At 39.5% G+C, this 144,179-nt stretch overlaps 2 long non-coding RNA genes, 1 other non-coding gene and 1 pseudogene across 3 annotated transcripts in view; all 4 read left to right on the top strand.

The window, feature by feature from the left end:
- The first annotated feature begins 12,470 nt into the window (after positions 1 to 12,470).
- Positions 12,471 to 12,577, top strand: LOC136155436 (U6 spliceosomal RNA). The gene has a single exon (XR_010660821.1). It is a non-coding gene; the product is annotated as a U6 spliceosomal RNA (small nuclear RNA).
- Positions 12,578 to 41,203: 28,626 nt separating this feature from the next.
- Positions 41,204 to 56,354, top strand: LOC136155433 (uncharacterized). Its single transcript, XR_010660819.1, has 3 exons — positions 41,204 to 41,514; positions 43,018 to 43,157; positions 55,985 to 56,354. It is a non-coding gene; the product is annotated as an uncharacterized lncRNA (long non-coding RNA).
- A 7,467-nt stretch (positions 56,355 to 63,821) lies between these two features.
- Positions 63,822 to 109,302, top strand: LOC136155435 (adenomatous polyposis coli protein-like; annotated as a pseudogene).
- Positions 109,303 to 129,582: 20,280 nt separating this feature from the next.
- LOC136155432 (uncharacterized) overlaps positions 129,583 to 144,179 on the top strand; it is an 18,362-nt gene continuing 3,765 nt past the window's right edge. Inside the window, exon 1 of the long non-coding RNA XR_010660818.1 lies at positions 129,583 to 129,893. This is a non-coding gene — a long non-coding RNA (uncharacterized lncRNA). The remainder of the gene's footprint in view (positions 129,894 to 144,179) is intronic.

Genomic DNA, 144,179 nt, shown 5'->3' with positions numbered 1-144,179 from the left:
TGTGCTGTCGGGTCCGGAGCTCCGGCGGCGGCAGGGGCTGTGTCCGGCAGGAGAGGAAGCGCCCGGGCTGCGTCCGTGCTTCTGTCCGCGGGGCGAGCGTCTGGCAGGTGGGTGAAGCTGCAAGCTTCGGTGTCTCCTCTTGGGGCAAAGCTTTCTCGGCTTTGCCCCGCCGTGGCTCAGACCCTGGTGGTGTTCAGCCGGAGTCCACCGCTGCTTTGTCTCCACGTCCCGCCCCCTCTCCGCGCCCCGCTCCAGGCCTCCGGCTGGCCCCTGACTTTGCGTGCCCTCCATTCCCACGCAGGGGCCGGGGGTCGCAGCGCCGGCCGCCCTCCGCAACCTTTCCTGCCTCCTGCTGAAGCGTCAGCCCTTGCAAGCGGTCCCTCCTTTGCGTTAGGTGGGTGGGTCGTCTGCCTGTTTTAGTCACCTCCCCATCTTCCTGGTCTCGACCTTTTGCTTCCTTGAGAAGTCTTTTTAACTGTCTGGAAAGCTTTCCCAGGCTTATAGACTTACAGAGAAAAGCTTGCTATCCAGACGCCAGTGGATTTTGTTCATCTTGTCGGGGGGATCCAGCCCCCAGGAGACTTTGATGGTTTTGAGGAATGGTGCCAGTGACGGCAAGTGATTCTTCATCTAAATTAATCCTTTTCTGACTACAGCGAGTCTTTGGTCTCTAAACTTTTTTTTGGGGGGGGGGCGGGGCGGACGGAGGGACATATGTATACTAGATCCAGGGAAAGAATTGAGAAGTGGTCCTGGTTTTAAAAGAAGGCTTTGTGAGGGTAAGAAATGTAATAGCCCAAGAAAGGATAAGCGATTTTAGTGATTCTTTTATTCACTGTTAGGCTAAATCGTCCGTTGAAGCTTCACAATCTTGTGTTGTCCAAGCCCTTTGTTTTATTTGGAAAGGACTGAAATGGAGAAAACGCTTTTTAAACTTGAAACTTCTCAAATTTCTTGGGTTCTCAATTGTTATTAGTACTACTTGGCAATCTTTCTTGTACTTGATATTTTCTGCAAAATTTAGGTTGTGCCAGTGTCATTTCTTCTTCATTTATTACTAGGGCAAGAGTAGTCAGAATTAATGGTGTAAAAAGTGCAAACTGAAGGAGGGATGTGGTAGTGGAGGTTGCCATGTCTGATTTTTCCCAATTTTTTCCTGTAATTGGATAATGTGTCAAGAGCAGCAGAATGGTGAAAAATGAAGCTATGAGTATAAATGGTAGTGTATCCACTGAGATTGCAATGGGTGGAGCTTTTAAAATTAAATTGAGTGATATCCTTTTTTTGAAGCCATGCTAGGTGCTCTCCAGAGTTTCTAAAGCACAGACTGTTGTTGCCTTATTGGAAATTTATGCTAAAAGTCTTTTAACAGGTGGGTTACAATTGGCCTGACAGATTTAACTTTTTGTTCTACCTCCTGACACACATCTGCCTTAACCTTTATTGTAGACTTTTAGCCTCTTGATGAATTTCTTAAATTTGGAGATAGAATTGTTCATTTTAAAAGGAGAGGAGATATTTTAAGTGTTTGATTCCTGTACGGGCAGATTCATTCACTTGTTTGTTGCTGTGCTATGCTAAGTCGCTTCAGTCACGTCCATCTCCTTGCAGTCTCCACAGGACAGCCAGACTCCTCTGTCCATGGGACTTCTCCAGGCACGAATATTGGAGCAGGTTGCCATTTCCTCCTCCACAGGACCTTCCCGACCTAGGGATCAGAGCCACATCTCTTCTGTCTCCTGCGTTGGCAGGTGGGTTCTTTACCACTAGCGCCACCAGGTAAGCCTGTTTGTTTCCTGCACCCGAGGACTGCGTGTTTTTACAGACACTTGTCTCTCAATTCTGTGCTTTTAGCTGACGGGGTAGTGCTCAGCCCTAGGCAGTAGCTCATTGCCTGAGGCATTGTGTCAAGACCTGTCTGACCACAAACAAGCACTCTTCCACACTTATGGAACCCGTTTTCTCTCTCTCTTTCTTCCCCTCTTCCTGTCTTTAGGAACCCTCCCGTCTTTGTGTCTATTCATTCAATTCTTTAGCCTACTGCTCTTTTCATTTGCCTCCCCTAGTCACCAGGATCCCATGGTCATCAGTTTTTACCAGCCCATCATTGATACCTTAGAATACTTAACTTTATGTCAATTTATCTTTCTAGTGCCCAGTTCTGAACAGGCCTAATCACTATCTTGATCCCTGAAGGATACAAGAGACAGTTGTGTGAGGATTTTGGATTGTTTTCATACCAGTTAGTGTTCTGTTATCCTCCAGATCTATAATGTCGATTGTGAGGGTTTTTTTTGTCTTACTTCATGAAAGTGTTTATAGCAAATAACTTGATCTTTTCCTTTCCTGAGAAAAATCTCAAGCATCTGAGGTATAATCTTTTCTATCCTGATATCATTTCTTTATTTACTCTTCTCTGAAAAGAAGGAATTGTCCTTCCTTTTCTTCAAGAGCAACCTTCTCCAGATGTGTCCATGATCATCCCTCTTTATCTTTCTTTCTCAGTAATTATCCATGATCACTCCTTTTTAAGTTTTGCCCTCTCTAGCCTCCATGCATGCTTAAATATACCTTTGCCAGGGCTGCCAAACACCGTGCTGTGTGCCGTGCAGCTCACAGAAGCCAGTCTGAATTTTGAGCCTGCTGTGCCACTGTATTTTTATTCTTTAATCCTAGGAGCCTGGTGTAGTTGTTGTTCAGTCGCTCAGTTGTGTCCAACTCTTTGCAACACCAAGAACTGCAGCATGGCAGGCTCCTCTGTCCTCCATTACCTCCTGGGGTTTGCTCAAATTTATGTTCATTGAGTCGGTGACACTACCTAGCCATCTCATCCTCTACCACCTCCTTCTCCTTTTGGCTTCAGTCTTTCCTAGCATCAGGGTCTTTTCCAGTGAGTTGGCTTTTCGCATCAGGTGGCCAAAGTATTGGCGCTTCAGCTTCAGCATCAGTGCTTCCAGTGAATATTCAGGGTTGATTTCCTTTAGGATTGGTTGATCTTCTTGCAGTCCCAGGACGCTTAAGAGCCTTCCCCAGCACCACAATTCTCAATTCTTTGACACTCAGTCTTTATGGTCCAACTCTCACATCCATACATGACCACTGGAAAAACCATAGCCTCGACTCGACGGACCTTTGTCGGCAAAGTGATGTCTCTGCTTTTTAGTATGTTGTTGAGGTTTGTCATAGCATTTCTTCCAAGGAGCAAGCATCTTTTAATTCCATGGCTGCAGTCACCATCCACAGTGATTTTGGAGCCCCAAAAAATAAAGGTCTGACACTGTTTCCACTGTTTCCCCATCTATTTCCCATGAAGTGATGGGACCAGATGCCATGATCTTAGTTTTCTGAATGCTGAGTTTCAAGCCAACTTTGTCATGCTCTTCTTTAACCCTTATCAAAAGGCTCGTTAGTTTCTCTTCACTTTCTGCCCTTAGAGTGATATCATCTTCATATCTGAGGTTATTGATATTTCTCCCAGCAGTCTTGATTCCAGCTTGTGCTTCATCCAACCCAGTGTTTCTCATGATGTACTCTGCATAGAAGTTAAATAAGCAGGGTGACAAGATACAGCTTTATTATAACTCTTTCCCAGTCAGTTGTTCAATGTCCGATTCTAACTTGCTTCTTGACCTGCATACAGGTTTCTCAGGAGGCAGGTAAGGTGGTCTGGTACTGGTGTTTCTTTAAGAATTTTCCACAGTTTGTTACGATCCACACATTCAAAGGCTTTAGCGCAGTCAATGAAGCAGAAGCAGACGTTTTTCTGGAATTCTGTTGCTTTCTCTATAATCGAACAAATGTTGGCAGTTTGCTCCTTGGTTCCTCTGCATTTTCAAAACCTAGCTTGTACATCTGAAAGTTCTAGGTTCACATTCTTTTGAAGCCTAGCTTGAAGGATTTTGAGCGTAACCTTGTTAGCATGTGAAATGAGTGCCATTGTATGGTAGTTTGAACATTCTTTGACATTACCTTTCTTTGGGATTGAAATGAAAACTGTGACCTTTTTCAGTCTTGTAGCCACTACTGAGTTTTCCAAATTTGTTGACATATTGAGTGCAACACTTTAACAGCATCATCCTTTAGAATTTCAAATAGCTCAACTGGGATTCCGTCACCTCCACTAGCTTTGTTGGTAGTAATGTTCCCTAAGGCCCCCTTGACTTCACGCTCCAGGATGTCTGGCTCTGGGTGAGTGACCACAGTGACTGGTGTACTGTTCTCTGTGTATTCGTGCCACCTCTTCTTGATATCTTCTCCTTCTATTAGGTGTGTACCATTTCTGTCCTTTATGGTGTCCATCCTTGCGTGAAATGTTCCCTTGATGCCTCCAGTTTTCTTGAAGAGATCTCTAGTCTTTCCCATTGTGTTGTTTTCTTTGCATTGTTCACTTAAGAAGGGTTTCTTATCTCTTCTTGGTATTCTCTGGATCTCTGCACTCAGTTGAGTATATCTTTCCCTTTCTCCCTTGCCTTTCACTTCTCTCCTTTCCTCAGCTCTTTCTAATGTCTCCTCAGACAATCACTTAAGCTTCTTGCATTTCTTTTTCTTGGACTAGTTTGGTCACTGCCTCCTATACAATGTTACGAACCTCTTTCCAGTGATGAACCTCGTATATAAACTCATATAAAACATATGAATCTCTTTCAATAAACTCATATATGAACCTCTTTCAGTTTTACGAATCTGGTAGACACTTTCTCTACCAGATCTCATCTCGAATCCATTTGTCACCTCCACTGTATAATCATACGGGATTTAATTTAGGTCGTATCTAAATGACCTAGTCGTTTTCCCTACGTTCTTCACTTTAAACCTGAATTTTGCTATTAGGAGCTCACGACCTGAGCCACAGACAGCTCCAGGTCTTCTTTTTGCTGTCTGTGTAGAGCTTTTCCATCTTCAGCTGCAAAGAACATAATCTGATTTTGGTATTGACCATCTGGTGATGTCCGTGTGTATAGCTGTCTCTTGGTTGTTGGAAAAGGGTGTTTGCTATGACCAGCGTGTTCTTTTGACAAAACTCTGTTAGCCTTTGCCCTGCTTTTGCCCTCCAAGGCAAAACTTGCCTATTATTCTGGGTGTCTCTTGGCTTCCTATTTTGTATTCCAATCCCCTGTGATGAAAAGGACATCCTTTTTTTTTTTTTTTTGGTGTTTGTTCTAGAAGGTGTAGTTCGAGAACTACAGCAGTTCTACTTCATAGAACTGTTCAGCTTCAGCTTCTTTGGCATTAGTGGTTGGGGCAGAGACTTAAGATAACACTGATATTGAACAGTTTGCCTTGGAAATGAACTTAGATTATTTTTTTTTTTCCTGAGATTGCACCCAAGTACTGCATTTAGAACTCTTGTTGACTTTTAAGGGCTACTTCCTTTCTCCTAAGGGATTCTAGGCCACAGTAGTAGACATAACAGTCATCTGAATTAAATTCGCCCATTCTCATCCATATTAGTTCAGTGATTCCTAAGATGTTCATTCTTGCCATCTGCTTCACCACATCCGATTTGCCTTGATTCACGGACCTGCCGTTCCAGGTTCCCATGCAAAAAAAGAGCAATAGCTCTTTACAGCGTCGGACTTGACTTTAACCATCAGACACATCCACATAACTGAGCGTCATATCCGCTTTGGTCCAGCCACTTCATTCTTTCTGGAACTAACGACTGCCCTCCACTCTTCCCCAGGAGCATATTGGACACCTTTTGATTGTGGTGCTCATCTTCGGTGTCTTATTTTTCTGCCTCATGCTGTTCGTGGGGTTCTCGCAGCAGGACTGCTGGAGTGGTTTGCCGTTCCCTCCTCCAGTGGGCCACGTTTTGTCGGAACTCTTCACCAGGACCCGTCTGTCTTGGCTGGCCCTGCACGGCATGGCCCATGGCTTCACTGAGTTACACAAGCCCCTTCACCACGACGAGTCTGTGATCCATGAAGGGGTATAGTAGGAAGGACATTTACTTTTAAGCTTCAAAGATCTGATTTTGAAGTCTACTGAAACCAGTTACTGTCTGTGTGGCTGTGGGCAACTTACTACTCAGGCTGTGTTCTTTGTCTGTAAAGTAGAATGTTATACGAGGAAGACATGGCAACCCAATGCAGTATTCTTGTTGGAGAGTCAGCATGGACAGAGAAGCTTGGTGGGCTGTAGTCCATGGGGTCACAAAGAGTCGGACAAGACTGAGCGACTAAGGACACCACAGAATGTTATACTTACCTCACAGAGTTGTAATCGACGGAGTTTAACACACGTTGCATGTCTTTCCAAGGGTTTGGTGCATTATGGAGTTCTTAAAAGTGTAAATTATTCTTTCCTTTGCACTCTGACTTCCCTTACCATCGCAGCACCGAAATTGGTTTTTAAAAAGTCATCTTGATGATCTAATTACCAAAGCTAACGGCCTTATCTCAATCATCCATGGTTTTCTTAGACCACTTCTGAAATATACTCCATAGGAATGAAATGATCTGATTTCTTGTTTCTTGGCTTTATAGTTCCTGATTCTCTTACGTCTGAAAGTTTCTTTACATTCCCTGCAGTGTCTCGATTTTGCTCTTTCCCCTAAACATAGCTGTTTCCTGTATCAGTTAGGATGCAAATAGGATTTAAAAACAGAAGAAGTGTATTAGCTCAGGTAATTGGCAAAGGCATAGGTAGGATTAGTTTAAAGGGCAGTTTGTGCATAAGCTTGGCTTTGCTCAGTCCTCAGTCCTCAGTCAGCACAGAGGTTCTGTGTTTCCGTTTCCTCTAAACTGCCCTCCCATTTGGGTTCCTGCTCAGACTGGCTTCCCCTCTAGATTGAATCCAAGTGCTTTCCATCTTTATCTGTAGTGTGGCGACCTTTGTGCTCAGGTTTATCCTTTCATAGTTGCATGTTTCTCTTTCTGCTCCAGGCATCACATTCTGACACAACCACCAAAGACGGGAGGAAGTTTGCCCTCTCATCTCTTGATGAAGCAAGTAAACCTTTTACAGAAAGCCTGTATCAGATTTCATTTTGGCCTTATTACTTATGCCCTAGTTGCAAGGGGACTAGAAAAACCAATATCTAGCATTTCAGTCTAGGAAGAAATTAAATGAATGGCTACAGGGAAGATAACCAACATTGTCAGTGACATATATTGATAATATTGTATGGAGAAGTAAGCTTAAATGAATGAGAATTTTCAGATAGTAGTGGCATTCTTAAAGCACTGCTTATCTCAAGAGCAGGTATAAGCTGTGCTTAGGACTGAATCAGTCATTTAGATAGTCATGAATGACTAATTAAAATGGATTACTATATAAAATTAGTATATTTGAGTGGTATATCCCAGTTCTTTTAAGGTTGTTGTTAAGAACATTTACGCGTGCACTGTGAGGAATGGATACAGGTAGCAACTAACAGGGAATAGACCTGTGGTTCTTCTTGAAGATGAGTGGTGTTTGGAAATCTGTGGGTCTGGTAGAGACGAGATATACCAAGTGTCCTGTGATGTTTGCCCGCAAAACAAGAATTGTCCCTTCCAGAATACCAATAGTGCCCCTGTACACTGAAAAAACAAATGCTTTGGTTTTTTCCAAAGAATTCGCTGAGATTCCTCTGTATACTTATATTGCAAGTGACAGAAAACCAAATTCAGACTGGCTACACAGTAAAGGGCATGATTAGGTCTTGTCCTTGAACTTCATCTGGGGCTTCATCCAGTCTGAAATCATCAAGGACTTGGCTTAGTTTCTCTGGTCCTGCTCTGGCATTCCTCTTGTTTTGGTTTCGCTCTCAAGCGAGCTTATCTCATGGTAGCAAATTACTGTAGCACTTTCAGACTTAATACTCTCATTTCATATGTAAAGTAAAATGAAGCATATCTTTTGTTATTTGGTTTTGCAAGTGTTTGTTGAATGTCATCACTGTTGAAACTTCCCTGAACACCTGCCCCTAAAAGTGGATTACTTCCTCTGTTATGTTACAACTTCACAGAACTCTGTTGCATGCCATGTTCTATGGTTATTATGCTCATATGTCTCATGCATTAACTTGCCTTAATTGTCTGTGTGTTCTTAATGTGTAGAATACTCTCTGACTTAGTGGTACACAGTAACCATTTATGGATGAATGAGAGGAAGGAAGGATATGGAAAGGGGCAGAGAAACATAAGAAGTCCCCATTCCTTCCTGTTACTGAACCCTGAATTGTGAACGTTGTACTCCTACCACCAAAGTATGTGTGTAATGCTCTTGTGATTGAGAATGAATTCATTTGAAAGCTTTACTGAATTCTAGTAGTGTTCCATCATTATTTTCTCAGCAAAACTAAAACCAGTTACCATCTTTTGTTCTTTCAACAAGTATTTTTGAAAGCCTGCTATTGGCAGTCATGTGACACAATGGTAAACAAAGTAGAGCTGTGCTTCCTGAGCTTAAATATCAGCGAGGGGCATAGACATTATTCATGTGTGCACACTCAGTCGCACACACACGTCAGGGAGCTCACAGGTTTTGAAGCAGAATAAGATAGATTCAGGGGATTAAAAAGTAACAGGATACTGTAATACTTCAGGTAGTTTGGTGAGAAAAGGCTTTTTGAGAAGCCCTTTTCTGAGTGAAGTGGATTAAGCCATGGAACTATCTGGAAGGAAATGTTCGGGTAGAGCAAGCAGCAGCTTCTAACGTGGAAATGTCCTTGGCATGTTGGAAGAGCAGCATGTGGGAGGCCGTGGCTGAAGCGGGGGTGGGGGGTGTGTGGCAGGGCAGGTCAGAGGGTAGGTGTGGGCAGGGTAGACCAAGGGGAGTTCTGAAGGTCATTTAAGGACTTGATTTTATTAGCTAGAAAGTCTGGAGAAGGCAATGGCACCCCACTCCATTACTCTTGCCTGGAAGATCCCATGGATGGAGGAGCCTGGTGGGCTGCAGTCCCTGGGGTCGTGAAGAGTCAGACACGACTGAGCGACTGCTCTTTCACTTTTCACTTTTGTGCTTTGGAGAAGGAAATGGTAACCCACTCCAGTGTTCTTGCCTGGAGAATCCCAGGGATGGGGGAGCCTGGTGGGCTGCCGTCTATGGGGTTGCACAGAGTTGGACACGACTGAAGCGACTTAGCAGCAGCAGCAGCTAGCTAGAAAGTCACTCAGTCGTGTCTGACCTTTGTGACCCCATGGACTGTACCAGGTCTCCCACATTGCAGGCGGATTCTTTATCAGCTGAGCCACAGGGAAGCCTCAAGGGAACTTCCCTGGTGGCTCAGATGGTAAAAGCATCTTCTTGCAATGCAGGAGACCCGGCTTTGATCCCTGGGTGGGGAAGATCCTCTGGAGAAAGAAACAGCAACTCTCTCCAGTACTCGTGCCTGGAAAATTCCGTGGATGGAGGAGCCTCGTAGGCTACAGTCCATGGGGTCGCAAAGAGCTGGACACAGCTGAGTGGCTTCACTTTCACTTTTCACTTTCTAGCCAGAAAATTGGAGATGATATATCTTTGGAAATCTAATTATTATTTTTAAGTTATATTATTTTAAGTACTAATTATGATTAAAGTTCTCTCTGTGCTAAGTAACTAGCATATGATAGACTTAACACAATTTAAATGTTAAATAATTTATCTGAATAAAATGGTACTGAGATAAAAGTTGAAATTTTAAAGTTACCCTTTGAAGGAACTTCTTAAAATATTTAGGATACTTTACTTAGGTTTGTGATTATTTTCTTCAGCTCTTATGTACCCCATTACTAAAGTTTTCTGTAGTCATTAAAGAAAATTCAGGAAATGCAGAAGTACAGATGACATTCATAAGCTCAACATATGAAGAAAACCAGTTGAGTTTTCGTCTCTCCCAACCCTTCCCTCCCGCTTTCAGTACCCTCTGTCCCTCTCTTCTTCCCTCTGTCTTTCACTTTCTTCTTTGTGCCTATGACGTTTTCCCCCTGTTACAGTGTAAACATGTGTATATGTCTAATTTTTTAAAAATTAGGTTATATTCATTTCTTGGAATATTTGATAAATCTTATTTTTATTGACTGTATAATCCCATTGTAAAAATTATTTTTCTTAATTGTTTCCTGGAGTTGGTTATTTAGTTTAGGTTTTCTATTTTATCATCATGTGGGCAGTGAATGTCTTAACACATGGATTTTTTTCTCTTTGTCTTTTTCCTTAGAATGGAATGATTGGCACTGGAGTAATGTAATGGAATAAGGTTTCATCTTAGACATTGTTAAGGTTCATGATACATGTTGCCACATTGTACCATGTCTTGTAAGCCCAATAAATGTTAACTGGTTTGAAAGTAACGGTAGCTGGGTGGTGGTGGGGAGGTGAGGACCTACGGAGTTGCCAAGCTTGAGTGATAGGCTAGGTTAGCCTTTTATTTCCAAATATTTCTTTCTTTTTTATCTTTAATATATATTTCAAGGTGTATATAAAAGCACCATGGAGAACTTTACATGTTACTGCAAACACACAAACACACATGAACTTATTGCTCAGGTCAAGACGCACAGCGCTGCCGCCACCCCAGAGCTCCTGCCCTTCTGGTTCCCGGTCTCCAAGAGGAAGCTTTCAGCATTTCCCTCCAGGCCTGTTTGCTCAAGTTCGTTTTGTTTTGTTTCTGTGAAACCCTTCATCATGTTTAAAGAAGTTCCCTTCTGTACCGGTTTACTAAGAATTTTGTGTTTTGTTCTGTTTGTTTGAATTTAATGCTTTTTTTGTTGTTGTTGCAGCTTTTCATTACTGTATGACTTTTCTCCTTCACTATGTTAATATATTGAATTACATATTATTTAAAATCTTAAACCTAACCTGATTTCTGAGGTAAACCTAATTTGGTTTTACAGTATTACTCTTTTTATGTATTTCTGGATTCAGTTTGATATTCTGTTAATAGTTTTGTATCAGTGAGGTGGCCTATATTGTCCTTGTCAGGATTTGAAATCAGCGGTTATCTCATACTAGCCTTATAAAATGAGCTGACCCTCATTTTCTATTCTGAAAAAGTTTAAGTAGGACTGAATTGTTCCATTAAATTTCTGTGAGAATCTGGCCGAGAAGCCATCTGGGCTGGTAATTTTCTTTGTGGAAAGATTTTTAATTACTCCTTTGATTTTTAATTTTTAACCTTCTCAGATTTTCTGTTGATTATTTTGGTAGTTTTCCCCCTAAGAAGTTGTCCTTTTCATCTAAACTTTTTAAATTTACTAGCATAAAATTATTTATAATAAATATTAGTATCCGTTTAATGGTTGCAGTAAAGAATTATCTTACTGTATCTGTTATAGGCTAAAACTACCTTCTGTTTTTCCTCATTCAGTCTCCCTGGGAATTTAGTAGTCATTCAAAGGAACCAAATTTTGAATCTTGCTGATTCCTTTTCTTTTTATTATATATTTGTTCTCTATTGCATTGATTTCCACTCTTTATTTCCTTCCTTCTACTTTTTGGGATTTACTTTTTTGTTCTTTTGCTAACTTCTTGTAGATCACTACTTTTCAGCATTTCTCCCTTTTAAATATATGCATTTAAGGCTGAGCATTTCCCTCTAAGTACTGTTTCAGCTAGCAACATTACTCAAATTTTAATATATAGTACTTTTATAATTCACTTTAAAATGGTTTCTAATTTTCACTGGTATCTACTTTAACACTTGGATAATTTGAATGTATTATATTTCTCGATTTCTGAACACATGGAGATTTTCTAGTTGTTTTCAAATGTCTTTTATTTCTAACAACATAAGGTATGTCATCAGAGAACGCTTAACAACATAGCAATGTCATCAGAGAACAATCTCAGTGTTTCAAAGGTCTGTGATTTCAGACCTTTAACATTTGAGATCTGCACTGTGGCCCCAGTATATTATTTTTTCCCTATAGCTATTGAATGTGGTGTTCTAATATATTTACATTGGATCTTGCTGGTTAATCCCGTATTTCAAATCTTCAGGGTCATAAGTGACCTTTTGTTTGCTTGTATCAATTACACAGACAAGAGTGTATTAAAATATCCCGTTTACCACTGTAGATATTTCCCCTTGTATTCTCTCAGCTTTTGCTTTATTTATTTGAGACATTGCTAGTAGATGAACATATATATATACACTGTGCTTGGTTGCTCAGTCATGTCTGACGCTTTGCAACCCTTTAGACTGTAGCCCTCCGAACTCCCCTGTCCTTGTGATTTTTTAGGCAAGAATACTGGAGTGGGTTGCCATTTCCTTCTCCAGGGGATCTTCTCGACCCAGGGATTGAACCCACATCTCCTGTGTCTCATGCGTTGCCAGCAGATTCTTCCCCTGCTGAGCCATCAGGGAAGCCTAGTATTTGGATAGAAATGTGTAATAGTTATATCTGCTTAGTGACTTACTGTTACGAAGTATTCCACTTTTATTCTGAAAGTGCTTTTTGCATGAAGGTCTAGTTTGTCTGGGATGGATATAACAACACCAGTTTTCTTTTTATTGTTTTCTAAGGCTGATCTACATACGTGGTTTTAAAAAATCATATTCTGTGCTCGCTTCGGCAGCACATATACTAAAATTGGAACGATACAGAGAAGATTAGCATGGCCCCTGCGCAAGGATGACACGCAAATTCGTGAAGCGTTCCATATTTTTAACGGACCACCAGCCCAGGTGGGATGCATGAATCAGGTGCTCTTGCCTGGTGCACTGGGAGGACCCTGAGGAGTCGGGTGGGGAGGGAGGTGGGAGGGGGAATCGGGATGGGGAATACGTGTAACTATATGGCTGATTCATGTCAATGTATGACAAAACCCACTGAAATGTTGTAAAGTGATTGGCCTCCAACTAATAAAATAATATTTAAAAAAAAAATAAAAAAAAAATAAAAAATCATATTCTGCTTTTATGTTATCAAAGCCTGATTGTTTCTTGTCGTATCATCTTGGGTGTTTCTAGCATTGTAACATGTAACTTGCTTCAAATGTAGGCACTAATAAGATACTGAGATAATGTCTTACTTGGTTGAATTTAAAAAGTAATGAGCATGATTTTGAATAAGTACTGAAGTTGTTTTAGGTTTCTCTTATTTTAAACGTTAAAAAATGTAGTTTTGTCAGGAAGAGACTTAAAGATTTATATTCTTGAGCAGATATTACCGGCGTGCAGTATACATATCAAAACCTGCAAGAGAAAACGAAATGAAAATAAATATGCTGTCCCTGTCTCTTCCCTGGTGGCTTAGACGGAAAAGAACCTGCCTGCAATGCAGGAGACCCTGCTTCAGTTCCTGGGTTGGGAAGACACCCTGGAAAAGGAATGGCAACCCACTCCAGTATTCTTGTCTGGAGAATTTCCTGCACAGAGGAGTCTGGTGGGCTATAGTCCATGGGGGTCACAGAATCAGACACAACTGAACGACTCACACTTTGACTTTTCATCCCTGTCTCTTAGTTACACATGTCCCCTCCACAGAAGCAATCACTGTGTGATTAACACAGGTAACAGTGTAATCACTGTGACCAGTTTCTTGATTAGCTTTTCACACTGTAGTCCACAGAAACCCAAATTTTGCAAATTCAGCTTGTTAGGTGGGCAAATATATACACTACTGTGGTAAACTCTAATTTGTGTCTTCATCACAAGGTAGCATTCTAGAACATGCATTTTAAATCATAATGATAACTCTCATTCAAGCTCCAGAACAGTTTTTTTTTTACTTCAAAAGTTACAAAGCAGATACTGGAAGAGGATAAACAGCTTTCTGCTTCAGTCTGATTAGCCAGTCCTTCAGTTTCGAAATCCTACTGGTTTGGGCTTTAACAGAAGTGGTCCCGTGGTTAAGATAATTGGGGAAATTCTGACAAGGATGGCTCATTTGCTAGTTATTCAAGGGGGTGGTTAGGAGGAATTTCTGTTATGGATTACAGTAAGGTGAAAGAATCTGTGTATTTTGCTTATTCTCTGTCTACATGAGCAACAAGTGCTGAGTAGGGCTAGAGGATCGGCTTCCGGGGTCATTCACTCACTCATCTGGCTGGCAAGTTGGTAGTCATTGTAAGGACACTCAGGTAACCTTATGGAAAGGCCATCCTGGGACCCAAATGTTGACCTTTCCATAAGGTTACCTGAGTGGCCTGAGTGTCCTGATAACCCAGAGGCTGGCTCCACAGTAAGCAATCCAAGGGACCAGGGTAGAAGCCACAGTGTCTTACAGTGATGTAGCCTCAGAAGTCACACGCTTCTGCAATGTTTTATTGGTCACTCATGTGTGCTTAGTCATGTTCAATTCTTTGTGACCCTGTGAACAGTAGCCCAGCAGGCTCCTTTGCTCTTGGGATTCTCCAGGCAAGAATACTGGAGTGGGTTGCCATGTCCTCTTCCAGGGGATCTTCTGACCCAGGGACCGAATTCGAGTCTCCTGCGTCTCCTGCATTGGCAGGTGGATTCTTCACCGCTGAGCCACTGGGAAGCCACTGGTCACTCAGGTCAGCTCTGTTCAGCATAGGTGAACACTGTGCTAAAGCTTGCATATCAGAATTTAAAGATTTTTAAGGATAGTCTTTGAAAGTGGCTCTGGTGCCACTCCCCATTTAAATAAGCATTGGATCAGCGATCTTACAACTGCTGTTTTTGGTAATCTCAAGGTGAATTTATTCAAAAAAGTAATGCTTTTAGGGTGCTGCATACTTTTCTATTATGCATTGCTCAGGAAAATGCCTGTTTGATTGCCAACGTTTTCACAGTGATTTATTTTTTGTTGTATTTGATGCCTGATAAGAACAACATTCACGTAATCTGGGAATATCTAAAGAATTAGTATTCTGGCTTCCTCTTAGAAATTGTAGAATACATCCTCGAGCTTTAATGTGGTGCTGAGATCTTGCCTGCCTTATCTATTGATGTTACTGCTTTAATCTAGCCATTGGATCCAGGTGTCATTCAGAACCCTCACTGTATATAGGGCGTTTTTATTCAGAAAATAATGAATTCTGACTATACTCTTCACAAAATAAGGTGGTGTGAGTGGTAAAGAACCCACCTGCCAGGGCAGGATATGTAAGATACGTAGGTTCAATCCCTGGGTTGGGAAGATCCCCTGGAGGAGGACATGGCAACCCACTCCAGCATTCTTGCCTGGAGAATCCAATGGGCAGAGGAGCCTGGTGGGTTACTGTCCATAGGGTCGAAAGAGTCAGACGCGACTGAAGTGACTTAGCACATACATACTCAGGCTGCTGTAATAGTGTGGAAGAGCAAGGCTGCCCCTGTAAGGGAAGAAAAAAAAAATTGTCCCTGTATTCTTTGTGACAGAAATCTTCAGAGGAGTAGGTATTTGAAGATTTAAGTCTCATAGGGAGAGGGCCAGGAAATTTGTGAATCAGGTATCTGTTTATTTTAAATGTATCCAAGTGAAATATCAGATAGATAGTTGGATATTCACAGAAGAGGGTTAGGATTTAAATTTGAGATTTAACATCATTCAGTTCAGTTCAGTCACTCAGTCGTGTCCGACTCTTTGCGACCCCATGAACTGCAGCACGCCAGGCCTCCCTGTCCATCGCCAACTCCTGGAGTCCACCCAAACCCATGTCCATCGAGTCAGTGATGCCATCCAACCATCCCATCCTCTGTCTTCCCCTTCTCCCCCTGCCCCCAATCCCTCCCAGCATCAGGGTCTTTTCCAATGAGTCAACTCTTTGCATGAGGTGGCCAAAGTACTGGAGTTTCAGCTTCAGCATCAGTCCTGCCAATGAACAGCCAGGGCTGATCTCCTTTAGGATGACCTGGTTGGATCTCCTTGCAGTCCAAGGGGCTCTTCAGGAGTCTTCTCCAACACCACAGTTCAAAAGCATCAATTTTTCGGCGCTCAGCTTGCTTTATAGTCCGACTCTCACATCCATACATGACCACTGGAAAAACCATAGCCTTGACTACGCGGACCTTTGTTGGCAAAATAATGTCTTCTTTTTAATAGGCTGTCTAGGTTGGCCATAACTTTCCTTCCAAGGCGCAAGCGTCTTTTAATTTCATGGCTGCAATCACCATCTGCAGTGATTTTGGAGCCCCCCAAAATAAAGTCAGCCACTGTTTCCACTGCTCCCCCATCTATTTGCCATGAAGTGATGGGACCAGATGCCATGATCTTAGTTTTCTGAATGTTGAGCTTTAAGCCAACTTTTTCACTTTCATCAAGAGGCTCTTTAGTTCTTCCTCACTTTCTGCCATAAGGGTGGTGTCATCTGCATGTCTGAGGTTATTGACGTTAAAGCCTTGGGAGTAGGTGAGAAAACAGGAGAGAAAGCAGTCCTGGTACAAGTCCTCAGGCACTCATGTTTTAGAAGACGCCTGAAGAGACAAAACAAACCAATAGAGGAAATCAGAGGGAGGAGGAAAGCCAGAAGAACAAGTAGAGGACAAGAGAAGACATCTACTTCAAGTAGAAGAGAGTGGTCTGCTTGGTCTAATGTTCCTGAAGAGGTTACTGTACTAAGATGAGGCAATGGAATTAGGCCACTGGGTAGTCATCACTGACCTTGACAATTGAGTTTCAGGAGATTGTTTAGGATTAGGGTGGGTTAAAGAGTAAATTAAAGGTGAGAAAATAGAGATAGGAAATGAAGGCCACTAGATGAAGAAGTTTTGCTGTGAGTAGAACAAAGAAATGGTCATATCTAATTGGTGGGGCGGGGGAGGTGAAGGGGAGCTGAGGTCAGGAGAGGAATTTCCTGGCCCAGAGATCGAAACCAGGTCTCCTGCATTGCAGTCAGATTCTTTACCATCTGAGCTATCGGGAAGTCCTGAGGAATTTCTTAAGATGTGTAATAATAGAGCACATTTGTTCATGATAGTGGTTCAGTAGAAGAGGAGAAACTGACTATACGGGAGAGAGAGAGGTTAGTCAGTGGTTTTCTTGCAAAGACAGGAGTAGTTGGACTCCATGCCCACGTTAGGGTATTGATCTTTGATAGAAGCAGTGCTGCTTTTTCTATTTTAATAGAAGAGAAGCAGTGTAGAAGCACTACAATTCTACCGATCTTACGGGACTTGGCAAAGAAAGTTTTTTTAAAGATTTATGAAGTAAATATAAGTTTCAGTTTTAAAAATATTTGTTAATGTGGTGTATTACGTTGATCGATTTGCGGATATTAAAGAATCCTTGCATTCCTGGGATAAAGCCCACTTGGTCATGGTGTATGATTTTTTTAATATGTTGTTGGATTCTGTTTGCTAGAATTTTGTTAAGGATTTTTGCATCTATGTTCATCAGTGATATTGGCCTGTAGTTTTCTTTTTTTGTGGCATCTTTGTCTGGTTTTGGAATTAGGGTGATGGTGGCCTCATAGAATGAGTTTGGAAGTTTACCTTCTTCTGCAATTTTCTGGAAGAGTTTGAGTAAGATAGGTGTTAGCTCTTCTCTAAATTTTTGGTAGAATTCAGCTGTGAAGCCATCTGGTCCTGGGCTTTTGTTTGCTGGAAGATTTCTGATTACAGTTTCGATTTCCTTGCTTGTGATGGCTCTGTTAAGATCTTCTATTTCTTCCTGGTTCAGTTTTGGAAATTTATACTTTTCTAAGAATTTGTCCATTTCATCCAAGTTGTCCATTTTATTGGCATAGAGCTGCTGGTAGTAGTCTCTTATGATCCTTTGTATTTCAGTGTTGTCTGTTGTGATCTCACCCTTTTCATTTCTTATTTTGTTAATTTGGTTCTTCTCTCTTTGTTTCTTAATGAGTCTTGCTAATGGTTTGTCAATTTTGTTTATTTTTTCAAAAAACCAGCTTTTAGCTTTGTTGATTTTTGCTATGGTCTCTTTAGTTTCTTTTGCATTTATTTCTGCCCTAATTTTTAAGATTTCTTTCCTTCTGCTAACCCTGGGGTTCTTCATTTCTTCCTTCTCTAATTGTTTTAGGTGTAGAGTTAGGTTATTTATTTGGCTTTTTTCTTGTTTCTTGATGTGTGCCTGTAATGCTATGAACCTTCCCCTTAGCACTGCTTTTACAGTGTCCCATAGGTTTTGGGTTGTTGTGTTTTCATTTTCATTTATTTCTATACATACTTTGATTTCTTTTTTGATTTCTTCTATGATTTGCTGGTTATTCAGAAGCGTGCTATTTAGCCTCCATATGTTGGAATTTTTAACAATTTTTTTCCTGTAATTGAGATCTAATCTTACTGCACTGTGGTCAGAAAAGATGACTGGAATGATTTCAATTTTTTTGAATTTTCCAAGACCAGATTTATGGCCCAGGATGTGATCTATTCTGGAGAAGGTTCCGTGTGCACTTGAGAAAAAGGAGAAGTTGATTGTTTTGGGGTGAAATGTCCTATAGATATCAATTAGGTCTAGCTGGTCCATTGTATCATTTAAGGTTTGTGTTTCCTTGTTGATTTTCTGTTTAGTTGATCTATCCATGGTTGTGAGTGGGGTATTAAAGTCTCCCACTATTATTGTGTTATTATTAATTTCCTCTTTCATACTCGTTAGTGTTTGCCGTACATATTGCGGTGCTCCTATGTTGGGTGCATATATATTTATAATTGTTATATCTTCTTCTTGGATTGATCCTTTGATCATTATGTAGTGACCTTCTTTGTATCTATATTGAAAGAAGGAATTAAATTTGTTAGTTTGCCTTGATTTTCCTTTCTCTCTTTCACTTTTATAGTGTTAAGTGTTCATGTTGAACTCTTACTGTGATTCATTCTCTCAATCCCTAAAATGAATCTGTGTATTAGATCTACTCTGAGTAGTGCAAGTGACCCAGAGGTTTCTGATTTGATTGACACAATCCAGTAATGCCAGGTAGATTTGGTTTTGTCATTTTACTTAAGAATAAATTTGGATTGTTTACCCTGTAATAGAAAACATTTATCTTCAGATACTCAGAAATGAAATAATTTCATAGGCTATACATTGCCTTACATGCTAAAATTCAGCATAAAGCAGGAGGGAGGGACGACATTAAAAAAAGCAGGAAAGGTTGTATTAGGCAATGCTATCTTCAGTATATCGGGTATTGAAAAGGTCATTGTTTTCTCATCCAAGGTAAGAACTTGAGGATACCGTGTAAGAATAAAAGTCTTGACCCAAGTATTTGGTTTGAGGTTCTAATAAATAAACATCATTGTTACGCCATAAATTTATTCTTGCATATACAGTAGATTTTGTCTTTAATGTCAATTTAAAAATTGGACTTTTTCTTATCAAATCAAATGTATTTCCAGGGCTCTTTTGTGTGCTATAAACTGATAAAATGATTGGCCAAGTGATCTAAGTATTTTAAATGTTAAGGTGATGGTAGTTTTAATTGTGTTTTGGAAAAAAGGCTATTTTTTAAAAACTCATTCTGTGTGCTCCTTTTTCTTGAATTCACAGTGATACCATAAACATTTGGTGCTGTTTTGGTAATTTAAGTCCCTGAACTCTTTAGTGTTGACATCTCATCTTTATGGAGGAGGGTTTCTAAGTTTGTATTGTAAATTGTACCTTTGGGAGCAGTGTTATAGCTGTTTTAGGTTTTTAGTAAAGATCAAAGCTGAAAGCATTAAACAAGACAACAAGACATGATTTTAAAAAGACACATGGGGAGACATAAAATTCTGCTTTAAACATTTATTAAAAAAAAATTAATCAGAATTTGATTTTTTTTTTCCCCAGACGAAAGATTGCTTAAAACATTGGATGACCAGAAAGTGGAATTTTATCAGATTAGAGCACATTAAGAATTTAGAAAAAACGTTTCCTTTACTAACGAGGAGATGTTTGAATATTTTTTAATTTGGTAAAATGATTGTCAGAGGTGATTTTTTAGTTCTTTGTCTTATTAAAAACATAAATTAGTAAGTATGCTGTCAAAATTGTCAAAATAAGACTAATTAAAACAATTAAGTTTATTATAGAGTGTAAAATTTTGTGTTTTTTTTTCCTGTTGTTATGTTTTTCAATTGAAAAAGTCTTTGGTCATTAGTTTTAACTATAAATTAGTAGTATATGCATATAATGCTTGGTTATTTCTTCTCTAAAGTAAGAAATATCAACTGGTTCTATTAACTTTTGTAAATCTTGCCATAATCATGTATCCTTCCTTATTTGAAATGTCTGTATTTTTCATTGCCTATAAGAAGATGTCTAAAGTTTTTAGCCTACCAGACAAAATGTAAAACTGCCCTAAAATTCCTAAATATCTTTAAAGGCTACTTCTCTTGCTACTTTCTCTCTGAACTCATTCTTGATTGCCTAGCCAGAAATTATCAAATCTCTCATCCTTTGGTACAGATGTTACCTCGTATTAAAACTTTTCTTGTGCACATTTGTAAGTTGATATCTTACTCCTCTTTGTATCATCTACATTCATACATTCAGCAGTGTTATTGGATGTCTGCTGTGCCCCAAACACTGTTGTAGGTGTGAAGGCAACAGCAGTGCATGAGAATCCAGGTCCCTATCCTCATGAAATTTATGTTCTAGTTTGGGAATGATAATGAGGGAGACAAAATTAAATAAACAGATAGATGCCTAGAGCCTTTTAGATGTTAAATGTTTTGAGGAGAAAACAGTGTATATGATAGAAGGTTTAAGGACAGTACCAGTGTTGATTTGATGGCGATGGAAGATCTCTTTGAAGATGTGACATTTATGCCAAAGCTGAACGATAACAGTGGAGCAGTCATTTGAAGATTTGGGAGCAGAGTTCTCGAACTGAAAGACACACAGTGCAAAGGCATTAGAGAGAGGAAAGAACGGGGGAGGTGGGGGAAGAGGGTGGGAATGGAAGCAGGAGGTAGGTTATACAGTCTTGTAAGCAGAGGTAAGGGATTTGAAATTTATTCTAATTTAATTTCGAAGCCTGAGAATTGTTGTTTAGTCGATAAGTTGTGTTTGACTTTGCAACCCCATAGACTGTAGCCCATCAGGCTCCTCTGTCTGTGGGATTTCCCAGGCAAGGCTACTGAAGTGGCTTGCCATTTCCTTCTCCAGGGCATCTTCCCCACACAGGGATCAAACCTGCATCTCCTACATTGGCAGGCGAGTTCTTTACTACTGAGCCACCAGGGAAGCCCCGCATTTACGGGTTCATGTGATTACATTGGGCCCACTCAGGGCCACCCTCCCCCTCCTTTATTGAGAGTGTACTATACAACCAGCACAGTACTAGGCACTGATGTGTATTGCTGAGCAAGCAAAGATTTTAATCCAAAAGCCACATAAAAACAAGACGGAAGTGACCTCCATTCTCAAGGAAAGTCCATGTCAAAATGTCCAGGACCATAGTGCTCTGGAATTGGCCTACTTGAATCATAGGAGTTTGACTGTGGTTGTAAGAGTTATTCCTTACAAGTTACAAGGTAACTTTCTCATGTCTCTCAGTTCAGCTCAGTTCAGTCACTCGGTCGTGTCTGACTCTGTGCGACCCCATGAACTGCAGCACACCAGGCCTTCCTGTCCATCCCCAAATCCCAGAGTCCATCCAAACCCATGTCCATCGAGTTGGTGATGCCATCCAACCATCTCATCCTCCATCGTCCCCTTCTCCTCCTGCCCTCAGTCTTTCCCAACATCAGGGTCTTTTCAAATGAGTCAGCTCTTCACATCAGGTGGCCAAAGTATTGGAGTTTCAGCTTCAGCATCAGTCCTTCCAATGAACACCCAGGACTGATCTCCTTTAGGATGGACTGGTTGGATCTCCTTGCAGTCCAAGGGACTCTCGAGTCTCCTCCAGTACCACAGTTCAAAAGCATCAATTCTTCGGTGCCCAGCTTGCTTTATAGTCCAACTCTCACATCCGTACATGACCACTGGAAAAACCATAGCCTTGACTAGACGGACCTTTGTTGACAAAGTAATGTCTCTGCTTTTTAATATGCTGTATAGGTTGGTCATAACTTTCCTCCCAAGGAGTGAGCGTCTTTCAATTTCATGGCTGCCATCACCATCTGCAGTGACTTTGGAGCCCAGAAAAATAAAGTCAGCCACTGTTTCCTCATCTGTTTGTCATGATGTGATGGGACCGGATGCCATGATCTTCGTTTTCTGAATGTTGAGCTTTAAGCCAGCTTTCTCACTCTCCTCTATTTCACTTTCATCAAGAGACTCTTTAGTTCTTCTTCACTTTCTGTCATAAGGGTGGTATCATCTGCATATCTGAGGTTATTGATATTTCTCCCGGCAGTCTTGATTCCAGCTTGTGCTTCCTCCAGCCCAGCATTTCTCATGATGTACTCTGCACATAAGTTAAATAAGCAGGGTGACAATGTACAGCTTTGACATACTCCTTTTCCTATTTGGAACCAGTCTGTTGTTCCATGTCCAGTTCATTTTTTGTTTGTTTGTTGTTTTTTGGTTTTTTCCATGTCCAGTTCTAACTGTTGCTTCCTGACCTGCATACAGGTTTCTCAACAGGAAGGTCAGGTGGTCTGGTATTCCCGTCTCTTTCAGAATTTTCCTGTTTGTTGTGATCCACACAGTCAAAGGCTTTGGCAAGTCAACAAAGCAGAAATAGATGTTTTTCTGGGACTCTCTTGCTTTTTCGGTGATCCAGCAGATGTTGGCAATTTGATCTCTGGTTCCTCTGCCTTTTCTAAAACCAGCTTGAACATCTGGAAGTTCACGGTTCACGTATTGCTGAAGCCTGGCTTGGAGAATTTTGAGCATTACTTTACTAGCGTGTGAGATGAGTGCAATTGTGTGGTCGTTTGAGCATTCTTTGGCATTGCCTTTCTTTGGGGTTGGAATGAAAACTGACCCTTTCCAGTCCTGTGGCCACTGCTGAGTTTTCCAAATTTGCTGGCATACTGAGTGCTGCACTTTGACAGCAAGCATCATCTCTTAGGATTTGGAACAGCTCAACTGGAATTCCATCACCTCCACTAGCTTTGTTCATAGTGAGACTTCCTCAGGCCCATTTGACTTCGGACTCCAGGATGTCTGGCTCTAGGTGAGTGATCACACCATCGTGATTATGTGGGTTATGAAGATCTTTTTTCTCATGTCACTACATGGTTCTTTATTGCATCCATACTGGTCTTAACTAAAGCAGATATTTTCAATGCCAGCATTGGATAAATGTCAGCCAAACAGAGCCAAAACAAACTTTGCCATTGTTCTGAGCTTTAGGGCAAGGGTCACAGTGCTCTGGGGCTCATCTTCCCCATGTAAGCTCATTCTTTAGAGTGTGTTCCTTCTTTAGGGTTGCAGGCTACCATATGGCATGCAGAGAAAGTGCCAAACGAGTGACAGTGAATCTTGTCTCCTTTTTTTTAAAGTCTGCTAATTAATAACTTTAGTTACATCTGCCAAGTCCTTCTTACCATGTAATATAGCGTATTCACTACCGTAACACCAGGGCATACATGTTTGACGTCTTTAATATCATATAAGAGCAGTGAAGCAGAATTAACTCTGACAGAGTTAATTTTTGAGTCATTCCAGTTTTTAAATTTCTTTTACCTTTACTTGTATGCCTACCTTCAAGGATTACCTTGATAGTGACGCCTGATAGATTAGCCATACTCCATAAGACAACCCGAAACTGTTTATCTTTAGTTTTAGTTATTTAACTAACTGAACATAAAAATGTGGAAATGCCTCTTGCATTTAAAGAGATTTTGTTCTAGATATCTTCCAGAGAAAGCTGTGGTTACTCATTGATAAAAAGTTGTGGGTCAAGAGAATTTATTGATACTGTCTAAGCTGTTTGAGATTTTTTGTTTTCACTTATTCTGATTATTTAAGAAATGTATTCACTCAATAAATGCTTATTGAGCAGCGCTAGGTGCTAGGATGATAATAACTGAACACGTAACTTCTTTTGGTAATTAATTAATTTATTTCAATTGGAAGCTAATTACTTTACAGTGTTGTAGTGTGTTTTGCAGCACATTGACATGAATCAGTCATGGGTGTACATGTGTCCCCCATCCTGAACCCCCCTCCCACCTCCCTCCCCATCCCATCCCTCTGGGTCATCCCAGTGCACCAGCCCTGAGCACCGTGCCTCATGCATCAAGCCTGTCCGGGTGATCTGTTTCACATATGATAATATACATGTTTCAATGCTATTCTCTCAAATCATCCCACCCTTGCCTTCTCCCCCAGAGTCCAAAAGTCTGTTCTTCACGCATGTGTCTCTTTGGCTGTCTCGCATATAGATAGGGTCATCGTTACCGTCTTTCTAAATTCCATGTATATGCGTTAGTACACTGTATTGGTGTTTTTCTATCTTCACTCTGTATAAATAGGCTCCAGTTTCATCCACCTCATTAGAACTGATTCAAATGCATTCTTTTTAATGGCTGAGTAACATTCCACTGTATATATGTACCACAGCTTTCTTATCCGTTCGTCTGCCGATGGACATCTAGGTTGCTTCCATGTCCTGGCTATTGTAAACAGTGCTGCGATGAACATTGGAGTACATATGTCTCCTTCAATTCTGGTTTCCTTGGTGTGTATGCCTAGCAGTGGGATTGCTCGGTCGTATGGCAGTTCTATTTCCAGTTTTTTAAGGAATCTCCACACTGTTCTCCACGGTGGCTGTACTAGTTTGCATTCCCACCAACAGTGAAAAGACAGCCTTCAGAATGAGAGAAAATAATAGCAAACAAAGCAACTCGCAAAGAATTAATCTCAAAAACATACAAGCAACTCCTGCAGCTCAGTTCCAGAACAATAAAAGACCCAATCAATAAATGGGCCAAAGAACTAAACAGACATTTCTCCAAAGAAGACATACAGATGGCTAACAGACACATGAAAAGATGCTCAACATCACTCATTATCAGAGAAATGCAAATCAAAACCACAATGAGGTACCATGTCACGCTAGTCAGAATGGGTGCTATCCAAGAGTCTGCAGGCAATAAGTGCTGGAGAGAGTGTGGAGGAAAGGGAACCCTCTTACACTGTTGGTGGGAATGCAAACTGATCACGTAACTTTTTAGGAATCATGAGACTCTGAAGGAGAAACAAGCTGCTCTGGGAGATAACACAGTCATCGTTTAGTAACTGTGAGTGGTTGGTTCTGAGACCTTGGAGGATATCAAAACCCAGAGATGCTCAAGTCCCTTTTATTAATATAAAACAGTATAGTATTTACATATAGTCTACATATATCCCTCCCATTATACTTTAAGTCGTCTCTAGGTTTGTTATAATAACCTTGTAAGTGCTATGTAAGTAGTTGCCAGGCTGCTTGGCAAATGCAAGTTTTGTCTTTTGGAACTTTCCCCAGATCTTTTCTGTATAGTTTTGACCCGTGGCTGGTTGAATCCACAGTGGTTGAATGGAGAACCCAAGGATACAGAGCACCTACTGTACGTATATCTAGGTAGGTGGTCTAGCATGATCTGCTCATGAGGATTTGACCAACACTGGCTTGCTACTTCACTGTGGGTGGACCTGAATTAACCTTGAAATTTCTTTGAGCGTCAGTTTTCTATGTATGTGAATAGTAATCTTTAATTGGAGTTCCTGTGCCCTTTTGCAGTAGCACTAGCAATTTTGAATTAATTTGTATTAAGAAAGGCTCCCCCACAATTTATATATGTACCTGAATCTGCCTTTGGCTCCCTTACTTTTCTTCTCCTTCAAATGTGATGATTTCAAATTGTGTCCAAACTAGAGGTACTTAACTTTTGGAGGAAAAAATACAGAAATAATGTGTGTTAGTTGGTAGAAGTGTTATAAAATTTAGAAAAATCACGATTTTTATCATTTCTACACCCAGGGAAGACCCTTGACATTTTAGTGATCTTTCAGTCTTCTCTGTGCACATACATAGTTCATTTAAAAAAAGACAAGGCTAGTTGGCTAGATAGTATCATATTACAAATACAGTATGTATTTAACTTTAATTCATAATTATTATGATCACTGTAATTTAATAAATTTATATAATTATTAGATTATATAAATTATACAACTATCATAATTTATATAATTTAACAAAATATTTATAATATATGTTATCTAGTTATAAATATTTGTGTATTAATAATTTGATAATTCTGCATTTTCACTTAATGCCACATGAATTACATAATACAATTGTATCTAATTATCTTCTATGACATAATTTAATTTTGTTAAGGTTGGAATGATGCATTTCTCAAATGTTTGGTAGAAGGTGTTTATAAAGCCATTTGAATCTGGTATTTTTGTGTGTGTTGGACAGAGGAAAGGGGAAACATTTAAACTCCTCTAGCTTTCAGTAGTTGTAGAACTATTAAGATTATCTATTTCTTTCTTGAGTCAATTCCCCCCACCTTTAAACTGTGTTCACTTTATATATTTGGGATCTTGTCTGTCTCTAATATTCAATCTTTTAAAGAAACTAACCTTTTGCTCTGATCTTCAAACTTTACAAAAACGTATACAATGAAAAGGAAGGCATCTTCTCAGCAGAGCTGAGACCTTTCCAGAGGCAGTCAGTGTACTTTTTCTCAATGACATTTTTATCTTTTTACAACCCTTTTATTTTTTACTAAAACAGGATGAACAGTATGAGACGTAGTGATCAGTACTCTCTTGTTTTCTCTCTTCTTTTTGTTTGTTTGTACATCAACCTCATTTTTAATGCCAGTGTAATATTCCACTTCATGGATGTATCCTGTTTAATTAAAAGTAGTTATGCTTTTTTCCCAGTAAAAACCTGTCCCATTTGTTTGATATAACCTAAGAACTTGATTTATTAACCCTATTGTAGTAACAGACATAATCATTTCAGAGGTCCAACAAGCCTTCCATGTGCCTTACCCTTTCACAAATAAGTTGAAATTAAAATGTTCGTTGCTCTATAATAGCCTCCTTGGAAGAGGGTATGTTCCATTTAAGTATTTTTAATTACAAACACAACTCTCTTCTGTAATTTAAATGCCATGTGATGTTGTTAGCACTTGAACCCCTGTTTCTTCTATAACTTACCCTAATGTGCAGTTTTAGAGATAGGTGCCGTCTTATGCTTCCTCATGGCTGCCCTTGCCACTTATTTATTTATTTATTTTTCATTTATTTTTATTAGTTGGAGGCTAATTACTTTACAGTATTGTAGTGGGTTTTGTCATACATTGACATGAATCAGCCATGGATACACATGTGTTCCCCATCTCGATCCCCCCTCCCACCTCCCTCTCCACCCGATCCCTCTGGGTCTTCCCAGTGCACCAGCCCCGAGCACTTGTCTCATGCATGCAACCTGGGCTGGTGATCTCTTTCACCATAGATAATATACATGTGTCGATGCTGTTCTCTCGAAACATCCCACCCTCGCCTTCTCCCACAGAGTCCAAAAGTCTGTTCTGTACATCTGTGTCTCTTTTTCTGTTTTGCGTATAGGGTTATCATTACCATCTTTCTAAATTCCATATATATGTGTTAGTATGCTGTAATGTTCTTTATCTCTCTGTCTTACTTCATTCTGTATAATGGGCTCCAATTTCATCCATCTCATTAGAACTGATTGAAATGAATTCTTTTTAATGGCTGAGTAATATTCCATGGTGTATATGGACCACAGCTTCCTTATCCGTTCGTCTGCTGATGGGCATCTAGGTTGCTTCCATGTCCTGGCTATTATAAACAGTGCTGCGATGAACATTGGGGTGCACGTGTCTCTTTCAGATCTGGTTTCCTCGGTGTGTATGCCCAGAAGTGGGATTGCTGGGTCATATGCTTGCCGCTTATTTCAAGTTCATCTTCTTACATGTCTTTGAGATGCTACCTTTACTATGACTAACTTTTCATATACTTCTGGAATTTAAAAAAATGTGTTCCCTTGGTTGATCTGCCAGTATCATAGCTTTTTAAAGTCTTTTTATTTTTAAATGACTTTGTACTTATAAAAGAGAAAAATAAGAGAGTTCCTATGTACCCTTCAGTTAGTTTCTCCTAATGTTAACATCTTATATATCCATAGTATAATGATAAGAGCTAAGAAATTAGCTTACTGATACAGTACATTTGACTTCGTACTCTTTTACTTATAATGGCTTTGCAGCAATTATTTAATATGTCATAGGAATACTCTTGCTCTTCCCTTCATATTTTCCCTTTTTTTTGCTTGTTTTTTCTTTCCAGTTGTCTAGCTGTAGCAAACAAAATAAAAAAAAAATTTATATAGTATTTATTTGGGGACCATGTAAAATTAACTCAGGGAGAAAGAACATCATTATGCTACTGAATCTTTAGTACAGAAGCAAGATATGTCTTTCCATTTGTTGAAATCTACCTTTGTGTCTCTCAGAAGTGTTCCATAGTTTTTCTCCTACATGTTTTGAACTCTTTATTCAGTTTATACCTGTTTTTTTAAAAATTATAGATAAGATCTTTTCTTTCATTTTATCGTTTATCTGGTTTCTCTTTGTACATATAAAGGAAAGATTTCTTTATGATTTGTACTTGACTAAACTACTAGATTATCTTGTTGTAGTAATATTTAGTTTGTTCTTTTGGATATTCTAGTTATTTAATTGTACCCCTACCAGTAGTATTCCTTTCTAATTTCATTCTCTGTGTTGACTGATAAAAATGAGTAACAGTGGTAAAAATGGGGCTTTCCCTGACTCTAGTAATATAGTATATCTAGTATTTCCTCATCGGGTGGTGTTGGCTTATTGTGGGTCTGAAATATATTGTGTTTAAAAAGTGTGCTTTTATATCCAGTATTTTCAGTAAGAATGGGCATTGAGTTTTTAAGGCGTCTTTTCATCACCTTCGGCATGATAATATTTTTCTTCTATGTAGCTCTATTAATGTGTTGGGTGATATCAGTTTTACAACAGTGACTTTTGTTGTAAATTTTTGTTGATCTAAGTCAAATCCCTTGTGACTATACAGTGGAAGTGAGAAATAGATTTAAGGAACTAGATCTGACAGACAGAGTGCCTCATGAACTATGGACGGAGGTTCATGACATTGTACAGAAGACAGGGATCAAGACCATCCCCAAGAAAAAGAAATGCAAAAAGGCAAAATAGCTCTCTGAGGAGGCTTTACAAATAGCTGAGAAAAGAAGAGAAGCCACAAGCAAACAAGAAAAGGAAAGCTACACCAATTTGAATGCAGAGTTCCAAAGAATAGCAAAGAGAGATAAGGCAGTCTTCCTCAATGATCAGTGCACAGAAACAGAGGGAAACAATAGAATGGGAAAGACTAGAGATGACTTCAAGAAAATCAGAGATACCAAGGGAATATTTCTTGCAAAGATGGGCTCAATAAAGGACAGAAATGGTATTTACCTAACAGAAGCAGAAGTTGTTAAGAAGAGGTGGCGAGAATACACAGAAGAATTGTACAAAAAAAGATCTTCACAACACAGATAACCACCTTGGTGTGCTCACTCACCTAGAGCCAGACATCCTGGAATGTGAAGTCAAGTGGGCCTTAGGAAGCATCACTATGAACAGAGCTAGTGGAGGTGATGGAATTCCAGCTGAGCTACTTCAAATCCTAAAAGATGATGCTGTCAAGGTGTTGCACTCAGTAGGCCAGCAAATTGAGTGGCCACAGGACTGAAGAAGGTCAGTTTTCATTCCAATCCTTAAGAAAGGCAATGCCAAAGAATGCTCAAAGTACTGCACAATTGCACTCATCTCACACACTAGTAAAGTAATGCTCAAAATTCTCCAAGCCAGGCTTCAACAATATGTGAACCATGAACTTCCAGATGTTCAAGCTGGTTTTAGAAACGGCAGAGGAACCAGAGATCAAATTGCCAACATCTGCTGGATCGTCACAAAAGCAAGAGGGTTCCAGAAAAACATCTATTTCTGCTCTACTGACTATGCCAAAGCCTCTGACAGTGTGGACCACAACAAACTGGAAAATTCTGAAAGAGACGGGAATGCCAGACCACTTGACTTGCCTGTTGAGAAACCTGTATGCAGGTCAGGAAGCAACAGTTAGAACTGGACATGGAACAACAGACTGGTTCCAAATAGGAATAGGAGTACGTCAAGGCTGTATCTTGTCACCCTCCTTATTTAACTTATATGCAGAGTACATCATGAGAAACCCTGGGCTGGATGAAGCATAAGCTGGAATCCAGATTCCTGGGAGAAATATCAATAACATCAGATATGCAGATGACACCCTCCTTGTGGCAGAAAGTGAAGAAGAACTAAAGAGCCTCTTGATGAAAGTGAAAGAGGAGAGTGAAAAAGGTGGCTTAATGCTCAACACTCAGAAAACAAAGTTCATGGCATCCGGTCCCATGATTTCATGTCAAATAGATGGGGAAACAGTGGAATCAGTGGTAGACTTTATCTTTCTGGGCTCCAAAATCACTGCAGATGGTGACTACAGCCAAGAAATTAAAAGATGCTTACTCCTTGGATGAAAATTATGACCAAGCTAGACAGCATATTAAAAAACAGAGACATTACTTTGCCAGCAAAGGTCTGTCTAGTCAAGGCTATGGTTTTCCCAGTAGTCATGTATGGATGTGAGAGTTGGACTATAAAGAAAGTTTAGCACCAAAGAATTGATGCTTTGGAACTGTGATGTTGGAGAAGACTCTTGAGAGTCACTTGGACTGCAAGGAGATCCAACCAGTCCATCCTAAAGGAAATCAGTCCTGAATATTCATTGGAAGAGCTGATTTTGAAGCTCAAACTCCAATACTTTGGCCACCTGATCTGAAGAGCTGACTAATATGAAAAGACCCTGGTGCTGGCAAAGGTTGAAGGCAGGAAGAGGAGGGGATAACAGAGGATGAGATGGTTGGATGACATCACCGACTCAGTGGTCATGAGTTTGAGAAAACTCCACCACTTGTTGATGGACAAGCATGCTGCAGTCCATGGGGTAGCAAAGATTCGGACATGATGAGCAACTGAATTGAACTGAACTGAGTGCTTCCTTGGTGGCTCAAATGGTAAAGAATCCACCTGTAATGCAAGAGACCTGGGTTTGATCCCTGGGTTGGAAGATCCCTTGGAGGAGGGCATGGCAACCCACTCCAGTAATGCATCACTAGCTGTATTTCAGCGCCACAGGCTTAAATGATAATTTGGATGCATGTGTGCCTGCTAAGTCATCACTTAGCAGACATCTCAGACTCTTTGGTACCCCATGGGCTATTGCCCATCACGCTCCTTTGCCCATGGGGTTTTGCCAGAAAGAATACTGGAGTGGGCAGTCCATCCCCATCTCTTTCCTATGCTTCAAGCCCTGACAGTCACTTTCCTTTACTTCACGTACACACACACACACACACACACACACACACACACACAGACACACACACACACACACACGAAGAGAGAGTGGGGTGTTTTAGACTTTAAGGCCGCTATAACAAATTGCCATGAACTGGGTAGCTTAAAAGAATGGATATTTATTTTCTCACAGTTTTGGAGCCTCTAAATCTGATATCAAGTTTTTGACACGACTGTGTTTCCCTGAAATCTGTAGAGAAATCCTCACTTGCCTCTTCCTCAGTTTTGGTGGCTGGCCAGCAGTCTTTGGTATTCCTTGGCTTGCAGTTGCATGACACCAATCTTTGCCTTTGCCATCAAACAGCCTTCTCCTCGTGTGTCTCTTCCTCCATTTGGCTGACTTCTTAGAAGGACACTAGTTATTGGATTAGGGGTCCACCTACTCCAGTATGGCCTCATTTGAACTTAATTACATCGGCAGTGATCCTATTCCCAAATAAGGTCATATTGTTGAGTACTTGAGGTGAGGAATTCAACATATGTTTTGAGGAGTGGGAAAATATTCAACCAACAACAGATGGTAACCATGAGGAGAGCATCCCACAGAAACCAAAGACATTGCCTTGATTCCAGAATTTATTCCAAGAAGGAGTCCTACTACAGTGGGGATAGAAGATCGAAGAATCTTTTGAAGTATGTATTCCCACCTACTATTTGGTTTGCTTATGGACTAACTGGGTTTGATTGACAGGTGTATGCTATCATGATTTAATGATATTAAAAACACTGAATGCCTTCATATAAAGCCTGAATGGCCCTGGATACAGGATAGCGGCCCTATCCTGTCTCATAGTTTCCCCCAGCTATATTGTTTGGAGGGAAATGATGGTGTATAATTTTGATGAGCAAATGCGATAAGTGATTGTTGTGATGAGGGTGTCACTCTTTGCCAGAGAACTGTCTTTGATGTCTAAAGTATTACTTGGGACCTAGATGAAAGAGTCATAAAATAACAAGCCTAACCAAGGGGATGCAGCTAGCATTTAGGAAATGCACCCATTTTTCTGTATCTCCTCTTTTCCTTTGATCAAATGTGTACACATTATTAATAAAAAGAAATACAAATTTTAAAAAGACATGAAGAGGGAATGGTCAAATGAACCCTGCCAGAGTCCAAAAGAAAAAAAAAAAATGACAGCAATTTCACATCAGGCCGTTTGCTGAGATCCTATACAAGAACAGCAGTATGATTGGGATTCTTAAATGGCAGTGGCTGAAATGGCTAATAAAAGCCTGCTAATGACACAGAATCAAATCACCAAACAAACCCATCTCAAAATCCAGTTTCTCTCGAAGGGAAGGGCATCAACTTTATGGTTGGCACTGTCTCTTAATGTAGGACCTTAGGCAAGTTACTTAATCTCTCTCAAGTTTGCTATGTATAAAACTAAGGATAACTACCTAGCAAGGCTGTAGTGACAATTAAGCCAAACGCAGGACACATGTAACAGGTGCTTCACTAAATCGAAGCCTTCCACCTCCCAGCCCTTCAAATATATGCAAAATACAATCTTTGCCCACTACCCCTCACCTACTCTTCATCTCATTCTCTTCCTCTCTCTCTCTCTCTGCCAAAGTTCTTATTTATAATCTAGCAGAGGGTATATAAACAGGAGATGACTTGCATTTATTTTTAAAAACCAGTGTAAAACAATGTAGTATACCCCTGGCTACTTAAGTGCTGACAAACTCGACATTCCTAAAAACAGCAAACACATATTGAGTGATCATTCATGCCAGGCATGGTGCTAGGCATGGAGTATTCACTAGTAAGTGAAACATCTTCCCTCCCTGGTGGAGTTCAGTTTAGTGAACTGAATGGTGAAGAAGCAATGAATATATAATTGAAAAATATGTTCAGTGCCCATAAAGAAATGATCAGGTGCAATGATGGAGACTAATGAAAGGGCAGGTGGGATACTTAGTTTAGGAAGGATGGCCTTTCTGAGGTGACATTTAAACTGAAACCTGAAAGATGAGAAGCTAGATGTGTAAAGAACAAGAGCAAGTGTCTTCAAGACAGTGGAATCAGCATGTCCAGCGAGGCAGTCAGGAGCTAGAAGTGTTTGAGGAGGAGTTCTGGCAGTGTCAGCAAGATGGAGGGGCTGCCATGAGGTAAAAATCCAGTTTCTTACCATGGCCTCAATGTCCCACCTAAACTGCCCCTGTCCCCCCCCGCACTCCCCCACATATCCTCCCCAGGTGTCCACATCACCTAGTCTTTCTGTCCTTTATGTGCTGGTCTCACTCCCACCTCAAGAATGAGAGGTTTGCTGCATTTGCTGTTCTTCTGTCTAGAACGCTCTGCCTGGATGATTCTCATAGCTTCTGGCCCCCATGGTCAGTCAGGCCTCAGATCAAGTGTCATCTCTGGAGAGAGATCGCTAATTACCACCCCTCACCCAGCATAAACTTTCGGTGATTTTTTCCTCTTCCCATCCCTCACCACTATCAAACGTTATTTCGATCATTTTTTGAAGTTTGTTTTTTTGTTTGTTTGTATTATACTTTCCCCTAAAATAGAAGTCCCATGAGTTTATATTTCTTATTGCTATAACCTAGAACCATATCTAGACTATAAATGAAACTCAAATAGTACTTGTTGAATTTACAATGAATGAAATAAAGCTTAAAGAGGAAAGGCGAGGTATTAGAAAAGAACTAACCAAATTGTGTGAGAGTAAGGACTTCCTGGAAGAGCTATGTTTTCAGTTATTAAAATCAAAGGGGCAAGAGAGCAAAGGTGGCGTGCAGGTAACAAACAAGAATTGTGGAAATCACTCGTTCATCCCCGTCCTTTTTCACTAGATTAGGAACACCTTTAGCACTGGACGGAGAAGGCGATGGCACCGCACTTCAATACTCTCATTTGGAAAATCCCATGGACGGAGGAACCTGGTGGGCTGCAGTCCGTGGTGTAGCAAAGATTCGGACATGACTGAGCAACTGAATTGAACTGAACTGAGTGCTTTCTTGGTGGTTCAGATGGTAAAGAATCCGCCTGTAATGCAAGAGACCTGGGTTTGATTTCTGGGTTGGAAGATCCCTTGGAGGAGGGCATGGCAACAAACTCCAGTAATGCATCACTAGCTGCATTTCAGCGCCACAGGCTTAAATGATATTTTGCATGCATGTGTGCCTGCTAAATCATCACTTAGCAGACATCTGAGACTCTTTGGTACCCCATGGGCTATTGCCCATCACGCTCCCTTGCCCATAGGGTTTTGCCAGAAAGAATACAGGAGTGGGAAGCCCATCCCCATCTCTTTCCTCTGCTTCAAGCCCTGACAGTCTCTTTCCTTTACTTCACGTACACACACACACACACACACACACACACACACACACACACACACACACAAAGAGAAAGTGCGGTGTATTAGATTTTAAGGCCCCTATAACATATTGCCATGAACTGGGTAGCTTAAAACAATGGATATTTACTGTCTCACAGTTTTGGAGCCTCTACATTTGATATCAAGTTGTTGACACGAGTGTGTTTCCCTGAAATCTGTAGAAAATCCTCACTTGCCTCTTCCTCAGTATTGGTGGCTGGCCAGCAGTCTTTGGTGTTCCTCGGCTTGCAGGTGCACGACACCAATCTTTTCCTTTGCCATCAATCAGCCTTCTCCCCGTGTGTCTCTTCCTCCATTTGGCTGACTTCTTAGAAGGACACTAGTTATTGGATTAGGGGTCCACCTACTCCAGTATGGCCTCATTTGAACTTAATTATATCGGCAATGATCCTATTTCCAAATAAGTTCATATTGTTGAGTACTTGAGGTGAGGAATTCAACATATCTTTTGAGGAGTGGGAGAATATTCAACCAACAACAGATGGTAACCATGAGGAGAGCATCCCACAGAAACCAAAGACATTGCCTTGATTCCAGAATTTATTCCAAGATGGAGTCCTACTACAGTGGGGGTAGAAGAACAAAGAAAATTTTAAGTGTGTTTATCCAACTACTATTTGGTTTGCTTATGGACTAACTGGCTTTGATTGACCGGTGTATGCTATCATGAGTTAATGATATTAAAGAAACTGAATGCCTTCATATAAAGGCTGAATGGCCCTGGATACAGGATAGCAGCCCTATTCTTTCTCATAGTTTCCCCCAGCTATCCTGTTTGGAGGGAAATGATGGTGTATAATTTTGATGAGCAAATGGGAGAAGTGATTGTTGTGATGAGGCTGTCACTCTTTGCCAGAGAACTGTCTTTGATGTCTAAAGTATTACTTGGGACCTAGATGAAAGAGTCATAAAATAACAAGCCTAACCAAGGGGATGCAGCTAGCATTTAGGAAATGCACCCATTTTTCTATATCTCCTCTTTTCCTTTGATCAAACGTGTACATATTATTAATAAAAAGAAATACAAATTTTAAAAAGGCATGAAGAGGGAATGGTAAAATGAACACTGCCAGAGTCAAAAAGAAAAAAAATCACAGCAATTTCACATCAGGCCCTTTGTTGAGATCCTATACAAGAACAGCAGTATGATTGGGATTCTTAAATGGCAGTGGCTGAAATGGCTAATAAAAGCCTGCTAATGACACAGAATCAAATCACCAAACAAACCCATCTCGAAATCCAGGTTCTCTCGAAGGGAAGGGCATCAACTTTATGGTTGGCACTGTCTCTCAATGTAGGACCTTAGGCAAGTTACTTAATCTCTCTCAAGTTTGTTATGTATGAAACTAAGGAAAAGTACCTCGCAAGGCTGTAGTGACAATTCAGCCAAACGCAGGACACATGTAACAGGTGCTTCACTAAATCGAAGCCTTCCACCTCCCAGCCCTGCAAATATATGCAAAATACAATCTTTGCCCACTACCCCTCACCTACTCTTCATCTCATTCTCTTCCTCTCTCTCTCTTTCTCTCTGCCAAAGTTCTTATTTATAATCTAGCAGAGGGTATATAAACAGGAAATGATTTGCATTATTTTTTAAAAACCAGTGTAAAACAATGGAGTATACCCCTGGCTACTTAAGTGCTGACAAACTCGACATTCCTAAAAACAGCAAACACATATTGAGTGATCATTCATGCCAGGCATGGTGCTAGGCATGGAGTATTCACTAGTAAGTGAAACATCTTCTCTCCCTGGTGGAGTCAGTTTAGTGAACTGAATGGTGAAGAAGCAATGAATATATAATTGAAAAATATGTTCAGTGCCCATAAAGAAATGATCAGGTGCAATGATGGAGACTAATGAAAGGGCAGGTGGGATACTTAGTTTAGGAAGGATGGCCTTTCTGAGGTGATATTTAAACTGAAACCTGAAAGATGAGAAGCTAGATGTGTAAAGAAGAAGAGCAAGTGTCTTCAAGACAGTGGAATCAGCATGTCCAGCGAGGCAGTCAGGAGCTAGAAGTGTTTGAGGAGGAGTTCTGGCAGTGTCAGCAAGATGGAAGGGCTGCCATGAGGTAAAAATCCAGTTTCTTACCATGGCCTCAATGTCCCACCTAAACTGCCCCTGTCGCCCCCCCCCGCCCCCCCACATATCCTGCCCAGGTGTCCACATCACCTAGTCTTTCTGTCCTTTATGTGCTGGTCTCACTCCCACCTCAAGAATGAGAGGTTTGCTGCATTTGCTGTTCTTCTGTCTAGAACGCTCTGCCTGGATGATTTTCATAGCTTCTGGCCCCAGTGGTCAGTAAGGCCTCAGATCAAGTGTCATCTCTGGAGAGAGATCGCTAATTACCACCCCTCACCCAACATTAACTTTTGGTGGTTTTTTCCTCTTCCCATCCCTCACCACTATGAAACGTTATTTCGTTGATTGTTTGAAGTTTGTTTTTTTTGTTTGTTTGTGTTATACTCTCCCCTAAAATAGAAGTCCCATGAGTTTATATTTCTTATTGCTATAACCTAGACACATACCTAGAATATAAATGAAACTCAAATAGTACTTGTTGAATTTACAATGAATGAAATAAAGCTTAAAGAGGTAAGGCGAGGTATTAGAAAAGAACTAACCAAATTGTGTGAGAGTAAGGACTTCCTGGAAGAGGTATGTTTTCAGTTATAAAAATCAAAGGGGCAAGAGAGCGAAGGTGGCGTGCAGGTAACAAACAAGAATTGTGGAAATCACTCGTTCATCCCCGTCCTTTTTCACTAGATTAGGAACACCTTTAGCACTGGACAGAGAAGGTGATGGCACCCCACTCCAATACTCTCATCTGGAAAATCCCATGGACGGAGGAACCTGGTGGGCTGCAGTCCATGGGGTAGCAAAGATTCGGACAAGACTGAGCAACTGAATTGAACTGAACTGAGTGCTTCCTGGGTGGCTCAGATGGTAAAGAATCCGCCTGTAATGCAAGAGACCTGGGTTTGATCCCTGGGTTGAAAGATCCCTTGGAGGAGGTCATGGCAACCCACTCCAGTAATGCATCACTAGCTGCATATCAGCGCCACAGGCTTAAATGATATTTTGCATGCATGTGTGCCTGCTAAATCATCATTTAGCAGACATCTCAGACTCTTTGGTACCCCCATGGGCTATTGCCCATCACGTTCCCTTGCCCATGGGGTTTTGCCAGAAAGAATACAGGAGTGGGCAGCCCATCCCCATCTCTTTCCTCTTCTTCAAGCCCTGACAGTCTCTTTTCTTTACTTCACGTCCTCACACACACACACACACACACACACACACAAACACACACACACACACACACGGAGAGAGTGGGGTGTATTAGATTTTAAGGCCGCTGTAACAAATTGCCATGAACTGGGTAGCTTAAAACAATGGGTATTTATTGTCTCACAGTTTTGGAGCCTCTACATCTGATATCAAGTTTTTGACACGACTGTGTTTCCCCTGAAATCTGTAGAGCAATCCTCACTTGCCTCTTCCTCAATTTTGGTGGCTGGCCAGCAGTCTTTGGTGTTCCTTGGCTGCAGGTGAACGACACCAATCTTTGCCTTTGCCATCAAACAGCCTTCTCCCCGTGTGTCTCTTCCTCCATTTGGCTGACTTCTTAGAAGGACACTAGTTATTTGATTAGGGGTCCACCTACTCCAGTATGGCCTCATTTGAACTTAATTACATCGGCAATGATCCTATTGGGAAAAAGTTCATATTGTTGAGTACTTTTTGTTAGGAATTCAACATATCTTTTGAGGAGTGGGAGAATATTCAACCAACAACAGATGGTAACCATGAGGAGAGCATCCCACAGAAACCAAAGACATTGCCTTGATTCCAGAATTTATTTCAAGAAGGAGTCCTACTACAGTGGGGGTAGAAGATCGAAGAATCTTGTTAAGTATGTATTCCCACCTACTATTTGGTTTCCTTATGGACTAACTGGGTTTGATTGACAGGTGTATGCTATCATGAGTTAATGATATTAAAAAAACTGAATGCCTTCATATAAAGGCTGAATGGCCCTGGATACAGGATAGCGGCCCTATCCTTTCTCGTAGTTTCCCCCTGCTATCCCGTTTGGAGAGAAATGTTGGTGTATAATTTTGATGAGCAAATGGGATAAGTGATTGTTGTGATGAGGCTGTCACTCTTTGCCAGAGAACTGTCTTTGATGTCTAAAGGATTACTTGGGACCTAGATGAAAGAGTCATAAAATAACAAGCCTAACCAAGGGGATGCAGCTAGCATTTAGGAAATGCACACATTTTTCTATATCTCCTCTTTTCCTTTGATCAAATGTGTACACATTATTAATAAAAAGAAATACAAATTTTAAAAAGACATGAAGAGGGAATGGTCAAATGAACCCTGCCATAGTGCATAAGAGAAAAAAAAATCTCAGCAATTTCACATCAGGCCCTTTGTTGAGATCCTATACAAGAACAGCAGGATGATTGGGATTCTTAAATGACAGTGGCTGAAATGGCTAATAAAAGCCTGCTAATGACACAGAATCAAATCACCAAACAAACCCATCTCAAAATCCAATTTCTCTCGAAGGGAAGGGCATGAACTTTATGGTTGGCACTGTCTCTTAATGTAGGACCTTAGGCAAGTTACTTAATCTCTCTCAAGTTTGCTATGTATAAAACTAAGGATAACTACCTAGCAAGGCTGTAGTGACCATTAAGCCAAACGCAGGACACATGTAACAGGTGCTTCACTAAATCGAAGCCTTCCACCTCCCAGCCCTGCAAATATATGCAAAACACAATCTTTGCACACTACCCCTCACCTACTCTTCATCTCATTCTCTTCCTCTCTCTCTCTGCCAAAGTTCTTATTTATAGTCTAGCAGAGGGTATATAAACAGGAAATGACTTGCATTTATTTTTAAAAACCAGTGTAAAACAATGGAGTATACCACTGACTACTTAAGTGCTGACAAACTCGACATTCCTAAAAACAGCAAACACATATTGAGTGATCATTCATGCCAGGCATGGTGCTAGGCATGGAGTATTCACTAGTAAGTGAAACATCTTCCCTCCCTGATGGAGTTCAGTTTAGTGAACTGAATGGTGAAGAAGCAATGAATATATAATTGAAAAATATGTTCAGTGCCCATAAAGAAATGATCAGGTGCAATGATGGAGACTAATGAAAGGGCAGGTGGGATACTTAGTTTAGGAAGGATGGCCTTTCTGAGGTGACATTTAAACTGAAACCTGAAAGATGAGAAGCTAGATGTGTAAAGAACAAGAGCAAGTGTCTTCAAGACAGTGGAATCAGCATGTCCAGCGAGGCAGTCAGGAGCTAGAAGTGTTTGAGGAGGAGTTCTGGCAGTGTCAGCAAGATGGAGGGGCTGCCATCGGGTAAAAATCCAGTTTCTTACCATGGCCTCAATGTCCCACCTAAACTGCCCCTGTCCCCCGCCCCGCCCCCCCACATATCCTCCCCAGGTGTCCACATCACCTAGTCTTTCTGTCCTTTATGTGCTGGTCTCACTCCCACCTCAAGAATGAGAGGTGTGCTGCATTTGCTGTTCTTCTGTCTAGAACGCTCTGCCTGGATGATTCTCATAGCTTCTGGCCCCCGTGGTCAGTCAGGCCTCAGATCAAGTGTCATCTCTGGAGAGAGATTGCTAATTACCACCCCTCACCCAACATAAACTTTGGTGGTATTTTCCTCTTCCCATCCCTCACCACTATCAAATGTTATTTCGCTGATTTTTTGAAGTTTGTTTTTTTTGTTTGTTTGTTTTATACTCTCCCCTAAAATAGAAGTCCCATGAGTTTATATTTCTTAGTGCTATAACCTAGAACCATATCTAGACTATAAATGAAACTCAAATAGTACTTGTTGAATTTACAATGAATGAAATAAAGCTTAAAGAGGCAAGGCGAGGTATTAGAAAAGAACTAACCAAATTGTGTGAGAGTAAGGACTTCCTGGAAGAGCTATGTTTTCAGTTATTAAAATCAAAGGGGCAAGAGAGCGAAGGTGGCGTGCAGGTAACAAACAAGAATTGTGGAAATCACTCGTTCATCCCCGTCCTTTTTCACTAGATTAGGAACACCTTTAGCACTGGACGGAGAAGGTGATGGCACCCCACTCCAATACTCTCATCTGGAAAATCCCATGGATGGAGGAACCTGGTTGGCTGCATTGCATGGGGTTGCTAAGAGTCGGACAGGGCTGAGCGAGTTCACTTTCAGTTTCATGCATTGGAGAAGGAAATGGCAACCCACTCCAGTGTTCTTGCCTGGAGAATCCCAGGGACCGGGGAGCCTGGTGACCTGCCATCTATGGGGTGGCACGGAGTCGGACAAAACTGAAGCGATTTAGCAGCAGTGGCAGTTAGCACTGAAGCCGCGTTTTACTAATCTTTCACCAGCGCCTGTCCCGGGACCTGGCACACAGATAGGGTTTTACACAATGACTGACTGTGAGGTGCGCAGAAGGGTCTATTAACTCGGCTGCGGTGCAGTTTGTGGCTGGCCACTAAGCTTGGCAGCACCCGTGCGAGGGAGCAGACGGCTTTGCGGAAGACGGCCTCGGCGGGTGGGGGTGGGGGGTGGGGTGGGAAGCGCCCCCCGCGCCTGCGCGTTATGGCGGGGAGCCGGCAGCGTCGGCGCGCGCCTGCGCAGTGCGGTCTTTCCCGCCTCCGACAAGATGGCGGCGGCCGAGTAGCGCGGGGGCGGGTTGTGGCCGCAGGAAGCCCGGCCGCTGCAGCGGGCCGACGCGGGATGCTGTTCCCAGGGAGCGCCGTTGGCCACCGGTGAGGAAGGTCAAGCACAGAGCTGCCTTCCCGAGCCCCCCGGCGCCCCCTACGTACACCCCCGTCTGCTCGAGTGTGGTCGCCGCTTTGCCTACTTCGCTACCGCCCTGTGCTGTCGGGTCCGGAGCTCCGGCGGCGGCAGGGGCTGTGTCCGGCAGGAGAGGAAGCGCCCGGGCTGCGTCCGTGCTTCTGTCCGCGGGGCGAGCGTCTGGCAGGTGGGTGAAGCTGCAAGCTTCGGTGTCTCCTCTTGGGGCAAAGCTTTCTCGGCTTTGCCCCGCCGTGGCTCAGACCCTGGTGGTGTTCAGCCGGAGTCCACCGCTGCTTTGTCTCCACGTCCCGCCCCCTCTCCGCGCCCCGCTCCAGGCCTCCGGCTGGCCCCTGACTTTGCGTGCCCTCCATTCCCACGCAGGGGCCGGGGGTCGCAGCGCCGGCCGCCCTCCGCAACCTTTCCTGCCTCCTGCTGAAGCGTCAGCCCTTGCAAGCGGTCCCTCCTTTGCGTTAGGTGGGTGGGTCGTCTGCCTGTTTTAGTCACCTCCCCATCTTCCTGGTCTCGACCTTTTGCTTCCTTGAGAAGTCTTTTTAACTGTCTGGAAAGCTTTCCCAGGCTTATAGACTTACAGAGAAAAGCTTGCTATCCAGACGCCAGTGGATTTTGTTCATCTTGTCGGGGGGATCCAGCCCCCAGGAGACTTTGATGGTTTTGAGGAATGGTGCCAGTGACGGCAAGTGATTCTTCATCTAAATTAATCCTTTTCTGATTACAGCGAGTCTTTGGTCTCTAACCTTTTTTTGGAGGGGGGGGGGGGCGGACGGAGGGACATATGTATACTAGATCCAGGGAAAGAATTGAGAAGTGGTCCTGGTTTTAAAAGAAGGCTTTGTGAGGGTAAGAAATGTAATAGCCCAAGAAAGGATAAGCGATTTTAGTGATTCTTTTATTCACTGTTAGGCTAAATCGTCCGTTGAAGCTTCACAATCTTGTGTTGTCCAAGCCCTTTGTTTTATTTGGAAAGGACTGAAATGGAGAAAACGCTTTTTAAACTTGAAACTTCTCAAATTTCTTGGGTTCTCAATTGTTACTAGTACTACTTGGCAATCTTTCTTGTACTTGATATTTTCTGCAAAATTTAGATTGTGCCAGTGTCATTTCTTCTTCATTTATTACTAGGGCAAGAGTAGTCAGAATTAATGGTGTAAAAAGTGCAAACTGAAGGAGGGATGTGGTAGTGGAGGTTGCCATGTCTGATTTTTCCCAATTTTTTCCTGTAATTGGATAATGTGTCAAGAGCAGCAGAATGGTGAAAAATGAAGCTATGAGTATAAATGGTAGTGTATCCACTGAGATTGCAATGGGTGGAGCTTTTAAAATTAAATTGAGTGATATCCTTTTTTTGAAGCCATGCTAGGTGCTCTCCAGAGTTTCTAAAGCACAGACTGTTGTTGCCTTATTGGAAATTTATGCTAAAAGTCTTTTAACAGGTGGGTTACAATTGGCCTGACAGATTTAACTTTTTGTTCTACCTCCTGACACACATCTCCCTTAACCTTTATTGTAGACTTTTAGCCTCTTGATGAATTTCTTAAATTTGGAGATAGAATTGTTCATTTTAAAAGGAGAGGAGATATTTTAAGTGTTTGATTCCTGTACGGGCAGATTCATTCACTTGTTTGTTGCTGTGCTATGCTAAGTCGCTTCAGTCACGTCCATCTCCTTGCAGTCTCCACAGGACAGCCAGACTCCTCTGTCCATGGGACTTCTCCAGGCACGAATATTGGAGCAGGTTGCCATTTCCTCCTCCACAGGACCTTCCCGACCTAGGGATCAGAGCCACATCTCTTCTGTCTCCTGCGTTGGCAGGTGGGTTCTTTACCACTAGCGCCACCAGGTAAGCCTGTTTGTTTCCTGCACCCGAGGACTGCGTGTTTTTACAGGCACTTGTCTCTCAATTCTGTGCTTTTAGCTGACGGGGTAGTGCTCAGCCCTAGGCAGTAGCTCATTGCCTGAGGCATTGTGTCAAGACCTGTCTGACCACAAACAAGCACTCTTCCACACTTATGGAACCCGTTTTCTCTCTCTCTTTCTTCCCCTCTTCCTGTCTTTAGGAACCCTCCCGTCTTTGTGTCTATTCATTCAATTCTTTAGCCTACTGCTCTTTTCATTTGCCTCCCCTAGTCACCAGGATCCCATGGTCATCAGTTTTTACCAGCCCATCATTGATACCTTAGAATACTTAACTTTATGTCAATTTATCTTTCTAGTGCCCAGTTCTGAACAGGCCTAATCACTATCTTGATCCCTGAAGGATACAAGAGACAGTTGTGTGAGGATTTTGGATTGTTTTCATACCAGTTAGTGTTCTGTTATCCTCCAGATCTATAATGTCGATTGTGAGGGGTTTTTTTTGGTCTTACTTCATGAAAGTGTTTATAGCAAATAACTTGATCTTTTCCTTTCCTGAGAAAAATCTCAAGCATCTGAGGTATAATCTTTTCTATCCTGATATCATTTCTTTATTTACTCTTCTCTGAAAAGAAGGAATTGTCCTTCCTTTTCTTCAAGAGCAACCTTCTCCAGATGTGTCCATGATCATCCCTCTTTATCTTTCTTTCTCAGTAATTATCCATGATCACTCCTTTTTAAGTTTTGCCCTCTCTAGCCTCCATGCATGCTTAAATATACCTTTGCCAGGGCTGCCAAACACCGTGCTGTGTGCCGTGCAGCTCACAGAAGCCAGTCTGAATTTTGAGCCTGCTGTGCCACTGTATTTTTATTCTTTAATCCTAGGAGCCTGGTGTAGTTGTTGTTCAGTCGCTCAGTTGTGTCCAACTCTTTGCAACACCAAGAACTGCAGCATGGCAGGCTCCTCTGTCCTCCATTACCTCCTGGGGTTTGCTCAAATTTATGTTCATTGAGTCGGTGACACTACCTAGCCATCTCATCCTCTACCACCTCCTTCTCCTTTTGGCTTCAGTCTTTCCTAGCATCAGGGTCTTTTCCAGTGAGTTGGCTTTTCGCATCAGGTGGCCAAAGTATTGGCGCTTCAGCTTCAGCATCAGTGCTTCCAGTGAATATTCAGGGTTGATTTCCTTTAGGATTGGTTGATCTTCTTGCAGTCCCAGGACGCTTAAGAGCCTTCCCCAGCACCACAATTCTCAATTCTTTGACACTCAGTCTTTATGGTCCAACTCTCACATCCATACATGACCACTGGAAAAACCATAGCCTCGACTCGACGGACCTTTGTCGGCAAAGTGATGTCTCTGCTTTTTAGTATGTTGTTGAGGTTTGTCATAGCATTTCTTCCAAGGAGCAAGCATCTTTTAATTCCATGGCTGCAGTCACCATCCACAGTGATTTTGGAGCCCCCAAAAATAAAGGTCTGACACTGTTTCCACTGTTTCCCCATCTATTTCCCATGAAGTGATGGGACCAGATGCCATGATCTTAGTTTTCTGAATGCTGAGTTTCAAGCCAACTTTGTCATGCTCTTCTTTAACCCTTATCAAAAGGCTCGTTAGTTTCTCTTCACTTTCTGCCCTTAGAGTGATATCATCTTCATATCTGAGGTTATTGATATTTCTCCCAGCAGTCTTGATTCCAGCTTGTGCTTCATCCAACCCAGTGTTTCTCATGATGTACTCTGCGTAGAAGTTAAATAAGCAGGGTGACAAGATACAGCTTTATTATAACTCTTTCCCAGTCAGTTGTTCAATGTCCGATTCTAACTTGCTTCTTGACCTGCATACAGGTTTCTCAGGAGGCAGGTAAGGTGGTCTGGTACTGGTGTTTCTTTAAGAATTTTCCACAGTTTGTTACGATCCACACATTCAAAGGCTTTAGCGCAGTCAATGAAGCAGAAGCAGACGTTTTTCTGGAATTCTGTTGCTTTCTCTATAATCGAACAAATGTTGGCAGTTTGCTCCCTGGTTCCTCTGCATTTTCAAAACCTAGCTTGTACATCTGAAAGTTCTAGGTTCACATTCTTTTGAAGCCTAGCTTGAAGGATTTTGAGCGTAACCTTGTTAGCATGTGAAATGAGTGCCATTGTATGGTAGTTTGAACATTCTTTGACATTACCTTTCTTTGGGATTGAAATGAAAACTGTGACCTTTTTCAGTCTTGTAGCCACTACTGAGTTTTCCAAATTTGTTGACATATTGAGTGCAACACTTTAGCAGCATCAACCTTTAGAATTTCAAATAGCTCAACTGGGATTCCGTCACCTCCACTAGCTTTGTTGGTAGTAATGTTCCCTAAGGCCCCCTTGACTTCACGCTCCAGGATGTCTGGCTCTGGGTGAGTGACCACAGTGACTGGTGTACTGTTCTCTGTGTATTCGTGCCACCTCTTCTTGATATCTTCTCCTTCTATTAGGTGTGTACCATTTCTGTCCTTTATGGTGTCCATCCTTGCATGAAATGTTCCCTTGATGCCTCCAGTTTTCTTGAAGAGATCTCTAGTCTTTCCCATTGTGTTGTTTTCTTTGCATTGTTCACTTAAGAAGGGTTTCTTATCTCTTCTTGGTATTCTCTGGATCTCTGCACTCAGTTGAGTATATCTTTCCCTTTCTCCCTTGCCTTTCACTTCTCTCCTTTCCTCAGCTCTTTCTAATGTCTCCTCAGACAATCACTTAAGCTTCTTGCATTTCTTTTTCTTGGACTAGTTTGGTCACTGCCTCCTATACAATGTTACGAACCTCTTTCCAGTGATGAACCTCGTATATAAACTCATATAAAACATATGAATCTCTTTCAATAAACTCATATATGAACCTCTTTCAGTTTTACGAATCTGGTAGACACTTTCTCTACCAGATCTCATCTCGAATCCATTTGTCACCTCCACTGTATAATCATACGGGATTTAATTTAGGTCGTATCTAAATGACCTAGTCGTTTTCCCTACGTTCTTCACTTTAAACCTGAATTTTGCTATTAGGAGCTCACGACCTGAGCCACAGACTGCTCCAGGTCTTCTTTTGTTTGTTGTTTTTTGGTTTTTTCCATGTCCAGTTCTAACTGTTGCTTCCTGACCTGCATACAGGTTTCTCAACAGGCAGGTCAGGTGGTCTGGTATTCCCGTCTCTTTCAGAATTTTCCTGTTTGTTGTGATCCACACAGTCAAAGGCTTTGGCAAGTCAACAAAGCAGAAATAGATGTTTTTCTGGGACTCTCTTGCTTTTTCGGTGATCCAGCAGATGTTGGCAATTTGATCTCTGGTTCCTCTGCCTTTTCTAAAACCAGCTTGAACATCTGGAAGTTCACGGTTCACGTATTGCTGAAGCCTGGCTTGGAGAATTTTGAGCATTACTTTACTAGCGTGTGAGATGAGTGCAATTGTGTGGTCGTTTGAGCATTCTTTGGCATTGCCTTTCTTTGGGGTTGGAATGAAAACTGACCCTTTCCAGTCCTGTGGCCACTGCTGAGTTTTCCAAATTTGCTGGCATACTGAGTGCTGCACTTTGACAGCAAGCATCATCTCTTAGGATTTGGAACAGCTCAACTGGAATTCCATCACCTCCACTAGCTTTGTTCATAGTGAGACTTCCTCAGGCCCATTTGACTTCGGACTCCAGGATGTCTGGCTCTAGGTGAGTGATCACACCATCGTGATTATGTGGGTTATGAAGATCTTTTTTCTCATGTCACTACATGGTTCTTTATTGCATCCATACTGGTCTTAACTAAAGCAGATATTTTCAATGCCAGCATTGGATAAATGTCAGCCAAACAGAGCCAAAACAAACTTTGCCATTGTTCTGAGCTTTAGGGCAAGGGTCACAGTGCTCTGGGGCTCATCTTCCCCATGTAAGCTCATTCTTTAGAGTGTGTTCCTTCTTTAGGGTTGCAGGCTACCATATGGCATGCAGAGAAAGTGCCAAACGAGTGACAGTGAATCTTGTCTCCTTTTTTTTAAAGTCTGCCGATTAATAACTTTAGTTAACATCTGCCAAGTCCTTCTTACCATGTAATATAGCGTATTCACTACCGTAACACCAGGGCATACATGTTTGACGTCTTTAATATCATATAAGAGCAGTGAAGCAGAATTAACTCTGACAGAGTTAATTTTTGAGTCATTCCAGTTTTTAAATTTCTTTTACCTTTACTTATATGCCTACCTTCAAGGATTACCTTGATAGTGACGCCTGATAGATTAGCCATATTCCATAAGACAACCCGAAACTGTTTATCTTTAGTTTTAGTTATTTAACTAACTGAACATAAAAATGTGGAAATGCCTCTTGCATTTAAAGAGATTTTGTTCTAGATATCTTCCAGAGAAAGCTGTGGTTACTCATTGATAAAAAGTTGTGGGTCAAGAGAATTTATTGATACTGCCTAAGCTGTTTGAGATTTTTTGTTTTCACTTATTCTGATTATTTAAGAAATGTATTCACTCAATAAATGCTTATTGAGCAGCGCTAGGTGCTAGGATGATAATAACTGAACACGTAACTTCTTTTGGTAATTAATTAATTTATTTCAATTGGAAGCTAATTACTTTACAGTGTTGTAGTGTGTTTTGCAGCACATTGACATGAATCAGTCATGGGTGTACATGTGTCCCCCATCCTGAACCCCCTCCCACCTCCCTCCCCATCCCATCCCTCTGGGTCATCCCAGTGCACCAGCCCTGAGCACCGAGCCTCATGCATCAAGCCTGTCCGGGTGATCTGTTTCACATATGATAATATACATGTTTCAATGCTATTCTCTCAAATCATCCCACCCTCGCCTTCTCCCCCAGAGTCCAAAAGTCTGTTCTTCACACATGTGTCTCTTTGGCTGTCTCGCATATAGATAGGGTCATCGTTACCGTCTTTCTAAATTCCATGTATATGCGTTAGTACACTGTATTGGTGTTTTTCTATCTTCACTCTGTATAAATAGGCTCCAGTTTCATCCACCTCATTAGAACTGATTCAAATGCATTCTTTTTAATGGCTGAGTAACATTCCACTGTATATATGTACCACAGCTTTCTTATCCGTTCGTCTGCCGATGGACAGCTAGGTTGCTTCCATGTCCTGGCTATTGTAAACAGTGCTGCGATGAACATTGGAGTACATATGTCTCCTTCAATTCTGGTTTCCTTGGTGTGTATGCCTAGCAGTGGGATTGCTCGGTCGTATGGCAGTTCTATTTCCAGTTTTTTAAGGAATCTCCACACTGTTCTCCACGGTGGCTGTACTAGTTTGCATTCCCACCAACAGTGAAAAGACAGCCTTCAGAATGAGAGAAAATAATAGCAAACAAAGCAACTCGCAAAGAATTAATCTCAAAAACATACAAGCAACTCCTGCAGCTCAGTTCCAGAACAATAAAAGACCCAATCAATAAATGGGCCAAAGAACTAAACAGACATTTCTCCAAAGAAGACATACAGATGGCTAACAGACACATGAAAAGATGCTCAACATCACTCATTATCAGAGAAATGCAAATCAAAACCACAATGAGGTACCATGTCACGCTAGTCAGAATGGGTGCTATCCAAGAGTCTGCAGGCAATAAGTGCTGGAGAGAGTGTGGAGGAAAGGGAACCCTCTTACACTGTTGGTGGGAATGCAAACTGAACACGTAACTTTTTAGGAATCATGAGACTCTGAAGGAGAAACAAGCTGCTCTGGGAGATAACACAGTCATCGTTTAGTAACTGTGAGTGGTTGGTTCTGAGACCTTGGAGGATATCAAAACCCAGAGATGCTCAAGTCCCTTTTATTAATATAAAACAGTATAGTATTTACATATAGTCTACATATATCCCTCCCATTATACTTTAAGTCGTCTCTAGGTTTGTTATAATAACCTTGTAAGTGCTATGTAAGTAGTTGCCAGGCTGCTTGGCAAATGCAAGTTTTGTCTTTTGGAACTTTCCCCAGATCTTTTCTGTATAGTTTTGACCCGTGGCTGGTTGAATCCACAGTGGTTGAATGGAGAACCCAAGGATACAGAGCACCTACTGTACATATATCTAGGTAGGTGGTCTAGCATGATCTGCTCATGAGGATTTGACCAACACTGGCTTGCCACTTCACTGTGGGTGGACCTGAATTAACCTTGAAATTTCTTTGAGCGTCAGTTTTCTATGTATGTGAATAGTAATCTTTAATTGGAGTTCCTGTGCCCTTTTGCAGTAGCACTAGCAATTTTGAATTAATTTGTATTAAGAAAGGCTCCCCCACAATTTATATATGTACCTGAATCTGCCTTTGGCTCCCTTACTTTTCTTCTCCTTCAAATGTGATGATTTCAAATTGTGTCCAAACTAGAGGTACTTAACTTTTGGAGGAAAAAATACAGAAATAATGTGTGTTAGTTGGTAGAAGTGTTATAAAATTTAGAAAAATCACGATTTTTATCATTTCTACACCCAGGGAAGACCCTTGACATTTTAGTGATCTTTCAGTCTTCTCTGTGCACATACATAGTTCATTTAAAAAAAGACAAGGCTAGTTGGCTAGATAGTATCATATTACAAATACAGTATGTATTTAACTTTAATTCATAATTATTATGATCACTGTAATTTAATAAATTTATATAATTATTAGATTATATAAATTATACAACTATCATAATTTATATAATTTAACAAAATATTTATAATATATGTTATCTAGTTATAAATATTTGTGTATTAATAATTTGATAATTCTGCATTTTCACTTAATGCCACATGAATTACATAATACAATTGTATCTAATTATCTTCTATGACATAATTTAATTTTGTTAAGGTTGGAATGATGCATTTCTCAAATGTTTGGTAGAAGGTGTTTATAAAGCCATTTGAATCTGGTATTTTTGTGTGTGTTGGACAGAGGAAAGGGGAAACATTTAAACTCCTCTAGCTTTCAGTAGTTGTAGAACTATTAAGATTATCTATTTCTTTCTTGAGTCAATTCCCCCCACCTTTAAACTGTGTTCACTTTATATATTTGGGATCTTGTCTGTCTCTAATATTCAATCTTTTAAAGAAACTAACCTTTTGCTCTGATCTTCAAACTTTACAAAAACGTATACAATGAAAAGGAAGGCATCTTCTCAGCAGAGCTGAGACCTTTCCAGAGGCAGTCAGTGTACTTTTTCTCAATGACATTTTTATCTTTTTACAACCCTTTTATTTTTTACTAAAACAGGATGAACAGTATGAGACGTAGTGATCTGTACTCTCTTGTTTTCTCTCTTCTTTTTGTTTGTTTGTACATCAACCTCATTTTTAATGCCAGTGTAATATTCCACTTCATGGATGTATCCTGTTTAATTAAAAGTAGTTATGCTTTTTTCCCAGTAAAAACCTGTCCCATTTGTTTGATATAACCTAAGAACTTGATTTATTAACCCTATTGTAGTAATAGACATAATCATTTCAGAGGTCCAACAAGCCTTCCATGTGCCTTACCCTTTCACAAATAAGTTGAAATTAAAATGTTCGTTGCTCTATAATAGCCTCCTTGGAAGAGGGTATGTTCCATTTAAGTATTTTTAATTACAAACACAACTCTCTTCTGTAATTTAAATGCCATGTGATGTTGTTAGCACTTGAACCCCTGTTTCTTCTATAACTTACCCTAATGTGCAGTTTTAGAGATAGGTGCCGTCTTATGCTTCCTCATGGCTGCCCTTGCCACTTATTTATTTATTTATTTTTCATTTATTTTTATTAGTTGGAGGCTAATTACTTTACAGTATTGTAGTGGGTTTTGTCATACATTGACATGAATCAGCCATGGATACACATGTGTTCCCCATCTCGATCCCCCCTCCCACCTCCCTCTCCACCCGATCCCTCTGGGTCTTCCCAGTGCACCAGCCCCGAGCACTTGTCTCATGCATGCAACCTGGGCTGGTGATCTCTTTCACCATAGATAATATACATGTGTCGATGCTGTTCTCTCGAAACATCCCACCCTCGCCTTCTCCCACAGAGTCCAAAAGTCTGTTCTGTACATCTGTGTCTCTTTTTCTGTTTTGCGTATAGGGTTATCATTACCATCTTTCTAAATTCCATATATATGTGTTAGTATGCTGTAATGTTCTTTATCTCTCTGTCTTACTTCATTCTGTATAATGGGCTCCAATTTCATCCATCTCATTAGAACTGATTGAAATGAATTCTTTTTAATGGCTGAGTAATATTCCATGGTGTATATGGACCACAGCTTCCTTATCCGTTCGTCTGCTGATGGGCATCTAGGTTGCTTCCATGTCCTGGCTATTATAAACAGTGCTGCGATGAACATTGGGGTGCACGTGTCTCTTTCAGATCTGGTTTCCTCGGTGTGTATGCCCAGAAGTGGGATTGCTGGGTCATATGCTTGCCGCTTATTTCAAGTTCATCTTCTTACATGTCTTTGAGATGCTACCTTTACTATGACTAACTTTTCATATACTTCTGGAATTTAAAAAAATGTGTTCCCTGGTTGATCTGCCAGTATCATAGCTTTTTAAAGTCTTTTTATTTTTAAATGACTTTGTACTTATAAAAGAGAAAAATAAGAGAGTTCCTATGTACCCTTCAGTTAGTTTCTCCTAATGTTAACATCTTATATATCCATAGTATAATGATAAGAGCTAAGAAATTAGCTTACTGATACAGTACATTTGACTTCGTACTCTTTTACTTATAATGGCTTTGCAGCAATTATTTAATATGTCATAGGAATACTCTTGCTCTTCCCTTCATATTTTCCCTTTTTTTTGCTTGTTTTTTCTTTCCAGTTGTCTAGCTGTAGCAAACAAAATAAAAAAAAATTTATATAGTATTTATTTGGGGACCATGTAAAATTAACTCAGGGAGAAAGAACATCATTATGCTACTGAATCTTTAGTACAGAAGCAAGATATGTCTTTCCATTTGTTGAAATCTACCTTTGTGTCTCTCAGAAGTGTTCTATAGTTTTTCTCATACATGTTTTGAACTCTTTATTCAGTTTATGCCTGTTTTTTTAAAATTATAGATAAGATCTTTTCTTTCATTTTATCGTTTATCTGGTTTCTCTTTGTACATACAAAGGAAAGATTTCTTTATGTTTTGTACTTGACTAAACTACTAGATTATCTTGTTGTAGTAATATTTAGTTTGTTCTTTTGGATATTCTAGTTATTTAATTGTACCCCTACCAGTAGTATTCCTTTCTAATTTCATTCTCTGTGTTGACTGATAAAAATGAGTAACAGTGGTAAAAATGGGGCTTTCCCTGACTATAGTAATATAGTATATCTAGTATTTCCTCATCGGGTGGTGCTGGCTTATTGTGGGTCTGAAATATATTGTGTTTAAAAAGTGTGCTTTTATATCCAGTATTTTCAATAAGAATGGGCATTGAGTTTTTAAGGCGTCTTTTCATCACCTTCGGCATGATAATATTTTTCTTCTATGTAGCTCTATCAGTTTTACAACAGTGACTTTTGTTGTAAATTTTAGATTTTCCATCTCTTGCGGTTAGTTTTTATCAAAGTAGTTTGTATCAAAAGTACACTTTCTAGTAAATTATCTATTTCATTTGGTTTTCAAGTTTGCTTACATAGACTTGAGCAAAGTAGTCTTCTATGATTCTTTTGGTTTCTTTTTGTATTGATATTTTCTTTTTTTTTTTTTCATTACCATCTGATAGTACTGACAAATACATCTTTTTTAAAATTCATTAAACCAAAAGAATAAAAGCAGTTTAACTAATTTTTTTAAAATCCCAAACTTCTTAATTTCTAATAAAGAATCTTTCAGATTTAATTCTAATTGTGTATCCCTTACCTACCTAAACTTTTCTGCCTCCTTGCGTTAATATCTTAGGGTCCTTGTAGATTTGTTTCTAGTGACCATTTGGATAAAAGTCTAGATAACAGTCCTTTTATAAAACTCTCTTCTCCCCTACCCTGCTCTTAAGGGGTGAGAATCCTTTTAGTGCACACCCTGTCTCCCTGGTGACTCAGAAAGAATCCAATGCTGGAGACCTGAGTTCTGTCCCTGGATCAGGAACATCCATTGAAAAAGAGATTGACTCCCTTCTCCAGTATGCTTGCCTAGAGAATTCCGTCGACAGAGGAGCCTGGCGTGCTCCAATCCATGGCGCTCAAAGAGTTGGACAGGACTGAGCAGCTAACCCTTTCGCTTACTGAGAAGCATGTTTTAAAGATTCAGAGATTTTTCCCATTTCATCAGATAAATTTTGAGTTTGTTTTTTTTTTTTAAATGATGCTGGGTGAGTTGCATTTACGATATATTTGGTATGAAATTCTTGTGATTGTTTAAAAGGCTTTCTAAAACAAATTTATGATTTTTTAAATTTTGCATTAAGCAATTTTGACTTAGGTATGGCGGCAACATATTAAAAGGACATAAGGCAAAGTATTACCTCGAAACATCTTATTTTTCTCATAAAATTATATGAGAACATCCTGTTTTCTAAAGCAGAAATGACTTAAATGTTTTGATTCTGGAGGGAGAGAGAAAAAAAATAATGGTATGTTTTAATTGTCCACCTAAAGGGTTGAATTCTTTTTTGTTCCAGTAAAAAGCACTTTTAGTAGTCTCTTGCTCATTTTGTCCATCTGGCTCTTTTTGTGATTGTATGTGGTTATAGCCTCTGTGTCTAAACATAATTCCAGTAATTTTCTCTTTCCCTGTATTATTACTTTTTCTCTTATTTATACTATTTTAGTGGAAAATTGCCTGTTAGGATTTTATTTGGAGTGAGGAATTTTAGGTCTTACGTTACTAAATGCTGTCAGATTCCCACCTTTGTCACATGATTTTTAATGTACTGCCTCTTTGTAGGTAGAGCTGCTTCTTAGTGGTATGGTATAAAATAGATAGGGCTTCCCAGGTGGCTCAGTAGTAGAGAAACCGCTTGCCAGCACAGGAGACTGGGGTTCAATCCCTGGGTCAGGAAGATGCCCTGGAGGAGGAAATGACAACCCACACCAGTATTTTTGCCTGGATCATCCCATGGACAGAGGAGCCTGATCGGCTGCAGTCCATGGAGTTGCAAAGAGTCAAACCCAACTGAGCATGCATGCACACAAAACAGATAAGTGATCCCACCTATGAATTTCTCCTTTGTTTCTCATGTACCTTCTCAGTCCTTTTTCAAAAGAGTGAATTACTTCTTCACCTCTTGTCGATTGGTCAGAGGACTAAGGCTTTTAACAGTAGATTAACTTTAGGTCTTACTAAGGAAGTTACATAGTAAGTGTATTTTCATGATATAACTTACACAGGACTTTTATTTTTAGACCATCCTTTTGTTTCTCAATTCTAACAATATCCCTGTAAATTATATTAGAAAAGGTAGTAAATGTCCATTTTACGAATGGTGAAATGAGTTAAAATTCAGGGGCAAAGGTGAAGGCACGACCAAGACTGAAACTGAGACCCGGATCCCCAAATACTAGTCTAGCGCTCACTCTTTTCAGTCATGAAGGTTTTTGAGGGTGATCCCCACCACCCAGGACTCTTGTTTCCTTCCAGATTTATTGTCCCTAGCTGTTGGAGAACAGACGGAGACCTGTGTCACTTGATTTCCCTTGTTAGGGTATCCCTTCCAGTTGCTGAACTACAATATTGTCATGACTAGCCAGTGTTGTAATTTGTCTGCCTTATTTCGTATAGTGGATTTTTACTGCAGAAACATTTTTTTTATGTCCAGATCTATTAAGTATTGCTTGAGTACAGACTCTGTTATACTTTTTAACTCTTAAGAGATAGGTAGAATTTTATTCCATAGAAATTAAACTACAAAGAGGATCTGGGTCTTTGGAACTTCGGTAATCTGAACATAATTTCTAACATTCTCTAATTCTTCAGGCCAAGGACCTCTTATTACCTGACTATCATCTGTATCTTTCTTTTCTCCCCTTTTCTTTCATGGTAATGTAATTAATAGCAAGGCTGTGCTTCGTTTCTCTTTGACAGTCTCTACTCCTAAAATCATCTGTTTTCTTCAAGTGTCTTTCAGCCTCAATGTGAGCACAGTGGGTCCTGTGATACGTATGCCATAACATGGCCTATTGTATTCATCCTTTTGGATAAATGTAATATAATTTATATTAGCAGTTTTTATCATCTTTCTTTCCAAAAGAGTTGAAGTCTCAATCCAATCCTCTCCCTTGTGTCTGTTTTGTTTAATGACCGCCTTTTTAATGAGGCCTTTTTGGAACTTCATATTTCCCCATGGATAATGTTTAAGACTAGCCTTTTATCAAATGAAAAGTGGTAGACTGCAATACCTAATCTCATTAATCCATTTGGGCTATAAAATTATGTGACTGTTGGGCAAAATCCAGAAATAAATTAATATGACCAATATAAATATATTTCTTATCAATAACTGCATTTCCCAAATCTTGTCTGTAAGACCATTTAAAATATCTCTGAAACCTCAAAAAAATTCTAACCTGATAGAAATCTTACCCACCTGTGAAAAGGCAGGTGTTTTTCAAACACTACTGACGTTCTCTTCTATGTTAACTCTTATTTGTCTTTCATTAAACCCCGGTATTTCGGCTTCTCAGAAAGGCCCTGCCACTCACACAGTGTTGTTTTGGTACTGAAACTGCTACATTAACACAGTTCTTGTTAAATGTCTCTGAGGTTTTATTTCTTTATCCCTTTCTTTGTAACAAGCAGCCACTCTATTTTTTCAGTAGTGAATTTCAAAATCCTTTTTAACCTTATAGGTCCAGGGGTAGCCAAGGATGGCTGCAGCTTCCTATGATCAGTTGTTAAAGCAAGTTGAGGCCCTGAAGATGGAGAACTCAAATCTTTGACAAGAGCTAGAAGATAATTTCAATCATCTTACAAAACTGGAAACTGAGGCATCTAATATGAAGGTATCAAGACTGTGACTTTAAATTGTAGTTTATCCATTTTTATTCCATGTTTCTTCCTGTAAACTTTGGGTTAGACACTTCACTTACTTAGAAGTGTATTTTTTAAGTTAAGCAGTAATCTGTAAACTCTTTCTTGCAAAAGTTAACATTGATATTTTCAGTCCAGATGTTTTTAATTCATCCAGCAAATCATATAAAGAAAATGATTATAAAACCACAGTTGACTAAGTAGTTAGTCCTTAGTTATTTTTAAGCTTAAAAATGAGAGACCAACTTTACCATCACTATAGTGAGGCTGAGCATTCTATGTAATTCACAGAAACTAGCCTCACAGCTGCCAAATTTATCTTAAGGATTAAAACAAAGCATAGTCATCATCCCCAACCCCCTCAGATCTTGTCATCACTTAAGTGCTGCAGTGATAGATCGTCAAGAAATTTGGGGTGACCTAATGAGAAGAGTCCCGAAGTGAAGATTAGTACCTGATTCTATTTCTGGTTTTGCCATAAGCTGAGCTACAGACTGTCGGGTGCCCTTCTGGAATTAAATTGCTTTATTTGAAAAAGTAGTCATTGCACTAACAGAAGATGTCCACGACACTCAAGCCCTGAAATTGGTTTGCTGTATAGCATTGCAAAGCTGTGATAACCTCCATGAAAAGTTATAAAATATTCAGTGTTCACTGGGAAAATATGTTCTTAAATCAAAATAATTGCAGTCAAAACTTTAACTGTTTTAATTTCCAGTTAGGCAGATTTTCCTCTCACTGAATTTAATAGAACTGGAGGTCATCAACAAAACTGTTACCTCCTTCTCTTTTAAAAAAATCCTTCTTGCTACGTGTTTTTTCTGCGCCTTGGCCATTTTACCATCTGGGTTTCTGACCCTCTTCTTCCTGTCTGCTTACTACTCTTATTCCTTATTCATTTATTATTCTCTTCTATTTCTTTTTCCATGCATTTTGAGGTCTCTCTTATTCTTCAAGCTTCTGTGTATTACTGAACTATTGAGCTGCTCCTCTTTTGCCTTTTTATTCACTATCAAAGCAGTTTAGCCTTTTACTCATTTGAACCTTTCTTTCTTTTTCTCTCTCTCTTTCTCTTCTATGCATAAATCTTTTCTACTGTGTTGCCTATTTCTGTGGCAGTAGCAATGACAGATCTCCAAGATACCGATCTCAGATCCTTCATAAAGAAATATTTTTTTCTATAGACTATAAAGAAGCATTTTTTTTTCTCACTGCAAACCATGAAAACAGCTGTGAATCAATTACCTACTAGGTTAAAAAAGCGTAGCTTGATATTTTAACACTGATCAGCATAATGTATCTAAAATTATTGTTCATGACACGTGGTTTTAAAAGTTTAAAGATACAAAATTTAAATTCCCCAGCAAGACTAATGGTTTATCTGCTTCAGAAGTATATTTTGTAGAGAATTCTTCCTAGCACACCTATCTGAATGTCTCTTGTGCAGAATTCTGAGTCCCTTTTTCAAGTTTTTTATTTTTATAAACTACTTGAGCAAATTGAAACTTCATTTTGGTGAAACATTTTAACATACCTTTAGATCTATCTCCATGGATGGAAATGCTGAAATGTGGAATGTCTCTCAGAGTAACACTATAAGGCAGATCCTTAAGTTTCTGCAATGGAATACCAGGTTGGCCTCTTAGGAATGAGGTCATGAATATACATCATGAATATTAGTATTTAAGATATGTCTGAATTCAACCATGAATTGATTACTGCTCAGTGAGTGTTTTTACAGACATCCTTGCAAAGCCATCCACATATTTCTTCAGGATTTAGTGTATGGTATCATAGCAGTTATGCCCTTATACTGAAGTTATTTATGTATCTCCTTTCAAGAAACTTTTTGAAAAAAAAGAAGCAGCAGCAGCTTTATAGTACTAACAGAAAACCATGCTCTGTTTATTTTGTCTTAAAATACTGATGTGTGAATGAAGACACTTGGAAACATTGGAACTTACTACATTGGATTAAAGTTAATCCGAAACAATGGTTATTTTTCAAAAAAATAACTTTTTAGACTTTGTAATACATCATATGATCTTGTATTATGTTTGCTGATCGTTCCTGTGTAATGTGTCCACCCTGTGGATGGCAAGGTGTGTCTCTTTCAACTACATTATTTCAGGATTTCTGAAATTTATACAGTAGTGCCATCTAGTGGCAAAAGAGAATACTGCTTTGTTATTGATTACATGTCATTGATAGTATAAAAATATTCTGTGTGTGTGTGACAGTCAGGGAAATATGTGTACAGCAGTTAAGGAAATGTGAGCATTGACTGTATTTGAGAATATTAAGAAAATGTTTATTTTGTAGTTCTAATGATGGCATTGTGGTTGTGTTTAGGAAGAATCCGTTTTTAAATATACATGTAGAATTTTTTTAGAGAAGAAACAGTATGATGACTGAGATTTGTTTTTCAAATAAATTTGGGTTGAGGGGGAATGGACGAAGTGGTTATAAGCATAGATGAAAGAAGCCCATGAGTTGATAATGTTTGAACTAACATGAGGATACATAGGAGTTCATTACATTATTCTCTACATTTATGGATATACTTGATGCTTCTGTGATTAAAATAAACTGCAGATTTTGTGGGATTTAGAATAAGAATGCAGCAATTATAGCTAAACTTAAGGGAAATTATATAGTATACTTCTTACTCCAGGGCAGGAAGTCAATGTGATTTACTTTAAAATGCTGAGCATCGCAGCATGATAAATATGGTGAAAAATTAAGTTAGTTGCACGGTCGTATCCGACTCTCTGTGACTCCATGGACTGCACCTGTCCCGCTCCTCTGTCCATGGAATTCTTCAGGCAGGAGGACTGGATTGGTTGCCATTTTCTTCTCCAAAATATGGTGAAGTATGAAGCATTTAAATTGAAAGATGGCATGGTGTAGAAAAATATATCTAGGTAAAATATTAACCAACCATTTATATCTCTTGTATTTTAGCAAAATGAAGTATTTATAAATTGTTTTAACTATAAAACCATGTATATGGAGAGTATCTTGTATTTTCAGAGTGTAAGAAAAAAATGAGAAGTAAAAATTCAAATTGGCACAGTTCATAATTTATTTTGAAGATTTAATTACCAAGTATACTTTTATCTAGTAATAAAAAATATCAGTAACTGTGACATAGTGAGGAAAACAGAAGTGGATCAAGTTGAAAACTCCCTTGAAATGACACAGTTACTCATTCATATTTTCTATTCACTTATATGACCACAGTATATTTGTCTGTAATAATTAATTCTCTCATGTTTCTAAAATCTTAACTTTTTAAAAATAATGTTTGATTATATGATTAATTTTTTAAAACCAAACTTCCAGAATTTATAAATACAAATGAATATTCTCTCCTTTAAAATTACATATTTATTTTAAAAACTGTCATTTCTCAAAACATTTTTTGAAATATTTTGTTTGGAATTGCTTTGTAGTTGTGCTGCATCTTTTAAAACCTCTTTGAAATTAAGGACTTCTTTTTAGGCTGTATTCAGTATGCAACCCCAAGCAATTGATCAGCCCTACCGCAGCAATTAGAAAACACTGGATAAAAACAAAAACCATTCTTTTAAAGACATTGGAGAACTGTGAAATCATCAAGAACTATACTAACTAAAATTCCTAAGAGGAAAGAGTCCTTTCTAGATGAGCTGGGATCACCAGTAATTTTCTTCCCCAGGGGTATTTACTGATTCTGTAACACACCGATAATTAATCATTGGCACAGGCATTGAGACTCCACTGGAGGAAGGAAACCGTTGGGCAAAGACGTGGACATGTGCAAAGCATTGACATTTAGCAGGGCTCCAAGTGTATGACTAGTGTCTCACATTCTCTCCAAATGCATGGGGTGTTAGCTGAGTCTTGTTGGGGGGAAGATGCCCGGGAGGACTAGGAAGCAGATCATTAAGAGGCAGTGTCCTGCTAAAGCAGGTCTCAGCCTCAGTGTAAGAGAAGAGATACATTCAGAGAACTCAGCAAACCAAATCAGATGTGAAAGCGAAAGTCGTTCAGTCATGTCCAACCCTTTGCAACCCCATGGACTATCCAGTCCATGGAATTCTCCAGGCCAGAATACTGGAGTGGGTAACCTTTCCCTTCTCCAGGGGATCTTCCCAACCCAGGGATCGAACCCAGGTCTCCCACATTGCAGGCAGATTCTTCACCAACTGAGCTATTAGGGAATCTCATATGAATTTCACTTAAACTGCATCTGCAACCCATTTTCAGTTATTGGTTGAAGGAAATCAGACCCCAGTGGTGGAAAGGGCAAACTCTGTAAGGGAAACTCTAATCTCAAGTCTTTCCTGCTCTTGTATGTATAATGACTGGCATACGGTTAAAAGTTACAAGAAATACAAAGAAATAGGAAAATGACTGATAACCAACAGAACAAATAGTTAATAGAAGCAAATCCCAAGATGATCCACATGTTGTAAGCAAGTAACAGTCAAGGATTTTAACATAATTATTTTAAATGTTTTGATAAAAATGATGGATTAAGTGGATAAAGAGTCAGAAAATCTCAACAGAGAATTGGAACCTATAATTAAGAAGACTCAAACTTAAACCTTGCTGGTAGGAGTATAAAATGGCACAAACACTTTGAAAAACCACTCAGCAGTTTCTTTTAATCACTGTGACTCAGGGTTTAAACCTCCAGATATATATTCAAGAGAAGTGAGTACGTGTGTCCACCTGGAGATAAGTGCAAGAACGTACATAGTAGCATTCTTCACAATAGCCTCCAAACTGGCAACAACCCAAATGCCCATCAAAAGGATAAGGGATGTATCAGTGGAGATCTATTCATACAGTGGACAACTACACAGTATTAAATAACTGATACATACAACAGCATGGATGAGTGTCATAGAGATTTTGATGAGCAAAAACCACGAGACACAAAAGGCTGTATACTGTATAATTTCATTTATATGCAATTCACAAGGAGGCCAACTAACTGATAACAAAAATCAGAGTACTGATTACTTCTGGAGAATGAATACTGATTGATAAGGGGCAAAAGGGAACCTTCTGTGATACTGGAAATGTTTTGTGTCTTCCCTGGGTGGCAATTACATGGATACTTGGATTATATAAGAAATTTAAGATTGGCGTGCTTTTCACATGTATGTTCTGTCTCAGTAAAACAGAAAAGAAATGATCTTAATTTTTATTATGGAATAGACACAAACTGTTCACAAGAAAATAGTAATGTAGTCATGCTGGGTGGTGTCATCTTGAGACAAAGTAACTGGATCTATAAATTAACTGCGTATTTTTGAGATTCATAACTCAGAATTTACAAGAATAATTTAAGAGAACACATTGGAATAAGTAGCTTTTCCAAGATAGATGCTTTGAAATTTTAATTTTCTAAACTTTATAAATTTCCATAATTTTATTTACTTTATGGTTATTGCTTTTATCAATAGACTTCTAGCCATATGCACAGAAACTTAAAACTTACAAGTTATGTATATTCACTATCTTTAAAATTTAGGAAATACAGACAGAAAGAGATCAAGCTCACCCATTTAAAAACATTTTTTTAATGTTGGTAACCTTTGATAATGTGTATATTTTTCTCTCTGCATTTTATGCAAGCATGCATTCAATGGGATCATATTTTGCAGCATGCTTTTTAATTTAATATAGCTATCATTTCATGTCATTAAGTATTTTATAGTATTTTCACAGATGTATAATATGCCGTTGTTCGGCTAATGCCATAAATTTATTTAATCCTTTATTGTTGTACATCGCCTTTTCATTTCTGTTGTTGGTGTTATTTTAATTTTTCCTTCTTTTTAATATGTTTTTTAAAAACCAATAATGTGCCATTAATTTTCAAAAATTAAGTATATGTCCTATGACATATATACTATGACATATAATTTTCAAAAATTAAGTATATGTCCTATGACATATACAGGGATTTCTTTTAATTGTTGCTTTTGAATTCTTAAATGCTTGTACTTTTTCTGAAAACAGTATTTGTTTTGATAATATCTGTTGTTTTAAAATGAGGAAACCAAAAACAAAAATTGCTTGTAATCCCAACTTCTATAGAATACTCACTGTTAACACCTTGATGATAGGCTGTAGAGAAGGATCATCTATAAAGAAAGACCTGATCAGAGCTGTGCTTTAAAAGTCTTATTAATCTGTTAGTTCTATGCAAGGTAGGACCATTTAGGAGATTATTTTAGTAGTTTTGGTGGGGTCAATAGTCAGGATAATGACATAAAAATAGAGAAGAGATGGCTAATAAGAGATATTAAGCCTAGAATGCATACCACTGATAGTTCCTTGAGAAAGGTAGCTGTTGAATTGTGAGCCTGCGAATTGTAAGAAATAGGATAAGATTAAAAGATCTTTGAATTACAAGCTGCAGTGGATGGAAGGAGACCCAGGATCCTGAAAACTGCAGGTAGTTTTCAGTGGTAATTCTCAAACTTTGTGGAAGAGAATTGTGTCCTGATGTTTATAGTAATCTACATTCATTCAAGAAAGACATCCCTGTGCAAATTTATTTCCTATCCCACAGTTGTGATACACTGACACAATTTCTGACTATAAATAACAGTCACCTCCACGTTCCCACATCTACTTGTCTAAGCCTTTTAACTTCCAACATGGTCTTTATTTGAAGGTCAGATCATTAAGGTCACAGGCTATTTCTTATTGTTAACATAGGAATTCTTTTCTTAATGCTTCTAATGTCACTATCAAGGTAAACCACTGACATAGTCTTTACTATATTTACTCTTTTTGACAGATTTTCTTTTCAATCTATTTATGGATCCTTTTTCACATAGAGGAACACTGCCCATAGCTATAGGATTGTAACTGTTCAAATACATTGTTTTGCATTTGGAATCCTACTTGGCCAGCAAAGATTTTGCTGTGAACTAGAGTGGGATGCCTCAGAATATGTAAAATGTAAAAATATGTATAAATTATTGTTAAGGAATATACAGAAAAACTAGTAGAAAGTGAAAGTTTTTGACCTCCTCTGACAAAAATTTGTTGAGAGAAGGCTTTAGATGGGAAAGGAAGCAATGGACCAAAAGTCAGGAGACAGCATACAGTCACTTAACTGCTGAGTATAAATCAATGTAGTAGAATGTATATAAATTTAGTATATAACTGCTTGGTATTTATTGGGGTGTTAAATGTGTTAATTTGCTGTCTTTCATGGCCATGTTGGTACAAGCTTAGTTTTTCTGTCTTCAGCAAATCTTTTGAGTCTCAGTTGGTCTGTCTGAAAAATGAGAGTAATCCACCTTGTTATGTTATTTCAGAAGTTACAAATATCTTAACTATTCCGTGTATACTGTATGGAGACTATTTGTAATCACCATCACCACAAAGTATCACTGTTGTTGTTGGGCTGTAATTTATTATTTATAATTAGTAATAGGTAATATATGTAAAGTACTTTGCATTTTATATGTTTTCAGATAGATCTGAAATAACTTTTTTCCCCCAGCAGACCTAAATGCCAAGAAAGTTAAAATCATATCTTCAAAAAGTCATTTAGAATTTCGTCATATTGAGATACTGTGTTCTTTTTTACAGGAAGTACTTAAACAACTACAAGGAAGTATTGAAGATGAAGCAATGGCTTCTTCTGGACAGATTGATTTATTAGAGCGTCTTAAAGGTAAATTTTTAAAAAGTGTTTTAAAGTAATTTTTTTAAGCTCCAGTTGTCAGCTTTAGGTGTGTGTGTCCAAATACAGCTTCTCTTGATTAGAATGTTGGTGTTGGATTTTCTTAGCCTCATGCATTAGGATGTAATTTTTAAAGTACAAATACGTAAAAAGTCTATTTGCTTGTCATTTTTTCAGTTATAACATTTAACTGCCTTTAAATAAACTATTTTAGATACCTTTCTTGACAATTTTCAGCTCTTTCTAAAACGCATTGCTCTTTTGCCAGTCATTAAGTAGGCCTTTATTAAGCTTTATGCTATAGACTGGACCCATTGCTTCATTTGAAGGAGTCAGTGCCCTTCTTTGTTCCATTCAGAATAGAAGTGCTTTATCTTTGCACTTATATACACACAACACTGATTTTAAGCCATTTTAAATAGAATTTTAAAAGAATGTCTTTCTTGTTTTATCACTTAAAAATTCAAATGTCAAATCAGTAAGTTTTAATTGTAATTGAAGATGGGCAGAGAAATTACTTTTGGATCCCCAAATATATTATTACTTAGTAGGAATCTAAGAAAGCACATTCTGTCTAATTTTTCTTTAACATACTTTTTCCCCACCAGACTGACTCAAGCTATCTTGGAGGGAAAGTTTAGCTATTCTGTTCATAAATAATTGTTCATTCACTCATATACATTTGTGGCTTTCTCTGATAGAAATCTATAGTTGCAGGCCTCTAAACCAAAAGGTGAACACTTTTTATTTTTTAATGACCCAATATTTGTGTATATTGCAAGATGGTCACCACCACAAATGTACCCTTTCATAAGTGCTTTGACCTGGTGTTTTTTTTTTTTTTTTTTTTTTTTTTTCAGGACGTTTCTGTTTTAGAACCAGTAGTCAGTGAATTTTTCTGGTCATCAGCATTTGAGATAAGGATTTCTTCTGTCCCTGTATAGATCTGCTGCTCAATAACTGCAATAATTTAGTACTCCTGCATACTTTATGTGATATATATATAATGTATTTCAATTATAAAATGGTTTAAAATTTGAGGGCTAAATGTGAACCTAAGGTTTCATTATTAAAAGATAATATAATACATTAGCAATATTTTAGATCACTTAAAGCAGTTGTTTTATTAAAAACTTGTCTGTATTTTATTTAGAACTTAACTTAGATAGCAGTAATTTCCCTGGAGTGAAACTACGGTCCAAAAATGTCCCTCCATTCTTACGGAAGCCGAGAAGGATCTGTATCTAGTCGCTCAGGAGAGTGCAGTCCCGTTCCTATGGGTTCATTTCCATGAAGAGGGTTTGTAAATGGAAGCAGAGAAAATACCGGTTATTTAGAAGAACTTGAAAAAGAGAGGTAACATTTCTTCATTAAGTAGTAAACTTTTATGCTCCAATTTTTGCTAGATTTTGTCGTTTTGTGGCAATACAGAATAGGAGTTATGAAGCGTGTGTTGGAGGATCACAAGCAGCACTTAGAGAGCATTTTCCATTCATTGTCTCAGAGTGATGAATTACTGGGCGTCCTTACCTTACACCTGAAAACGTGAAGGAGGCAGCTTCTTGGGACTCCAGTGCTCAGATGCTCTGTACAGTGAATAATGTACGAATAGTATGCATAATCACAGTGGCTAAAATATGTAATGCGTTTTGATTGACTTTTTGGTTATCTTTTCAAATGAATTAAATGACTACCAGATTTAGTATAAGGTGACTGGTTTCCATTATTAAAGACCTATTTCAAGGAGTCACAAATGAAGCAATTTATCAGTTTTGGTTTCTTAAAAAAATGTTGCCTGATAGAGAATCAGTTCTCCTTTCTAAGAGCTAGTGTGTTAATTCTTTTCTTCTTGAAGTTAAAATCATCACACTACAAGTATCAGAATATATAGTTACCAAGCACTTGGTCAAGTATTTTTGTACGTCCTATGAGATTATAAATTCCTTTTGCATGATTAATACCATATTATATTGATATTCCTAAAAGTTCTATTAGACTTTCAAGAAATACTCAAATGTATAAATGTTAATTTGCATAAATGTCCAAATGTATAAATTCTCTGGGATCTTGGTCAAGTCTTTAAATTTTTGTGTCATTTCCTTCTGTAAAATAGGAATATGGTTCTACCTTGTGGAGTTATGAACAATGGATATTAACATATGGAAAATACCCAGCATATCTCATTGAGAGGCAAAAGACCTTTTACTACTTTCTCTCTGGTTTTAGATGTGTACATCTCTAAAAATAACAATAATCATGGGCCAGAAATAGTGTTAAGCTTTCTTTAATCTCTTGAGTTTCAGTGAATCTCTGTTTCATATCTTGAACCAGGACTCTTTCTGAGAGTCTAGGAAACAGTGTCCTGAAAAACCAGAAGCTAATTGGAGTGTACATTCTTCCATCGCTTTGTCCCCTTTGAACTCTGTCAAGAGGCATGTGAGCATGCCAGTTTTCCTAAGAACTTACTTTGCTTTATGTGATAAAGGCCTAATTTTATTCACAAAGAGTGTGTGTGTATGTAGTTGTCAATACCCTGTGTCCTCCTGGCTCCCACCGTTGTTTGAAGGTAGATTTAGCCCTTGTTTATGGGACAAAATCTGTGTTTTGCTCTTGTACTTGAATGATAGTTTGGCTAGGTCTAGGCTCAAACTCATTTTCCTTCTTTATAATCAGTGTCACTGATGAGAAATTGCATATCAGTCTTAATTCACGTTCCTTTGCAGGAAGTCATTTTTCTGAAGTTTTTAGAGTACCTTGATATGTGTTTTCTTGATTCATCATACTGGATACTACTCACTGTGCCCTTTTGATCTGGAAATTTATTTTCTTCAACTTTTGAAAATTCTGTTATTTCTTTGATGATTTTACCCCCTCTGTTTTTCTGTTCTTTCTTTCTAGACATCCCTTAAGTCAGAGAACTATCTCTGTATCTTTTTTTCCTTGTTCTCTGTATTACCTATAGATACAGTAAGTTTAAGTGACGTAAGTGTTAGAAAACACTCAAGCCAGAACTCAAGCCCAGATGCATACCCTTTTTTTTTTCTTAATTTATTTTTGTTTTTGACTGTGTTGGGTATTCCTTGCTGCACAGGTGCTTTCTCTAGTTGCAGAGAATGGGGTCTTGTTCTGCCACATGGGCTCTAGGGAGCACAGGCTTCAGTGGTTGTGACGCGTGGGCTTAGTTACCCTCTGGGCATGTGGGATCTTCCAGGACCAGGGGTCAGACCTGAGTCCCTGCGCTGGCAGGAGGATTCTTAACCGCTCTGCAGCCAGGGAAGCTCCATGACCTTTTTGAACCTCAGTTTTCCAGTTAAAAGATGTTGTGAGGATGAAATTAGATATTTTTTAAAAACTCCTTAGTACTTTTGTCTGATACACCCAAATAGTTATTGTCACATTAGCCAGTAATACTTTTTAACAAATATTTAAATGCCTGATACATGTGCCATGTTCTTCTAGATGATCCTGAGTTAGCTAGAGGACTAAGAAGACATGAAATTTATGTCAGATCAGTGTATTTATCTTCCTTGGTTCTTGTCTCATTGCAGCAAAAATTTGGAGCAATGGACCAAAAGGTATAGAACATCAGGCAAGTTACAGCTCAGTTCAGCTCAAGCGGACAGACCTTTTATTAGTAAGATACTCCCAAAGGAGCCCTCCTCATCTTCCCTGTGGATCCCTCTTGGTCCTCTTTTATGTGTCCAGTCTCCTCCTTTTGGACATGCCTGGTGCAGAGTAGGGCTTGTACCCGCCACCAATCAATGAGAGGAATGCAAATGGTCAAACATTCAAGGCCGATTGACAGTTTCAAGTTATATAACAGCAGGCTGTGTTGTTTATGCCTTCCCATGTGTCTTCGCCTAATGCCATCTTATAATTAGATGTAGAATATTCATGAGCCCTTAATGGTCCCCTAACTGCCTAAAGTTACTTGGAGAAGTCCCTATGGTGGTTTTCTGTCCACTGTGTGCCCAGGGCCCATGTGTTGAAAAGTCTCTGTGGTTATTTTGTAGCATCTGTGAGCTCTCATGGGTGTGTCTGGGATGGAGGTCAGAGATCAGTTTGCATCCCTTTCAGCCAGGCCTCCCCTTGTTTATGTCTAACTTCCTAGCTAACATTTACATTTTAAAGAAGACTGTTGACAGTCACTAAATACGCCTTCAATATGCTAAACAACAAAGACCCACCAGCTTCTGAGTCTGTGCCTTGTTTCAGTTTTGAGCCTTAAATACAGTGATTTGAGTTATAAGATCAGTTCCTATCAGTTAGCCACTTGTTACCATGTTGGCTCTTGACTTTGGCTTCCCAAGAGTATTTTGCCAGAGTTCAGTCTTAAAACTTGATAGCAACAACTTGGCCCTATTCTCCTTAACGTTTTTCTCACTCCAGTACCATCACTAAAATTAGCTTATTCATTTGAGCACTTTTAGCACCAGATCTTGATTAATTGATTAAATAGGCCAATTTATTGAAGATTAATCAGAAGAAATAGCATCTCCCTCTGTCCCTTGTTCCCTTGCCTTGGTCCTGGTGGGTCCTGCAGGTGCTCACCAGGGATCATTAAAAAAATAGGATCAGATCTCATGTTTTTGCTAGTGGTAATACCCAGCCTGTGGAAGGGGTTCAGGATTTCTGCACTGCTTTCTCCTGCTCCTGTTGTCAAAAATGGAAGGGAGAGGGCAGCTTCTCATTGGTCAGCACCTCTGCCCCAGGTTGGCACATCGTAACCAGGAGCTGGCTTCTTCCCATGAATTCCCCCACTACTGAGGTTGCCGCAGCAAAAAGTGAAGGCTTATTCTTATTTTTTAAGTTGCTTCTCAGTAAAGAATGGAAAGTTTAGCAAGAGTAGAACCTTCCACATACATGCATACTTATTCATCAAGAAAATACAATCAAATAGAATTTTAAAGTATTAATAACAGAGTCAGAGTGGGGAATGACTCGGTAAGAGTGAAGCCCAGAAGCTGTAATAAAAAATATCCTCATATTCAAGTGATTCACTGAGAAAATATATTTATAACTGACAGAGTACTATCATTCTTAATACAGAAGAGGTCCTATAAATAAGAAAAAGTCACAGAAAAGGAAATAAAAATGGGTTTTAAACTTGGAAAAATGCTTACACTTACCTATACTAAAAGAAATCAAATTAAAACCATAGTGAAAAAAAAAAAAACAACAACAAACAAACCCATAGTGATAGGGAATTCCCTTTTGGTCCAGTGGTTAGGACTCCGCACTTCTAATGCCATGAGCTGGGGTTCCATCCATGGTCTGGAAACTAAGATCCCACAAGCTGTGCAGTGTGGCTGAAAACAAGGAAGTCCATAATGATATACCATTTTTTAAACCCTAGAAATGTAAAAGAATCTAAAAGGTTTGATGAAGCATTTATATTGTCAAAGGTGGCAGAAGCATAAATTGGTACAATATCTAGTAAGGACAGTAAGTTAAAAGTTTACATATCCTAGGAATTTGTCATCTACACATGCTTGCATATTTGTACAATGAAGTTATATATAAGTATATTCAATGAAGCACTGTTTATAATAGCAAAAGATTAGAAAGACCCTAAATGCCCTCTAACATAGAACCAGTTATTATTTATTCTTTTATGGATTCATAAATATCTTTGCAGCTAGCAAAAAACCACATAGGACCTTTTTATATTCTGGTACAAGAATGATCTCCAAGATAGACTTTTAAGTGGTAAAAAGTTATAAGACAGCACAGATAATAATATGCTATTATTTATGTTTTAAAATGTACATGTACATATGTACACATATATTCTTTCATTTTTATAGAATGTCTCTGGAAATAAATATAAGAGAATAATAGTGGTCGCTTAGGGAAGGAGTCACAAAAAAGGACATAGATCATATATACTTCTTGTACCTACTGATTTTTTCCTCTTAACCCTTTATTTTGCATTTATGTTTATATTGATCAGATACGGAGTATTGATATAGAATATTGATATAGGTTGTTATTGAGGACATCATCGATTGGGTTGTCAGAAATTATGTAACAAGTTCATCTTCAGATTTCAAGCCTAAGAAAATGTCTCTCTCCCTCAGAACAACCTCCTGTTACCACACAGTGATAATATATTTCTTATTTTGACTAATAAGAAGCTGAAAGCTACGTGCAATAGTTCCCTATACTCTAAATTTATTTTTTGCATAATTACTGCTTTTCTTTGCTCCTTTATTATACTTTTTATTCTTATATTTGAGTTTTATTAAATCTATACTTTTAACTGTATACCAACATCAAATTCGCAGACTCTAAATGTGAAGAAAGCATTTGGTTGAAATGTAAATATTCTAGTAAGAATGGTTGCCATCTTATTTAGCTGAAAAAGTTTAAAACTTTTAATATTCAAATTTTAATGACTGTAATCTAAGTCCCACCTTCAGAAATCTAAAATTAGTAAAATTCTCACTTATTTATTATATTACTTTAAATAGAAAACATTACAGTTATAGCTTATGAGAGTTGCTGTTATGTGCTCCATATTAGCATTGTGTAAACTTAACTTTTTTTTGAAAAACAGATCATTGCTTCTTGCTGACCTTGACAAAGAAGAAAAGGAAAAAGACTGGTATTATGCTCAACTTCAGAATCTCACTAAAAGAACAGATAGCCTTCCTTTAACTGAAAATGTAAGTAACTTGACAAAATAACTTATTTTTATATCTGAAAGTGTATATAAGTTTATAACTATATAGTTATTTGTAAACTGTAATATGTTTTATCCAACTTCAACATAAATATATAGTCAATGAATTTTGTATGTAGAGATGATAAAACTAAAAGATTCAGGATTCAACTAGGTGTTTTATTATTTGACGTGTTGAATTACCAAAGATACTCTGTAGAAATGTTTATTACCGTCTGTCTGTTTTTTGAACTATATTACAGGACTTGTGCCAGATGGTTTTTGCAGTGAAGGTATCTTTGAGATAACCTGAGTCCTATTCTAGTTATTGTAAATGACAGTAGCTGTTGGCACAGATGTTAGAGCTTTTTGCAAGCACTAAAAGTTGTTTGTTTTGCTAATATAACTATGTAAAAAATAACTTAATTCCGTCAGCCTCTCCCTCCCCACCCAAGCTCTCCAAGTCAACTGTTCTATTCATGGGGTGACACGTATAAGAACATTTCTGAAATACATTAATAATTTTAAATAAGACTTTATTTTAACTGTTACCCATAAATTTTAAAACAATTTTTTAGAAATAGGCCAGTTAAAATTAATCTTCCACTCTTAGCTTAGATTTTTCATTTTCTAATAGTTTTGAGAGGACATTATAAAAGAAAAAGTAACAATGAAGGAAAAACCTTTTCCAGAACACGCAGTTAATCACATTCCTGCGTGGGTGGGCATTGTCTGGCGGGAGCTAGAACTAGAAACTTCAGTGGTCAGCCTCCTGAGCACAAACTTATCCAGGTTGTGAGAGGGAAAGAATCTCCCTTCCTGACAATGTCGTTAACATCATTTTGGGAGCTAAGGAGACACCACAAGTGAAAGAACAGTTCATAGAGAGTGTGGACGTATGAGGATTAGGAACTCAGTAGGGTTTGGAGGGATCGTTGCTCTTAATATTAAAGCACTGTTTTGCTTAACATTCACTTTGGTAATTAAAATGTACAGTATTTAGAGTCTAGCTGTCTGCATGCAGTTGTGTATGAAACAGTTCAAGAGCAATTGGTTAATACCTGAAACAAAGATCAGTTGTCAGCTCATTCCCATATTAATTTACCATATAGTCAGTCACATTTATTTAAGAGGATATGTAAGACATTATAGACCATTAGGCAACATTAGCAAATGTAAATTGCTTATATTTCATAAATATTTTTAAATTCACAAAATTTTTATTTTATATTGGGAAGGCAGGTTAAGAATGCTTTCATATAGAAATACTTATCAGGTTACCAGGCATTGCTTAAAACATCAAATATAAACCACGTTATTGTAATATAATGTGTCATCTTCAACCTTTTGCGCAAGGGATTTTTGGAAGTGGAGGACAAATAAGTGTAGTTATAACATGACTCACAGCATGGAGACTATTTCAACTGTGTTGCAACACATAATGTGGATATGCCTATAGGAACGCATCCTGCATATGTCGTCTGTATATTGCAAGGGGAAAGGGTGAAAGCTTCTCTAACTTAACCTGACAACACATTTTGGGATTCTTAGGCCTACAGAATGCTATTCTGAGTCAGACATTTCTGATCAGGGATCAGACCTTCACCCTTGACAGTGAGTGTGTGGAGTCCTAACCCCTGGACCTCCAGGGAATTGCCCACATGCAGCTTTTTATTGGACTTACAGAGCATGAAGAATCTACAGCACTTCCTTATTCCCTTCGTGGTCTGTTATAACTGTCACTCATTATTTTGTCCAGCTGTTCTTTTAGCCTTGGAGCATGTCTTTGTAAGTTTCTTTGCCTTCTCCTTTTTTCATTTTTTATACCTAGCAGTTACCACAACATCTGGAATTGTAGTTAAGAGGGCTAATAAAGTTTTGAATGCACTAACACCCACTCCATGAAGAAGTACTTTTTTTGGTTTGTTTCAACTTTGGTTCATATTTATATTTTTACCAAAAAGTTTGTGTTATCTTGCAACTTATTTTTATATAAAAGCTTTTCTTTATTCTGTCTTCTTTATTTTACATGTGGGAAAGTTCTCTCTATTTAGTCTCCATGTACATAAGAATCCTGAAGTGAGGTATAAACTTAAGGATGATGGACCTGATCCTTGATTTTTCTATTTTGTCCACATTAATATTCTAATTTTTAACAGTTCAAAGTAGTGCTTCTTCAGGGCAGAAGAATTGTAAGGTAACTGAAAATAGGCTTACCTTAACTAGATAAATATATATATTTTAAAGAGCTAGTACAATTTAATTAAAACTATTTGTGACTGTGGGGCAGTAAAAGTGTTTCAACTCTTCACTTCACATCAGAAAGCCAGGCTGAGCCTAGCAGTGATCATCAAGTTTTAGGACTTCTTAGAGTAAAAAATAACTTTCTTATGATAACTTATGTATTTGTTTATTCATTTTCTTTATGGATACTTATATGCTTTTTTATTTTTACTGATAAACACAAGATATTAACATTTCCATTTTACTTGTGGTTTTAGTTTTCCTTACAAACAGATATGACCAGAAGGCAGTTGGAATACGAGGCAAGGCAAATCAGAGTTGCAATGGAAGAACAACTAGGTAGTTGCCAGGATATGGAAAAACGAGCACAGGTAACATATTTATTATTAAACTCTGAAACAGTAGTAGCTAGATTTCTATGAAGAATCTAATGAATTACAGCTCTGTTAACTTTGGTCAAGTTTTATTCTTAAAGATTTTTTAAAGTCTATCTTTACTTTGGCACTAGTTCAAAATAAGAATAGTTTACTATGGCTGCTGGGAAGCATAACCAGTATTCACATAATTCTGCCTTCATATTTCAATTCTCGGATACTGTTCTGCTATGCCTTGGAATTATAAGAGGGAAGAAGAATTCAATTCTGGTCATCTTATTAGTTGCTAGCTAACTTCAGTTATCCTTTGAGATTTTTACTTCTGTGTTTGTGTAATGAAAAAAGGAAAGTCTCATTCGAGGAGAGAAACATATAAAAAGAACCTTGGGAAGAGAAACAAATTGAATGGAGAACATTCTCATGTTTCTACCCTCAACTATGTAAAGAAAGAATATTGGCATAAGAAAGGATTTCTTAAGACATTAGACTAATTATAAAGACTGGTAAAATTCTACTATTTTAAAATTAAGAATTTATCTTATATTAGGTACCTTAAAGAAAATGAAAAGGGGAAAAAGCATGTTTGGGAATTCCCTGTCTGTCCATTTGTTTGGACTCAGTGCTGTTACTGCCAGGCCCTGAGTTCAGTCTGTGGTCAGAGAACTAAGATCCCGCAAGCCAAAATGGCACGGCCAAAAGAAGAAAATAAAAAGGTGAAAAGATAAGTTACATATTGGGAGAAGGTATTTATCACCATATAAGTGGTATGGAATCAAGAATATATAATGAATTTCCAAAGATACTTTAAATTATATGATACAATTAATACAGATTTAGTATTTGTAACAGTTGGTGTTTTCATGAAATTATTTTAAAATACCAGGCAGATTTTGTTTGTTGATAGAAAAACTATGAGAAATTTTACTCTGGTTTATATGAATTTACGTTTTTAGAATGTGAATTTATGGAATACTGTATACATGTTTTTCTATATCTGTTAATGTGTTTGCTTTTAGAGGTTCTTAAGAAATGAGATGTTGATATGAAAATGTCTGTATTAATGTATAAATATAAATAAGTATATTCCAGACAGCTTACTCTAGAACAGGTTAACTTGAGTTCTTTCTTGGCCATTTTGTCCAGATATGTGCAGATGTATTCATTTTAATTTTGTTCTGGAATATAGTGTTCTTTTGCTAGTTAATATTCTAAGGAATTTTTAGTCCATATTTTACAAATACAGCAAACATTCATTTATTCTGGAAATATATTAAGCTTAGGGCTAAAGAGATATTGTACACAAAGCAAAAATGGAAGTATTTGCAGTACATATGAGGAGTTACTATCCCTAATATACAGGGAGCACCTACAAATCAATTGAAAACAAGACAACCAAAGAGGAAAATAATCAGAAGGTATGAGTAGTCCCATCACAAAAGTACAAGTGGTTAATAAATCATTGTTAAAATATACTTAAACGTCACTAGTTATCAGGGAAAAGTAACATACAATAATGTTGTTTTTTGTTTGTGGTGGTGGTTTCTTGTTTGGTTGGTTAATTTTCTGCCTATCAGGCTGGCAAAAGCTTTAAAGTTTAGTGTCATGTAATACTGGTGAGATTTTGAGAGATTGTAATATGAAGCATCGTTGTCTGCCTGTTGTAAGAATAAACTGGTACAGTCCTGAAGGACTCTGTAGCACTACCTGTCAAAGTTAAAATGTTTGTACCCTCTGACATAGTAATTCTGTAAGACTCTCAGAATATGTCCTCCAGGAATGTCGAGTTAAAGCAGCAAGAATATAAGTATGGATTTTATGCTATTCATCACAACACTGTAAGACAGAGAGAGAGAGACGATTGCAGTGTCCACCATTTGGGTAGTTATTAAATTATTACATTAGTAGTATGCAACTCTTACAAACACTAATAATTAGGTAATGGGAATAATGAAAATAATTGTCCATAGTAATTCTCTCCCTCATAACTCTGCTTGAGTGACTCAGCACGTAAGACTAGAATGGTCAGCTAACGAACATGAAAGTGAATTCCAAGAAGGCCTGAGGCCATGAGAAAAAAATGTGTTACCTCCTTTGCAAGGAAAAGATGGATAAAAATTCCAAGTAAAATAAAAATAGAGTGAAAGTTTTTTTTAAAAACAATCATGTACCAGAAACAGAAGCCAACATTATATTAGATTGAGAAAATAGAGAAATAATTAGATTATTACCTTTGCAGTCATTAACATGGTTTGCCGCTTGCTCTCATCACTATTACTTAACTTTGTTTGGAGGTTCCACTAATTCAGGTAGAAAGAAAACAAATTGTTTAACTACTGCACTATTTTCCAACTAGAAGGGAAGAGAGCAAATAATTGTCATTTGTAAACTACATTGTTGTCTACCTAGAAAAACCATGGTGAAGAGCCAAAAAGTTTTTCAGCTAATGAGAGAACTCAGTAGGGTGGCTGGAGTTAAGATACATTAGGGTTTCTCTATTAGCAATGACTACCATTTGGAAATGGAAATTGGGTAGAATGATCTCTTCATAATGACAGGAAATTTTAAAATACCAAACACAGACCACATGAAGAAAAATATAAAATTGCTAAAGGACACACTATGGGGCCCTAGAAGTAGAAAAGCCTGTGTGGCTCTCTGCATTGTATTTGTGTTATCTGGTTGCAGCGATGCCAGGGATATCACAGAAGAGGGGCCAACTAAGATTGTAAGGTCCTGCAGGGTATGGAGGAGTGAAGTGAGTAGTCAGACCACTCTTGCTGTCTGTACATCCTGTGAATGCCTGCTTCCCCTGCACCCTGCATACAAGCCTGACCTTCCCACACACTTGCCCCTGGCCCCAGCTATTGTCTGTGCTGATCACTGGGGCAGTGAAGGGCATTCCCCCTCTGTGGCTTTCCCTGGTAACTGATGAGCCAGCCTGACATCACTGTGTAACTGGCACTCTCCCCTTCCACCCAAGAGGGAAGCCTGCTGCGTGTCCTGCCTGCCATCCGTCACACATGGTAGGGTATCACTCCAGGACTTTGTTTCAGGTGTGTAAGATCCCCCTTCCATTAAACCACTGATGTCTCTGTTGCTAAAAATAAATAAGATCCCTGGGTGAGAAGATTTTAATATCCTAATAATGTCTTTCTTTAAAAAGTTGATATAGAAATATAATATGATTCTAGTCATAATCTTAATTTTTTTAGAGCCCGGAAAAATGATTTTTAAGTTTGTAAAGTAAGAATTTCCAAAAGTATTTAAGAAAATTATAGTGAGTGAGGATTTACCTTACCATTTGGTAAAATTTGCTGTAAAGGTGTTGCAGTAATCACAGTATGATATTAATAGCACAGGAATAGACGTAGGCAAATAGAACAGAATAGAGACTAGAAAAAGATGTAAGAAAATCTGGAATCTTTTAATGATAGAAGTTGCAAGTTTGGGGGGGGGGGGGAATGGTAAATAACTCAGTGAGAACATAGATGATAACTGGGAACCTTTCTGGTGGTGGTTGTTTTTTAGTCACTAAGTCGTGTCCGATTCTTTCGTGACCCTGTGAACTGTAGGCCGTCAGCCTTCTCTGTCCATGGGATTTCTCAGGCAAGAATACTGGAATGGGTCGCCATTTCCTTCTCCAGGGGATCTTCCTGACCCAGGGATTGAACCCACATCTCCTTCATTGGCAGGCAGATTCTTTACCACTGAGCCACCAAGGAAGCCCTATCTAGTAGTAGAGAAATTAAATTAGATCCCTACCTCACATCTTGTACATGAAGAGTTACAGGTGAGTTAAATATCTAAATGTAAAAAATAAAATTAATAGAAGAAAATATAGGACAAGAGAGATCTTAATTAAGAATGGAAACTCAAAAGCAATAGGAGGGGACAGGATTTATTTTGTAAAATTTTAAAGCATTCATCCTGCAGGAAAAAAAAATACGGGAAACTATTTGTGACACATCAAGGGGGAAAGGTTTAATATCCTGTACTGTAAGAATTCTACAAACTAAGAAGAAAAAGACAACTTTTTATATGGGCAGAGGATGTAATCATTCAGTTTATTGAAAAGAAAATGCAGATGACCAATAAAACACATACAAATGACTGTGGAACAGTTTTGGGGAAATTGAAACAAAATCCACTCTTGCCCATGCCTATTTGAATTAGTCTCTGCCTGTCTCCATTAACAGTTTGGTTATTTATTTATTTGTTTCTTTATTTGTTCAACACAAATTTGGGCTCATAGTATGGTGCTCCCTACTCTCCTCTATGCGTGTAAGAAAAGGTTGGATAAATGTACATCAGCTTATTCATAAGAGCTTTTTCTGGGAGTTGGGGATTGGTAGAACGAAAGTTACTTATCCTTCTGTGCTGCTGTAATGTTTTATAAATACATGGATGACATAGTTCTGTGTAGCTTTACCTGTTTTCTTCTTGACATATATTTAGGTGATTTATAATTTCTCACTGTTGAAACAACTCTGATAAACATACTTATCCATATCCTATAAATGTGCACAAAAGTTTTTCTAGGTCAAGAGTCTTTTTCTTAGAGGGCTGTATGGTAAGTAGCTTAGACTTTGTCAGCCATGTGGTCTGTTGCAACTACTCAACTCTGCCTTTGTAGCAAGAAAGCAACCATAGACAACAGTATATGAGCAAATGAGCATGACTGTGTTTCAGTAAAACATGATTCATAAACAGATGACTGGCAAGCCTTAACTTGCTGACCTCTGCTCTGGTACACATACCTGAAAGCATAATTGCTGGTCCTAAGGTAGGAGTGTTCTGAATAGTGTTGGCCAGATTGCCCTCAAAATGATTTTATCAGTTTGCGTTTCTCCCAGGAGTATATGAGAATTCTGTTTCCTTTGACTCTTGTTTTCTTTTTTTCCTTCAGAAATTGTGAGTCAAACTTTATAATTAACAATCAATGAGCATATGAAACATTATCTTGTCATTTAGTTTATACTTTCATGAGTGCTACTGAAGTTGAATATCTTTTCATATATGTATTAGACTTTTAAGATTTTCTTTTTGCTGTTTTTTTCATATTGTTAGATGTCTTATTCATTTATATTTGAGAGATATTTTAATATACTCTTAATACCCATCTGTTATACATGATGTATTTCATAACTGTTCCCTGCCAAATCTGTTACCTACTTTTGCTTAATGATAACAAAAAATTATTTTTTATTGTAATGCTAAATTAGTTATATTGTCGTATTTGTGCTTTCTTCAACCTATTTTTACATCTTTTCCTATCTTTAAATATACCCTATTTTTTTCTAGTAAGTCTAATGTTTTATTTTTCAATTAGATCGTTAATTCATCTCAGATTTGCTATTATATATGTTTTAGAGGTCAGTAAGTCAGTTCAGTTGCTCAGTGATGTCCGACTCTTTGCGACCCCATGAACCGCAGCACGCCAGGCCTCCCTGTCCATCACCAACTCCCGGAGTCCACCCAAACCCATGTCCATTGAGTCGGTGATGCCATCCAGCCATCTCATCCTCTGTCATCCCCTTCTCCTCCCGCCCTCATCTTTCCCAGCATCAGGGTCATTTCAAATGACTCATTTCTTCACATCAGGTGGCCAAAGTATTGGAGTTTCAGCTTCAATATCAGTCCTTCCAATGAATACACAGGACTGCTCTCCTTTAGGATGGACTGGTTGGATCTCCTTGCAGTCCAAGGGACTCTCAAGAGTCTTCTCCAGGGAGGTGGGAGAGGGGATCGGGATGGGGAATAAAAAAAAAAAAAAAAGAGTCTTCTCTTTTGAACACCACAGTTCAAAAGCATCAATTCTTCGGCACTCAACTTTCTTTATAATCCAACAATCCATACATGACCATTGGAAAAACCATAGCCTTGACTAGACGGATGTTTGTTGGCAAAGTAATGTCTCTGCTTTTTAATATGCTGTCTAGGTTGGTCATAACTTTCCTTCTAAGGAGTAAGTGTCTTTTAATTTCATGGCTGCAATCACCATCTGCAGTGATTTTGGAGCCCAAAAAAATAAACTCAGCCACTGTTTCCCAACTATTTTCCATGAAGTGATGGGACCAGTTGCCATGATCTTAAGTTTTCTGAATGTTAAGCTTTAAGCCAACTTTTTCACTGCCCTCTTTCACTTTCATCAAGAGGCTCTTTAGTTCTTCACTTTCTGCCATAAGGGTGCTGTCATCTGCATATCTGAGGTTATTGATATTTCTCCTGGCAGTCTTGATTCCAGCTTGTGCTTCATCCAGCCCAGCGTTTCTCATGATGTACTCTGCACATTAGTTAATTTTAGCATATGTGCTGCCAAAGCGAGCACTGCACTTTAGTTAAATAAGTAGGGTGACAATATACAGCCTTGACGTACTCCTTTTCCTATTTGGAACCAGTCTGTTGTTCCATGTTCAGTTCTAACTGTTGCTTCCTGACCTGTATACAGGTTTCTCAAGAGGCAGGTCAGGTGGTCTGGTATTCCCATCTCTTTCAGAATTTTCCTCAGTTTGTGGTGATCTACACAGTCAGAGGCTTTGGCATAGTCAATAAAGCAGAAATAGATGTTTTTCTGGAACTCTCTTGCTTTCTCGATGTTCCAGCGGATGTTGGCGATTTGATCTCTGGTTCCTCTGCCTTTTCTAAAACCAGCTTGAACATCTGGAAGTTCACAGTTTATGTAGTGTTGAAGCCTGGCTTGGAGAATTTTGAGCATTACTTTACCAACGTTTGAGATGAGTGCAATTGTGAGGTAGTTTGAGCATTCTTTGGCATTGCCTTTCTTTGGGATTGGAATGAAAACTGACCTTTTCCAGTCCGATGGCCACTGCTGAGTTTTCCAGATTTGCTGACATATTGAGTGCAGCACTTTCATAGCATCATCTTTTAGTTTTAGAGGTAGGAATCTAATTTTATGTATATATATATATAAACACTCATGCATATGATTTTTAAATGTGTGTATATAGTATATGTTATATGCAGTATAATTTCTATTCAATAATTATATAATTAGTGATATATACAGACATACAGATACACACAGATAGATATATATTTATGTTGTTAACAGAATTTTCCATTAACATTTATTGGATGCATCTCTGTTTCCCCATGGATTAGTAATGCTGTTTTTGGCATTTGAGAAGTTGTATTTGCTGAATATTTGTGAACTCTGTTCCATTAGTCTGTTTTAGCTTCTCTGGATACCACACTTGTTTTATTTGCTATAATTTTATTAATCTTAAGTCTTGTAGTATGAGTCCTACTTATTTACGTCTGTAAAAATGTGTTTATATTCTGTTTCATTACTCTTTTATTTGAAATTTAGTATCAGCTTATTTTCTTCAAGGAAAAACCTTATTGACTTTTGATTAGTTATACATTGAATTTATAAATTAATTTCAGGAGAATTTATATCTTTACAGTATGAAGATTGGATCTTGGTTGAAAGATTGGTCTCTGGATTCTAATTCCGTGTCACTTATCAGCACAGTGATCTTGTTTAAACTCTGCCTCAGTTTTCTCATTGGTAAAATGTAGAAAATGATTCCCTGTAAAAAATGTAAGGATTAAATGAGTTAATATGCATAAAACCCTTGGAGTTTAGCAAATTCCAAGTAAATATTAGGTACTGTTACTCGTTTTGTATCTCATTCATTTGGGTCTTATTTTATGCCCTTCAGAAAAGCTTTATAACATTCTTCATAAAACCCTTGTTGTTCAATTGTTAAGTCATGTCCAACTCTTTACAGCCTCATGGTCTACAGCATACCAGACTTCCCTGTCCTTCACTTTCTCCCACAGTTTGCTCAAATTCATGTCCAGTGAGTCTGTGATGCTATCCAAACATCTCATTCTCTGTAGTCCATATTCTTCATGATCCTCTTACACATCTTTTTTTTTTTTCATTTATTCCTAGATATCTTAGTTTTTGTTGCTATTGTGAATGGAATTTTCTCTAGTTTACATTACTAAATTTGATGTATCCAGGACTCTTCCTGAACTCTTTTGTTAGATTGTCTCAGTAGTTTAAGATTTTCTTGGATTTTTTCATTTAGATGTTAAATTGTCTCCAAGTAATGACAGTTTTGTCTTTTCCAGTCCTTTTTTCCCTCTTTGTATTATATAAGAAATGTAATACATCTTTGAATAAAGCAATGATAATTGGTCTTCTTCATCTCACCTTGGCTTTAAAGAGAATTCTGAAATTTCACGATTAAGTATGCTGTTTACTTAAGGTTTTTGATACCATTTATCACGTTAAGGAATTTACCTTCTATTCCTAATTTCTTGAGAGCTGTCCTGAATTCATACTGAACTATTCAGTTCACTTCTGTTCAGTGGCTCAGTTATGTCGGACTCTGCAACCCCATGGACTGCAGCACACCAGGCCTCCCTGTCCATCACCAGCTCCCGGAGTTTACTCAAGCTCATGTCCATTAAGTCAGTGTTGCCATCCAACCATCTCATCCTCTGCCGTCCCCTTCTCCTCCCGCCTTCAGTCTTTCCAGCATCAGGGTCTTTAAATGAGTCAGTTCTTCGCATCAGGTGGCCAAAGTCTTGGAGTTGAATCTTCAGCGTCAGTCCTTCCAATGAATATTCAGGACTGATTTCCTTTAGGATGGACTGGTTGGATCTCCTTGCAGTCCAAGGGACTCTCAAGAGTCTTCTCCAACACCACAGTTCAAAAGCATCTATGCTTCGGCACTCAGCTTTCTTTAAGTCCTACTCTCATATCCATGCATGACTACTGGAAAAGCCATAACTTTGACTAGACGGGCCTTTGTTGGAAAAGTGATGTTTCTGCTTTTTAATGTGCTGTCTAGGTGGGTCATAAATTTTCTTCCAAGGAGCAAGCGTCTTTCCTTTCACGGCTGCAGTCACCATCTGCAGTGATTTTGGAGTCCCAAAAAATAAAGTCTGTCACTGTTTCCATTGTTTCCCCCATCTATTTGCCATGAAGTGATGGGACCAGATGCCATGATCTTAATTTTGATGTTGAGTTTAGAGCCAACTGTCTCGCTCTCCTCTTTCACTTTTATTAACAGGCTTTTTAGTTCTTCTTCACTTTGTGCCATAAGGGTGGTGTCATCTGCATATCTGAGGTTATTGATATTTCTCCCAGCAGTCTTGATTCCAGCTTGTGCTTCATCCAGCCCAGCATTTCTCATGATGTACACTGCACATTAGTTAAATAAGCAGGGTGACAATATACAGCCTTGACATACTCCTTTTCCTATTTGGAACCAGTCTGTTGTTCCATGTCCAGTTCTAACTGTTGCTTCCTGACCTGTATACAGATTTCTCAAGAGGCAGATCAGGTGGTCTGGTATTCCCGTCTCTTTCAGAATTTTCCACAGTTTGTTGTGACCCACACAGTCAAAGGCTTTGGCATAGTCAATAAAGCAGAAATAAATGTTTTTTCTGGATCTCTCTTGCTTTTTCGATGAGTCAGCAGGCGTTGGCAATTTGATCTCTGGTTCCTCTGCCTTTTCTAAATCCAGTTTGAACATCTGGAAGTTCATGGTTCACATACTGTTGAAGTCTGGTTTGGAGAATTTTGAGCATTACCTTGCTAGCATGTGAGATGAGTGCAATTGTGTGGTAGTTTGAGCATTCTTCAGCATTGCCTTTCTTTGGGATTGGAATGAAAACTGACCCTTTCCAGTCCTGCAGTCATTGCTGAGTTTTCCAAATTTGCTACCATATTGAGTGCAACACTTGCATAGCATCGTCTTTGAGGATTTGAAATAGCTTAACTGGAATTCCATCACCTCCACTAGCTTTGTTCGTAATGATGCTTCCTAGGGCCCACTTGACTTCGCATTCCAGGATGTCTGCTCTAGGTGAGTGATCATATCATTTTGATCATCTGGTTTGTGAAGATCTTTTTGTACAGTTCTTCTGTGTATTCTTGCCACCTCTTCTTAATACATTCTGCCTCTGTTGGTCCATACCATTTCTGTCCTTTATTGTGCCCATCTTTGCATGAAATATTCCCTTGGTATCTCTAATTTTCTTGACGAAATCTCATCTTTCCCTTTCTGTTGTTTTCCTCTATTTCTTTGCATTGGTCACTAAGGAAGGCTTTCTTATCTCTCCTTGCTATTCATTGGAACTCTGCATTCAAATGAGTGTATCTTTCCTTTTCTCCTTTGCCTTTCACTTCTCTTCACAGCTATTTGTAAGGCCTTCTCAGACAACCATTTTGCCTTTTTGCATTTCTTTTTCTTGGGGATGGTCTTGCTCCCTGTCTCCTGTATAATGTCACGAACCTCCGTCCATAGTTCCTCAGGCAGTCTTGTCTATCAGATCTAATCTCTTGAATCTATTTCTCACTTCCACTGCATCGTCATAAGGGATTTGATTTAGGTCATATCTGATTGGTCTGGTAGTTTTTCCCTACTTACTTCAGTTTAAGTCTGAATTTGGCAATAAGGAGTTCATGATCTAAGCCACAGTCAGCTTCTGGTCTTGTTTTTGCTGACTCTATAGAGCTTCTCCATCTTTGGATGCAAAGAATATAATTAGTCTGATTTCAGTGTGGACCGTCTGGTGAAAACCATGTGTAGAGTCTTCTCTTGTGTTACTGGAAGAGGGTGTTTGCTATGACCAGTGTGTTCTCTTGGCAAAACTCTATTAGCCTTTGCCCTGCTTCATTCTGTACTCCAAGGCCAAGTTTGCCTGTTACTCCAGGTGTTTCTTGACTTCCTACTTTGCATTCTAGTCCCATGTAATGAAAAGGACATCTTTTTTTGGGTGTTAGTTCTAGAAGGTCTTGTAGGTCTTCACAGAACCGTTCAACTTCAGCTTCCTCAGCATTACCGGTCGGGGCACAAGCTTGGATTACCATGATACTGAATGGTTTGCCTTGGAAATGAACAGAGATCATTCTGTCATTTTTGAGACTGCACCCAAGCATTTCGAGTGCTTTTGTTGACTTATGACATTTCTTCTAAGGGATTCTTTCCCACAGTAGTAATAATGGTCATCTGAATTAAATTCACCCATTCCAATCCATTTTAGTTTGCTGATTCCTAAAATATTGACGTTCACTCTTGCCATCTCCTGTTTGACCACTTCCAGTTTGCCTTGATTCATGGACCTAGCATTCCTATGCAGTATTGCTCTATCAGCATTGGACTTTGCTTCCGTCACCATCACATCCACAACTGAATGTTGTTTTTGCTTGGCTCCATCTCGTCAGTCTTTGTGGAGTTATTTCTAGGAGCATAGTGGGCACCTACCAACCCAGGGAGTGCATCTTTCAGTGCCCTGCCTTTTTGCATTTTCATGTTGTTGTTGGGGTTCTCAAGGCAAGAATAGTGAAGTGGTTTGCCTTTCCCTTCTCCAATGGGCCATGTTTTGTCAGAACTCTCCACCATGACCCATCCATCTTGGTTGACCCTACAAGGCATGCTCATAGTTAGATTGAGTTAGACAAGGCTGTGGTCCATGTGATCAGTTTGGTTAGTTTTCTGTGATTGTGGTTTTGAGTCTGTTTGCCCTCTGATGGATCAGGATAAGAGGCTTATGAAGCTTCCTGATGGGAGAGACTGACTGAGGGGGAAACTGGGTCTTGTTCTGTTTGGCGGGGCCATGCTCTGTGAACCTTTAATCCAATCCTCTGTTGAAGGGCAGGGCTATGTTCCCTCCCTGTTATTTATCTGAGGCCAAAGTATGGTGGAGGTAGTGAAGATAATGGCGACCTCGCTCAAAAGGTCACATGCCTGCACTGCTACATCCAGTGCCCCTGACCCTGCAGCAGGCCACCGCCGACCCCTGCCTCTGCCAGAGACTCCTGGACACTCATGGGCAAGTCTGGGTCAGTCTCTTGTGGGGTCACTGCTCCTTTCTCCTGGGTCCTAGTGCACACGAGGTTCTATTTGTGCCCTCCCAGAGTCTGTTTCCCCAGTCCTGTGTGAGTTCTGGCAGCTCTATGTTGGGTTAATGGTGACCTCCTCTGAGACAGCTTATGCCATACTCAGGTCTACTGTACTCAGAGCCCCTGCCTCTGCAGCAGTCCACTGCTGACCCACATGTTCACAGGAGACACCCAAACACAGTTCTGTCTCCGTCTCTGTGGAGTCTCTGGGTCCTGGTGCACATAAAGTTTGTTTGAGCCCTCTGAGTGTCTCTGGCGAGTATGGGGTTTGATTCTACATGGTATTTCAATATATATATCAAATTATATTACTAAATAATTTTTATATCAGTTTTTCAAAAGTCATACCATGTCTATATGCCTGAACAATTAAGCATGTTGCATTTTATTTAATTTCATAAATATTCAAGATTGTCATACAGAGAATGGAAAGAAGTGCTACTGACTTCTTCCATTTTATGTTGAGTAACGAAAGCACAAATGTTATTGTGGAAGCAGTCATCAAGGCGCAGACTTGATTACAGGGTCTAGTGACCTAATAGCAATACAGAAATACAGTTCTGTGAAGAGGAATGTTAGGTATATTTTCCTGTTTTCACCCTCTAAATATTAAAAATTTTGACTTGGGACTTTATTGGTGAGGGGGAGCTGGTTATATAGAGAGAGGAAAACAATGAAATATTATGAAACTAATAAGTGTAGATAGTTTTGTTGTTTCTGTAATGCCAGGATGTATTTGGTGTCTGATGTAGAAGTAATCACTCATCTCTGCAGAATCTTTAGAGAGCTACTAAAAGTATTTCTTCTTCAGCATGTTTTCATGGTGAAAATTGGACATGGTAAAATGTCTTAAATAGAAAATATTATTTACCTTCAGTTCAGTTCAGTCGCTCAGTCATGTCCAACTCTTTGCGACCCCATGAATCACAGATCACCAGGCCTTCCTGTCCATCACCAGCTCCCGGAGTTTACCCACATTCATGTCCAGCGAGTCGGTGATGCCATCCAGCCATCTCATCCTCTGTCATCCCCTTCTCCTCCTGCCCCCAATTCCTCCCAACATCAGGGTCTTTTCCAGTGAGTCAACTCTTCGCATGAGGTGGCAAAAGTATTGGAGTTTCAGCTTCAGCATCAGTCCTTCAATGAATATTCAGGACTGATCTCCTTTAGGATGGACTGGTTGGATCTCCTTGCAGTCCAAGGGACTCTCGAGTCTGCTCCAGTACCACAGTTCAAAAGCATCAATTCTTCGGTGCTCAGCTTTCTTCACAGTTCAACTCTCACATCCATACACGACCACTGGAAAAACCATAAGCTTGACTAGACGGACCTTTGTTGACAAAGTAATGTCTCTGCTTTTTAATATGCTATCTAGGTTGGTCATAACTTTCCTTCCAAGGAGTGAGCGTCTTTTAATTTCATGGCTGCAGTCACCATCTGCAGTGATTTTGGAGCCCAGGAAAATAAAGTCAGCCACTGTTTTCACTGTTTCCCCATCTATTTGCCATGAAGTAATGGGACCAGATGCCATGATCTTAGTTTTCTGAATGTTGAGCTTTAAGCCAACTTTTTCACTCTCCTCTTCCACTTTCATCAAGAGGCTCTTTAGTTCTTCACTTTCTGCCGTAAGGGTGGTGTCATCTCCGTGTCTGAGGTTATTGATATTTCTCCCAGCAGTCTGGATTCCCGCTTGTGATTCTTCAAGCCCAGCATTTCTCATGATGTACTCTTCATATAAGTTAAATAAGCACAGTGACAATATACAGCCTTGATGTACTCCTTTTCCTATTTGGAGCCAGTCTGTTGTTCCATGTTCAGTTCTAACTGTTGTTTCCTGACCTACATATAGGTTTCTCAAGAGGTGGGTCAGGTGGCCTGGTGTGACCATCTGTTTCAGAATTTTCCACAGTTTTTTGTGATCCACACGGTCAGAGGCTTTGGCATGGTCAATAAAGCAGAAATAGATGTTTTTTCTGGAACTCTCTTGCTTTCTCGATGTTCCAGCGGATGTTGGCAGGTTGATCTCTGGTTCCTCTACCTTTTCTAAAACCAGCTGGAACATCTGGAAGTTCACAGTTTATGTATTACTGAAGCCTGGCTTGGAGAATTTTGAGCATTACTTTACTAGCGTGAGAGAGGAGTGTGATTATTTACCTTAAGTTCACTATTTTCAGAATTGTGATAGAGAATTAGCATAGTTGTAGTGATACAACTGAGGGACTGAGAGAGGAAGGTTTCTTTTTTGGTGAGCACATCTGTTTTGAACTTTTCCAAAAAACAGCAACAATAATGATTCCTACTATGGCAATAAAATCATAAGGACATTGTATTTAAACAAAACTATGTATGATTCAAGGGTAAGTTTTGTATGTAAGCTTTTTAGCTGTATATACTTAAAGCTATTTGTTATAATACTTTAATTATCTATTGAAGTATACATGCTCAAAAATCTTTCATTGATGGGTGCATAATCATAAAAAGTTTGCAAATCACTCCGTCTGTTTTCTGACACTTTTTCCTCATTGAAACAATTACTCTTACAATACAGTTTCTTATACCAATGTTACAGTGTCAACTATGGAATTCTGGCAGTTGATGATAAAATATTGGCAGTACTTATTTTTAAAACATTTCCCACATTTTTCACTTCCACATTGTTTGATCTGTAGTTACTGCTTTGTGTTCACTTGAAGATCTCAGTATATGGGGGAAGCAATAACTCCTACCATCATTGTGATCTTTAGTGTTTGGAGTAATGTTTAGCTGAAGTATTTGGGAAAGCTAACTCTGAAAGGTACTGCTGACCTGTAATAGGAATAACTTTAGGGAAGATTGTTCTTATTGTTTACGTACTGGTGCTTCTTAAAAAAAAGCAGATGCTCTTTCTCTTTACAGGATGCCATACTTTACATAAACTCATTATACTGAACTGACATCTGAATTAATATAAAAGTTTAAATTCAGATGTAATTTTCTTTTTGAAAGTTTTTGAGAACAGCTTTTATATACCAGTGTCACACTGTTATGTATCATGTGTTGTTCAGTTGCTCAGTCATGTCCAGGTCTTTGCTACTCTGTGAACTGCAGCATTGCCAGGCTTTCCTGTCCTTCACTGTCTCCCTGAGTTTGCTCAAACTCATGTCCGTTGAAATCCATGATACCATCTAACCATCTTATCCTCTGTTGTCCCCTTCTCCTTCTGCCTTCAATGTTTCTCAGCATCAAGATCTTTTCCAGTGAGTTGGCTCTTCGCATCAGGTGGCCACAGTATTGGAGCTTCAGTTTCAGCATTAGTCCTTCCAGTGAATATTCAGGACTTTAGGATGGGCTGGTTGGATCTCCTTGCGGTCCACTGGACTCTCAAGAGTCTTCTCCAACACCACAGTTCAGAAGCATCAGTTCTTCAGCCCTCACCTTTCTTTATGGTCCAAGTAGATACATAACTTGCATTTGTACAGTTTTCCTAAATTTAGGGATCTGTTTTATAAAGTTAGATATGTTAAAAAGTTGAACTGATGCACTGATGTCCTCAGTATATGAATATGTATATGTATATGTATCTAATTCTCACATAAGAATGACTTGGCATAGAAAAAAGAATGATTTGATATAATCCTACTTTTAAATGGTAACCATAGAATGGTTAATGTTAAATTAATATTAAAAACTAATGTTTTTTTTTAATAAAAATAGATCTAACTTGGTTACTTATTTTATTTTAGCGAAGAATAACCAGAATTCAACAAATAGAAAAGGACATACTTCGTATACGACAGCTTTTACAGTCCCAAGCAACCGAAGGTTAGTGAATTGTCTCTTTTGTTTGTAGTTATAATGATAGGTGGTTGTTCTAAGAAAAGAAAATATGTATAATTAGCATGGCGTCATTGAAATAGATGCTCTAGAGAATTGAGACACTTGATAAGCTTTTTCATTAAATTAAGTATAGATTTCAAAAATCTATACTAGTATGATTTCTTCATAACTTTTATGCAATTAAAGCTTATAGAGCCATAAATAGATACCTTACTTCAGTTATCTGTTTACATATAATTTGGCTACTAACAGTTTGTAAATAAGCTATCTCCTTGTGTAATCCATAGTAAAAGTTGATCATATACATTTATCTGTGCTTACTTTACAAACTTCATTAAAATGACAGTAAAAGGGTAAAATGAAAAAGCACAAATACCAGGGAAGGTGACAATAAAATTTGGAGAACTGCAAAGCAGATAAACAAACAATTCTTCTAGATTATGGTAGAGAGCTGACCCCAGAGTGAGCAGTAGGAGGTCACAAAGCAACTCATTTTACACTGTGGAGTCCTGAAAGTTTCCAGAGTTGGTTACACTAGGTACTTCTGGAAATGAGGATTAAAAAGGGGGTTAAAACCATATTTGTCAGCTCTTCAGCTGAAATTTGGTTTTGATCACTACACAGAAGGATGGGGTATAAAAAACCATCCCTTCAGCTATCTGTTTATAACCACTGAATTTGGGCACTTGTCACTTTGTTTATGGGTAAATAAAAAGAAAACCTACATGGAACTTAAATGAACTATTGCTGAATAAGGAAAAATAGCATGTGGGAGGCTCAGAGAAAATAAAGTATTTCTTCTTAAGTCAACTACAGGATGACCTGTCTCTCTGCAATAAGAGCAAAAAGTGTTGAATAAAAGTCCTCATTGAACAATACAGAATTGTTGCTAGGAAAAATTGGCTCAGTATTTGGGGATATACCAATGCAAAGTTTCTAATATGCAGCCAGATTGAGACTCACATTCCAGATCATACAGGAAAAAAGAAGAGAATGCAAAGAATGAAATATCAACCTAGTGCTTTTTTCTAACTATAATTACTAAAAACATGATGAAGTGCTTGTTGATATTTTAAAATGTTTATGAGATACAAAATAGTATGTACACTTTGATCCCATTTTTTAATATGCACAAACAGTCTTTCAGAAATAATATGAAAAGGCAGGTAACCACTGCTAATACCTCCTTGTTTTCTTAGTTTGGCCAGTTTTGTAATGTTTTTATAGTAGCTGCACAGCTTTTAGAGTGAGAGAAAACTTTTGTATGCGAAACAAATCTGACGTGTCCTTTCATCACCAGCATGCTTCCCAAGTAGCTCGATGGTAAAGAATCCGCCTGCCAGCCCAGGAGACGCAGGTTCTATCACTGGGTCGGGAAGATTCCCTGGAGAACGAAATGGCAACCCACCCCAGTAGTCTTCCCTAGTAAATCCAGTAGAAAGAGACACCTGGTGGACTACCGTCCATGGGGTTGCAAAAGAGTCGGACATGACTTGGCAAGTAAACCACAGCAACAGCACTTACTGCCAGCCCTGAGAATCTGACTGGATAATGAACAGTTCTGTTTGGAGGCAGAAACTTAGTGCAAGCCCATTTACACACAGAGAAGACAACTAATTCTAATGTCAAAAAGTATAATTTTGAAAACAGTGTCTTTTAAGACTCTGGTCATGCATGCCTTGCTTTTTAAATCTCTTAGAAGCTTTGGCTTCAGTACATTTGAATTTGAAATATGTAGAAACATGTACTTGCTAAGTAGTCAAGTTCAGTGTAATAGTCATATTGCTAAAAGTAGTTTAATCTGGATGTTTTAAGTCAGTATGAACCAAATATTTGTAATATACAGACTGTGTCCTTTTTGCAATATTAACTCTTCAGTACTGTTTTTTTCTTTCCAAAATAAAACAAAACTATCTCTTTACTCCTTTTTCAATGTCATTGGCATTGCTGTATGTGGCATTCTGGTTATTATGGCCCCTTTGGGTTTCCAGGGTAGTTTATCTGTGGTGTTTTGTTTTTTTTTCCCCTTGATCAAAATTACTATACTCTATTTTTAAAACTGTTTTTAGAGAGGCAACTTTTGTTTTTTATTGAGCAGCACTGCATTTATATTTTCTTTTTATATATATTTTTTCTGCTTTGAGTGTTTGCTGTTGTTTTTCTAGCTTCTTTAGTTATAGTTAGCTTTTATTCACCATCTTTCTTGTATTATGATTTTTACTGTTTGGCTGCATCAACAGGGTTGTTTTTTTTTAAATTTCTAAATCAATATTTACACTTATTTTTTCTACTTGATTGACTCTTTCATGTGTGTTAAATAGCCTTCTTTGCTGTTAGTATTGCTGCACGGGGCTTCTTTTGGTCATCATTTGCCTGGTATAATATACTCACTGTCAGTACATTTCCAAACGTTACCAACATTCTGGCCTCTAGAAATTCCTAAGAAAAACTGTCATTTGTTAATAATAGTTCTCATTATCAGTACAATTATAAGTTTATTGCAGGTTGGGGGCTTGTTTGTGTTTTTTTATCTGTTCAAGATTTCATTTATATCATTGGATTTGGGACCAACTGTCTACCACCATAACCTAGTCTATTCTTGTTTCTTTTTGTTATAAAAATGGCCATATTTTTCATAGCCTTAAGTCGTTACATTTATTCAGTGAATATAAACTAAAAGAAGGTATCATGTCTTATTTAAGAAAGAAAGGTTTTTAATTTTACTGTTTGCTGTTTCTTTATTACTATCAGAAGGAGAAGCTAGAAAATGGAGAAAACGGGATCAGATACTCATAAATTAGTTCACATACAGTACTGAGAAGAAAAGATGTCTGCCAAATAATTTCTCCACCATGAAGCATCTTATAACACTATCTTTGCCCTACCTGCTAACAACAATCTAGATCTTTAAGATCTAGATGCAGGATATAACTCAGATGATATAACTATTGCACTTGATTCAAATCTCAGAAGTTCCAAGAGGGTACATGAGGCAACCAGTCCTACCACTTTCTTTTGTATTCTATAGGTTATTTACTGACAAATGTATACCATTTGGGGGGGAGGGGCCCCAAAAGATGGGAGCTATAAGGAAAATTGTGGCATGATTTAATAGTCTCTAGAAAATAGCCAATGAGAAATAGTTTTTAAAATCCCATGCAGAGTACTCTTATAACTCATTAATAAAGAGACAACCCAACTTACAAATGGGCTAAAGATTTGAATACACATTTCACCAGAAAAATTCATAGGAATGGCTAATAAGCACATGAAAATAGGCTCGACATCATTGGATGTTAAGGAAGTCAAGTTAAAACCACAATGCTATATCACTCTATACTCACTAGGATGGCTGTAATCGTGAGGAAAACAATAAGCATTGGCACGGATGTGGATAAATAGAAGCTGTCATATGTTGCTGATGGGAATGTAAAATGGTTCAGCCACTTGGAAAAGTTTGGCAGTTATCTAAAGTATTAAAGGTATAGTTACCATATGACCCAGCAATTCCACTTCTAGCTATCTAAGAGAAATGAGCACATATGTCCACACAGAGACTTTAATTTGAATATTCATGGAAGTATTATTCACAGTAGCCCAAAAGTAGAAAAATGCAAAAGTGTATCAACTGGTAAATCAATAAATAAAATGTATACCGTTACAATGTAATACTACTCGGCAATTAAAAGGAACAAATTGTTGACACACACTATAACTGAGGTGAACCTCAAAAACATTATACTGAGTAAAAGTAGCTAGACATGTAAGTCCGTATATTCCATTTACAATAAACGTACAGAAAAGACGAGTTTACAGAGCAGAGTCATAGTTACTTGGAGCTGTGAGTGGGAATGGGGATTACCTATAAATGAGCATGAAGGATCTTTTTAGAATGATGAAAATGGTCTAAAACTGAAATATAGTGATTCTTGGTAAGTTTATTCAATGTCATTGAGTTGTACACTTAAAGTGGGTGAATTGTCTTAAAGGCATTTTAAATCCAACGTAACCAAAGCACAACTAATGATGGTCTCCTCCTAAGTCCTCCTTGTGACCCCCACATCCTCCAAATCCTCCTTCTCCTTTAGTATTATCTGTCTCCATGAATGGTACCACCATTATTCAGCTGTGTGAGCTAAGAAACAGAAGAGTAGTTTGTGACCCCAGATCTCTTCTTCCACTCACTGTATCCAGTCTGTCGTGCAGTCCTTCAGGTTGACCTCTGTCTCCAAGCATCAGTGCTTCCCTGGGTGTAAAGGACTGTCATCTCCCACTTACTTTAATATTTAGTCTGCAAGTTGATCTCTTGTGTTTCCCATCTTCTTAGACCATTCAAAATTTGAGTTTAAACGATCAGAATACATGCACCTTTTTCCTTTAGAGTATTGGTTATGTGGGGGCATGAGTGCCATCTGAGAATCACACTAAAATTCAACAAAATCATTAAGTTCCTTTTTTTAACCATCTCTCTGTTCTACTCTTCACACTGTAATTCTTTGATATCCTAGAGCAAACCACGTTTCTCCCATCACAGCTCCTTTGCATATGGTCTCTATTTCCCTAAATTTTTGCATGTGGTCTCTGTTTCCTTCATCCTCTGCCATATCCCGTTTCCTAGAACTCCTGTTTATATTTTAGATCTCAGTCCAAACAATACTTCCTAAGAGAGCACTTCCCCCGACTCCCACAATGTCTGATGTCCCTCTGTTATATATCCTTATAAGCAACTTGTGCTCTTTTTTCAGAGTGCTTGTCGAAGTGTTTAACTTTACTGTTGTTTCTTTCATTATTTGATAGCATCCCTGACTAGACTAAATCTGGAAGAGTGCGTTGAACGATGCCTGGGTTTGTCAGTACTGTGTTCTCCAGCCCTATTGCAAGTAACTGACATAGCACATACTCAATAATTACTTTTATATTGACATCTTCAGTGATGTCAGTGTCAAATCTTTGTAGATTTAGTGCTCGTTGATTCATTTTTTCTCTTCACTGACTTTGTATTCTCTGCTTTAGATGATTTTGTTGAATTTTATGGTATCACTTTCCCAAGGTACTGTTTTTTCTTGTTTCTGAATTATTGGGACTACTTCTCTTTTGCCTATGTATAACTTACACTTGTTTATTGATGGAAATAGTATATGTAAATTATTTTAAAGTCACATTTTAAATGGTCTAGGAAAGCTTTATGTTTAAATAAATTCCAGTGGAAGCCATTTTGTAACATAGTTTTCCATTATTATGTCACAATTTTTAATGTGTAATTTTTAATTTTGCCTATAATGTTCCTAGAGGAGGCACACTGGTAATTGTTTCTATAAAAGATACTTGATTATTTTCTTTCTTTGATTCTGTGGTGATAGTTTTCAAAGTGACTGCTTTGTACTAGATATAATCTGTCTTGAAATTACTGCTTTTACTGGATATAATCTTGCCCTTTCACTTTACCTAACAGATGGTGGTTACATTAGAAAAGGTTTTGGTTTTATTCATATTAGAATCTAAGAGCTTATCTGTTGGTTTCATATTACTTTTATTAGCAGATGTATATAAAAATATATGTGTGTGTAAGTATAAATATACTTACATAGAAGGTATTTATAAGCTATAGTAACTGCTATATTTGCAGCTCTATTAAATACCAGAACCATGTGACCTTGCGGAAAAGACAGTTATTTGCTCTAGTTGGGTTATGTCCCCGATAGTGATGTGAGCACAGCTGGTGGAGGATGGTGTTTCTGTGGGTCTCAGAAAACCCTTTGTCTTGTGCAGCCCTAGTGTTCGAGGGACACACTTCACTTTGCTGTGACCGAGACAGGCAGCTGACAGCCCGCTGGAGGCTATGGAGTGCAGCTCCGTGCTTTTGTGAACCTGTGTCATTGAGGCCTTCAGAGCTTTAGAGCAAGAAAGAAGGAAAGCTGTGGGCTGAGAAAGCATGCACCGTTTTTGTATGTATTGATGTTAACTCCATATTAACAGAGGTCATCTCAGAGCAAGCATGAAGCCGAACGGCAGAATGAAGGTCAAGGAGTGGCAGAAATCAACATGGCAACTGTGGGTAGCGGTCAGGTAAATAGATTATTTTATTAATTTCTTTTCTAGTTAACTATTTAAATATTTTAAAAGAAATACTGAGTGAGATGATTCTCACATGACCTGTTTCCTTCCTAAATGGATATCTCCAGAAGAATTCAGTACTAAAATGCTATGTCATTTTTCTTTATTATATTTAACTATGAAGCTTTCAAATTTCCAAGTATATTTTATAGCTCTAAAGTATGTGTCTCTGTTTTAGCCTAAAATGATTAATGTGAGTAGAGTTTCTTTGAAAAATAAATACTAAGCTGCATTTTGGTCATATGTGATTTGACCTAGTTATTACTGCTTGCATTGAATAGATTTGCTCTTTCTCTGTGGCATTCTAAGATATTTTTGTGTTTTTTAAAAAAATCATAAAGAGTTAATATTTTCATCTTCAGTTGTATTCCAGGATTATAGAAACCTAGCATTTAAATAAACAATTCTAATGCCCATTAAAATAAAAGTAAATAAATACCCTAGTCATATTTACTATTATCATCTTTAGCAAAATTATGGAAGACAATTTTTTAAAATGTAGAACATTATCTTGTTGTGCTGCCATCAGTTTTCTATTAGAGTTTGATTGGAATGTATCCTAATGAGTATTTTTCTTTGGAGTGTTCTGTATTCTCCACATTTTTTCAAGCAATATTTTATGTTTTAAATGAATGATTTTTTAAAATACAGTTTCAACTAAGTTGATTTTAAGGAAATTTTCTTACTGTTGATATAAAATATTCCTTTAGTGCCTATAGATTACTTTTAATGATACTATTTATTTGTTCTATTAGTTCATTAAAATTTAAAGCTTAAAATGTCTCATACTTAATTTAAATATTTAAATTTACCACATTTAAACAAAAATATACTTCATTTTAATATTACTGGTCCACATTGTACTGGATAATACTCTACAGATGGTAAATTAGGGCAAAAAAAAATTATATTCCAATAGTACATTTGGGTTCTTTGTCTACTACTTAGGGAGTTCTCTGAGATTATCATGTGTTCCTACACATATGTAGAAAGAAGTTCTGTCTTCTTGACAAAAATCTTTTTTTTTTGCTTTAGGATTAAGACCCACTATTAATACTTTGGGGTCATATTTCAATTATTATATCCTTTAAAGCCTCACCTAGCCAATAAGCTCAATATTTATTTTTTTAATTGAATTCTTATCTCATTTCTTATATCAGAATTTAACTCTGAATATATTAGATTTAATGTCAAAGATGAAAACTTTAAAAAACAGTTTACTTATTTACCTATGTTGTGTCTTAGTCGTGGCATGTGAGATCTTCTTCCCTGCGGCATGCGGGATCTTCTGTTACGCCGTGCAGGCCCAGAAGTCGTGGCCCTCGGACTTAGTTGCCTTGCAGTATGTGGGATCTTAGTTCCCAGACCAGGGGTCAAACTCGCATCCCCTGCATTAGAAGGCAGATTCTTAATCACTGAATCACCAGGGAAGTCCCCCAAATGAAAACTGTTAGAAATATTAAAAGTTAAGGAAATGAGCATAGAGTTTTTATAATCATGAAGTGAGTAGGAAACCATAAAAGAACCATAGGCTTCATTTAAAAATGTAAGACTTTAGTGTGCGATAAAATCATAACAAACTTACAAGACAAAAACCAAAATCACATTAATGACGCTACAGCTACTTCCAGATCTTAATGTAGATAAGAGGTGTGTCTGTGAGACTGTGATCCAGTTATGCCAAAATCCCTTTACCTGTCAGACTCTTGGGGTTTGTTCATTTCTTTTGTTATTTGCTCCAGAGACAAAACAGTTGACACTAACAAAACTGAAAATAATCTCTTTGACTTTCTCAGAATCACAGTAATATGATCCATCAAGCTCCTGCCCTAGTGCCCTTGGGGAAGGAAGTTCATTGTACCTCACCTGGTTTCCTGCCCACAGCCACTCTGCCAGAATGATCTTTCACGAGTAAATCACCCTCTTGGTAAAATCCTTTGTTGGCATCCATTGATTCTCAGAAAAAGACAAGCCTTACTACGACCTGTATAACCTGGCTCCTGCCTAAACTTGCCAGCTGTCTGTCACCCTTTGCTCTCAGCACGCCTGCCACGCTGGCCCTTCAGGACTTCCCCTTGACGGCTTCCTCTGCTGCAGCCTGCACACCATCTGCCCGTTCCCTCTTGTGCCTTCTCATCCCACTTCACTCAGTTAACAGCAGTTTGTGTGTGTCTGAACTTTAGCGTGATTTCTCTCAAGAGGCTTGAACTGTTCACATCCCATTACAGGCTGTCCTCGCTTGTTCTTCTCACCTTGAAGACCACATTTGCAGTTTTATATTTATTTATGTGGTTATTTCTGTTCTCCCTACTAAATTGTAAGCTCCAGAAAGACAAAGATTCTTTCCAGTTTTATTCATTTTTATATCCCCACAGTCCCTGATAAATAAATAGTAGATAATAGCAATGAATATATGTAGGTTGGAAGGGATAACTAACATCCCTTCTAGAAAGAGGGATTTTTGATCTGTGATTAATCTCCCTTGAATGTTAAATGAAAAGAGAAAGCTAGAAATAAATTATATGGGCTAGATCCCTACTTGCTTAGTATATAACTTTATGTGTAATTCATTTATGAATCGATCTCAGCTTTTCCATTTAATGTTTAGAACCAGATCTCTAGTGAGACAACCAGTAAGTAGTGATGAAGTTCAAACAAGACTGGGAAAGAGATGAAATGGTAGGAGAACCTTTTCCACTGCCAATAATATGTTTTTAAGCCTGTTATTATGGAAAATTTCAAATATATACAGAGGCAAACAGAGTAATAGAGTAATCTGCAGGTACCCTATATACTTTGTCCTCTGATTTTATTTTTGGAAAAGATCCCAGACATCATCATTTTTTGCTTAAATATTAAATACTTCACTGTGTATTTACAGAATATAACATTTTTTTAATTGAAATGTAGTTGATTCCTAACATTGTTAGTTTCAGGTATACAGCAAAGTGATTCAGTTATATTGTATTTTTCCAATTCTTTTCCATTTTAGGTTATTACAAGATATTGAATAAAATTCCCTAGGGCTTCCCAGGTGGTGCTAGTGGTAAAGAACTTGCCTGCCAGTGCAGGAGACAAAAGAGCTGCGGGTTTGATCCCTGGGTTGGGTAGATCTCGAGGGCATGGCAACCCACTTCAGTGTTGTTGCCTAGAGAATCCCACGGACAGAGGAGCCTGGCGGGCTATGGTCCATAGGGTCACAAAGAGTTGGATGTGACTGAAGCGACTTAGCATGCACACATGCACATACTATAAAGTAAATCCTTGTTTATTTTATATATATCAAAGTGTATGTATCTGTTAATCCCATACTCCTAATTTATCCCTCCTCCCATTTCCCCTTTAATAACTATAAGTTTGTTTTCTGTGTCTAAGAATACTTTCTTTTAAATTGAAAATACAGTTGATTTACATTATTGTGTTAGTTTTAGCTCTACAGCAAAGTGATTCAGTAACATATACATATTTTTTGGATTATTTATATCTGTTGATCCCATACCTTTAATTTGTCCTTCTCTGTCATCTGTGGTAACCGTAAGTTTGTTTTCTGTGTCTGTGAGTCTATTTCTGTTTTGTGTGTAGATATATTTGTATTATTTTTTAGACTGTACATATAAGTGATCTCATATAATGTCTGTCTTTGTCTGACTCCCTCACTTAGTATGGCATTCTCTAGCTCCATCCATGGTGCTGCAAGTGGCAGTATTTCATTCTTTTTTGTGACTTCTTAAACCATTGTATCTTCTTAAAACCATCATCTGTTGATGGGTACTTGGGTTCTTTCCAGGTCTTGGTTAATATAAATAGTGTTGCTGTGAACATTTGGGTGCATTTATCTTTTCAGATTAGAGTTTTCATCTTTTTTGGATTTATGCCCAGGAGTGAGATTGCTGGATCATGTGGTAACTCTATTTTTAGTTTTTTAAGAAACCTCCATACCGGTTTTCATTGTGGCTGTACCAATTTATATTCCCACTAACAGTGTAGAAGGATTTCCTTTTCTCCACATGCTCTCCAGACTTTTTGCTTTGATGGTGGCCATTTTTAATTTGAATTTCTCAGTAATCAGTGATGTTGAGCATCTTTTCATGATTTGTTGGCTATCTGTATGCCTTTTGAAGGGATGTCTGTTTAGGTCTTCTGTCCATCCTTTGATTTTTGTTGCTTTTATTTTTTATTTTTATTTTTTTGATACTGAGTTGTATGAGCTGTTTGTACATTTTGGATATTGACTGTCAATCAAATATTTTCTCCCAGTCTGTAGGCTGTGTTTCTGTTTTGTTGATAGTTTTCTTTACTGGAAAAAAATCTTTTAAGTTTGACTAGGTCCCGTTTATTTATTTTTGCTTTTATTTGTTTTCCCTTGGGAGACTGATCTAAGAAAATATTGCTATAATTTGAGACTATGAGACTATTTTGCCTATGTTTTCTTCCAGAAGTTTTATGGTATCATGTCTTATACTTATGTCTTTAAAACAATTTGAGGGATTTTGGGGGCTTGTTTGTTTATGGTGTGAGGGTGTGTGCTGACTTCACTGATTTACATGTAGCTGTCCAGCTTTCCTAGTGTCACTGGCTGAAAAGACCGTCTCTTCTCCGTTGTGTGTTCTTATCTCCTTTGTCAAGGATTAACTGACTGTAGGTATGTGGGTTTACTTCTGGGTTCTCTATCCTGTTCTTTTGGTCTGTGTGTCTATCTGTCATGTTTCTGTACAAATGCCAATCTGTTTTGATTACTGTAGCTTGGTAGTATTGTCCGAAGTCCCAAAGCACTCTGCAGATTTAATGCAATTCCTGTCAAGATGCCTATGACATTTTTCACAGAACTAGAACAAATAATACTAAAATTTCTATGGAACTACAAAAGGCCCAGAATTGCTAAAGCAGTCCTGCAGCCAGAGGACACCTAGAATACATAACTATTATGCCATTATTACACTCCCAAAGAAACTAACAGTAGTTCCTCGGTAGCATCAGATTTCAAATTTGCAGTTGCTTCGTAAATGTCATAATTTTTAAATTTATGTGACACAAGGGCCAGATAAAGTTCATGCACAGAGATTGGTTAGTGTGTCTTTGAAGTTTCTTTTAATCTATAGATTTCTTCTTTGTCTCTTAGATTTTTGCTGTATATTTATTGAATAACCAAAGTTATTTGTCTTCTCAAGTTTTCCATAGTCTGAATTTTGCTAGGAACATCTGCATGGTGAAGTTTGACCTATCTCTCTGTCTTCTGTATTCCCTGTAAATTGGTATTGGGTCTAGCAATGTGATCAGATTTGGTCTCAGGCCCTCATTCTATGCCTGAGACTTTCATAGGTAGCATAGTGGTCTTCCACCAGAAAGCACATAACATCTTTTTGTGATATTCACAGCATTTATACTTAATGTCTACCTTTATTAATTCACTAAGGGTTGTAGAATTAGCTGTAGTACTTTAATAAAGAGAAACTTCTCATCTACTGTTGGGCCACTTCCGTGTACCATCTGTATGAAAAAAGGCAAGGTGAGGAGGGTGCTTGCTTCTTTTGCTTCTTCTCCCTCTTACACAGTTTCACAGAGAGTTGGAGACTGTTGCTACCTTTATGGTGAACTTCTTAGAGTCACTTTGTTTTGTTTTGTTTTGTTTTCTCAGAAAAATACTGTTTTTTGAGTCCCTTCCTAAAGTGAGCAAGTAGATAATAGAAGAGGGATTTGTACCCAGCAAGTGTAGTTGAAATTGACTGTGTCCCAGCTGTACTGATTGAACTGCAAGGCATAGTCCTTCTTGGGCCCCTCGGCACACATTTGAGTGCCTCTGATGGCAGTGGATATTGAAAGGTGGATAAAGGAGGACCAGAAGATAGAGAAGTGCTTGATTCTAATGTGTGTTGAAAAGGAGATGCAGGTCAGAAGCAACAGTTAGAACCAGACATGAAACAACAGACTGGTTAAAAATCTAGAAAGGAGTACATCAAGGCTGTATATTGTCACCCTGCTTATTTAACTTATATGCAGAGTACATCATGAGAAATGCCAGGCTAGGAGACTCACAAGCTGGAATCAGGATTGTTGGAAGGAATATCAGCAACCTCAGATATGCAGATGATACCACTCTAATGGCTGAAAGTGAAGAGGAACTAAAGAACCGCTTGATGAAGGTGAAAGAGGAGAGTGAAAAGGCTGGCTTAATATTCAACATTCAAAGAATGAAGATCATGGCATCCTGTCTTATCATTTCATGGCAAGTCGATGGGAAAAGTGGGAACAGTGGCAGATGTTATTTTCTTGGGTTCCAAAATCACTGCGAATGGTGACTGCAGCCATGAAATTAAAAGACACTTGCTCCTTGGGTGAAAAGCTATGACCAACCTAGACAGCATATTAAAAAGCAGAGGCGTCACTTTGCTGACAAAGGTTCATATAGTCAAAGCTATGGTTTTTCTAGTAGTCATATACGGATGAGAGATTTGGACTGTAAAGAAGGCTGAGCAGTGAAGAATTGATGCTTCACTGTGAAGAATTGAACTGTGGTGTTGGAGAGGACTCTTGAGAGTCCCATGGACTACAGGGAGATCAAACCAGTCAATAGTAAATGAAATCAACCCTGAATATTCATTGGAAGAACTGATCCGGAAGCTCCAATACTTTGGCCACCTGATGCAAAGAGGCAAGTCATTGAAAAAGACCCTGATGCTGGGAAAGATTGAGCACAAGAGGAGAAGGGGGCAAAGGAGGATGAGATTGTTGGATGGCATCACCAACTCAAAGGACATGAGTTTGAGTAAACTCCAGGAGATAGTGAAGGACAGCTTGGCATGCTGCAGTCCATGGGGTCACAGAGAGTCAGACTTGGCTTAGCGACCGAACAACGATAACCATTTCTTACAGGTTACTGCTTCTCTGGTCCCTCTGAAGGATGTTGGTGCAGACTTAATCATAATAAAAAGGCCCAGGAAAGATTCTCAAGACTCAAGTTCTGGCTTATAGGTAGTATGGGTATGGGAATGTTCTCTTGGAATCTCCTTATAATAAATCCATCTAGGTTTCTAGCTAGAGAGTTTGGGAGAGCAGAGTGGAGAGTGTCCCAAAATCAAGAATCTATATAGAAAGATACTAAGTCTGAAGCTTAAAGGTGATTGATGTCTACACTGAAATGAATGTCAGAACATGTTTCATCGTAGACATGGGTTTTTCCTTGCTTTGTAATGTAACCTCTTGTTTCTCTTCTGTTTCAAACAATATGTTAGTTATCTATTGCTGCCTGACAAATTTAGCAGCTTAAATCAGCAACCATTTATTGTCTTTGTAGGTCAGGAATCCTGGTGCAGCTTAGCTGAGTGCCTCTGGTTCAGGGTCTCTCATAGGCTGCAGTCGCCATGTTGGCTGGGGCCACAGTCATTTCAAGATTTGATGAGGGGAGGATCTGCTTCTAAACTCACCATATGACTGTTAGCAGGCCTGAGATGTCCAGGCTGTCGGCCAGTGGTATCATTTCTTGCCACCAAGGCCTCTGCAAAGAGCAGTTCATAGTGTAGTATCTGGCAATCCCTCAGAGAAGAACAAGAGAGGGTGTCCAGGATGGAAGCCACAGTTTTTGTAAACTTATCTTGAAAGTGACTTCTCATCATATCTATAGCAGTCTGTTCGCTAAAAGCCTTACACAAAATCTGGCCTACACTTAACCACAGGAGTAGTTCACAAGGTGGTGAATTCTAGAAGACAAGGCTCCTTACGGGTTGTGTTACATCCTCACTACCAGAAACAGTCAAAGTATTTAGATATCCTTAAAGACAGTATGCTTGCTTCAGCATAAGGAGTCATTCATTTCCTCCTGTAGATCAAAAGCAGCCCTTTGCCAAAATTTCCTTAAAAGTCTCCCACCTGCTCTCTTTATCTTGAGTCTTGGTCCCTCAACTCCATCCTCCTTATTGCAATCAGAAGAAGCTCTTAATCTCCAAGTGAGTCAGTTTCTCTGTGTGTGTGTCTCTCTCTCTCTCTCTCTCTCTCTCTCTCTCTCTCTCTCTCTCTCTCTCTCTCACAGGCACACACACACGTACACATTCTTTGTGACCTGTGCTTAGGGCCTCTGCCTCATCTGAGCTGCTGTGTGGCTGACCCTCCTCTTTTTTAAGGAGACACCTCTCTGTCGTTCACAGTCAGACAGCCCTTTACTCTACAATCCCGAGCTGAGTGCCCGCCACTCCTGTCTGCACACCTGCGCTCGTCACGGCACTGTGTGTTTACATGTTGAGCAACCTGTCCAGGCTCCATATGCAGCGAGGGTGGGGGTGTCTTACTCACTTACATTCCTACAGACTAGCATTGCACCAAGAAAGGACAGAAATGGTATGGACATAACAAGCAGAAGATGCTAAGAAGAGGTGGCAAGAATACACAGAAGAAGTGCACAAAAAAGACCTTCATGACCCAGATGACCACGATGGTGTGGTCACTCACCTAGAGCCAGACATCCTGGAGTGTGAAGTCTAGTGGGCCTTGGGAAGCATTTCATCACTCAATGGGGCTTTCTTCCAGCCAGTGTATATTTAGCTGAATATGGTTTCATGCCTTTTGATTTGGGAAAGAATATTACTCTTAGAATGTCTTCAGTGTTTGGTTTCTTCTACATTGTACTTTGTCTTTTACAACAGTTTTTTTTTTCCTCCTTCAGTCTTTCTCTAAATTCTACTCAAGTTTATAGATAAAAATACTCATTTTGAGCAGTTATAAATGTTCACACTTTAATGGTATATTTAGCTATTTACCCTAAAGACAGTTCATTTGGAGTATCTTAGCATGAAGCTAGCTATATTTATCTATAATCTAAATTATACTGTCTATAATTTGCTTAATTTCTAGGGGTCAAGTACACGAATAGATCATGAAACAGCCAGTGTTTTGAGCTCTAGTAGCACACATTAAGCTCCTTGAAGGCTGACCAGTCATCTGGGAACCAAGGTAACGGATTATAGAGTCTTGTCGCTAGAACTCTGAGTGCTCTACTAAAACATTCTTCATGCTTCTTTTAATTTTGGCTTAAGTATTCTTTTGTTTCCATCATCGCAGTCTCTTAAAGAAATGACAGCCAGGTCTCTGCAAGCATCCTGAGGTGCAGCCCACAGCTGGCTCGCCCCCCTGAGCTCTCCCCTCCCCGTGACTTTCTGCCTGGCTGCCCTGGCTGCAGTGGTGCAGCCCTCCACTTCCCACCCTGCTGCACAGTGACCCTCAGGGTCCTCGCCAGCCTGCAGAGCTCTTCTTGGGCTTTCCTTCTTTACAGAGCGTTTTCTGACCCAGGGCCCTCGCGCCTGCCCAGGCAGTCTGTGTCTGCCTCCTTTGAAGCACTACATTTGGAGCACGGGGACTATTTTTTAAACAGTATATTTTCCATTACATCTAAATACTTCCTTGTTTTCATAGCATATTCTACATACTCTTTCTTTACTTTAGTAATATAATGGCTCTGAGGAAAAGCATTACATAACTAATGTCGATATAAGAAATGAATTTTAGAGTAGCAGTGATATTATTAATATAAAACTTAATCCTTTTAGTAACTCACAATAGTTACTACTTGGGATCACTAATATGCCAGTAACTGCTAAGACTTGTACGTAAACTATCTCTGATCTTTTCCAAAACCCTTTGAATGTATTATTCTTGCCCCTCTTTTAAGTGAGAATACTAAAGCCAAAAAGATGGTAATTAAATTAGAATTCCACCCCAGTCTGTCCAACACGAGTAGTTTTTACTGTAAAGAAAACCTTTAATATATAAGAGTACTATTGCTTGAAAACTGGCAGCTTGAATACCATTTCCTTTTGGAGTGATTTTTGCATGATAATATTAAGACCTTACTACATTTTTGAATGCCAGCTACTGTCCTGTATACATGTGTGACTTTAGTTAATCTTCACAAAGAAAACCCTATTAGGTAAATTACTCCGTTTGGCAGCTGAGACAGCTGGACCTCAGAGAACTCTGGTAACCTGCTTGTGTCACACAGCTCACTTGCAAATAGTAGGACATTACCAGAAGAGTCTCAAGGTGGCTAAAGTTGCCCCTGGTTTGGAACCACTAATTTATAGATATGATGCATTTCTATAATAGCCTCAACTTTCACACAGTAGCTCTTGCTTTTAAAAAATGCGGTTGATCACAGGACAGGATGACTGGGTGCTATTTCCTGTTTCTGATCTGCTTCTGAGTAAATTCTTGGAATTTACAGGAAGGGAGTAATGATGCTTACCAGCTGCTTAAAAAAAATTAAATAAGAATATTGACTTTGTATCTCTATATGATCAGGGATCATCCCTATATGATCCCTTTATGAGAAAATACTTTTACATGTATAAGGGAGATATCATAATTTTAACAATATTATAATCTGGTGACGGTTAGCAATTGCTTAGAACCAGTACTTAGTAAATAGTAATTGCTAAAAAACATTTTCTCTTTACTGATTATGGTTGTAGATTTTAAAAAGTAAAATTTTTAATTGTGTAAAGAATTTTAGATAAACCACATTTCTTGCTCTGTATGTGTTGGTAGGTGTGTGTGTGTGTGGTGGGTGGGGGAGATGTGAGAAAGAGAAAAATCAGTTGATTGTCTTTCATTATGATAACAGATTTTCACCCACTGATCCAGATAATAGCAGTTTAGGTATGCAAGAACCTACTGTCTCCTTATGACTATATACTACCACTACTAATATTTACTCATAAAGAAGATGGTGATAATGATTATAGCAATATGGATTTTGAAATAACGCTCATTACTTCATCCTGGAAAGAGATTTTTGTTTTTGTTTCTGTTTTTGTTTGAGTTACAGCTAATATCCCATTCATCACTTCATTGGTGTTGGCTTTTGGCTATTAAAGTCATAATTTTGTTTCTAAACTCATTTGGCCCACAGGTGGAAATGGTGTATTCATTGTTGTCAATGCTTGGTACTCATGATAAGGATGATATGTCGTGAACTTTGCTAGCTATGTCTAGCTCCCAAGACAGCTGTATATCCATGCGACAGTCTGGATGTCTTCCTCTCCTCATCCAGCTTTTACATGGCAATGACAAAGACTCTGTGTTGTTGAGCAATTCCTGGGGCGGTAAAGAGGCTCTGGCCAGGGCCAGTGCAGCACTCCACAACATCATTCACTCACAGCCTGATGACAAGAGAGGCAGGCGTGAAATCCGAGTCCTTCATCTTTTGGAACAGATACGAGCTTACTGTGAAACCTGTTGGGAGTGGCAAGAAGCCCATGAACAAGGCATGGACCAGGACAAAAATCCAAGTATGTTCCATATGGTGCATGTGACAAAGCAAATGTAAAAGTTTTTGAAATGAAAAGTTTTTTAATTAGGACGGTGTCTTTATGAATCAGAGTGGGAAATTCATATTAGCCACCTGCACCGCTCACATAGTTTAAAGCTTAATTTCTCTATTTCCCTAGGAAAAAAAGTTAGCAAAGGGAAATGTTGTGTGCACTACAGTACAACCAGAAAATAACAGAAAATCAAAGTAGACTTAAACAGTCATAGCATAGTTGATCTAGAAAGAACTTGAGCGATTATGTTCTCCTTCTCTTGAGATTAAGCTCAGGAAAGTGACTTTACGTAAGTTCCTTCAGCTGTGAGTGACCAAGCCGTTCTCTTATATTTGCATATCGCTTTACTCAGTGGATGCAGAGCTGTGTTATATCTGTTATTTGATCCTTAGAACAGCCTTGTGAAGTAGGAAGAGAAGATATTATCATCTTCATTTTACAGATGAAGAGACTGAGGTTCAGAGAGGCCAAAAGACTTGCCTGTGGCTTCACAGGTAGTGGGTGGGGGATCCAGGGCCAGAGGCCAGACCCCCTGACCCTCAGCCCAGTGTCCTTCCCACTTCACTGCCTGTCTTCAGGCCTTGGGGCCCCAGCTGCTGGGGTGATCAGCCACCCAGCTCTTTTCTCAGGGAGAAACCCTCTCCCCCAGGAGCAGGGATCATGGGAGTTGGGACCCTTGAGGAGATAAGTTACTTCATTCCTGTAGGAAGAACCAAAAGCAGTAAGTATATAAGGTAAGACCTCCTTTCACCTGGTAAGAACCCACACATAGACATACACACAGCAAAGGACTATCGAGTCAGTATCTTGATTGGGGGAGCAGGAGAAAGACTGATGATGAGAACTTGATCTATAAAGATTTAGTAGATTTCTCTTAGGGTTAGGTATAAAGGTGAATTTATTTAAAATTAAAAAATTTTCAACAGTAAGAATATAGCAGAAATGTCCTTTCTGTTTGTCCTAGGGCTAGGGAGAATTAATAAGTTGCTTTACTGGGAGAACATTATCTTTCTGGATTGTTTTCTTTGGCTGTCCACAATTATGTAATGACTTGTATTGTGTGCTCTTAATACCTGTTCTCAGACAAGTTAAATAGAATAAATACTATTACTTCTGAAAAATAGACTTGGTTTTTCAATTTTTATTTCAAGTAACAGTTTTGAAACTTTATGTATAGCACTAAATGTGTAAGTACATTTTCTTAGACACTTTTCCTTTAAATTTTTATTTACTATCTGGTGTCTATATAATAAACTTTCTCTACTAGAGTTGCACTAGGTTTCTCTATACATTTCTATACAGCCATGTGCCTTTCAGCTTTGAAAATATAAATTATAAATAAATAGTTTTATACCAAAATGTTTTTATTATTTCAAATAACCAGTATAATTTTTAAGTTATTAGTTGAATTATAGCATAAACCTACATGGGAGTTAGTCCAGCAGACTTGGTGAAAGGCTGGTGAGGGGTAAACATTTTTACAGAACCAAGGAAAGCCCTTTACCTGTATTTTCCTTTCCATGTGTATAGTAGTTATTCATCTCTTCAGCAAATACTTGTTGATTCACTAAGCTACCATGCATGAGAAGTATATCTGCAAACTCAGTATTTTTTAGGTATAATAAACATCACTACTTTGAGAAAACAAAGCATTATGGTTTATGTCAACTTTATTTTTCAGTGCCAGCTCCTGTTGAACATCAGATCTGTCCTGCTGTGTGTGTTCTAATGAAACTTTCATTTGATGAAGAGCATAGACATGCAATGAATGAACTCGGTAAGATAAAAATGTTTCTTAATGCCATAGAAGAATCCTGAAGATTTTTTGTCATTGTTGAATTAGGATATAAGGTCACTAACTTCTATTACCATCTGTTTCTTCCTTGTAGCAAGTGACTGGTTTCAAGAGAAGACAATGTCCTAAGTGACAGAAACTGCTACCCTTTTATAGCCTAACTTGGGTTTTTAAAATCTTAGCCAGAGATGGGCGAAAATAAATAAATAAATGGGCCACTCCTGCCAATATTGTCAAGGTAGACTCTGGGTGACAGTTGGTGGGAGGGTAATTTGAATCGTTTTGAGATGTGATGATGTGGAGCTTTGTAATTATTTTTGAACTCAGTCACCTCTGATGGACACAGGAATGAATTATTATTAAGATTCTCATTTATCTTCATGGTCATCCGTACTTTACTGGATTTTCATGATAAGCAGTGTGTTTGGTATCTCTGAAACTCGTCAATAATGGAAAAAGCATTATTCTCTAATTTATGTTAGAAAGCATTCCATTAATTTTGGAAGGATTACTCTCAGTATGTATTCTCACATACTCTGAACCTTACAGAACCTGCCTCTGTGGCCCGCATTTTTCATGTGATGGTTTCTCTTTGGTTTCTAGGTTCATTTTGCACATGTGGTATTTGTAAGTTGCATCATGCTGAGCCATCTCATGTGAACCTGGATAGCTGTAGTCATGCCACAAGCAAGAAGCACGCACTGAGTCTCCATCTTGGTGTAGCTGTGCCCTTGCTTTCTGTGCTGTTTATGTTACCTTTCATTCCAGGCCCCGCTTTGCATCTCTGCCACCCTTACCATTTTCATTCATCATTTATCTTCAAAGTGACAAAGTTGTGAGTTTCTTAAGACGCAGAGAACCTGAACAGCTGAGAATGAGTGCTGTCCCCTTGAGACCGTCATTTTGGGAGGCTGTGTGTACTTGGTCTCCGCCGGCCCCCAGCTGCACGTTTCTCCCCACAGGCCCTAGCCCACTTGATTCTCTTCCCTTACTCCCCAGGTTCCTGTGAAATTGAGTATGCACTTGTGAGTTCTCCCCTCCTCAATACAATCCAGCATTGGTGAAATTTCAAGTTTGGGTGGTTTTTTTGGTTTTTTTTAACACTCATAATAATGAGAAAAATAATGAACAAACAGGAAAACTAATCCAGTTTTAAGCTCCCACAAATGTTTTCTCTAAATGTCCCTGTGTTCCAATGAACTGTAGACTAGGACTGACCCACATTAATCATCTGAATTTCCAAGTGAAATCTAGACTCAGTATTTGTTCCTCTTCCTTCTTCAGGTAGGAAGGCATTTCATCCCAGGAGCTATGGCAGGGGCTTTCAGGTGAGGAGCAGGATGGGGCCTATGGGGGTGTTACTGTGGGGATGTAGCCACAGGGGATTACCTTCTCACTCCTAGCCTCTGACTTTGCGTTGGAGCCAAAGAAGAAACTAGGTGTGTAGACTGTGGATAGATGCAGTCAGGTAGCACAAGGGATCTGACAGTGAGGGATAGGAGGAAAGAAGTCCCAAGTAGATGAAGAAAAATTCCTAAGCCCAGTCAGCTAGGACTGTCTTTTGTAGATGCAAGAAAATTCTACAACAATTAGGGTCATTTAAGTTTGCAACTATTAGTGTTGCAAGTTTTAGACTATAATACCAGGAATGTACACATTTATTAATTTCCAACTCTGTCCTAGAAACTGTGCTAGGCACTAGATAACAAAATGAAATCCAGTAAGTGGCCCAGGTGATTCTTATGGGACTAAAAATGCCAAAGCTTCTTTCTTTCTGGCCTCTTAAAAAATACAGAGTCTTTTACACTAAATTTCATTCTGCTCAACAAAATAAATTATATGCTCTTATTCAAGTTATTTGCTTATATCCTTACCCGATTAATAAAGTCTCTGGTGCTAAATATTCAGTTTTCGTTTTACTAGATACAGAAACCTCCACCATAAACTCCTAGTTCTATTAAAACAGACACTGGCCCTGCCTATATTTCTAGATACTTTAAACAATTTTTACAATCTTTTTCTATTAAACATATTATAAGTGTTCCTTATAATCCACAGACACGAGACATAGTCGAACGAGCACCTCACACACTAAAGTTACAAATAAAAAGAACTTAAAGAAAGGGGAATACACAGGAACACTGCTGTCTTCCTTATCCAGAGCAGACTTTACTAGATTCCAACATAAGATATTTTCTCAACCCATCACTATTGTTAATACAGCTTTATTCATTTTAAAGTTTTTAAACCTGCCACAGGGAAATATTTTAACCAGGGCAGAAAGGCATTTCGAGGAACTGAAGGACACGTCTCTTCCCCTGCCCATTTGGTACCAAGACGGGTTAATGAAACAATGGAAATCTGGGAAACTAATCTTACAGGGAAAAGGATATGCTTGTATTTCCCCAGGTGGATCCAACAAACTTTTTCCTCGGAAAATTCGACCCAAGGGGGCCCCCGACATTCAAAATGGAAACAACAAAAGCCCTAAGAGGAAGACGTTCCAATACAGGCCATGGCTGCGCTAAAGATCTCCAGAAAGCACCACCCTCAGTGACATCTGTAAGGCATAGTTCCGGCCAGGCAGAAAAGGAGAGCCGACCTCAACAGAAGTAGGTTGCCTTTGTTCAGGCAAGGAGGGGCGACAGTCGGCCTAACGACAAGGCTGAGCACCGAGAGGGATCAGGGAGGCTTCATACTTATAGGGAGGTTTGTGGAAGCAATAAGGGAAACGTCAATCAGGCGGGATATTTTAAGTATTCTTTTGTTGAAATGACACTCTATAGTTGGGCAGACGGTGATAAGTCTTCTGGGCGGGTGTAGGGGGTGGTAGGTTTCCGGACAGGGGGTGATAAGTCCCAGATAGATGCAACTGGCCTGGAGCATCAGGATGGAACTAAAATTATGCTTTGTTTTCTCCAAAGTTAGATGATTCAGCAAGGGGCCTTTGAGACTGTTGCTCTCTTTTCTAGGCCCAAAAGACTCCTTCATTCCAGACCCTGAAATCATAAAAAAAAAAGGGGGGGGGGGAGAAGGGCGCCTTATCTCTCTGGCTACTTCCTGCCGGATGGTGCGACGGTTTTGGGTCTGGAATGGAGGATCGTCCTAGGGCCCACAGTCTCCTCTTTTCTGAGCTTGAGGTGAGGCTCTCGAGAAGAAGAAAACAGTCTTGACCTGATCTCAAGAGATGGCCCGAATCCGTTCTTGGAGAAACCTTTGAAAGAGATTAAAGAGACAGGGTCCAGATAAGAGGAATAGAATGATAAATACTAATGGCCCCAGAAAGGGAGCAGCCAAGGGAGGATCTGTGGGAACAGGTTTTGGGGAATGTAAAGGTTTTCTAACTCTTTCTGCGGCATTCAATTCTGTCTCTAAGTTCTCTGACTCGACCCTGGACTATCCCCGTTTCATTAGCAAAATAGCAGCAGTCCTCTCCTAGGAAAAGGCAGGTCCCTCCCTTTTCTGCAGTGAGAAGGTCCAGGGCTCGCCTATTTTGTAGGGCCACAGAAGCTAATGAGTTAATTTGTTTTGGGATTGAAACGAAGGACTCTACTACCTGCTCCATGTCTTCATTAAGTTCTTGGGACAGCTTGTAATAGAAATGGGCAGAGGTCGAGATGCCTCCCATCCCGGTGCCTTAGGGCTGCTGCTATCTATGCCAGTCCCAACCAGGAGGGGGGGGGGGCGATGACAGCTCATCTTTTTCTGTGGGAAAGTTCCCCTTGGGGGGTAAACTCTTTGTTCTAGCTCTCCCTCTTCGAGGAATGTTAGGCCTGGGGTCAGGAAGACCAAGATGCAGGGTCCACGGGGGTCTAAGGAGAGGCATGAATATGCATAGGTCCCACAGAGAATGAAGATTCCTGGATTGGTGCAATTATTTGTGCTGTTCCAGAGAACCCAAGTGGAACAGAAGGAGGGAGTGGAGTTTGTAAGACCAGTGCAGTTGGGACTAGAGTAGTCAATACAGGTTAGGTTTGAAGAGGCTGAGAGTAAGGACATTGTCAGAGACTGGCCCAATGAGTTGTGTAGTTTTCTGTTGGGAAGGGGAAGTACAGTTGCCCTGTGACAGCCAGGTTGAGGGTAAGGGAATGGCTCTGTGTGGTGAGGGAGAGAGTGACATGCATATCCAACACTGGGATGTGTGTGGTGTGTACTGGAAGAATTGAAAGGAAGAGTTGAGAAGGCGGGGAAGGTTTTGGTTGCCAGAGGTAGGTTTTAGGAGAGGCCGTAATTGGGAAAGGAGGTCTAGGTGTTTGTAAGGCTCAGGGGTCAACTGTAACCGGGAAATTATGTTCTTTGTAACTTGTTCTTGTTTCTTTTCCCGATTTTGATCTAGTACCCCACCCCCGTCTGAGTACCCCCAGTGGGTAATGGGATAGAAACATATGTTTCTTCCATTTGGCTTATGGCAGGTACTCATGAAACTCCCTCTCTTTTGTACTTTGACAGTGAGTAGGGATTTGGACTTCCCGCCCCTGAGGTTCATGTCATGGTGCATGGTTTTGGAGCTGTATTGTAACATGAGGAATGTACGTAGGAATAAATGTCTGAGCAGGGGCAGGGAGTAGCCAGGAGGCTGGGGAGTGCAGCAAGGATAAGGAGCAGGGGAGTCATGGGGCTGTTAGTTAGACAGTACAGAGGAAATAGCACCCTAGGAGTAGAACCCAGCTAGCAATGTAGGCGATACCCACGGAAAGATGAAGAATAGGTGGCCAGTCCTGAGGGGAGACAGTTACTAGGCCTACAGCAAGGATTAAGATTAGGAGTGCAGCTATAGTTAGAGAGACAGGGAGAGGTCAGTCAGGGTGAGGGGCAGAAGGCCCCAAGTTGGTGGTGATTTGAATCTGAGGAGGAACAGTGCTCATTAGGATGTAGAATGATGTAGAGAATGAGAGTAAAGAAATCAATTTCGTCTGGAGTCAGGTTGTAGAAGGTTCCCTGGAGCCACAGTTGAGACACCAGTGCAGTCAGGTCTTTGAAGGAAGTTCCTGTTGGGGCGCTGATCCAGAGGTCTTGTAGTAGTTGGGTCAGGAGCAGTTGTAGGTTGAAGAGAGTCCAGGTCATTCAGTGTCCTCTCCGATAGTTGGCAGGGGTTGTCGCTGGGTGAATTTTAAGGAGGTGGGTGCTGTGCGGGAGACCTGATAGGTGTCATTTAAGGAGGGCAGCGCAGGATTGGAGGTGACCCATTTTAGACGAGAGAGGTGTACCCAGGAGGCGACCTTTTTGAGTTTAGCTGCAGTTGGGGCAAGGAGGATGACTTTGAATGGTCCCTGCCACTGTGGGGTTAGGTCACCCTGGGGATGATCAGACAGATAGGCCGTGTCCCCAATTTGTAAAGGGGGCAGGGAGGCTTGGGGGTCAGGGGCAGGCAGATTGTGACTGATGTATTTCCAGAGGGCATTGCGGAGTTGCGTCAGCAGAGGGGGGAGTGTAGGAAGCTTGGTATGGGAGGAGGCTCAGGGGGGAGTCCAGGAGGGAGCATGGGCCTTCCATACATCACCTCAAAGGGGCTCAGCCCCAGGGGCTTTCTGGGCAAAGCCTGTATTCTGAGGAAAACAATTGGTAAAAGTTTACTCCAATTCAGATGTACCTCGAGGGTTAGTTTGGTAAGGGTTTTTTTGATTGTTCTACTCATCCTTTCTACCTTTCCTGAGGACCGGGGAGGGTATGGAATGTGAAATTTCCAGGGTGTCTGTAAGAATTGAGGAAGTTGTTGGGTGCCCTTGGATGTAAATTCTGGGCCATTATCAGACTGTAGGGATGAAGGCAGGCCAAACCTGGGGATAATTTCTGTGAGGAGGATTTGGGCCACTGTGTGGGCTCTTTTGTCTGTAGTGGGAAATGCTTCTACCCATCCCGAAAAGGTGTCCCGCAGGAGGCTCCGAGGACCGCGGCCCCGGGCCAAAGCGACACACCTCCGGAGCCACGTGAACCCTGAGTAGCAAACGGGATGGTGGGGGGCGGTGGGGGGGGGAGCGGTGCGGCGCCGCTCGCTGCCCCACCCAGCTCCCGCAGGCTCGCAAGGCCGCTCAGGTTCCCAGAAGCGCCCCGGGCCGGGCCAGGCGGGTGCTGGCTGGGGGTGGCGGTGCGCGGGGCTGGGGCGGCGTCGGCTGCTCTCCGAGCTGCAGGGCCTGGCCGGCCGGAGTCCAGTCACAGGTCGTGCGGCTGGCTCAAGTGCAGCGCGCGCCCCCCGTGGAGAGCTGCGGTTCAAGGCCCGACCAGCAGGTCAGAACAAAAAGGGAGGTGCAATGCAGAGCTCTTAGGGCGCCTGGCAGCTGCCTCGGTCTAAGGACATACCACCCTGAACGTGCCCTGTCTCCTCTGATCTGGGAAGCTGAGCAGGTTCGGGCCTGGTTAGTACTTGGATGGGAGACCGCCTAGTAGTTAGACAGTTTTTTTATTTTTCTGAATGCTTACTTCAGAAAGTTAGAATTGGATGACTGTAAACAATAAAACGAATAATATTTTCATAATGTTAAGAATACAGAGTTGGATATTCTTTTTCCTGTTCTACCACAGCTAACTGGAAGTCAGTTGTAGTAAGTGTATATATATATATATATATATATATATATGTATGTATAATTTTTCTTCTTCTCTATATGAATTTGCAAAGAGGTTTCTCTTAAAATACTGTGTTAATGTGCTATACATTTACCCCAGACTCTGTCTTCAAGTTGGTTCTGCCTAAGACTCATATTCAGACTTGACAAACTGGTATGTTTACTCATGCAAATGTTCTCTTAAGTTATGTGAATGAAAGTGTATTTGCTAGAAAACCTGCCTTTCTTCAAGATTCATGTCAATCATTTTGTGGCCGGAGACAACTCACCCGGTGCTTAGGTTTTCGCAGAGTACATGTTGTAGGTGAGGGGCCTGGTGCTATTCTCTTCAGTTTTGAGACATTTCCTTTCTCTAATTAACAGACTGCTGGTAGTTATATGACATCTGGCCAAAGACTAGCAGGGGGACACTCTTTCCGCCCCCTTCTGATGCCTATGTCAGAGGCTTTCTCTATCTCCTTTATACTTTAATAAAACCTTATTACGAATAAGTCTCGATTTGAGAACACATTACCAACATATACTGGTTTCCAAATAACTTTTCTAAAATACTGTAGAAAAATTTCATATCATGATCCTTCTGGTAAGCTGTGAAATTTCTTCAAAAACACTAGATTTATTATTTCTCGCATTATCAACTCACAGCCTATACCACAAGCTGAGGTTTTTTTATATAAATGGGACTAAAAAACGCCGAAGCTTCTTTCTGGTCTGTTGAAAAATACAAGTCTTTTACACTAAATTTCATTCTGCTCAATGAAATAAATTATATGCTCTTATTCAAGTTATTTGCCTATATCCTTACCCCATTAATATAGTCTCTGATTCTAAATATTGAGTTTTTGTATTCCTAGATACAGAAACCTCCACCATAAACTCCTAGTTCTGTTAAAACAGACACTGGCCCTGCCTATATTTCTAGATACTTTAAACAATTTTTGCAGTATTTTTCTATTAAGAAAAAACGCCTCAGGGTGGTCCTCTCTCAGGGTCCTTGCCCCTGAGCCTGGGGGCCAGCGAGGGGCTCCACACTCCCAGGCCAAGGCAGAACCACATGCACACGTCTGTTCCTGCCCCCTGCACCGTCAGAGAGCTCGGGTGAGCCAGAGTCTGTCAGGCAGCTCCTGGGCAAGCCCAGCAGCACCGCCTGTTGCCGGGAGCCAACACATGAGACCCTACCCCTAAAAAGGCCATAGGGGAGAAATCCTGACAGGCAAGGCGAATCAGGTTTTCAGGGGTTTCGAAAAAGTCAGCTCACGAAACCCTACCCCTAACAAGGCCATGAGGGAGAAAACCTGATGGGCAAGACGAATCAGGTTTTCAGGGGTTTTCGAAAAGGCTAGTTCACAAGATCCCACCCATGACAAGGTCACGAGGAGAAAGCCTGACAGGCAAGGCAGATCAGGTTTTCAGGGATTTTGAAAAGCTGCCCCCGGCTCTAACCTTAAAGATGATATCTGTCTTTCTGATGCCTGCCTCAATGGACTACTCCCTAATTTCTCTGACACAGACAGGAAGGCCTTCCCCGATCTCTTCCCAAATAAGAATCAATTTAGAACTTTAATCAATAAGTTTCCCAGGTGGTAGTTTTTTATGAGATTATTCAGGGTGAAAGGAGTGTTTTAATTCAAACACCTCTGCTGGTAGTTTTGTTAGCCAAATGCATTTATGCGCTTGGTACTAATATGCATGATTGCTTATAATATCCTAATCATAAAATAGCATGAAGAACCTGATTATATAAAAGCCCTAATAGACATAGAGCCCTTTTAAGGGGTAAAGGAGTCCTATTAGAAAACATAAGAAAATTATTCTATAGGTGGTTATTGGGTTGTGATTTGCTTGCTGTGTTTTGCTTGCTGTATTTTTGCCTTTAATGTGCTAAGGTTGTGTTATAAAAACCATTGTTAATATAGTTAAAGATCTAGACAAATAAGAACTTAGCCCTAGTGTGGTACCAATGAGACGGTTGTTAATTGTTAGCCAGGAATACTAGGCAGAAGTTGCCTCACTGAAGCCGCAGAGTCTGTATGGGGTAAACTTCTTAGATAAACGCAACTGACAACTTTTGCAGTAAGATTAATTTTTGTATTAACAAGAATATAATTCTACTCTGTACTGTTTCCCTATGACCCTGTTACCTTTCAGTTAAGGTCACCATAAAATCGGAAAATAGGTTTACAATCACTTGACCTGCATAAAATGTTAATAGCCTCAAGGCCAGAAGATCATGTGCTAAAAATTACTATAGAATTAGAAAGCAAAAAAATCCTGCTTTTCCTAAAATTCAAAATGATGTAATGCTAATCCTGTGAAATCATGAGTAAACATCTTGTACCTTAAAAACATTCTGTGAAAGGGTATAAAACCGGTTGTCAGAAAGTAAAACACAGACTTGGGCCTATCAAGGCTAGTCTCACGTCTCTCTCTCTCTCTCGCCGACGCCGTTCATCCTGAGGGTACCCCCTGGATCATGTCGAGGCTGGATCCCGGCAAGTGGCACCACGAACAGGGAACCCGAAGGTAAGCCCCCCCCCCCATTGTTCAGTTTTCAGGACGGCTAGGACCCCACTAGGGTGCTGCAGGGCCCCCTGCATAAGATAGGTAGGGTGAGGAAAGTGGGTAGGCTTTAGGTTTCTTCTTTACAACCCTACTAGGGCGCTACAGGCCCCCCTACATAAGAAAGGTAGGGTAAGAAAAGTGGGTACGTTTCAGTTTCCTTCTCTAAATTAAGCCTCTTCCTTTTTTCTCTTTTTTTCTTCTTCTAATTAGCAACAAAAATGGGTAACAGTGAGTTAAAAGAAAGACAACTTTTTATTGGAATCATAATGCAACTTCTTAGCTACAGAGGAATTAAAGTTAAAAAGACCAGTGTTCAGTCCTTTTCCCCCTTTGTCCAAGAGCAATGTCCTTGTTTTCCAGAAGACAGCAGTTCTCCTGGGTTCCCTTACCCTCCTGCCCTCCACCCCGGTGCTCTTTCCAATGAGATCTCTTGCTTTCTCAGCACATGTGTCTCCTCCGACAATTCATTTATAAGAGCTCAGTTACGGGCCCTAGAAGGGGTCCCCCTTCCTGCAACTGGTGGGAACTCTTCTTCCCTGAGACTGACATCCTGACCACTCAGGGTACTCAGAGGCCAGCTTGCCTGCCAATGGACCAGACCCAGCGGCCGCAACTGGGACCCTTTTGTCCCTGGTCTCCTCCTGACACAGACAACTGGCCAGAGTGCCCCGACTAGTAAGGAACAAGAGACTTTATTGACCTCTTTCCCCTTCCCTCTCTCTGTCCTCTCCTTAGCCCTTCCTATCCCTCCCGTTTTTCTAATCCCCCAGTAATTTGGTCGAAGGGCCTCAGCTTGAGCTGAGGATTGGAGACTGATCACCTCCTCTTGGCAGAGAACTCGAATTCCGGTAGGGCCGAGTTCCAGTCCTCCCTTCTCTGGATGCCTGGGTACCTGCAGGTGGCAGGAGACGTCTATAAGGCCACCCTTTTTGCCCCCCCCTTTCCCGCCTCCTCCTCCTTCTCCTTTTCCTTTCCTCCTTAAAATCTTTGAAGACATCTGAAGTTCTGTGTCTATCTAGAAGGTTTTCTGAGAGACTGTATTCTTGTATTTAAGGGAGTGTCTGATGAGGACTGCCAGGTTTATATGTGTGTGTTTTAACTCTGTGTTCTGTGTTGTGATTTTTGATGGCTATTTTGCTTTTTGTTAGAACTTGATTTTCTTTCCCTGTGCCTTGAGACCAGGGAACACTTATCTAGACCATCTCTAACTCCTGAGACTGAGAGAAAAAGGGGAAAAGCCTTTAAAAATTTTTATTTATTTCAACTTTTTTATAAACTAGTAAATTTTATATTATAATATCTAATTCATCACCAAACTTAAAATATGAAGCTAGATCTCGCACTGTGTCTGTCTAAATATGTCTTGGTATATCTTTGTCTTTGGGTAGTATTTTTTAGGTTAATTTGTAAAAGAGCTCTATTTAATTGGCTTAAAAAAAAAAGGTAAGTGCTTACAAATCAAATAATTCTAAATTAAACAATAAATTCCAGGTTCAGGTAAACTAAAAAATATTCAATATTAAATACCTGATATTAATGTTTGTTTGTTGACCTATCTAATATAGACATGTCTTAGAGTAATTAACATCTAGTAAAATATTTTCATTATGCCTAGGTTTATTATAAGTTAAATGTTGTTATACTGTAATATCTGTTACAAGTTTGTCAGCAAGGAAAGTACCTCAAGTAAGAAACTTAAAAAAAAAGAAGGTAAGTGAGATATGAGCTTTTAAACTTTATTAAGATTAAAAATATCTGTCTAAAACAGTTTCTCTAGGTTTTGGTAACCTAAATTTCTAAAGTTGTGCTAAACTAATAGCAGAAGTTTATTAAATAGCTTGGTCATTTCCAAATAAAATAAGATTCTGAAACATTCATTACTGAATACTAACTTACAGAGAAACGAAAGATTTTAGACTATTAATAAATAATGTTTGATGCCATCCTGAGATGTTCATTAGAAATTTTTTAGAAATTATCACTGGTATTTATGTTCACCAATCTATAGAGTGCTAATATAAAGGTAAATTCTTGGTTGCTTAAAGAAAGTAGGATGTGTGTGTTCAGTAAAAAAGGTATAAAAAATAAAGTTACATTTTACGAAGGGAAAAGAAAGTAAGTCTGACTTACAGGTGGCTGTTTCAGGATGGGAGAACAAAGTAATGGGTACAAAAAGTGTTAAGAAGGCTTGATGGAAAGTACACTCCAAGGGAAGAGTTTTGTGCATAAATACAAGTTTTCTTGAGACGTTGAACTGCCTTTGATAATGGATTTTAAGTTTCTTTACCTCTAAAGTGGTCTGTTCTATGTTTACCTTTAAAATCTTTTTTACTTTGGCTAAGTAAATATATTATTTCACAGTGATCTATATGATTCTACCTGACAGAGTACTATAAACCCTTTTGATATTTATTGACAAAACTGCCTAAATAACTTGACTTCTAGCTGACTTTGGGATGCTTCAGAGGGCCCCTGAGACATCCCAAAGAGCTATTAAACTACCTGAGTTCATTTGACCTGTTAAATTGCATGGGAATTACTGTTGGAGGAGTGATAAATCTTCAGGTTATATTGTATGGTTGATGTTACTTATATAGATATCCTAGAAATTATGTGAAATTCATGAAAATCTGATATGTCCTGGTAAAATATTGTCAGTTATAATTTTAGCTATCACGTTAAAGTGTTAGAAGTCACAGCAATGACCAGGCTACTTAGATTTTAAACATGCCTTGTATGGTTTCACTCTCATGCCTTTTAAAAAAATACTGCTAGTTCTTCGAGATTTATAAAAAGACTTTTCTAAGATTAACTAAAAAAATTTGTTTGTTTGCTATCCAGTAAATTGGTAACAGACTGGAATTTAGTCTACTCTCTATGTTAAGAGAAAAAAGTTTTCTTAGAATGAATCTTTCAATAAATAAGTGTTATTTAAGATTATGGTACATATAAAAGCTCATTCTGCTTCTACCAAAAATAACCCCTCACTGTTAGACTTGTGCTATCTTAATGTCTTAAAACTGACAACGCCCCTGCTTACACTTCTAAACCTTTTCAGGCTTGAATATTGGGGCAACGACATTAAACCCATTCATACCCTTCGTCCCGTCACAGAACTCATCAGAGCAACCCCAAGCAGTGCAGGACTGGACCTCTGTTCCACCGTCACAACAATACTAACACCTGACTCCACCGCTGTGAAAGTTCCCACTGGTGTTCATGGCCCTTTGCCTAGAGAAACGATGGGACTATTAATAGGCAGGAGCCCCACATCCTTACATGGGATCACAGTGATTCCAGAAGTCATAGACTCAGACTATACTGGTGAAATTCAAATAATGGTGTCTCCCCCCACTAAGACTATTCAAATCTATAAAGGACAGAAAATAGCTCAGTTGCTGATGCTACCTTGTCATGCTGACACAAGAAAAGCAGCTTCAGCTGCCAAGTGTTGGGACAGGGGGTCTGATTCAAGTGATTATGCCTTTTGGGTTACACAAGTTACTCAAAAAAGACCTATGAAGACAATTCTAGTTAATGGTAAAAAGGTGACTGGCCTGCTAGACACGGGAGCAGACATTTCCTGTATTGCGGGCAGTGACTGGCCCAGTGCTTGGCCAACTCAAACCACAGCTAATGAGTTGGTTGGCATTGGTAGAGCACCTTCAGTGACAAAGAGCTCACAAATTTTACTTTGGTATGTAGATAAAGACTGCCAGGGACATTTTCAACCTTATGTAATTCCTTCATTGGGAGAGATATTTTTGCTCAGATGGGAGTTTTGCTGTATTGCCCAGATGAAAAGGTGGCTGCACAGATGTCGCAGATAAGTTATAATCCTTTTATGGGTCTGAGTAAAGATCAAGAGAGACAAATTGAGCCAGTTGTCCCAAAAATAAGAAGAGAGAGACAAGGCTTAAGATATCCAAATTTATAAGAGAGGCCATTGTTCTCGCTGCTGACCCCATAGTCTGGAAATCTCCTGATCCGGTGTGGGTGGAACAATGGCCTTTAAATTCAGAAAAACTTTCAGCAGCACGACAGTTAGTGAGAGAACAATTAAAGGCTGGACATATAGAGTCTTCAAATAGTCCATGGAACATGCCAGTTTTTGTAATAAAAAAAAAATCGGGGAAATGGAGACTCTTGCAAGATCTAAGAGCAATAAATGCCACTATGTAAGATATGGGAGCCTTACAGCCTGGCCTTCCCTCCCCTGTGGCTGTTCCCCAAGGCTACAATGTTATAGTGATTGATCTTCAAGATTGCTTCTTTACTATTCCCTTAGACCCTCAAGAGAAAAAGAGATTTGCCTTTAGTCTTCCCTCAGAAAATTTTAGACAACCTCATCAGAGATTTCAATGGAAGGTTCTTCCCCAGGGTATGAAAAATAGTCCCACATTGTGTCAAAAGTTTGTGGACGCTGCCCTACAAGGTATCAGGGAGAAACATCGGGATGTCTATCTAGTCCACTATATGGATGATATATTGCTAGCACACCCGGATAGGGTTTATTTACAGTAAGTTTTGATTAAATTGCAAGAGACTTTGAATCGCTGGGGCCTAAAGGTGGCCCCTGAAAAAATCCAAGTGAATATGCCTATAACATATGTGAGAAGAATCCTAAATAATGAAACAGTTACTCATGTACCTTTGCAGCTTAGAAAAGATAATTTGGTTACTTTAGATGATTATCAAAAGTTGTTAGGGGATATAAATTGGATTCGGCCCTTTTTAAAGTTGACTACTTCTGATCTTAAGCCTTTCTTTGACATTCTTCAAGGGGATCCAGACCCCACCTCTGCTAGAATGCTGACACCTGCAGCCAGGGAAGCCTTAATGAAGGTAGAAGAAGCTTTAGATAAAAATTATATTAAGAGACTTGATTATAGTATGGCATGGCAATTTATAGTGTTGCCCACAGCTGTGGCCCCTACAGGGGTGCTTTGGCAAGAGGGTCCCCTAGAATGGTTGCATTTACCTGTCACGGCCAAAAAGGTTGTGGCCTGTTATCCAGGACTAGTGACTACTTTAATAATTAAAGGGAGACATAGAAGCATTGAAATGTTTGGAAAAGAACCATCTGAAATCATAGTGCCTTATAATAAAGAGCAACTAAATGCCCTTCTATCATTAAATGAAGACTGGCCGATTGTCATTGGTAATTATCCAGGACAAATTTTACACCATTTACTTGCTAGTCCTTTATTAAATTTCCTCTCACGACATCCGGTGATATTTCAAGAAAGGTGTCAAGTTTCCCCTATCGAGGGGGCAATGTTGGTGTTTACAGATGGGTCTTCTAATGGAAAGGCTGCTATTGTCACCCAGACTTCAAAAAGGGTTTTAAATACTGGGGAAACATCAGCCCAGAAAGCAGAATTAACAGCCGTGATAGAGGCGTTCAAAGAGTTTTTAGACCAGGCTTTTAATTTATTTTCTGACTCACAGTATGTAGTTAGGTTGTTCCCTCAAATTGAAACGGCTGTTTTACCAGAAAATAAAACCACAATTTTTATATTGTTATCTACCCTTCAACAGCAAATTTGGAAAAGGTCAAAACAATTCTATGTTGGACATATAAGAGCTCATTCTAATTTACCTGGACCCCTCCATACGTTTAACCAAGAGGCAGATTTGCTAACCCGAACCATAGTGGCCAGTGATTTTGAAGATGCTAAAGCCTCACATGCTATGCATCATCAAAATGCAACTGCCCTTCAATACCAGTTCCACATTCCTAGGGAATCTGCACTCGAGATTGTTAGAACATGTCAACTTTGCCCTACTTCAGTTCCCGCTTTGCTTTTTGGGGTAAATCCCCGTGGCTTACTACCTAATGTGCTTTGGCAGATGGATGTAACACATGTTCCTTCTTTTGGAAAACTATCCTTTGTGTATGTTACTGTAGATACCTTCTCCCATGTCATTGTGGCTACTGCCAGAATGGGAGAAGCCTATAAAGATGTAGTTCAACATCTTTTTGCCTGTTTTTCCTATTTAGGAATGCCAAAATCAATTAAGACAGACAATGCTCCAGTTTATACATCTAAGTCCCTTAAAAATTTCTGTGCCCAATTCGGTATATCCCACTCTACAGGAATTCCTTACAATCCCCAGGGACAAGCAATTGTAGAAAGGGCACATCAGACACTTAAAACACAAATTTCTAAATTACAAGAAGGGCAGTTCAAATACAGTTCTCCACACCACGTTTTGCAGCACGCCCTCTTTGTGCTCAATAACCTTAACGCTGATCAAGCCGGTTTAACAGCTATGTTCCGTCACTGGAACCCAGAACAAAAAGATATGAAACCTTTAGTAAAGTGGAAAGACCTCCTTTCCGGACTATGGAAGGGACCTGATCCCTTGCTAACCAGTGGGCGAGGGTATGCTTGTATTTTCCCACAGGGTGCTGACTCGCCAATTTAGATCCCAGACAGACTGATTTGCCATGTCGAAGTCCCCCAGACCTCCGGTTCCCTCGCAGCCTCAGCCACAAAAGAGGAAGAGCACTCCTCTGCCCTCGCCTCGGTCACTCACCCGGGAAGTCCAGCAGACTTGGAAATGACCGGCAACAGAGATCCCGGAGGAACCAACGGCGGATCCACCCACTAAACAGATGTCATGGCTTTGCATGAAAGATGGCGCCCAACCTCCTACTCCTTCACGTCGCAGAAGACCACCAGGACGTCCTGCGCGGACAACTCAACAAGCCTCCATACCCACATGGGGACAAATTAAGTCACTCTGTCATCAAGCACAGGGAATAGCTTCCCTGCAGGGATCTTCAGCCTCTCCCGAAAGGGTTTTTATTGCTATGCTTGCTTTACTGTCTTGTCAGGCAAGTGCTACCTCCTCTACTTCAGAAAAATACTGGGCATATTTCCCTGGTCCCCTGACCTTCCAAGTAGTTACTTGGAACAGCGACCCTATACGGGTCAACACAGACCAGCCTCATCTCTTGGGAGGATCCTATAGTTCTTATGATAAAGATCATTATCCCATCAATTTTAACTATACTTTTAGGGGATTAACAGATGACCTTCCCCTTTGCTTTAACTTCCCCCATAGTCATACAAGTGATCTCATCACTCCCTCTAAGGAGGGACGTGTTGGAGCCTCCAAAACAATTCTGACAGATTCTCCAGCATCAAAATTTTCAGACAATACAGGAGATCGGCTGGTTTGGATATTACAGGCTCATATGCCTGGGGTCCTTGACCCCTATAAATCTTTGTTCCTTAATGCTCCACCAAAATATCCAAATTGTATTGATGTTGCTCCGTCAGATGTCATATGGAAAACTATAGACAACCGCCTGGGATACCCAGTATGGAAATCTTGTACTTATAATTCAAACATAGATTATAGAATACCGGGAGGTGGAAATTATTCGGTACAAGACTGGAGCAATCCAAATCCAAGTCAGAATCTAGGAGCTGTCAGTAGGCTTAGCAATTAAAATAATGATTCCCTCCCTTGGCCATTGGTGCCCAGCAGATGGCATTATAATCAATTTGTTCCCCCCATGTTGTCCTATACAACTAAGGGTAAAACTTTTTGACAGCCAGAAATTTGGAGAGCCCTTGCTGCCACCTCCATTGTTACTTTAACTCGACCAGAAAACAATTCCACCTATTCTGTGCTGGCTTGTTTACCCTCCCCTTAGGTTTTTTTGTTTACTAATGATTCAAAAAGACTTCATATACAAATGAATCATTCAGGTGGACCAAATATAGTCTACTGTGAACAATGCATGCTTTCATCCTGTTTAACCCCTCAATGTAATATTTGTTCTTTTGTGGTACTGCAACGTCCACCTTATCTTATAGGTGTCCACATCACCTAGTCTTTCTGTCCTTTATGTGCTGGTCTCACTCCCACCTCAAGAATGAGAGGTTTGCTGCATTTGCTGTTCTTCTGTCTAGAACGCTCTGCCTGGATGATTCTCATAGCTTCTAGCCCCAGTGGTCAGTAAGGCCTCAGATCAAGTGTCATCTCTGGAGAGAGATCGCTAATTACCACCCCTCACCCAACATTAACTTTTGGTGGTTTTTTCCTCTTCCCATCCCTCACCACTATGAAACGTTATTTCGTTGATTGTTTGAAGTTTGTTTTTGTTTGTTTGTTTGTTTTATACTCTCCCCTAAAATAGAAGTCCCATGAGTTTATATTTCTTATTGCTATAACCTAGACACATATCTAGAATATAAATGAAACTCAAATAGTACTTGTTGAATTTACAATGAATGAAATAAAGCTTAAAGAGGTAAGGCGAGGTATTAGAAAAGAACTAACCAAATTGTGTGAGAGTAAGGACTTCCTGGAAGAGGTATGTTTTCAGTTATTAAAATCAAAGGGGCAAGAGAGCGAAGGTGGCGTGCAGGTAACAAACAAGAATTGTGGAAATCACTCGTTCATCCCCGTCCTTTTTCACTAGATTAGGAACACCTTTAGCACTGGACGGAGAAGGTGATGGCACCCCACTCCAATACTCTCATCTGGAAAATCCCATGGACGGAGGAACCTGGTGGGCTGCAGTCCATGGGGTAGCAAAGATTCGGACATGACTGAGCAACTGAATTGAACTGAACTGAGTGCTTCCTGGGTGGCTCAGATGGTAAAGAATCCGCCTGTAATGCAAGAGACCTGGGTTTGATCCCTGGGTTGAAAGATCCCTTGGAGGAGGTCATTGCAACCCACTCCAGTAATGCATCACTAGCTGCATATCAGCGCCACAGGCTTAAATGATATTTTGCATACATGTGTGCCTGCTAAATCATCATTTAGCAGACATCTCAGACTCTTTGGTACCCCCATGGGCTATTGCCCATCACGTTCCCTTGCCCATGGGGTTTTGCCAGAAAGAATACTGGAGTGGGCAGCCCATCCCCATCTCTTTCCTCTTCTTCAAGCCCTGACAGTCTCTTTTCTTTACTTCATGTCCTCACACACAAACACACACACACACACACACACACACACATACACACACACACACACACACACACTAGGAGAGAGTGGGGTGTATTAGATTTTAAGGCCGCTGTAACAAATTGCCATGAACTGGGTAGCTTAAAACAATGGGTATTTATTGTCTCACAGTTTTGGAGCCTCTACATCTGATATCAAGTTTTTGACACGACTGTGTTTCCCCTGAAATCTGTAGAGCAATCCTCACTTGCCTCTTCCTCAATTTTGGTGGCTGGCCAGCAGTCTTTGGTGTTCCTTGGCTGCAGGTGAACGACACCAATCTTTGCCTTTGCCATCAAACAGCCTTCTCCCCGTGTGTCTCTTCCTCCATTTGGCTGACTTCTTAGAAGGACACTAGTTATTTGATTAGGGGTCCACCTACTCCAGTATGGCCTCATTTGAACTTAATTACATCGGCAATGATCCTATTGGGAAAAAGTTCATATTGTTGAGTACTTTTTGTTAGGAATTCAACATATCTTTTGAGGAGTGCGAGAATATTCAACCAACAACAGATGGTAACCATGAGGAGAGCATCCCACAGAAACCAAAGACATTGCCTTGATTCCAGAATTTATTTCAAGAAGGAGTCCTACTACAGTGGGGGTAGAAGATTGAAGAATCTTGTTAAGTATGTATTCCCACCTACTATTTGGTTTCCTTATGGACTAACTGGGTTTGATTGACAGGTGTATGCTATCATGAGTTAATGATATTAAAAAAACTGAATGCCTTCATATAAAGGCTGAATGGCCCTGGATACAGGATAGCGGCCCTATCCTTTCTCGTAGTTTCCCCCTGCTCTCCCGTTTGGAGAGAAATGTTGGTGTATAATTTTGATGAGCAAATGGGAGAAGTGATTGTTGTGATGAGGCTGTCACTCTTTGCCAGAGAACTGTCTTTGATGTCTAAAGGATTACTTGGGACCTAGATGAAAGAGTCATAAAATAACAAGCCTTACCAAGGGGATGCAGCTAGCATTTAGGAAATGCACACATTTTTCTGTATCTCCTCTTTTCCTTTGATCAAATGTGTACACATTATTAATAAAAAGAAATACAAATTTTAAAAAGACATGAAGAGGGAATGGTCAAATGAACCCTGCCATAGTGCATAAGAGAAAAAAAAATCTCAGCAATTTCACATCAGGCCCTTTGTTGAGATCCTATACAAGAACAGCAGGATGATTGGGATTCTTAAATGACAGTGGCTGAAATGGCTAATAAAAGCCTGCTAATGACACAGAATCAAATCACCAAACAAACCCATCTCAAAATCCAGTTTCTCTCGAAGGGAAGGGCATGAACTTTATGGTTGGCACTGTCTCTTAATGTAGGACCTTAGGCAAGTTACTTAATCTCTCTCAAGTTTGCTATGTATAAAACTAAGGATAACTACCTAGCAAGGCTGTAGTGACCATTAAGCCAAACGCAGGACACATGTAACAGGTGCTTCACTAAATCGAAGCCTTCCACCTCCCAGCCCTGCAAATATATGCAAAATACAATCTTTGCACACTACCCGTCACCTACTCTTCATCTCATTCTCTTCCTCTCTCTCTCTGCCAAAGTTCTTATTTATAGTCTAGCAGAGGGTATATAAACAGGAAATGACTTGCATTTATTTTTAAAAACCAGTGTAAAACAATGGAGTATACCCCTGGCTACTTAAGTGCTGACAAACTCGACATTCCTAAAAACAGCAAACACATATTGAGTGATCATTCATGCCAGACATGGTGCTAGGCATGGAGTATTCACTAGTAAGTGAAACATCTTCCCTCCCTGATGGAGTTCAGTTTAGTGAACTGAATGGTGAAGAAGCAATGAATATATAATTGAAAAATATGTTCAGTGCCCATAAAGAAATGATCAGGTGCAATGATGGAGACTAATGAAAGGGCAGGTGGGATACTTAGTTTAGGAAGGATGGCCTTTCTGAGGTGACATTTAAACTGAAACCTGAAAGATGAGAAGCTAGATGTGTAAAGAACAAGAGCAAGTGTCTTCAAGACAGTGGAATCAGCATGTCCAGCGAGGCAGTCAGGAGCTAGAAGTGTTTGAGGAGGAGTTCTGGCAGTGTCAGCAAGATGGAGGGGCTGCCATCGGGTAAAAATCCAGTTTCTTACCATGGCCTCAATGTTCCACCTAAACTGCCCCGGTCCCCCGCCCCGCCCCCCCACATATCCTCCCCAGGTGTCCACATCACCTAGTCTTTCTGTCCTTTATGTGCTGGTCTCACTCCCACCTCAAGAATGAGAGGTGTGCTGCATTTGCTGTTCTTCTGTCTAGAACGCTCTGCCTGGATGATTCTCATAGCTTCTGGCCCCAGTGGTCAGTAAGGCCTCAGATCAAGTGTCATCTCTGGAGAGAGATTGCTAATTACCACCCCTCACCCAACATTAACTTTGGTGGTATTTTCCTCTTCCCATCCCTCACCACTATGAAATGTTATTTCGTTGATTTTTTGAAGTTTGTTTTTTTTGTTTGTTTTATACTCTCCCCTAAAATAGAAGTCCCATGAGTTTATATTTCTTATTGCTGTAACCTAGAACCATATCTAGACTATAAATGAAACTCAAATAGTACTTGTTGAATTTACAATGAATGAAATAAAGCTTAAAGAGGTAAGGCGAGGTATTAGAAAAGAACTAACCAAATTGTGTGAGAGTAAGGACTTCCTGGAAGAGGTATGTTTTCAGTTATTAAAATCAAAGGGGCAAGAGAGCGAAGGTGGCGTGCAGGTAACAAACAAGAATTGTGGAAATCACTCGTTCATCCCCGTCCTTTTTCACTAGATTAGGAACACCTTTAGCACTGGACGGAGAAGGTGATGGCACCCCACTCCAATACTCTCATCTGGAAAATCCCATGGACGGAGGAACCTGGTGGGCTGCATTGCATGGGGTTGCTAAGAGTCGGACAGGGCTGAGCGAGTTCACTTTCAGTTTCATGCATTGGAGAAGGAAATGGCAACCCACTCCAGTGTTCTTGCCTGGAGAATCCCAGGGACCGGGGAGCCTGGTGACCTGCCATCTATGGGGTAGCACGGAGTCGGAGACAACTGAAGCGATTTAGCAGCAGTGGCAGTTAGCGCTGAAGCCGCGTTTTACTAATCTTTCACCAGCGCCTGTCCCGGGACCTGGCACACAGATAGGGTTTTACACAATGACTGACTGTGAGGTGCGCAGAAGGGTCTATTAACTCGGCTGCGGTGCAGTTTGTGGCTGGCCACTAAGCTTGGCAGCACCCGTGCGAGGGAGCAGACGGCTTTGCGGAAGACGGCCTCGGCGGGTGGGGGTGGGGGGTGGGGTGGGAAGCGCCCCCCGCGCCTGCGCGTTATGGCGGGGAGCCGGCAGCGTCGGCGCGCGCCTGCGCAGTGCGGTCTTTCCCGCCTCCGACAAGATGGCGGCGGCCGAGTAGCGCGGGGGCGGGTTGTGGCCGCAGGAAGCCCGGCCGCTGCAGCGGGCCGAGGCGGGATGCTGTTCCCAGGGAGCGCCGTTGGCCACCGGTGAGGAAGGTCAAGCACAGAGCTGCCTTCCCGAGCCCCCCGGCGCCCCCTACGTACACCCCCGTCTGCTCGAGTGCGGTCGCCGCTTTGCCTACTTCGCTACCGCCCTGTGCTGTCGGGTCCGGAGCTCCGGCGGCGGCAGGGGCTGTGTCCGGCAGGAGAGGAAGCGCCCGGGCTGCGTCCGTGCTTCTGTCCGCGGGGCGAGCGTCTGGCAGGTGGGTGAAGCTGCAAGCTTCGGTGTCTCCTCTTGGGGCAAAGCTTTCTCGGCTTTGCCCCGCCGTGGCTCAGACCCTGGTGGTGTTCAGCCGGAGTCCACCGCTGCTTTGTCTCCACGTCCCGCCCCCTCTCCGCGCCCCGCTCCAGGCCTCCGGCTGGCCCCTGACTTTGCGTGCCCTCCATTCCCACGCAGGGGCCGGGGGTCGCAGCGCCGGCCGCCCTCCGCAACCTTTCCTGCCTCCTGCTGAAGCGTCAGCCCTTGCAAGCGGTCCCTCCTTTGCGTTAGGTGGGTGGGTCGTCTGCCTGTTTTAGTCACCTCCCCATCTTCCTGGTCTCGACCTTTTGCTTCCTTGAGAAGTCTTTTTAACTGTCTGGAAAGCTTTCCCAGGCTTATAGACTTACAGAGAAAAGCTTGCTATCCAGACGCCAGTGGATTTTGTTCATCTTGTCGGGGGGATCCAGCCCCCAGGAGACTTTGATGGTTTTGAGGAATGGTGCCAGTGACGGCAAGTGATTCTTCATCTAAATTAATCCTTTTCTGACTACAGCGAGTCTTTGGTCTCTAAACTTTTTTTTTGGGGGGGGCGGGGCGGACGGAGGGACATATGTATACTAGATCCAGGGAAAGAATTGAGAAGTGGTCCTGGTTTTAAAAGAAGGCTTTGTGAGGGTAAGAAATGTAATAGCCCAAGAAAGGATAAGCGATTTTAGTGATTCTTTTATTCACTGTTAGGCTAAATCGTCCGTTGAAGCTTCACAATCTTGTGTTGTCCAAGCCCTTTGTTTTATTTGGAAAGGACTGAAATGGAGAAAACGCTTTTTAAACTTGAAACTTCTCAAATTTCTTGGGTTCTCAATTGTTATTAGTACTACTTGGCAATCTTTCTTGTACTTGATATTTTCTGCAAAATTTAGGTTGTGCCAGTGTCATTTCTTCTTCATTTATTACTAGGGCAAGAGTAGTCAGAATTAATGGTGTAAAAAGTGCAAACTGAAGGAGGGATGTGGTAGTGGAGGTTGCCATGTCTGATTTTTCCCAATTTTTTCCTGTAATTGGATAATGTGTCAAGAGCAGCAGAATGGTGAAAAATGAAGCTATGAGTATAAATGGTAGTGTATCCACTGAGATTGCAATGGGTGGAGCTTTTAAAATTAAATTGAGTGATATCCTTTTTTTGAAGCCATGCTAGGTGCTCTCCAGAGTTTCTAAAGCACAGACTGTTGTTGCCTTATTGGAAATTTATGCTAAAAGTCTTTTAACAGGTGGGTTACAATTGGCCTGACAGATTTAACTTTTTGTTCTACCTCCTGACACACATCTGCCTTAACCTTTATTGTAGACTTTTAGCCTCTTGATGAATTTCTTAAATTTGGAGATAGAATTGTTCATTTTAAAAGGAGAGGAGATATTTTAAGTGTTTGATTCCTGTACGGGCAGATTCATTCACTTGTTTGTTGCTGTGCTATGCTAAGTCGCTTCAGTCACGTCCATCTCCTTGCAGTCTCCACAGGACAGCCAGACTCCTCTGTCCATGGGACTTCTCCAGGCACGAATATTGGAGCAGGTTGCCATTTCCTCCTCCACAGGACCTTCCCGACCTAGGGATCAGAGCCACATCTCTTCTGTCTCCTGCGTTGGCAGGTGGGTTCTTTACCACTAGCGCCACCAGGTAAGCCTGTTTGTTTCCTGCACCCGAGGACTGCGTGTTTTTACAGGCACTTGTCTCTCAATTCTGTGCTTTTAGCTGACGCGGTAGTGCTCAGCCCTAGGCAGTAGCTCATTGCCTGAGGCATTGTGTCAAGACCTGTCTGACCACAAACAAGCACTCTTCCACACTTATGGAACCCGTTTTCTCTCTCTCTTTCTTCCCCTCTTCCTGTCTTTAGGAACCCTCCCGTCTTTGTGTCTATTCATTCAATTCTTTAGCCTACTGCTCTTTTCATTTGCCTCCCCTAGTCACCAGGATCCCATGGTCATCAGTTTTTACCAGCCCATCATTGATACCTTAGAATACTTAACTTTATGTCAATTTATCTTTCTAGTGCCCAGTTCTGAACAGGCCTAATCACTATCTTGATCCCTGAAGGATACAAGAGACAGTTGTGTGAGGATTTTGGATTGTTTTCATACCAGTTAGTGTTCTGTTATCCTCCAGATCTATAATGTCGATTGTGAGGGGTTTTTTTTGGTCTTACTTCATGAAAGTGTTTATAGCAAATAACTTGATCTTTTCCTTTCCTGAGAAAAATCTCAAGCATCTGAGGTATAATCTTTTCTATCCTGATATCATTTCTTTATTTACTCTTCTCTGAAAAGAAGGAATTGTCCTTCCTTTTCTTCAAGAGCAACCTTCTCCAGATGTGTCCATGATCATCCCTCTTTATCTTTCTTTCTCAGTAATTATCCATGATCACTCCTTTTTAAGTTTTGCCCTCTCTAGCCTCCATGCATGCTTAAATATACCTTTGCCAGGGCTGCCAAACACCGTGCTGTGTGCCGTGCAGCTCACAGAAGCCAGTCTGAATTTTGAGCCTGCTGTGCCACTGTATTTTTATTCTTTAATCCTAGGAGCCTGGTGTAGTTGTTGTTCAGTCGCTCAGTTGTGTCCAACTCTTTGCAACACCAAGAACTGCAGCATGGCAGGCTCCTCTGTCCTCCATTACCTCCTGGGGTTTGCTCAAATTTATGTTCATTGAGTCGGTGACACTACCTAGCCATCTCATCCTCTACCACCTCCTTCTCCTTTTGGCTTCAGTCTTTCCTAGCATCAGGGTCTTTTCCAGTGAGTTGGCTTTTCGCATCAGGTGGCCAAAGTATTGGCGCTTCAGCTTCAGCATCAGTGCTTCCAGTGAATATTCAGGGTTGATTTCCTTTAGGATTGGTTGATCTTCTTGCAGTCCCAGGACGCTTAAGAGCCTTCCCCAGCACCACAATTCTCAATTCTTTGACACTCAGTCTTTATGGTCCAACTCTCACATCCATACATGACCACTGGAAAAACCATAGCCTCGACTCGACGGACCTTTGTCGGCAAAGTGATGTCTCTGCTTTTTAGTATGTTGTTGAGGTTTGTCATAGCATTTCTTCCAAGGAGCAAGCATCTTTTAATTCCATGGCTGCAGTCACCATCCACAGTGATTTTGGAGCCCCAAAAAATAAAGGTCTGACACTGTTTCCACTGTTTCCCCATCTATTTCCCATGAAGTGATGGGACCAGATGCCATGATCTTAGTTTTCTGAATGCTGAGTTTCAAGCCAACTTTGTCATGCTCTTCTTTAACCCTTATCAAAAGGCTCGTTAGTTTCTCTTCACTTTCTGCCCTTAGAGTGATATCATCTTCATATCTGAGGTTATTGATATTTCTCCCAGCAGTCTTGATTCCAGCTTGTGCTTCATCCAACCCAGTGTTTCTCATGATGTACTCTGCATAGAAGTTAAATAAGCAGGGTGACAAGATACAGCTTTATTATAACTCTTTCCCAGTCAGTTGTTCAATGTCCGATTCTAACTTGCTTCTTGACCTGCATACAGGTTTCTCAGGAGGCAGGTAAGGTGGTCTGGTACTGGTGTTTCTTTAAGAATTTTCCACAGTTTGTTACGATCCACACATTCAAAGGCTTTAGCGCAGTCAATGAAGCAGAAGCAGACGTTTTTCTGGAATTCTGTTGCTTTCTCTATAATCGAACAAATGTTGGCAGTTTGCTCCCTGGTTCCTCTGCATTTTCAAAACCTAGCTTGTACATCTGAAAGTTCTAGGTTCACATTCTTTTGAAGCCTAGCTTGAAGGATTTTGAGCGTAACCTTGTTAGCATGTGAAATGAGTGCCATTGTATGGTAGTTTGAACATTCTTTGACATTACCTTTCTTTGGGATTGAAATGAAAACTGTGACCTTTTTCAGTCTTGTAGCCACTACTGAGTTTTCCAAATTTGTTGACATATTGAGTGCAACACTTTAACAGCATCATCCTTTAGAATTTCAAATAGCTCAACTGGGATTCCGTCACCTCCACTAGCTTTGTTGGTAGTAATGTTCCCTAAGGCCCCCTTGACTTCACGCTCCAGGATGTCTGGCTCTGGGTGAGTGACCACAGTGACTGGTGTACTGTTCTCTGTGTATTCGTGCCACCTCTTCTTGATATCTTCTCCTTCTATTAGGTGTGTACCATTTCTGTCCTTTATGGTGTCCATCCTTGCATGAAATGTTCCCTTGATGCCTCCAGTTTTCTTGAAGAGATCTCTAGTCTTTCCCATTGTGTTGTTTTCTTTGCATTGTTCACTTAAGAAGGGTTTCTTATCTCTTCTTGGTATTCTCTGGATCTCTGCACTCAGTTGAGTATATCTTTCCCTTTCTCCCTTGCCTTTCACTTCTCTCCTTTCCTCAGCTCTTTCTAATGTCTCCTCAGACAATCACTTAAGCTTCTTGCATTTCTTTTTCTTGGACTAGTTTGGTCACTGCCTCCTATACAATGTTACGAACCTCTTTCCAGTGATGAACCTCGTATATAAACTCATATAAAACATATGAATCTCTTTCAATAAACTCATATATGAACCTCTTTCAGTTTTACGAATCTGGTAGACACTTTCTCTACCAGATCTCATCTCGAATCCATTTGTCACCTCCACTGTATAATCATACGGGATTTAATTTAGGTCGTATCTAAATGACCTAGTCGTTTTCCCTACGTTCTTCACTTTAAACCTGAATTTTGCTATTAGGAGCTCACGACCTGAGCCACAGACAGCTCCAGGTCTTCTTTTGTTTGTTGTTTTTTGGTTTTTTCCATGTCCAGTTCTAACTGTTGCTTCCTGACCTGCATACAGGTTTCTCAACAGGCAGGTCAGGTGGTCTGGTATTCCCGTCTCTTTCAGAATTTTCCTGTTTGTTGTGATCCACACAGTCAAAGGCTTTGGCAAGTCAACAAAGCAGAAATAGATGTTTTTCTGGGACTCTCTTGCTTTTTCGGTGATCCAGCAGATGTTGGCAATTTGATCTCTGGTTCCTCTGCCTTTTCTAAAACCAGCTTGAACATCTGGAAGTTCACGGTTCACGTATTGCTGAAGCCTGGCTTGGAGAATTTTGAGCATTACTTTACTAGCGTGTGAGATGAGTGCAATTGTGTGGTCGTTTGAGCATTCTTTGGCATTGCCTTTCTTTGGGGTTGGAATGAAAACTGACCCTTTCCAGTCCTGTGGCCACTGCTGAGTTTTCCAAATTTGCTGGCATACTGAGTGCTGCACTTTGACAGCAAGCATCATCTCTTAGGATTTGGAACAGCTCAACTGGAATTCCATCACCTCCACTAGCTTTGTTCATAGTGAGACTTCCTCAGGCCCATTTGACTTCGGACTCCAGGATGTCTGGCTCTAGGTGAGTGATCACACCATCGTGATTATGTGGGTTATGAAGATCTTTTTTCTCATGTCACTACATGGTTCTTTATTGCATCCATACTGGTCTTAACTAAAGCAGATATTTTCAATGCCAGCATTGGATAAATGTCAGCCAAACAGAGCCAAAACAAACTTTGCCATTGTTCTGAGCTTTAGGGCAAGGGTCACAGTGCTCTGGGGCTCATCTTCCCCATGTAAGCTCATTCTTTAGAGTGTGTTCCTTCTTTAGGGTTGCAGGCTACCATATGGCATGCAGAGAAAGTGCCAAACGAGTGACAGTGAATCTTGTCTCCTTTTTTTTAAAGTCTGCTAATTAATAACTTCAGTTAACATCTGCCAAGTCCTTCTTACCATGTAATATAGCGTATTCACTACCGTAACACCAGGGCATACATGTTTGACGTCTTTAATATCATATAAGAGCAGTGAAGCAGAATTAACTCTGACCGAGTTAATTTTTGAGTCATTCCAGTTTTTAAATTTCTTTTACCTTTACTTATATGCCTACCTTCAAGGATTACCTTGATAGTGACGCCTGATAGATTAGCCATACTCCATAAGACAACCCGAAACTGTTTATCTTTAGTTTTAGTTATTTAACTAACTGAACATAAAAATGTGGAAATGCCTCTTGCATTTAAAGAGATTTTGTTCTAGATATCTTCCAGAGAAAGCTGTGGTTACTCATTGATAAAAAGTTGTGGGTCAAGAGAATTTATTGATACTGCCTAAGCTGTTTGAGATTTTTTGTTTTCACTTATTCTGATTATTTAAAAGATGTATTCACTCAATAAATGTTTATTGAGCAGCGCTAGGTGCTAGGATGATAATAACTGAACACGTAACTTCTTTTGGTAATTAATTAATTTATTTCAATTGGAAGCTAATTACTTTACAGTGTTGTAGTGTGTTTTGCAGCACATTGACATGAATCAGTCATGGGTGTACATGTGTCCCCCATCCTGAACCCCCCTCCCACCTCCCTCCCCATCCCATCCCTCTGGGTCATCCCAGTGCACCAGCCCTGAGCACCGTGCCTCATGCATCAAGCCTGTCCGGGTGATCTGTTTCACATATGATAATATACATGTTTCAATGCTATTCTCTCAAATCATCCCACCCTCGCCTTCTCCCCCAGAGTCCAAAAGTCTGTTCTTCACACATGTGTCTCTTTGGCTGTCTCGCATATAGATAGGGTCATCGTTACCGTCTTTCTAAATTCCATGTATATGCGTTAGTACACTGTATTGGTGTTTTTCTATCTTCACTCTGTATAAATAGGCTCCAGTTTCATCCACCTCATTAGAACTGATTCAAATGCATTCTTTTTAATGGCTGAGTAACATTCCACTGTATATATGTACCACAGCTTTCTTATCCGTTCGTCTGCCGATGGACAGCTAGGTTGCTTCCATGTCCTGGCTATTGTAAACAGTGCTGCGATGAACATTGGAGTACATATGTCTCCTTCAATTCTGGTTTCCTTGGTGTGTATGCCTAGCAGTGGGATTGCTCGGTCGTATGGCAGTTCTATTTCCAGTTTTTTAAGGAATCTCCACACTGTTCTCCACGGTGGCTGTACTAGTTTGCATTCCCACCAACAGTGAAAAGACAGCCTTCAGAATGAGAGAAAATAATAGCAAACAAAGCAACTCGCAAAGAATTAATCTCAAAAACATACAAGCAACTCCTGCAGCTCAGTTCCAGAACAATAAAAGACCCAATCAATAAATGGGCCAAAGAACTAAACAGACATTTCTCCAAAGAAGACATACAGATGGCTAACAGACACATGAAAAGATGCTCAACATCACTCATTATCAGAGAAATGCAAATCAAAACCACAATGAGGTACCATGTCACGCTAGTCAGAATGGGTGCTATCCAAGAGTCTGCAGGCAATAAGTGCTGGAGAGAGTGTGGAGGAAAGGGAACCCTCTTACACTGTTGGTGGGAATGCAAACTGAACACGTAACTTTTTAGGAATCATGAGACTCTGAAGGAGAAACAAGCTGCTCTGGGAGATAACACAGTCATCGTTTAGTAACTGTGAGTGGTTGGTTCTGAGACCTTGGAGGATATCAAAACCCAGAGATGCTCAAGTCCCTTTTATTAATATAAAACAGTATAGTATTTACATATAGTCTACATATATCCCTCCCATTATACTTTAAGTCGTCTCTAGGTTTGTTATAATAACCTTGTAAGTGCTATGTAAGTAGTTGCCAGGCTGCTTGGCAAATGCAAGTTTTGTCTTTTGGAACTTTCCCCAGATCTTTTCTGTATAGTTTTGACCCGTGGCTGGTTGAATCCACAGTGGTTGAATGGAGAACCCAAGGATACAGAGCACCTACTGTACGTATATCTAGGTAGGTGGTCTAGCATGATCTGCTCATGAGGATTTGACCAACACTGGCTTGCCACTTCACTGTGGGTGGACCTGAATTAACCTTGAAATTTCTTTGAGCGTCAGTTTTCTATGTATGTGAATAGTAATCTTTAATTGGAGTTCCTGTGCCCTTTTGCAGTAGCACTAGCAATTTTGAATTAATTTGTATTAAGAAAGGCTCCCCCACAATTTATATATGTACCTGAATCTGCCTTTGGCTCCCTTACTTTTCTTCTCCTTCAAATGTGATGATTTCAAATTGTGTCCAAACTAGAGGTACTTAACTTTTGGAGGAAAAAATACAGAAATAATGTGTGTTAGTTGGTAGAAGTGTTATAAAATTTAGAAAAATCACGATTTTTATCATTTCTACACCCAGGGAAGACCCTTGACATTTTAGTGATCTTTCAGTCTTCTCTGTGCACATACATAGTTCATTTAAAAAAAGACAAGGCTAGTTGGCTAGATAGTATCATATTACAAATACAGTATGTATTTAACTTTAATTCATAATTATTATGATCACTGTAATTTAATAAGTTTATATAATTATTAGATTATATAAATTATACAACTATCATAATTTATATAATTTAACAAAATATTTATAATATATGTTATCTAGTTATAAATATTTGTGTATTAATAATTTGATAATTCTGCATTTTCACTTAATGCCACATGAATTACATAATACAATTGTATCTAATTATCTTCTATGACATAATTTAATTTTGTTAAGGTTGGAATGATGCATTTCTCAAATGTTTGGTAGAAGGTGTTTATAAAGCCATTTGAATCTGGTATTTTTGTGTGTGTTGGACAGAGGAAAGGGGAAACATTTAAACTCCTCTAGCTTTCAGTAGTTGTAGAACTATTAAGATTATCTATTTCTTTCTTGAGTCAATTCCCCCCACCTTTAAACTGTGTTCACTTTATATATTTGGGATCTTGTCTGTCTCTAATATTCAATCTTTTAAAGAAACTAACCTTTTGCTCTGATCTTCAAACTTTACAAAAACGTATACAATGAAAAGGAAGGCATCTTCTCAGCAGAGCTGAGACCTTTCCAGAGGCAGTCAGTGTACTTTTTCTCAATGACATTTTTATCTTTTTACAACCCTTTTATTTTTTACTAAAACAGGATGAACAGTATGAGACGTAGTGATCTGTACTCTCTTGTTTTCTCTCTTCTTTTTGTTTGTTTGTACATCAACCTCATTTTTAATGCCAGTGTAATATTCCACTTCATGGATGTATCCTGTTTAATTAAAAGTAGTTATGCTTTTTTCCCAGTAAAAACCTGTCCCATTTGTTTGATATAACCTAAGAACTTGATTTATTAACCCTATTGTAGTAATAGACATAATCATTTCAGAGGTCCAACAAGCCTTCCATGTGCCTTACCCTTTCACAAATAAGTTGAAATTAAAATGTTCGTTGCTCTATAATAGCCTCCTTGGAAGAGGGTATGTTCCATTTAAGTATTTTTAATTACAAACACAACTCTCTTCTGTAATTTAAATGCCATGTGATGTTGTTAGCACTTGAACCCCTGTTTCTTCTATAACTTACCCTAATGTGCAGTTTGAGAGATAGGTGCCGTCTTATGCTTCCTCATGGCTGCCCTTGCCACTTATTTATTTATTTATTTTTCATTTATTTTTATTAGTTGGAGGCTAATTACTTTACAGTATTGTAGTGGGTTTTGTCATACATTGACATGAATCAGCCATGGATACACATGTGTTCCCCATCTCGATCCCCCCTCCCACCTCCCTCTCCACCCGATCCCTCTGGGTCTTCCCAGTGCACCAGCCCCGAGCACTTGTCTCATGCATGCAACCTGGGCTGGTGATCTCTTTCACCATAGATAATATACATGTGTCGATGCTGTTCTCTCGAAACATCCCACCCTCGCCTTCTCCCACAGAGTCCAAAAGTCTGTTCTGTACATCTGTGTCTCTTTTTCTGTTTTGCGTATAGGGTTATCATTACCATCTTTCTAAATTCCATATATATGTGTTAGTATGCTGTAATGTTCTTTATCTCTCTGTCTTACTTCATTCTGTATAATGGGCTCCAATTTCATCCATCTCATTAGAACTGATTGAAATGAATTCCTTTTAATGGCTGAGTAATATTCCATGGTGTATATGGACCACAGCTTCCTTATCCGTTCGTCTGCTGATGGGCATCTAGGTTGCTTCCATGTCCTGGCTATTATAAACAGTGCTGCGATGAACATTGGGGTGCACGTGTCTCTTTCAGATCTGGTTTCCTCGGTGTGTATGCCCAGAAGTGGGATTGCTGGGTCATATGCTTGCCGCTTATTTCAAGTTCATCTTCTTACATGTCTTTGAGATGCTACCTTTACTATGACTAACTTTTCATATACTTCTGGAATTTAAAAAAATGTGTTCCCTGGTTGATCTGCCAGTATCATAGCTTTTTAAAGTCTTTTTATTTTTAAATGACTTTGTACTTATAAAAGAGAAAAATAAGAGAGTTCCTATGTACCCTTCAGTTAGTTTCTCCTAATGTTAACATCTTATATATCCATAGTATAATGATAAGAGCTAAGAAATTAGCTTACTGATACAGTACATTTGACTTCGTACTCTTTTACTTATAATGGCTTTGCAGCAATTATTTAATATGTCATAGGAATACTCTTGCTCTTCCCTTCATATTTTCCCTTTTTTTTGCTTGTTTTTTCTTTCCAGTTGTCTAGCTGTAGCAAACAAAAAAAAATTTATATAGTATTTATTTGGGGACCATGTAAAATTAACTCAGGGAGAAAGAACATCATTATGCTACTGAATCTTTAGTACAGAAGCAAGATATGTCTTTCCATTTGTTGAAATCTACCTTTGTGTCTCTCAGAAGTGTTCTATAGTTTTTCTCATACATGTTTTGAACTCTTTATTCAGTTTATGCCTGTTTTTTTAAAATTATAGATAAGATCTTTTCTTTCATTTTATCGTTTATCTGGTTTCTCTTTGTACATACAAAGGAAAGATTTCTTTATGTTTTGTACTTGACTAAACTACTAGATTATCTTGTTGTAGTAATATTTAGTTGGTTCTTTTGGATATTCTAGTTATTTAATTGTACCCCTACCAGTAGTATTCCTTTCTAATTTCATTCTCTGTGTTGACTGATAAAAATGAGTAACAGTGGTAAAAATGGGGCTTTCCCTGACTATAGTAATATAGTATATCTAGTATTTCCTCATCGGGTGGTGCTGGCTTATTGTGGGTCTGAAATATATTGTGTTTAAAAAGTGTGCTTTTATATCCAGTATTTTCAATAAGAATGGGCATTGAGTTTTTAAGGCGTCTTTTCATCACCTTCGGCATGATAATATTTTTCTTCTATGTAGCTCTATCAGTTTTACAACAGTGACTTTTGTTGTAAATTTTAGATTTTCCATCTCTTGCGGTTAGTTTTTATCAAAGTAGTTTGTATCAAAAGTACACTTTCTAGTAAATTATCTATTTCATTTGGTTTTCAAGTTTGCTTACATAGACTTGAGCAAAGTAGTCTTCTATGATTCTTTTGGTTTCTTTTTGTATTGATATTTTCTTTTTTTTTTTTCATTACCATCTGATAGTACTGACAAATACATCTTTTTTAAAATTCATTAAACCAAAAGAATAAAAGCAGTTTAACTAATTTTTTTAAAATCCCAAACTTCTTAATTTATAATAAAGAATCTTTCAGATTTAATTCTAATTGTGTATCCCTTACCTACCTAAACTTTTCTGCCTCCTTGCGTTAATATCTTAGGGTCCTTGTAGATTTGTTTCTAGTGACCATTTGGATAAAAGTCTAGATAACAGTCCTTTTATAAAACTCTCTTCTCCCCTACCCTGCTCTTAAGGGGTGAGAATCCTTTTAGTGCACACCCTGTCTCCCTGGTGACTCAGAAAGAATCCAATGCTGGAGACCTGAGTTCTGTCCCTGGATCAGGAACATCCATTGAAAAAGAGATTGACTCCCTTCTCCAGTATGCTTGCCTAGAGAATTCCGTCGACAGAGGAGCCTGGCGTGCTCCAATCCATGGCGCTCAAAGAGTTGGACAGGACTGAGCAGCTAACCCTTTCGCTTACTGAGAAGCATGTTTTAAAGATTCAGAGATTTTTCCCATTTCATCAGATAAATTTTGAGTTTGTTTTTTTTTTTTAAATGATGCTGGGTGAGTTGCATTTACGATATATTTGGTATGAAATTCTTGTGATTGTTTAAAAGGCTTTCTAAAACAAATTTATGATTTTTTAAATTTTGCATTAAGCAATTTTGACTTAGGTATGGCGGCAACATATTAAAAGGACATAAGGCAAAGTATTACCTCGAAACATCTTATTTTTCTCATAAAATTATATGAGAACATCCTGTTTTCTAAAGCAGAAATGACTTAAATGTTTTGATTCTGGAGGGAGAGAGAAAAAAAATAATGGTATGTTTTAATTGTCCACCTAAAGGGTTGAATTCTTTTTTGTTCCAGTAAAAAGCACTTTTAGTAGTCTCTTGCTCATTTTGTCCATCTGGCTCTTTTTGTGATTGTATGTGGTTATAGCCTCTGTGTCTAAACATAATTCCAGTAATTTTCTCTTTCCCTGTATTATTACTTTTTCTCTTATTTATACTATTTTAGTGGAAAATTGCCTGTTAGGATTTTATTTGGAGTGAGGAATTTTAGGTCTTACGTTACTAAATGCTGTCAGATTCCCACCTTTGTCACATGATTTTTAATGTACTGCCTCTTTGTAGGTAGAGCTGCTTCTTAGTGGTATGGTATAAAATAGATAGGGCTTCCCAGGTGGCTCAGTAGTAGAGAAACCGCTTGCCAGCACAGGAGACTGGGGTTCAATCCCTGGGTCAGGAAGATGCCCTGGAGGAGGAAATGACAACCCACACCAGTATTTTTGCCTGGATCATCCCATGGACAGAGGAGCCTGATCGGCTGCAGTCCATGGAGTTGCAAAGAGTCAAACCCAACTGAGCATGCATGCACACAAAACAGATAAGTGATCCCACCTATGAATTTCTCCTTTGTTTCTCATGTACCTTCTCAGTCCTTTTTCAAAAGAGTGAATTACTTCTTCACCTCTTGTCGATTGGTCAGAGGACTAAGGCTTTTAACAGTAGATTAACTTTAGGTCTTACTAAGGAAGTTACATAGTAAGTGTATTTTCATGATATAACTTACACAGGACTTTTATTTTTAGACCATCCTTTTGTTTCTCAATTCTAACAATATCCCTGTAAATTATATTAGAAAAGGTAGTAAATGTCCATTTTACGAATGGTGAATTGAGTTAAAATTCAGGGGCAAAGGTGAAGGCACGACCAAGACTGAAACTGAGACCCGGATCCCCAAATACTAGTCTAGCGCTCACTCTTTTCAGTCATGAAGGTTTTTGAGGGTGATCCCCACCACCCAGGACTCTTGTTTCCTTCCAGATTTATTGTCCCTAGCTGTTGGAGAACAGACGGAGACCTGTGTCACTTGATTTCCCTTGTTAGGGTATCCCTTCCAGTTGCTGAACTACAATATTGTCATGACTAGCCAGTGTTGTAATTTGTCTGCCTTATTTCGTATAGTGGAATTTTACTGCAGAAACATTTTTTTTATGTCCAGATCTATTAAGTATTGCTTGAGTACAGACTCTGTTATACTTTTTAACTCTTAAGAGATAGGTAGAATTTTATTCCATAGAAATTAAACTACAAAGAGGATCTGGGTCTTTGGAACTTCGGTAGTCTGAACATAATTTCTAACATTCTCTAATTCTTCAGGCCAAGGACCTCTTATTACCTGACTATCATCTGTATCTTTCTTTTCTCCCCTTTTCTTTCATGGTAATGTAATTAATAGCAAGGCTGTGCTTCGTTTCTCTTTGACAGTCTCTACTCCTAAAATCATCTGTTTTCTTCAAGTGTCTTTCAGCCTCAATGTGAGCACAGTGGGTCCTGTGATACGTATGCCATAACATGGCCTATTGTATTCATCCTTTTGGATAAATGTAATATAATTTATATTAGCAGTTTTTATCATCTTTCTTTCCAAAAGAGTTGAAGTCTCAATCCAATCCTCTCCCTTGTGTCTGTTTTGTTTAATGACCGCCTTTTTAATGAGGCCTTTTTGGAACTTCATATTTCCCCATGGATAATGTTTAAGACTAGCCTTTTATCAAATGAAAAGTGGTAGACTGCAATACCTAATCTCATTAATCCATTTGGGCTATAAAATTATGTGACTGTTGGGCAAAATCCAGAAATAAATTAATATGACCAATATAAATATATTTCTTATCAATAACTGCATTTCCCAAATCTTGTCTGTAAGACCATTTAAAATATCTCTGAAACCTCAAAAAAATTCTAACCTGATAGAAATCTTACCCACCTGTGAAAAGGCAGGTGTTTTTCAAACACTACTGACGTTCTCTTCTATGTTAACTCTTATTTGTCTTTCATTAAACCCCGGTA

The sequence above is a fragment of the Muntiacus reevesi genome, unplaced genomic scaffold (assembly GCF_963930625.1).
Source record: "Muntiacus reevesi unplaced genomic scaffold, mMunRee1.1 SCAFFOLD_148, whole genome shotgun sequence".
In the NCBI taxonomy this organism is placed as follows: domain Eukaryota; kingdom Metazoa; phylum Chordata; class Mammalia; order Artiodactyla; family Cervidae; genus Muntiacus; species Muntiacus reevesi.
The sequence above is the reverse complement of the archived record's forward strand: the minus strand, read 5'-3'. Positions and strand labels throughout refer to the sequence as shown.